At 42.4% G+C, this 120,209-nt stretch overlaps 1 protein-coding gene and 1 long non-coding RNA gene across 3 annotated transcripts; one reads left to right on the top strand and one right to left on the bottom strand.

Annotated features, from left to right (window-relative positions):
* Positions 1-9,973: 9,973 nt before the first annotated feature.
* LOC149459645 (uncharacterized) lies at positions 9,974-23,102 on the top strand. Its single transcript, XR_016313232.1, has 5 exons — positions 9,974-10,092; positions 13,677-13,717; positions 14,181-14,209; positions 17,400-17,603; positions 22,781-23,102. It is a non-coding gene; the product is annotated as an uncharacterized LOC149459645 (long non-coding RNA).
* Positions 23,103-27,150: 4,048 nt separating this feature from the next.
* Positions 27,151-92,611, bottom strand: COL6A2 (collagen type VI alpha 2 chain). Of its 2 annotated transcripts, none has more exons than XM_089680866.1 (28): positions 92,455-92,611; positions 89,950-90,044; positions 78,336-78,958; positions 75,498-75,518; positions 73,019-73,084; positions 72,530-72,583; positions 72,395-72,439; positions 72,278-72,304; positions 72,166-72,192; positions 72,036-72,080; positions 71,569-71,622; positions 69,689-69,751; positions 62,754-62,816; positions 50,920-51,009; positions 50,690-50,752; positions 50,535-50,597; positions 47,841-47,903; positions 45,285-45,347; positions 44,160-44,210; positions 42,041-42,076; positions 41,306-41,368; positions 41,064-41,126; positions 40,303-40,338; positions 40,049-40,094; positions 36,867-37,019; positions 34,087-34,539; positions 33,680-33,718; positions 27,151-28,938 (listed from the first exon to the last, which is right to left on the bottom strand). In XM_089680866.1, exons 2-28 carry the CDS (start codon positions 90,035-90,037, stop codon positions 28,340-28,342), a joined length of 3,057 nt encoding a protein of 1,018 aa, XP_089536992.1. In that variant the 5' UTR covers positions 90,038-90,044; positions 92,455-92,611; the 3' UTR covers positions 27,151-28,339. The 2 variants fall into 2 exon arrangements, with proteins under 2 accessions (XP_089536992.1, XP_089536993.1); XM_089680867.1 differs by lacking the exon at positions 27,151-28,938 and adding an exon at positions 30,364-30,860.
* Positions 92,612-120,209: the final 27,598 nt, after the last annotated feature.

The raw sequence follows: 120,209 nt of genomic DNA, 5'->3' as shown, positions 1-120,209 counted from the left end.
CTGAATACACCATAAATCATATAAATAATAAAAATTTAATATGGAAACAGCCATCTCCACATAAAACCAGAATCATATGAAAATCCTTAAGACTTCCCCATTGTCCAAAAATACTGATCAGTGCTGGTCAAGCAGCAAAAATCCAACAGCGTGGTTGTACAGAAGTAGTTTAGTAGATTGACTTCTGTGTAATCTCCATGCTGAACCAGCCAAATTTCAATCTATGTATGGCAGGCTTCAGTCTCCAATCTACAGAAGTGTCCTTAAGGTACAAATTCGCCCATACATGATCCTTAAAATGATAACTATTGTATTCACACTTACAGGGTTTCAATGTTTTTGTTAATCTTTATCGGAATAATCAGAGCAAAGTTATTTTCAGAGTATATGACAGAATTAGATAACTTGGTTTACCAACCCCACTGCGGGATGGTAATAATGCTATCCAAATGAAAGGTGCATTTATCTATTCAGTTAGCAGCTTTCAATAACAGTATAGAACAGATCCCTTTAGTGTTAGAGTAATAATTTGTATATTGTGTCAATTTTATATAGCCCCCATAAAATTGGTAACTTGTTTTATTATAGCTGATATTTCTGGCAGATGCCTAAGAGGTAAACCATCAAATGGAAAATGCCAAAAGGCAACCCCCCTGACCATTTTCATTCGGTGACTCTGTTAATTAATTTTCCTAAATCTCAGCTCCTGAGGTGGCTATAATGCAGGGTCCTATTCCATGATATATATTTTTTTAATTTTAGAAATGCACTAGAAAGTCAGGGAAATCTCACTGTTGGAGAATGTAGGATGCAGAATGTGCTCACCCCCTAAATGTGTTGTCCCAGGGTTCTTTCACAAGCTAGCGTATCAGCAGCAAGGCACACAGTTTTTAATCAATCTTATGGATCAGGTAATACTCTAGGGGTATCGTTTTTTGATGCTTTATTATAACTTGAACTTGGATGAGGTGTATGGTAACTGTGGGATACTTAAATAGAGGAAAGTAACAACTCAAGGACACTTGTCTCTTTCTCAAAGCTTCCTAGCACAGTCCTTGCAGCAGCAAATGATGGACTGACCAACACAGGGACACCATAAGAAATGTCCACCTTTTGAGCACATGCTAACTCTGATGCAAGAGGGACAGCAGTAGACATGAGCATGTTCCTTTTGGATGCATGCGTTCATTGAAGAATTTCATTTAGCCATATTTATTATGTTGAACCATTTTGCTTTCAGAATTCGTTTCATATCTTCGGCATCCGTTTCGTATAATCGTTGGTTCAGGTGGATTTGAAAAATGTTGCAGTTTTTACAGAAGATTGCTATATATTCAATATAATATTGAAATGTGCAGGTTTGAATCAGAAGCATTCGATATTTTGAGGCGCTAGTCCAACCCACCAAGAGAAATGGCATGAGCTGATTGGACAATATTGACTGGTGTCATATGCATCTAAATTAATGAATGGAACGAAATTCAGATCCATTCGTTATCCAAATTCAAATTCAAAAATTGAATTAATTTGCCCATGGGCCCGAACTACTATCACATCATGTGATGTCATCTGAAGGAAACAAATGCATTTGTTAATTTCATTATAACTTTTTTTCAGATTCATTGACATTCCTATGTCCATAAGGAGATTCATATACATCTGAATCTCCGAAAATGAAATTTTTGTCTGAAAACCGAATTATAACAAAACAGAAAACACATGTCTAGATATCAGCAGCACACAGTCTCTGGGATCTCACACTTCGGTCTGAACTCACAAATGTCCATGGATATTTGGATGCTTCCTTCCAATATCAGCTGGCCATGTCTCCTGTGGGCTTCTCAAACCAGATGCCCAGATAAATCCCTCCATCAGCTCCAGCAAAGTTCAGTAGCACAGTTTCTCACCTAACACAGCTGGGACCTTGGTGAACGAAGCACAGCTGGACTGTCCAGAAGGGCAACAGCCCTTTAGGCTGGAAACATGTCCTTCTGGATAAGAAACCCTCAAGTACAAGCCTCAAACTATTTATGCACTCTCATTGGCCACCTACTGTGCACCTTCCACCAAGGATTTTCTGGGACCACATATATTATTTACAGGCTACTTATTCGACTCTCCCAGCCCACTACATTCTAGAATCCTCTAGCAGGCAGAGGGAAGAGGCCAAGCCTGCAACCAGTGAGACGTAGAACAGACCAAAACAATCACAAGCTGCTCAACTGATTACAGTAGAGCTAAAAGAGTTAAATTTACCTAGCCTAGCTAACAACCTAGCTAAAATGGTGAATGGAAAACTGGATGCAAAGTGGACAAAATACGCCAGAGGGATGTGACTGATGGACTGGGATCTGAGCTGAAGCCAGTTATTCATTCATCTTTCACAGGAGCTGAATTCAGTGTGCGGCTGTACATTTGGAGCGAGATGTGCTCTATTTCTGCCATCACCTGAATACAGAGTGTAAACCTTTGGAGACTGACACTGTAGCCTTGGAGCAGCACTGGTCTGTTATGGTATTTCTAACTAGGGAGTCGCTATACATACAAGAAACCAGGGGTGCACAGAATAAGATCTAGGGAAGATGGTGTGTAGCACTAGGGAAGGTGGGGTGTAGTCTCCCTATAAGTATGATGAAAATTGTATGAAAAAGATTTGTAAATTTACCCAAGATATGACAAAATGTAAAAGAAAAAAAGAAAATACCTTTTTGAGAATACAAAATCTTAGAAACGCATGTAAATTAGTACTGATAGATATATATAGTTTAACAAGAAAAAGCACACAGATTTATAAAGCACATCAAATTTATTTGCAAACGTATTATGTGTTTCACTGTGTTTGGGACTCTGAAGGTGAAGGATAGTAGTAATAATAAATAAAAGCTTTTTTTAAAAATAAGCTTTGGGCAGGTTGACACATTTTTAAAATAATTATGGTTTTCTTTGGGAATAATTAAAACTACAATGTACTGCGAGATGATGCTTCGGTTTTTCCATCATTCCTATATATCTTCACATCGCTTATACCTTATTGATATCCTACCCTCCTATTAAAATTAACATATATTTTATGCTTTAGCAGCTAAAGCCTCTCCTCATTCCATCATCTGCTAGTTGTTAGACCAACCGCCACCCATCCACCTTTTTTTTTTTTTTCCCTTTTTTTTTCTTCTGTTTCTTAATGTTCATCCTTTGACCCAGCACTGATATCTGGTACTTATATTATAATAACAAACAGTATGTTTTCAATTTTGCATTGTCCTACTGGCCAAATGTTGTGGCTATTTGTTAATTGCATTCTTGCATAAAAAAAAAAAAAGAGGGGGTATCCGGGCATATGACCCATGAAAGGTACCTGACTATCTCTCCCCCAGTCGCAGAGAACTCAGTGAAGCTTCACTGGCTGCTAGTAGTAAAGCTACACTCACTAATTGCCTAAACACTAGTCAGGAGTTTGCAGTCATGCGGAGGCAGCATTAAGGCACAACTCCAGACTGAGAAGCAAGCAACAACTAACACTCAGCAACACTCACTACGTACCTAAACACTAGGCAGGTGTTTGCAGTCCACAGAGGCTACGATGGCAGCTTCTTTGGCTGAAAAGGATAGGTAGGTTTAGTTCTGCTTTAAATAAACATGCATTTGCTTAAACAGTAACCTTCCATCATGTAATTATGTAGGAATAGCAGAATTTTTTTTTTATTATTATTTAAATCTTTTATTAAACTTCTTTTTTTCCATTACAAAAGCACAGCAAAATATCATTTAGATCCAAAATACAAACATTCCGCTAAATTTTGCAATCCCACCTCACCGCTACCCCCTTCCCCCCTCACCCAAACCCCCTAATGATTTACCCTGGTCCATATAGCTCTTCCCTTTTCTTTCCAACTTTCCATTCTATACCTATGATCTTTCTCCTTAATCCTCACTTCCAACTCTTCCTTTTTCTTACTATTCTTTTTTTCCCTCCAGCCTTTCTTTTCCCTTCTCCTATTGCTGCTACTGCCTTGCAAAACATTCCCTTTATTCTCCTACCTCCAATCAGATCCCTGGGCCTCCCACTACTTCCATATATTTTCCAGATGCCTTGAAGTCAGATGATCTTCCCCAATCCTTTCTAAATTTACCCATATTATCTTCGTGGAATAGCAGAATTTAAAAGCTATACTCACTAATTGCCTAAACACTAGGCAGATGTTTGCAGTCATGAGTAGGCAGCATTAAGGCATAACTTCAAACTTAGAAACAAGCAATAACTAACACAGTCAACCCTCTAGTAACCTGTGGCTAACTTGTTGCACTGCTAACACTAAGAACTAAGAACACTAAAAAAAGAAAAAAAGTTTGTCCTGCAAAATTGGATATTAGTGCAAAAAAAAAAAAAAACAGTATCATGGACAGTATTCATTTTTTTCTGCTTAATACAAAATAGGATTACCACATGACTGGTAATCATAACACAGCAAACATGACCACAAGCTCTTACATGTTTCTCAATACTTTTTAAAAGAGTCTTCCCATACAAACAGTGCCTTGGCATTGTTTACATTGGCTGCCAATGGAAAAAAATGACTGTCCAGGAATAGATTCAGATCAGTAATAACAATCATGGTGTCGGTGACATGTTTCAGTGTCAAACCTAATTTTGTGTTCAAAGTCTGTTATTCACTTGGGATTTCCATATGGAAGGTTACTACTGTATACATTTTTGTAGTTTATGTCCATTCAGTTATTAGTGCAGGAAACTAAAATCCAATTGATTGTGTAATTTGGCACACTGCTATTGCTTTGTGTACTGTCTTACTAACTGTGCATGACTTGTCACAATAATTCATGCTGTAGCAACATTTTGCTCTTAATGGTTTATGAGTCATTGACTTGTGACTTCCCCTGTGAGAACTAAATACCACTATGATAAAATATTTTCTTAAGCTGGCAAAATATTCAAATAGTTTCAAAATCTGTGTGGTTCCAGTAGAATACAGCCTTGTGCTAAAATAATATCTTGTATAATGTAGCATTCTCTAAGAGGAACATAAGACAATAAGGAAAGACATGAGAATCTGGTTCACACAAATGTCATTCCTCTTATCATTCTATAATAAGTAAAGCAGAAGAGTTAAGGATTCTTCCATGCAAGTCGTTACAGAAGACTGATTTCCAGGCATGTTGAGGTATTATTTCTATGTAAAAATACATGTAATTGCCCTCCTATTATTTGGAGGTAAATGTGACAGCACTGTAGGCTAGGGACTTACACAAAGGAAGCAATCACTTCCATTTTATTTGTAATACTTGAACTAGGCTGTAAAGCAGGGATGCAGTTTGTACTCCAGGGGCATAGCTAAGGGGGGTCCGGGGGGTCTGAACAACCCCCCAGAGGAGAGTGGCCAACCATCCCTGCAGCCCACGATCCACTCGCCCGTGCGTGGAAATAAGGTGGGGGCGGCGAGCAGTGCCAGGACTAGGGGTGTGTGGGAGGGGTGGCGGTGGTGACAAGCAGCAATCTCCTGTATGGCTTTCAATAAAGCAGCTGGAAGCCGAGAGGGAGAGGAGGAGAAGGGACTTCCAGCCGCTTTATTGAAAGCCATACAGGAGATTGCTGCTTGTCACCGCCAACACCACTGCACAGAACATACCTGATTGTTCAGTTTTCTTTCTGTGCTCCGCCCCCTCTCTCCCTCCCACCGCCGCTGTGTTCTTCTCATTGCCCAGCCCCTCCCTCCATCCTCGGCCCTAATAGGAGAGGAGGGGAGAGAGGCTTGATCTGCTCTGCCTCCCCCTGTGCCCGCCCACTCCAGTCCATGCAGCTTCAGAGGAGGTATGAGCGGGAAACTGAACACAGCATCCGACAGTTCTGATGCATCTGATTGAGTCATGGTGAGTCCGACCAACGTTCCTTCCTTCCTTCCTTCCCTTCCCTCCACCCACCCCTCCCTTCCTTCCACTTACCCCTTCCTTCCTTCCACCCCTCCCTTCCTTCCTTCCTTCCTTCCTTCCTTCCTTCCTTCCTTCCCTCCTTTCTTCCTTCCTTCCTTCCACTCACCCTTCCCTTCCTACCTTCTACCCCTCCCTCCCTCCCTCCCTTCCTTCCTTCCTTCCTTCCTTCCTTCTTTCCTTCCTTCCATTTCTCCCTTCCACCCATGCACCCCTCCCTTCCTTCCTTCCACCCACCCCTTCCTTCCTTCCACCCACCCACCCCTCCCTTTATTCCTTCCTTCCACCCACCCCTTTCTTCCTTCCTTCCACCCACCCTCCCTTCCATCCACCCACACCTCCCTTTCTTCCTTCCTTCCACCCACCCCTTCCTTCCATTCACCCCTCCCTTCCTTCCACCCACCCCTCCCTTCCTTCCACCCACCCTCCTCCCTTCCTTCCAGCAACCCCTTCCTTCCTCCAAATGCTTGGCCTAGAATGAAGAAACGTAAAATAAATAGACCAACACCCTCATTTTTGATCATGGTTGTTCTTCTTCCACAATCTAAGCATTGAAAATGTGATCTCTGTAACTAATCCAGTTGTGGTGAGATAGCTTAACCTACAGTCTAATAACTTGACAGGCAGTGACTCTATCTAAAGTACATCCTGCTGATCATAGCCAAAAAAGATCATAACAGATGAACATCAGATAGGTAAAAAAATTATAGTGTGTTCACCTCCAGCAGAATATAGCATATGTGATGAATGGAGACTAAAGTATGAAGAAGAAGAAGAAGGGTGAGATTAACTCCAGTGAGCATGCGCTAGCTACGGATGATTATGGTTGATCGGCTGCAATTGGAGGGGTTCACAAAACACAGGACTCTGAGTAGAGGGAACAACGATCAAGCTGTTTTTTCTCCCTGCAAAGTATTGAGTCTGCCTGTGTTTTTGGTTTTGTTTTTGCGCTTTGTTTTTTTTTCTATTAACTGCTTCAGCTCCACCCCATAGCAGAAATACTGCTACAGGGCAGCAGCTGTGCGCAAAATAAATATATATGTATATGTGTGTGTGTGTATGATTTTGCATTTCTGGGTAGGGGCTGCGCGCTGCCATTTGCGGCCGCGGCTGTCAATCACGGGGTCCCAGTCGGTGATTACTCGCCGGCGCCTGGTGATTGCTGAGGATCTCCGACAGGGGGGAGAACAGTTCTCCTCCCTTTCAGCTCCTGGACACTGCTTTGCTTGGCTGTGCACAGCACAGCCATGCAAAGCAGTGTGCTTACAGTGAAGCACTAAAACAGGACATAAATTAAAACGGCACACAGTTAACCCTTTGATTGCCCCACATGTTAAACCTTCTTGCCCAGTGCCATTAGTACAGTGTCAATGCTTTTTTATTAACACTAATCACTGTATTGGTGTCATTGGAGATGTCAGTGACACAAAATCAGTTCCCGCAGTATCAGAAAGACCACCACAGTCCTCAAGGCCCACCGCCATTACTAGTAAAAATGCAAAAAAAAGCTCAGTATATATCCTGCCATTTGTAAACGTTATAACTTTCATGGAAACCAATTAATGTACACGTATTGGGATTTTTTTTAGCAAAGACACGTAGCAGAATACATTTTGGCCTACATTTTTTTACTTGACATGTTTAATAGCAAAAAGTCAAAAATATTGTTTTTTTCTCAAAATTGTCAATCTTTCTTTCTTATAGCGCAAAAAATAAAAACCTCACAGGCGATCAAATACCACCGAAAGAAAGCTCTATTCGTGGGGGGACAAAAGGACATAAATTTCATTTGGGTGCAGCGTTGCATGACTGCGCAATTGTCAGTTTAAATAATGCAGCAGCGTAACACAAAAAATGGCCTGGTCAGGAAGGAGGGTAAATCCTCTAGAGGGCAAGTGGTTAATAAATGTTTAGTTTTTGTTTTGTTTTCTTCATTAACTTTTTATGTCTGATTATAGATCTTTGCTTGCCCCAAGCATATTTGAAGCTATTTACTGTTGACTGACCCACTACCTGCTGGAAGCTCCCTAATCTAATGTTAACTACTATGTTAACTACATTTTGAGAGGAAACTGAATTGGAGGATTGGGTGTGTTGTGTCATGTGATGCAATGTGATGGCAGGTGGAGAGAGAGTAAAAGACTTCAGGGTTTCCAATATAAGTGGATGGAGATTGTCAGATGATCCACAGCCCTCTGCACCTTTTCCTGGTCCTCTCCATCCCGAACTAACAGACCCATTGGTGAATCTACTAGTTCAAGAAATGGAGGAAATTAATGCGATAACTCCTGCGTTTCGGGACCCAGGCCGGTGGTGAGTAGATGAAATCAAACTCCCGAAAAACAACCACCGGAATAAACAAGGTCGTGCAGCTCCACACCAAGGCTGGGGAAGCCCGAACAGAACTGTGAAGTAAAACAACAAGAAGCGCACTAACCTTGCGCATTACCTCAGTAACCAAAATTTATTTAGTAAAAGAATGGTACTCACAAACAGCGAATAAAAACAGGCATGTAAGTCCTCCAAGGGACTTTAAAGGCAAGGGGCCAGTGCGAATCCCATCATGGGGGTAGCCACTCAGTACAGCTGACGCGTTTCGAAGGTCATGCCTTCTTCCTCAGAGCTGACTGGACTGAGAGTGTATGTTCCCTTTTATGCCTCCAGACTGAGATAAGGCCCTCCCCGATGGGTTGGGCTGTCCTGGGCAGGGAGGAGGGGCCCGGGTGTCAACAAAGTGCAATAACTAATCATCAAGGTATACATAGAACCATATAAATAGTAGAAATAAATAAAATAAAAATACAATGTATATACATGTGTAGAATCAAATAATACTAAACAATTCATTAATAGATGCAGCTTATAAATGCAGGAATGGAAATTAGAAAGTTTAAAAATTAAAATTTTTTTTATTATTGTTATTGCACTGATGGTCAGATGCATAAAATATAGAAATAGAGGAACTCACACAGTTGCATGAACCATAAATGGCCAGTGATATGAAAATTGTTCATAAAAGGTGGGCAATTCAGCCAAAGTGTTTGCTTAAAATAGTAAAATTTCTTGTTGACACAGTCAAGAAATGGAGGGTCAGGACATATGTTGAGTCACAGATTGACTTTTTGAAGTCACCAAGGGCCACAAACATGCATACAGCCAACTATAAGGGGCAGAGCGCATGGGAACACAAGTTGCATGACTTACCAGTAAGCCACTCAGCTATAGCCGTAGGTGTCCAATGGATACAAAGGCAAGTCATTCAGCTTGTGACTGTTTTCTCCTTGAAGCCCAAGTGTGGAACAGAGGTTTTGAACTGTACATTGGGGTTCTAAAACTAGACAGTCCCATTCAAAGCTGGGCAGATGCAAACCCTACACCCACCGGGTGCTTACTTACCTCTTCAAAATAGGGGCAACCTTCACAGATGTCCACATCTTTGGGCCTGATATTTTCTTGGGAATGGCCACTCCTATTCATTTTCTACACATAGACATAAAGATGTATAGACATACAATAAGGCAGTACTCCTACACTAGGAATACTAAGAACACGGCACCCAACAAGTACATGGGGTGTTTCTGTGCAGGCTTAGGAATAGTTGAAGAAGATATTAGGGACTGCCATTGTTTTTATTTAACTCAAACTTTAATTTATAAACTTTTTTTTTTTTAAAGCAAGAACTAAAATCAGGCACAATGTCAGGGCTAAAATTAAAATGTCTTAGACTGTGCCTATAAAGCAGTAAAATTTGAAAGCCACAACAGACAGAGCTATGACCTAAGTTCAAAGTTTAAATACTGGTGTGTTGAAATATTATGTTTACATAAGGAACAGGCCCACATGCGAAGCAATCGTGAAGAATGTTCAAAATTGTTTGTGACCTTCGTTCAGGTACAGTTTTGTAGATGGTTTCTATGTTTGTCTGTACACTTAATAGATGACAGTGATGATTTCCTCTGAGATAGGGAGTGTCTAGGAGTGGGCTGTTGCCAAAACAGCTACAGTCATACGATCAAGGGATTCATGTAGGTTTTTCTAAGCTGTATTATTTCACTTATCTCCACCTTAGAATCACTTGCAGATCTGACTTCCAGCTATAAGGTCAGCTAATTTTATTCTGTACCTGTAACTGAACTCCTAGTGCTGCAGGAGGTATGTATAGCACATTACATTATTTATAGGTTCATTTTATCAATCTATCTTTCCATCTATCTGTTCACATAGTATCTGATTATTATATATCCAGGATACATAGAAACGTATACAAATGCATGTTATAACTAAGGAATTGTGCGCACAGCAATAACAGTACACATGCAAGTACACATGACGAAACACAGACAGTCTACATTCAGGGCATACGTCCATCGTTATGCATTACCTACTGCCACATACCCACATAATTGCTGTCTATGAGCAGCTGTGGGTTCTGGGGATGTTTTTTGGAGGTTCTGGATGCTCATGCATGCTGTATGGCCTCCTTGAGGGGTGTGCGTGAACCCTGAAATAATGCATAAAGTATATCTAAAATATTTATCTATAAGAATTAAATTAATAGAAGTTTGTTTACACTAATTTATGTGAAACGATTGAACCAAAAATTACATTATTAAAAAGTATCAGCAAATAGTTATGCATTATACTGGACAGTTTCTCTATTTTGAGTATACTATCTTTTCAGAAAAGGAGCGTTCATAATGAAAAATAATTTATTTGCGAATATACACACATTCTTTATGATTGCTTGTAATTGTTCTAGAAATGGGCAAATCTTAAATCTTTATTCACGAGAGACAGAAAGATCTGGTTACCCCAGACTTTCTTAAAGTCAAAACTAAAGCAAAACATAAAAAATTAGCAGCTACAGTCTTTTTTTTTAGAAAAAAATTAATAAGCCTCATATGCCAAAAAAACAGTTTTAACTGTCTGGTATACTTTTTTTTAATTAGTGTACCTTTGGCACATGTGCAGTGCGGTGCCCAGCCCATTACTGGCTTCTGTAAAATATCAAGAAAGGAGCTGGTTGCTGAGAAAATGGGAGAGTTTTACTAAGACTAGTGCACACAGAATCTGGTGCAGCTGTGCATAGTAACCAATCAGCTTCCAGGTTTTATTGTCAAAGCTTAATTGAACAAGTTGAAGTTAAGCAGTCCACAGACCATGTGAATTTCTTTCCTGCAACCATGGGTTGCAGGAAAGAAATTTGCACGATTCCCCCATCAACACAGACAGTGCTGATAGGGGAATCCCTCTGCCTGCCAGCAATAATCACAAGTGAGTCCAGCAGGCTGGTTGTACCCAAGTTGATCGATCAATCAAATTGATACATTCAGCCTGCCCACACACAGTTTGAATCTTGGTCGATTCCCTCTGAAGCAGCCTAGATTCAAACAGTCTATGGCCAGCCTTAGAGCTGATTGGCTACTATGCACAGCTGCACCAGATTCTGTGTGCACCAGTTTTAGTACATTTCCTCCCGTGTAAGCTCTGCATTGATGTGCAGGAGTTTCCTCATCAGCAGGTGCCCAAGGGCGGACCCAGAGGACAACTTTGGCAGAAATTGACAGAATCTCAAGTTAAGTGGTTGTAAAGGCAGAAGGTTTTATTACCTTCATGCATCCTATTGCCTGTTAGCTGGAGTTCAGCTTTAATTTGTTAGCCAAAGTCCACGGAAATCTGCTTGTCTAACATTACCTTTGCCCCAGGGGACAAAGAATCCCGTGACCGGACTGAAGTGGGCTGAAAATAGGTAAGTATATACAGCTTTCTTCAACAGATCAGTCAGTATATGTAACAGGAGGAAGCATTTTTAAGAGTAGTTCACTTTAACCTGGAATTCTACTTTTAGAAATTATATAAAGCCTAATTTGGAGCTTCTTTTGCTCAGCATGGTTTTGTTTTCTACTGGGATAATGTCTAAGTGAAAGTATTGCTTTAACACTGGGGAATTCTGCCTCCAATAGTGAGTTCTCCTTGTTTTTCCACTCTTCATCTCTTCTGGTCTATTGGCCAATTAGATTGTGAGAAAATTCCCCTCCAGCACCACTCCAAACTGATGTGCTTGCCTTTATGCCTCCCAAGCTCCATGAAGCCCTCCTCACAGAAATCCACACTCTTCTCCTGATAGTCACAAGGGAACTCTATCCAGCCACTTGCTGGAAGAAGGCTGGTTGGAGTGCTTCCTCTATACAAAGAATCTACCCCTTCACCTTATCACACTGAAGTACAAAATATGTCAGGCCATTTAAAGGCTTCTTAGTTGTCAGGGCTCTGCAAGCAGGTTGAGAAAATGGCGGCAATAGTAGAGTAGCTTTTAGGCAGTCTGCCTTCTATTCTATAAGCATCTCCTTCAGTGTGAGCAGGGAGAGGGGCTGTGTGAGGTCAGAGAACTCTTATTAGCAGCCAGGCACGCTGTCAGCATCTCTGTAGCTACTGCTTAGTGCACCCTACCCCCTGCACTGTCACCTAACCGTCTGTCCTACAGTGTTAGCCAACCCTTCATTATCACCTAGATCCCCTCTTTCAATGTCAGCCAGCCCCCTACTATCACCCAACATCCCTCCTTCAATGTCAGCCAGCCCCCTACTATCACCCAACATCCCTCCTTCAATGTCAGCCAGCCCCCTACTATCACCCAACATCCATCCTTCAATGTCAGCCAGCCCCCTACTATCACCCAACATCCCTCCTTCAATGTCAGCCAGCCCCCTACTATCACCCAACATCCCTCCTACAATGTCAGCCAGCCCCACCTTCTACAATTTCAGCCACTCTCACCCATTAGTGTTGACCCAAAATCACCCAACCCTCATTCCTGCAATGTCAACCCGCCTTCCACACCATTACATTGCCCATATCCCCAACTTTCACCAATGCACCTGCACAATTAAACCTCTTAAACCTTCTCCCAGTGCCTGCATGCCCCCCACCCTCACTCAATCATATCTGCATGCTGCCTCCTTTTCTCCTCACCACACCAGCAAACCCACCACCACCCTACTCCAAACACCATATGATTCATCCCATCCCTCCATTCTCAACAACTCACACACATGCATGCCACCATTTTTACCACCATGTCTTCACCTCCCTGCTCTCACCAGTATGCATTAACTTCCCTGGTGGCTGTACCCATGCATCATTCTCACTGTTCTCACTCTCACATTACACTGCCTGAGGCCTTTACCCCTTCTCTCACCAATGCTCTCCCACACTCTCACTCCATGCCCCTCTCTACTTTCACTCTATGTCTGATGAAAGAAGTATACCATTTAACACCCAAAGCCCTTGTAGCTAAACTTAACCCCTACCCCAGGATAAGTCCCCCCCCTCTCCCCCGTACTTCTCATGCTCAAGCCACCCACACCTAGGTCATTCTATAATGGGCACACTTTTGCTTGCTAACATCTACATAACATAAAAAGCTAGATTATTTTTCTACTTAGGTTTGTACATAATTTCTTTCTTAATTGTGACAAAGGTTAAAAAAATTAAAAAAAAACTACTTTGCTATATAAATTTAAATTATTGCATGTTATATTATACATTCTCATTTTAGCCAACAGTTGGATCTTTATGCAACTTTTTGCATGTTTTCCAGTTTCCCCTTTTAAAACAAGACCTGCTGTAAAATCCTATTCTGCACAGAGCTCAGTTGCTCAAGCTGAATTTTAAACAAACACATGAATGAGTCAAAATAATGCCTCATCTCACTTACTACCTCTCCCTCATTACAGCTCTGTGGAAGGTTTTAATTGGACAGAGCCTGAGCCTGAAGGTAGGACATTTTCTGATGTACTTTCTCTCAAATAGCCTAGTACCCTGGGTGGATTGGTGACTAATCTGTATTGCTTTACTAGTGTAGAGCAAATTAAGTCACCAATTTGGGAGTCCTGTCAACAAGCATTCCTGGATCATAAAAATGGCTGCACACAATTAAAGATCTTTTAAAAGGGAACAAAATATGTACCTCAAATGTGTATTTACCTGTTTTCCTGTACTTACAGCTTTAAAACAGTATCAGCAATTCAGTTATAAACAAATACTATTACAGTTACCTAAGTGTAACAGTAAAAACGTTTGAACAACTTTCAGCTAAAACATAATTGTCTTTAGTGTTATCTTTTTGTAAATGGAAATAAAACATAGATACAATAATATCCATATATTGTTTTTGCACCGAACAAATTTATGTTTTTGAATTATTTACATAGCTGATTACTTATTTTTTTTTCTTTCAGACTCCTTGAAATGGGAAATTCAAACCAAGGTTATAACCACAAAAATATAAAATTATTTGTTTACAGTTTTTAAAAAATGTTATCTCTTACTACACGATCTTTCGTTCAGTCTTGGTCTCTGCATCACCCACTTTATGGATATATATTGTACTCTGCCATAGACTAGATCAGTGGGGAGATGATTAGAGGAAGCTCATATACAAAGAAACAGATATTGGGACTTGTAACATTTAATGCCATAAATTACCATTCTGCACATGTGTATGCCTTTTTGGTGCCACTTGGCCAGTCTGTTTCCAGCAGGAGACTCACCAGCACAAACAGTGTACTCTGCCTACAAACACAGCTGTCCGATTTCTTTTTCTTCTGATATTTTAACATGCAATAACTCACTAATTAAAGAGTTAACCAACCCACAACAGTAAATTCAAACTGTATATGCAGTAAAGCATTCTCATTTTACTCACTCTGGAACCTAAGGGGTTAATCCTCCACATTGTGTAAAAAAGGGTGTTTGATCCTGTCTTCTCTGATCTCCCCCTTCTTCTACAGTCCTCAATCCATCTGATGATAGTACAGAGGCCTAGGAGGCACTCAACACATGCCCAGTTTGGAGTGTATTGCTAGAGAGTTTTTTATTTGTGAGGGTTCATGTGATTGGCACAGGTCCAATCAGCGCTGTTTGGACAGAGGGTCCTACAGCCTCATAAGACAGTCAGAGGAGAATGAAAACTCCTTCAACAAGCTTTAACCAGTGCTCAGTCAGACATTGATAGAAGTCACAAGACAGCTGATGAGAAAAGGTATTTAGCACTTTATATTTATTAAAATAATTGCATTTCCATGTTCTGTGTACTGTGGAAGACCAGATATAGTGAATGCAGGGTCCTGGGTTTAGTATCGCTTTAAGGCAAATAATCCAGAGAGGCAGCAAGAAATCCCTTTAGAGTCCACGATTGGCAGTAATCCTTAAAGGCAATAGGCCCATAGCTACCAGCTAAGAGTCCACAGAGGCTAAGATGGCAGCTTATTTGGCTGAAAAGAATAGGTGGGTTAAGTTCTGCTTTAAATAAACATGCATTTGCTTAAATAGTAAGATTCCATTATATAATTACGTAGCAATAGCAGAATTTAAAAGCTATACTATTTTCAGTAAAAATATCCCTATATTTGCCACTCTGCTGGTACCTGCTCAATACAAAGCCCCCCAAGAAAAAAAAAAAGTTTGTCCTTCAAAATTGGATATTAGTGCAAATAAAAACAGTATCACAGACAGTATTCATTTTTTTCTGCTCAATGCAAAAAAGGATTACCACATGACTGGGATAACCGAAAATTCTATTTTATCATAATACAGAACACATAATGTGAATTAAGGGTAATGGGTTTAGTAACACTTTAAAGCTACTTCCTTACTGCCATTTCCAGAATAGCTAGCATGTCCTGCATCTATTGCAAAACTCTAAATAGCACCTCTTTCCTTCATCTCTCTCCTACTTATATATAGTGCCTATGTATGATGCAAGCTGTTTTGTGTAAAAGACAGAGATATAGAACTGCATAGATATGTTCTACACATCCCATTAAATGTCATGCAGTTTTCACAGTGGTACAGGGTGGAAGTGATATTATACAAGTTTGTCATATGACAAAGCAGTAATGAAAACTGCAAGTGTATGTATAGCCAAAAATGGTTTATTTAGTTCTAAATAAAGGAAAGTAGGATTTGAACCCTGGTTGAGCTCCTAATGTTTGTGTGCTTGTTTGGTAGAGTCACCCTTCTATTTCTCTCGGTGACCATCGTCCCCATGACAAAACATTTTAGTTGTCATCAGAACAAGAGGTAAGGGAAAATCTTCCTATGAGGACATTTGTTCCACTGACAACCATTTAGGAGGGGAACTCTCCTCACTTTGTAGAGATTTCTTTTTATTTCTTGTTGCACCTTCAGGACAGGAAATTAAGGGAAATCTTCCTAATGGGACATGAATGGCAAAAATAAGGTGGAAATAAACTCCTATCTTTTACATCCAAGGAAACTGCCATTATAGCCTCTGTTTGATCTGCAGTTGCTATGGTGCTGTACATATGATCACTTGTGACACCAGCTATTTGATGGCTTGACAGTTTGGTTGGGAGCACAAGCAAATGTGACAGTTATCAATAATGGCTTGCCTTAAATGTAACTGTTATAGGAAACTGTTTTGGGTTAAATCGATGGCTTTAATTCCACTTTGAAGAAGTTTTAGCGCTTCCCTACTGTATTCAAGCCGAAAAACGTTTTGGCTATAGACATACTTTAAAGTCTATCTCCAGCCAAATTTTGTCTTTGTTTTGGATAGAGCACAAGCTAATGTGTCTGCAAGGTATTTGTAGTTGTTTGAATGCAGGTGTGTTAGCGCTTCCACCTTCTCACAACCCAGCTCCACCCGGTGCTCAGATTCACAGACTGCCAAAGCCTCAAGTAGCACGAATCACAAGAAGAGAGGTCATCACTCAGAATGGCATCCAGCAATGGTTATCCTGTATTGCAAAAACATGTATAATAGCTGTAAAACAGCCAACGCGTTTCAGTCATCAGGCCTTAGGCATGGCTCATGACGAAGGCCTGATGGCTGAAACACATTGGATGTTTTACAGCTGTTGTACACTTTTTTGCAAAAAGGATAACCATTGTCAGATGCCATTCCGAGTGCCAACCTCTCCTATTGTGATATGTACTTGTTTTTTCTGTTCTCCCAATGCCCTTATAAGACACGGGGTTACAGCTTTTACAGAAACAGGAAGAAACAGACATCAATAAATCATTGTTAGATGTTCTAACATTTTCCAGTTGTGAAATATATATATTTTTGGCTGTGTTCCATTGGGAAGATTTCTCTTCTTTTTCTTTTCTGACAGGAAGTAAGGATAAAGGTCTCCAATGTGATCATAAGCATAAACAAAACCTGAAATAAATTCTAACTCTTCCCCATGCTAAAGAGTTTGGTTTTAAGTTTAGAAAGAAATGACTGCCCCATCCTGGTCCCATGTGATGACATATGGTTACCTTGTATTATCATATCTATGGCCCTGGTTGCTGGCAGCATAGTGAGTCTTTACTCACACCATTTTGAAAATGAAGCCCAAAAGTTATCCTAATGATGTTTTCATATCTAGATTATTCTGAATTATTTGTCTGACTTTACAATTAACTACATATAACATTGTTTTATTCAGGACCACATCACCCTCATCACCACCACCACCACCATCACCCCCATCATCATCATCCCCATCCTCATGTAGGCCATCCTCCACACCATCAGATAGGTCCACATATACACGCTGGCCATCCTGTGCATCATGGACCACATGGCCATCAAGGACATCATGTTCATAATGGACATCATGGACATCATGGAAAACACTAATTCTAGAAAGGTGAGACAGTAGTTGTTCTGCTTATTAAAAAGTAACTTCATGTAAACAGGTAAATACTTATAATACATATGTCCACTGTTTTACACGCCAAAGGATTTATAATTCTGGCCAGACAATCTTGTGATTTACGTACATGTTGCACACCCAGAGAAATGATATTTATTTCCTGTTTAAGCAATTCAGATTCCTGGTTTAGCATGGTGGTCTCCCATGTTGTTCTCCCATCTCCTGTCTGATTATTGGATAATGAATCAATTTAATTAGTTTCATAATCCTGGAAGTATCAGAGGGATCATGTTAACAAGCAGAAGTATGTGTATCACAAGAAACTAATGTTTGCTATACCATGTCCTTTCTCAAACTGGCTTATAAATTGGATAGTTTGCTGTCATTATTGCTGACTGAGCACTCTCATCGTTATAGGAAACTGAGAATCCTCTGCATTCCTTTAGTATGGGAGTATTAGACACCCTCAGCAAAAAATAAACTATTCTGGTATCCAAGGATTATTATTTTATTCCCTGCTCTGTTCTGTACGTAGATGGCATACAGAATACTTACAGTCCATGATAATACAAGGAATATACATTTGAATTGTTTAGCAAATTTAAACAATCATTGCTGGGTACAGACTGAAATGGAAAGGTTATTTAATAATTAAAATTACAAAATGGCCTGTGTAGCAATGACATATTGGTAACCTTTAATATTAAGTGGTGTTTTCTATGACAGTGTGCTCTGCTCTGGCATATTGTACACCAAATTCCAAAGAGCCAATAAATGAGCACAAAATGCCTATTCGATTACCGTACCTTCATCTATCAACCAGAAGAAATTTGCTTATTCATAAATTGATATTTTTGGTTTTGTAAATCATTCCTTTCCACATACTGGTAGTGACTGGTAGTAGATAATGTCTAAACAGCCCATATCTGCCACTGTGATGACTTTTTGCATTGGCATCTTTACAGTGTTAGGGCTTGTTCACACCTGACTTCTTCCCAAACGCCCCTATAGTGTTTGACAGGCTATTGGGTAGTGTTTTGTTTTTTAATCCAAACAACGGGGAGCATTTTTAACGCTCCTCAAATGCTCCCCAAATGCCCTATGCGCATTTCTGTGGCATTTCATAGGTGTTTTCCAAGCGTTAAAACCGCACTACAAACACCTATAATTAAGTTAATGGTATTAACACCTTGAAAATGCCTCCTAAATGCCCTACAAGTGCATGCCAGGCGTTTGAGAAGCATCACCATAGACTTGAATGGGAGGCGTTGAAAGTCTTCATCTCTTCCTGACTGGACATGAGGCGTCAATTTTACCACGATGCTAACGCTTCAGTGTGAACAGCACTATGTGCTGCCATGTGTATAATTTTCATAGGCATTTAAGGAACATTAAAAACGCCCCTCAGACGCCTGCAAAGTGCCTGCCTACAAAGCTAGTGTGAACTTAGCCTTAATGTGCGTGCCATACTCTGTTTGCCTTTGTACCTACTTGACCATGATGGTAATGGACATGAATCATAAGCATGTGCAAACACCAGAATGTTATGATGTGGACTCTGTTAAACATAATATTAGTCTTCCCATGCTCGTCCTCTGCAACAATAAACACCTAAAACAGGTTTGTTTTGTTTCAACATCATCGTCTTAGTACTTCTGCAGTCAAACTGAAAGGAGAAATATAGCTAAAGCAAAAAAGCTGTACTTCGCCTATGGATCACAGGAATACAGTTCATTCTGCACTCCTGTGATCTGTTTTCAGCTGACAGCGGAATAAAGTCTGCTGTTGGTTGACATCACAGAGCCACTCCAGGCTCTGGAAAGATCACTACCATATGGTCCGGATCCACTCAAAATCCTGGACTGACAGCTGCCTCAGCCTCTCCGCAGTGCTGCTGGGAGACTGAGCCAGCCGTTCTCTCCCCAGCTCAGCCCTCCAGTGAGTTCTGGAGGGGAAGAGCAGAGAGCCAGAGACTGACAGTCACCGTTCTCTGCTCAGACTGGAGAACTGAGCGATCAGCGGTGTTTGATTGAGGTGAGCATAATGTGTTTTTTTTATAAATCCTTTACTTCTCTTTTAAAGCTAAACTCCAGGCATACAATTTTTTCCTAAAGTCTGCTGTGTATATAAGTTTACTTACATGGAGTGTATGCTACTTTTAGGATCATTGCCCTTTCTTTACTATTTACAGGATTATTCAAGCTGCAAAGCATAGCTTTCACTATACTGATGCTACAACTATGAGAGCCATACTCTCATTTATCTTCCCCTCATCTCCCTTTTTCCATTCACAGAATGACTTGTATTCTGTGAACCATTTACAAGATATAAGGTTTTTTTTAGCTGAATGCATTACCTGCATTCAGGTAAAAAAACTTTCACTACAAGTTTGCTTTCCCTCCTTCCTAGTACTTACCTGAGTCCTGTATTGATCCAGCACTGTGTCCTTCTGCATCAGTGCTGCTCTCTCTCTTCCTGGTCTCACAGAGTAGATTGAAAGCAGAGTTGAGCCAATGGCATCCACTGCTGGCAATCAAATCCAGTGAGAAGGGAGCAAGGGGCAGGGCCAAGCCACACTGTGTGTTTCTATAGACACACCCAGCCCAGTTTGGAATGGAGCCCATGTGTCTTCCCCCACACCAATCCACTTCTATGAGCCAGACACAGAGTAAGAGGTGCAGAGAGAGCCAGCGGGGTACCTCAGAAGAAGAAGTAAAGGGATGCTCTGTGCAATAGCAGTAACTCTCTTAAAAGCTATTATATTCCTTTTTTCATAGGGAAATATTTGTTCCGACAACATTGCGATACTGTAGCTTATGAAAACTATGTTTTTTTTATAGTGTAGATCCAGGCCAATCTCCTCAATGTAAATATGTCACTTTTTATATATAGTAGTATATGACATAACAGCATAAACTAAGCTTCTTCATGTAAATGTTTTTTTTATCGAATTGAAGTAATAAAAGCTTAGTTTAATATGTTGCACTGGTAAAAAAATATGCATTTACATTGACTCAATTACCCTGGATATAATATGTAACCTACAATATACTGTTTTAAAAGGAGGTTGGGTATATCAAGGGCATTGATATTTGCAGGTGTCACGGATAAAAGCACATCCACAGCAACTAGCCAACCAAGGCGTGGTCCCTGACAAGGATAAAGAGGGAATGAAGGGGGATTACTGTGAGCATATAAGACCAGCCATGATACCTTTCCACAGCCCACGCTACCTCTGGCCACCAATAGAAGGAGACTCCACTCCAATCCAGCTGGCTGATCACACACAGGCAGATATATATCTTATATAAAATCTGGTGCACTCTAAGGGTTGGGGAGCAGTCTAGCAATTAGCACTCCCTTCTAGGATTCCTCTAGCTATTCTACAAGCCAGAACCCCAGTGTTAATCACTCTTCCTACTGACCACCCCCCCACACACACACACACCAGACACACAGCAAACTATTGCCTGCCACCTCCCAACAGTTTGTCAGCAGACTGGTCTGCTGGGCCACCACACACACACAGATCTCCATCTGGCAGATCTGCTAGCTTACAATCTGCCAACACACAGTACAATTGCATACAGATTGGCAATGAACTTAGACTGAGCACATAGACACTACAATACAACAACCTCTCCAGGGATAAGAGTCCTAGTTTAGTAAACAGAAGTCACTTATTATTTTTATGGTTTATTATCCTGAAAGTGGCCAGTGCATAAAATATTTACACAGAAAAAGGGAATTACAACAAATACAAGAGAGACAAAAGGACATACACAATTGGCTAGTCACTGTAAAATAAAACAGGAATAAAAATAGAAATAAAACTTTTACCAAGATTTATCCTGTGACTGGAGCAAGTTGAAATAACGTCCGCAATTTGCCAGTCAAATGGAACCGGCTCCCTATGAATCACACCGCCCATATCTCAGGGTCTTCAATTTACTGAAATATGGATGTGGGCTGGACTTTAGCCTTGGCCAATCAACCCTTGGGGATCTTCCTGTACCAACCCACAGGATGTTCTGTGTTCTGTCATGCCCAGAGCTGAATGGTCCAGGAACGGTTGCAGTAGCTGAGTCAAGGATAGGGTTCCCAACACCAGCGTGTCAGTCCGATCGCAACAGTACCAATCATTCTTCAATTATTCCAATCAGGAACCATATAACCAATTTGTGTGTTTCTCCAGGATTCTACATAGGCTACAAATACAGTTTTACATGTATATGTAGCCGAAAATGTGTCCAATCAGAAGGAATTATTTTCATCTCTCTGCAACTAATATTTTAGCTTTTATGAGAGATGAAATAGATTCCTCTGATTTGCTTGTGTAAATCAAAACTGACAGACATTTTGAAGCCTTCTCCATGTCTCCTGCTGATTTGTGTAGCCGAAATGGCAAGGATTCTCCTTTTATGCTCAAGAAGGTGGCAATCTCTGGCTACATATATGGGAAAGCTTTATTGGCATCTCGGTGTCACCTCTAGCCTAGAAGCTTGGTCTATCCTTTCAAATGCTAATTAAAAACATATGTACCTGATTGATTAAGGAATACTGTATCTCTAATAACACAGGATTAAACTATATCTACAATTACATACTTCTACAGAACACATCACAGCAGACACCATTCTATTTACAAGCCTAATGATGTTCTGATAGTATCGCCTAGTTCAAAAGCAGTTTTGGACAATTTGTCCACTAATTTTTTGCCTTATTTGACATGGGTGGAATAAAATACAAAGAACATTTTATACGAAACCACAGCTCTTCCCGACTGGGCTCCTTAGTTGAAAATTTGACAGGAGGCATTCCTCATATGAGCTCAAAGTAAAGGCAATCTGTTGTGATGCTAAATATTTGACTGACAGAGTAAGAAACCTCAGAATGAAGCTGCTGCTCTCACATCCTAGGCTGCATAATAGTTTTTGAGTGATATTATTTCACTTTATTACTGGTGACATATCTGGCCCTCAGACGAGAAAAGGACAGCTTCCATCTAAAGTTTCTTGTTTGAGTATTTTGCTATTTAACACAAATAAATCAAGTACTTATTTGTACCATTTCCACTGGCTTGTGAAATTCAACAGTTTTCTCATAAATATTGACAATAAGGCTCATTAGTTTTGTCTTGAGATCACTAAATCAATATATTATTTTTGTAGATGTGGAATGAAACCCTGGTGATAGGCACATCACCACAACAGCCATCTTATGGAACATTTATTATGACCTGAATTACCTGTCCCGAATCAACAAAACCATATAAATCTTCATGTATGACACATTTATATTTGATGAGGTGACTTTCAATAATCTTGAAATAAAGATCTTAGCAAAAAGTAATCTCCATAAATTGCTCAATGTGCAAATAAAACTTTTTCAAAAATAACGTGTTTTACTATAATATGCCAAATTGATTCCTGATAGACCTCACTGTGCATAAAATATGTGTAAATGCAAAGAGACATAAAGAGAGTAATACTATATACTTTGCCATGGTATTGATTTTATATGCTGTTTGGAAGAGTACACTATACAACTGTATAATTGTTCAAATGTATGAAAAAGAGGGAAGGCAAATATTTATCGTGATAACTACAGAGTAAGTTTATGAAAGTCGATGACCTGAAATAGGTATACAATGAAAAAATACTATTTAGACTAGGTAACTAACAGTAAATAAATATAACAATGGAACTTTAGCTAATAGTAGTTGGTAACATTCAACTGGACTCAAGGGTGTAGATAAGGTGGGAGTCAGGGAGGTCTGAACCCCCCCCCAGAGGACAGTTGCCAACCATCCCTGCAGCCCTCCAAATTTCCACTCGCCCACAGAAGAGGTTTTGCTACTCATGCAAGTGGCTTACTCAGTTCTACTGATTGTCAGCTGAAGACGTTTTGCTACTCATGCAAGTGTCTTCCTCAGTTCTACTGATTGTCATGAACAGTCTAACTGAGGAAGCTACTTGGACAAGTAGTAAAAATAAACCTTTTTAAAAATAAACTAACAAGTTCATTTGAATGTAGTTATCTGATACTAGCTATACCATGACCTGAACCTTTACAGACACAATGATGCAGTGGCTGCATTAGTTTTATCAGGCAAGTCCACCTGCCCCCCATGTACTGGACAGGAGAATGTGTTTTTATTCCAAAACAGAATAGCCCAGGATCTTAACACTGCTCCTCCATAGTTACAATGGAGTAATGAGCGTTGCCTCCCTAGCGAAGGAAGTGGCTTACTAACAGGATTAGAAGGTGAATGAAAGGCCTGAAAAAACAAACACAACCAGAAGTGCCTAGAAGTGTCCACATGATTGGTTATATACCTGGTGGAGCATCTCAAAACCCAGAGACATGAGGAGCTCTATTAAAGGTACGCTATATTGCCAAAAGTATTGGGATGCCTGCCTTTACACGAACATGAACTTTAATGGCATCCCAGTATTAGTCCATAGGGTTCAATATTCAGTTGGCCCACCCTTTGCAGCTATAACAGCTTCAACTCTTCTGGGAAGGCTGTCCACAAGGTTTAGGAGTGTGTCTGTGGGAATGATTGACCATTCTTCCAGAAGTGCATTTGTGAGTTCAGGCACTGATTTCATATGAGAAGGCCTGGCTCACAGTCTCTACTCTAATTCATCACAAAGGTGTTCTATTGGGTTGAGGTCAGGACTCTGTGCAGGCCAATAAAGTTCCTCCACCCCAAACTCGCTCATCCATGTCTTTAAGGACCTTGCTTTGTGCACTGGTGTGCAGTCATGTTGGAACAGGAAGGGGCCAACCCCAAACTGTTCCCACAAAGTTGGGAGCATGAAATTGTCTTGGTATGCTGATGTCTTAAAAGTTCCCTTCACTGGAACTAAGGGGCCAAGCCCAACCCCTGAAAAACAACCCCCACCATAATCCCAACTCCACTAAACTTTACAAAGAAGTGTGATTCGTCACTCCAGAGAACATGTCTCCACTGCTCTAGAGTCCAGTGACGGTGTGCTTTACACCACTGTCTGTGATGCTTTGCATTGCACTTAGTGATGTAAGGCTTGGGTGCAGCTGCTCGGCCATGCATACCAATTCCATGAAGCTCTATACAAACTGTTGTTGTGCTAATCTGAAGGCCATATGAAGTTTAGAGGTCTTTAGCTACTTGACTCTGCAGACAGTTGGCGACTTCTGTGCACTGTGTGCTTCAACATGCACTAATCCTGCTCTGTCATTTTACGTTGCCTACCACTTTGTGGCTGAGTTGGAATATTTAGTAGCAAGGAAATTTCACAGATGGACAGGTGGCAACCTACACGGTACCACGCTTAAATTCACTGAACTCCTGAGAGCGATCCATTCTTTCACAAATGTTTGTAGAAGCAATTTGCATGCCTAGGTGCTTGATTTTATACACCTCTGGCCATGGAGGTGATTGGAACACCTGAGTCCAATGATTTGGAAGCGTGTCCCTATACTTTTGGTAATATAGTATATGTAAAAGCAATTTTTTTTTTAGCTGTGAAAAAAGTTAGATCCTTTGTTAAAAGGGAAGCATGGCCCAAACCTTTTTGGCCATACTTCTCTTGTGGGTCACAGAACTCCACTTACTTGTGCTCTCCTATAACCCAGAATCAGCTGACAGCACTCTAAAGCCTGCTGTCGGCTGACATTACAGAGCATATCCACTAATTACTATCATTATTCTGGGTGTCAAAGCAGCCCTCTGGTTTGTTATTCATGCACTAAGGATTAAAATTGTACCTTCAGTTGTTCCTTATATTATTTTTAGTACTGCCCCCAGAGGTATTATGCTATTGGTCAAATTACCATGAAGGAGTTGCCATTAATGGCTAGACACAAATTAAGGGAATCCATACTGGGGGAATTAAATAGAAGAGTTGCTCACATTATGTTCCAGGCTTTGGCTCCTACAATACACAAACATCCTCTACTGCACCGTACTGTGCATGTGCCAACTAGTGACATCAGGCGGCTTCCACTTTTGGCTTCAGCTTTCCCTGCAGACCTGTGGCTCCCTTCTATCACAGCACACGTGCATCACCATGCCGGTGGCCAAGGCTGGGACTTTAACCCAGGCTGCTTTGCCCACTGTACATGTCACTTTTGAAAGTGCATTTTAAATATTTAATAAATAGTTTTTTATTTTTACATGCTACACTATGGTGTTTGCGCTTTTGTTTCTCCCCAGTTGTTTCTTTACAGCCATAGTGAATTGAGCACCCTCTTTGGTTTCAAGGCGGCATCCCCAAAGTTAGAGCAGCTAATTAGTATCTTTGGTCTAATCACACCAGCTCTTTATATTTCCGTGATTTTATTTATCCAGTTTCCAGTTAAATTTTGCTCAATTTTATTGTTATCTTCATTTACCTTTATGATTGTCAATTTCTTCCACAACCTATTTGGAGCAGGGGTAACTATACAAGTGTTATGTGATGTGTTTTTTTGGGTTTTCTAAGCCCATCCACTATTTACCACTCCCTCTCCTGCATGGTGCTCCAGTAAGCGCTGGAGGGGCAGAGAAGGGAGCAGTGAATGACAATCACCACTCTCTGCTCAGAGCTGACCGAGATTGGAGCAATCAGCTATAAAAAGATGCTCAGTTATTGGGCTAAGAGCCGGCGGGGGAGAACTGCAGCATCACACTGATCCTGCAGCATGGAGGTGAGAATGTGTGTTTTCTCTTTATCTACACCAAACGTCTTTAATTGCAGTCTGTGGTCCTGCTGTGAAGATTTATAATCTATTGGTCCTGGTGACTATTGTGCAGTGGGGACACCTGTCAGTGACAACTCTCTAAGATGGGAATTTCATTGCACTCTAGAGAGATTTTCTGTGGCGTCTTAAGAAAGAGACTAAGGGGAAATCTTCCTAGTAGGACAAACAAAAAATAATCTGATAGGGGTTTTAACCCTTCCCTACTCTAACACTAAAAAGAAAACGTTTTGACATAACTTTAGGCAAATCTCAAATAGCTCCTGTTGTTGAGAAGTTAGGGCCACCTCCTACCACCTTCACCGCTCAACTGGTGAGGCCACATGTCATAGAGGTGGACCAATAGTAAGGAACAAGAGGCATAATGGGATGTGCCTGAGCTGTGGACTAATTTGTGAATTTTGGTGTGCAATTTTTGTTTTTGTTCTCATCTTTTCGGTTTTTATCTTTTTAATGTTCACCATGCTCAAGGCAGAATCTCTTCCACAAAAATACAGTATACTCATTCTGCTGTTCATACTGGCCTAGTAGACAAGGTTCATCCACACCTTTTAAATAACTCCAGGGTTAGGATTGTTTACACAAGTAAATAGATAAGACTACTTAGGGCATTAAGAGACTGAAGTACAGGTGAATTCTTCAACTAAAATGGAAAATACTGGTAACAATAAAATTTTCAGAGAACATACTACAAATCTTTCTTTGCATTTCCTCAAATTCTGTAGACAGTTAAAGACAAAGTGATTTTTTATTATTTTCTATTAAAAGCATGCTTTTATTGGAGGTAAAGGAAAAAAAGAAAAAAGACACAGTGTGACAGGAGAACATTTTATTGTCGTACAGTTCCAGTAAAACAATGGAATAGTTCATTAATTCCTGGGTTTCTGCATCATGTGACAACAAACTGTTGTGTGGGCCTTATTCTCTCTTGCCAGTGTACAAAAATACCCTCTTGTTTCCCCCCCTTCCCACCCCTGCCACAGGTTTAAATTCAGGTCGCCATGTCATGTGACCTGTAATTAGCACCACATGTGTGTGATAAGCAACAGCAACACTGACAATGTCTGAATGTGACACTGTGAACTGTATCGATGTTCAGTAGCTTATCCATGTCACACAGAAAAATGTTTTTTTCCTTTGTTACAATATTAACAAAAAATAATCCAATTTTAGAAACTCAAGTTATATTCATTTACAGGTGAGTGCAGAATCTGTTACGGTGTGTTTCAAAAGTTGTTTGCCAAAATATAACTTTTTGAAAAAACGAATAGCCAATTGTAGAATTTTTGTAAATTTACAAGTATCTGCATGTCTGTCTCTAATTTGGGATTCCTTTAAAAACATGGTACAAAAAGCAAAGGTTTGCAATTGCAGATAACAATCAACTAAACATGTATTCACTACAATGAAGTATACCTCCCAATATGTTCACATGCATAATTTTGACTGTTAAACTCTCGCTGATCTGCTTATACTCTCTTCAATATATGAAACCATTACAATCTATCAAACTACTCCCATTTCCCGAAGCACCTTTCCTGCACACCACCAGTAGAGCAACCATCCATGAAATTCTTTGAGGTATTCTAAACTGCTGAAATCAGGTATGTACATAATTACTATAGAAAACTTTAAATCTTCTTATCATTTGAACCATGCTTTTAAATAGGCCCCTTTAAATTGATTTTTCTCACTATTAATCTACTCTTGATTTACAAAGTCATTAGAAAATGCTCTCTTAATTACAATGCTATTATTATTATTAAGGTAGCACAGTAATTAAAACAGATTTTTTCAAACATCTTCCAGCAAGACCACATTTACTCATTACACAACGCTCTGCACATAAATCTCCCACTTTTTTCTATACTGCAGTGACCTGCGTGGAATCCTACGTATGCTGTTCATCTCAAACATGTAAGAGAATTCAACCCAGATCACAAAGAAAAATTAAAATACTTGTAGAGCATTGAGTAATAGGCATACCCTAAGTGTTTTCTCAGTTAGCACACCCAACGCACAAATCTGTCCAAGAAGGCATTTTCAGTCAGCTTTGCATATTCCTTCTCTTTGAAGATGGCTGCACTCTCACCTAAACTAAGCTGACTTAGAACCTGCATGTCAAGGTCTGTTCCCACAGAGACCAAAGTAGAGACCACATTATTCTTCTTCATTGCTGTTACAGCCTCCTTCAGGCCTTCCTCACCAGTAACACCATCAGTGATTAAGACAAAAGAGGTCTCTGCAAACCTTCGTGCTCCCCTGGTCTTATCTTGAAGGATGTTGTTAATGGCATAAATAATGGCATTTCCGATGTTTGAGGAAGAGCCAAAATAAGTGACACGTGAAAGACCTTGGGAAATCTCTGTCAGGTTGTAGGTAAGAGAGAATGCCATCGCCTGCTCATCTTTTCCACCATACTGCAGAAGGGCCACACGGGCGTTGGCTGTGTCGTCATCCTTCTTGGACAGTGACAGCTGTCTAGAGGCCTCCTCTACAAAAGATGCTGCTTGTTTGAAGTTTTGTGCTCCAATCCTCTCAGAGCTATCCAGAAGGAAGACTATATCCACTGGGCGCTGTGTACACTGAGCAACGGCAAGCTCTGTGAAAGAAAGGTGTATATATACTATGTATACAGGTCATATACACACTATATATACTACATACATCTACATCCTAAAGTATCTACACATAGTTATATATCCATTTCTTCTTCATAATCAGAAGGAGGACAGAGATATCATTGACCTTTATATAGTAACATGAATATATCATTGCCTGTAGTGACCCATGGATGATGCTGAAGGTACATTGACCATGGTTTGACTGTTTTGAGGCATTTTTAACTGGTAGTCAAGTTCACATTCATAAGTTATTACATAGAGATCAATGATCATTATACAAAATTTCTATTGGGCTTTGGTCATAAACCATATTTAGAACAGAGGAGAGACTAAACGGCGGTACCTACCCACACATATTCTAACTCTGCTAAACTATACCTTAGAATAGGATTATCCACACTAAAGCAGCATATCTTCCAAAACTCTAACAAGTTCAGGATTCTCCTGCCACATTCAAAGCATTAAAAAAGTGCAATAATGCAGAGACTGTTTTACATGCTTGCAGTATTAGGGCAAGCTGCTGTAAGTATTTCCATGCACACATATAATCCTGTACTGTACATTTTTGCACATACTGTTAATATAGGTCACATTGCATTGGGAAATAAGATGAATGGCATGAATATTGAAATAGGTTCCCCAATCAAACTATTATTTAATTATGGTAAAAGGACAAAGGAAGTCATAAATGTTTGTATTTTACCCTAAAGAGAGCTAATGCTTAGAGAATTCAGTAAATTAAATCCAGCCTTAGATTCCAGACACATACAAAATCGGGCAGGTCTTCTATGACTGTTCATTAGGTAGCAAAGTTCTTCCAATTTTGTATTTACCATAAGGGCACAGTGCCCAGGACAGTATGGTTAGAGGAGGCAGCACCAGACCTCAACATGAACTTGTACAGTAAGGGATTGGTGATGCAGGGCATGCATTTTACTAAAATGACTGCATGACACGAAGAGGTATGTTCACAAAAGGGCATTACTATTTACATAGGTACTTCATGACTTTAGAAAGGCAAATTGACTTGGGGAGGGAAGCTCATTTTTATGGACAGAGTTCCTTTGAAACTTTGCCATTATAAATAACTATTTTAACTGTTGAACCTATTCAGATGGATAAGCAAAAGCTGTTAAAGAGGTTTGGATAAAGAGAATTAGATAGTGTATAGGCATACAAGGACTAGAGGATTAAGATGTCAACAAGGTACTTTCCGAAGGAATACAGTTATTCCAGCAGAACCACTTGCTACTGTTATTAATATTTATTAATAACAAGAAAAAAATACCAAGAAATTTCAGAAAGGGGATTTGAAAGAAAAAAAATGTTTAAATAGTTTTCAAAATATGCAAACAAATATATAATCTTTATATTTTATACAAATACAAAACATTTACAAGACAAACTCTTCAATATAGATTTATTGATACTGTGCCCCTACAGAATCCTGTCTGAGGACCAAACTGTCTATCTCTACTTATAGTATAAAGCTATACCTGACTATACTTTACAACTTGAAAATACAAACCCAAATGCATACACCTGTTAAACCTGTAACAGGGATTTAGCACCTTGCTGCTAATTGGTGGGGTGACCATTCTGATTTAACAGAGTCCAATTAGAGCTTCTGAATCTCCTATAATGTCTGTGTGAACCATTTTAAAAGTGTCAATAAACAGCCCCGTCCACTTCTGCCTCTCCTCTCCATTGGAGAACTTGGCTCTCTCAGCTGTATAAACCATCATAGCAACGAGCTGGGAGTGCGTTGGGGACTCGGAACTCGCCTTCTGGGACTCAAGGAATTCAGCAACCTGAGGGATGGTTTTGGGAAAGGCGATCTCCACACCCTCTTCATTAAGGTCGTAATTAACGATAGTTGCGGGGTTATGTCCCTTCCCACCTGCAAGTGAGTGTCAGAAGGACAGGGTCAGGGCTCCCTTTCCTCCGAGTCATTTGTTATTAGACATTTAGCGATCCTTTTTGCCTTTTTACTTTATAACGTCCTCGGTGTTTTATCTCACTAATTCAGCAAAGATATCACTGCCCCTTTTTTGACTACTAGATCACACAGGGGTCAGAAACAGAGGCAAGATAGATAGATCATGCAGTGAAATTGCAGCAACAGAAGCGGTGTAAAACAAACACAAAAAAAAAGGTAGAGTAGAAGGATATATAGATCTTCAATAAGACATCCTCACATTATCATTTTGATCACAGTTAAAAGATTTATTTTAGCCTCTCATGAACTACTGTCAATCTTATTCTCTAACACAGTTGGGGCCATGTCACATTAGCAATCCTGTTGCTAGCAACACTCATCTGTTTCTACATGTCACTGCCTCCTTGACTGAAATGCTGAAGATTCATGCTTTTCAGAATGTAAATACTCGGTACAGATCACTGTTCTCTTTTCTTTTGTAACAATCCAGTTGCTGGCAAGTTGCGTCCAGTGACTGGAACTTTCAGGTGGCTTTACAGGTGGCTTTACAATCACTCAACATAGAAAAAATAGACTTGTTTGTTAATTTAATTATTAAATTTTTCATTTTATCATCTTCACTAAATCTCAGATGTTTATTAAAAATAAAGCAGCATGTCCAAAAGCAGACAAACAGACCAACATTCAGAAGCAGTATAAGGGCTCTGTTTCTAAATGTTTTCACCAGAAATTTACACAACGTTCACCTCCATCTGAGTCAGCATAATCATGGAGAGTATGGTGGGAAGGGGCTAAGACAATCAAAAAGCTCTCCAACTAAGTCAATGTGACTCACAGTAAAGCCTTCTTAGAACAGAAGGTATTTACATGTTTCATCCCATCACATATGCCAAATCTAAAGTGGATTATTCCTCATTTCAGGACAGTAGGTGAACTAAGAAAATAATTCCTTGCTGAGGAACTTTTTGGTTGCAACCAGGCAGGCAGCATCTAAAAACCTTCTCAACAGTTTGCAACCAACTTTCCTTGTAAAGCTGCACTTGAATAAATTAAGTGTATCCCTCCTCAATGCCAATAGTGTTTGTTTGAATGAAATCTAATAACTAACACTCAGGAAAAATAGCAAAGTGAAATGTATTCTTCCCACTGCTAAAATCACCACTGTCCAGCAAACATCACCTAAAATGAACTTTCGCCAACTTTTAAGACCCTTAGATACTAATGGGTCATATCAGGCATGATGCAATATATAACAATACCACCAAGTGTCTCTCTCCTTTCCTCAGGTCTGCTCTTTAAACATCCATCAGTCCCCTGGTTTGCTCCATTAGATGTCATAGAAGGAAATACAAAGACAAAGCCTGATGTAGTAATCTTAAAAACCTGTTTTATTGGTAAAATAAAATATTCTTACATCAGTCTGAGATGCGATTGCTTCAACAAATGGAAAGTTGGTATAAACAAATATGGCAGATACCCCACTTCCAGTTCTGGTCCAGCATCTGCCATCACTTCCGCAACGCATTTCGTCACATAGGCTTTATCAAGACTTTCTTAATAACGATCTTAATAAAGTCTATATAACATAATGCATCAAGAAAGTGATGTCAGATGTGGGACAAGAATCAGAAGTGGAGTATCCTCCATATTTGTTTATACCAATTTCTCTGTTTGTTACAGTGGTCACATCTCAGATTGATGTACATTTTTAATACAAATAATGAGAGTTTTTAAGATTACTATACTGGGCTTCGGCTTTGTGTTTCCTTCTATGACATCTAATAAAGCAAAACAGATTTATAGATTTATAGGTTTAGAAAGCGGAGTTGGTGGGAAGGACAGAGGCACCTGGAGGCCTTTTTGTTTATTGCATCATGCCTGATATGACCCATTAATATCTAAGAGTCTTAAAAGCTGCGAGAAGCTCTGTGATGTTTGCTGCACGGTGGTGATTTTAGTGGTGGGAAAAATAAATTTCACTTTTCTGTGGACACTTTGTGGACTGATAAATAATTTCTTTGTACACAAAAGTGTGGACACAGAACTTTATGTTTGAAATAAATTTCATTTTTGTATATTTATCAACACACATTCCTAAAGTTAGATTTATAATCACATATGGTATGTTATTGGTATTGCAGCGCTGGTATTGTTTATTATATAAATATTGTTTTATGCTTTTACTGGAGATGAATTGTACCATGATAGGCTGCTCTAGCACACAGCATTTGAAATAATTACATTTGTGCTTATTATTGGAGCAAACATCTCACTTGTTATTGTAGATGGAGAGTACAAGAGTCTGTGACCACCTAAAGGTTTGTTATTTTTATATTTTGCTTTTGAGGTCACAGTATGAAGAATCTTAGCTATCATGCAGCCAAACAGCTGCCTCCTAGGTACTGGGGGTTGTTATTTTTCAGATTTTGTTTAAATTACACTGTGTGCTGTCAAAAGCAGCTGCAATTTAAAAAAAGTGTTCAATTTTAATTTTACATTAGAAAAAAAATAATACATAGATGTACAATATAAAATAAAAAAATACCAAATTTAGGGATGTTTATCATAAAAAATATCTGCAAAAGGTTTATAAATCAGCCCCCCCCCTATATTACCTGAAAGTTTGTGGAAACAATCTGAAAACATGCATGGTTAGGGGGCATTGAGGACATGTGGCATTACCTGTGTATTTCTCTGATAATGATACTTGTACACGTTCACATACTACATATTGTTATAGAATATGGGATAGATACACATTACCTTTAGGTCATAATTACCTGATTGACATGGCAGGTCTGGACACACAACATGAGGGTCTGTAAGGATTAGAACATTTAGATGTTAAAGACCATTTGGGCTGTTAAGAACATTAAAGCAACTACAATCTACTGTTAACAGCTCTATAAATATTACTGATAATAAACCACACTACAATGTGCCTATCTATGAACTATAGAAATACATATGTATAAAATTGCTGGTCTGTGGAATGGTTTTAGATGAAATAGGAAATAACTGAAGTTGCATCACTGTGTTCTTTTAGTCTATTATAATGTTTTGTTTATTCAGCCTATTTACCTGTCCATCTATGTAAAGATTTCTCTTAGAAACCATGGAATGCTATATACTTACTAATGTAAACTATTGTTCGTAGGAATATACTGTATATGCATTTTCTGTATACCTGGGCACAGTCGCTCCTCCATGTTATCTATAAACTCATCAGCAACCAGTTCAGAGAAAAGCTTCATCTTTTGGACTTGCTGTTGGTTGTTGCAGGCGATGGAAGTCAGAGTCTCAGCATCATCTTCTTTGTGGAACATGTCACCGATGCCAATAGCATTGACCGTGACGTCCCCAACACACAGTGAATTCAGACCATCATCAGGATCTCTTGGGTCGTGACGACCATCAGTGATCACTACAGCAAAAACTTTGGCTTTGTCACGTTTTGTGTCTCTGATTAGTGTATTATAAGCAAACTGCAGAGCAGACGGGGTCCATGTTCCTCCAGCAATCCATTCCAGACGCCTCACTGCCTCCTTGAAGCTGGACAGAGAGTCAATGCGGGGATCATTCAATTGAATAGCCTCAAATGTACCCTCATGACTGTATTGGACAACTCCAACTCGAGCACCTGTAGAGTGATATCCAACTATATTAACAAATATTCTCTTAATATTATATCAAAACCAGCCCATATTCATTTAAACATGGAAAACAGAATATAACAGGTCCTTTCATGAGCAGAATGGAATCTGTTTTATAAATCCGGGAATAAGTTCACCTTGCAATGACTTTTCAGGACTTGCATACATGGCATTTTTATTGCTTTTCTCCCTCATTCAAATTAAGGCAAATGCAAAAGCAGATTCAAGCAACTCTGAAGCAATTGAATGCATATCAGATGCAAGCCATTTTTGCTCATGTGCACAAGCCCTTTACTTTTGGGGGAACTCAGTCATCCAATAATTTATAGCTCTACAGTTGCATTTCACTTTAAGTTTTCATCCAGCAGCAACAAGTGAATAAGAAAGTATGAAATCTCATATCAAAGAAAGATGCATGTTTCTCGGCATAGAATGTCAAAGCTCATTATCATTTTATTCTACATCAGGGGTTCAAACAGCTTCACTGAATCTAAGCTGCACCAGCTGAAATGCAGCTGCATTTTGTCATGATGGCTGCCTTCAGCAGCTGACCCTTCATTATTCTCAGCTAAACAGAAGCAACAATAACCCTGGTTCTTGGAGCCATGCTTGCTTTTGGGCCTAAGGCAACTGTTTAGATCACTTTACCTTAGAAAGGGCCCTGAACAGTGATTCTCTGGTATTCTTAAAATGATTCTAAAGGAAAGAATAAAAAACAAAAACAACAAACATGATATACTTACCAACTCTATGCAATGGGTTTTGGGTATTCCACACCAGCAGTCCTGGCTCCTCCCCCCTGCCAAGTGCCTCCAATAGCAAGTTTCTTGCTATGGGGGCACTTGAGCAGGCTCACTCCCAAGCCACACTCTGTATGTCCTTTCACTCACAGCCGCTCTCTCTCCTCATTGGCTCACTCCTTTCTCAGCCAATGAGGAGAGAGAGACCTGGGAGAGCCGTGGCTCTCATGCACATAACTGATGGGACTCATGTAAGTTCAAGGTGGGGGGGAGCTGCACCCAGAAGGTTTTTTACCTTAATGCATAGAATGCATTAAGGTAAAAAACTTTGAGCCCTTAGAAGCAGCTCTAGGCTAGCTAAAACTAACATGTTTGTGTTCCTGGACTTTAACCTGACCTTGCAGGGGATCATCAAAGTGGATAGAAAAACTGGGACTCTCACATCTGGTGTCCTTGAGAAACAAATGAACCAAGATGGTTTAATTATGGATAAACTTTAAAGCGTATATCGTATGCTTGTACAGTCAGCAAGAGTTGAAAAAAGGACTATAGTACAGCATGTGCAAGCTATTTTGTAATCTGTTTAATTACTTCTAGAATGGTCAGCTGGAGTTTCCCAGCCACCATGCCCAAACAATATACTTTATAGGGTTGATTTACTAAATGCAAAAAGAATGTGAACTCCTGCAAGGGAAGTTGCACCTTACAAGAGAATTATACCGAAAGCATAGTAAATGGGGTGAAGCTATGCTTACACATTATCCAATCATGTTCAAGAATGTTTTTCTATTTTCCTTGCTTGTGATTGGGTAAACAGGTCTAAGGCTGAACACAGTACTAAAGCAAAAGGTTGTATTAAAAGAGATTTAAGCCTAAATACTCTCCACACCAACTCCAGTCCTCTCTCTTGGAGAAGGGGGGGCATTCAATTTGGAAGAGGATGGCTGCTGAAACACAGAATGGTGGTGGTTCTGCATGGGGACAGTGGAGGAGAAGGGGTAAAATTGCTGGTCATTTATTTAAAAAATAGACTTGGGCTTTAAGCCATGATTAGATTTACCCTTGAATGCCCTATTTGATACAGAAAAGGTTCTATATAAAAATCACAACTGAACTGTTGGATAAATAAATGTAAACAAGATTCTCTTTTCAAAAGCTAATAATCTTATGGTGGCCATACACTAGATCAAAAATCGTTCGAAAATCTGTCATTTGGACAGTTCATTCATTTTTTGTCCAGTTAATGGGCACAAATAGAAAATTGTTTTTCACTTTTCAAAGCCAAAAAAATCACAGGAAGAGGTTGCAAAATGTCTGCTGAATGAACGTTAAATTGAAAGGTTAATGTGTTTCTCACCTGTTAAAAGTAGAACTGTTGGTACTGTGCATATTTGACCAATTATAAACTGATTCATTTAGGTCCATTGAACAATTTATTTTTCAAAATTCTGTCATTAAATGAGGGCACTATCGTTTGCTGTCATGACCGAGTGTTTGTTATTCGAAAACAAGTTTGAACAATTTTTTGCCTATGTATGATTAGCAGTAGACTGCAGTGTTCTAAAGTACAGTACCTGTGTCAGAATTTGGATCTTTGGCAAAGGATCCTAGTCTGCTTACAACATTAATGACAAAGTTCTTCTCCAGAGTAAAGTTGGTGTAGCCAATACTTTCAGAGCTGTCAATAATGAAGACAATGTCCAGAGCACCGCAGCGTTTTTCACAGTCTGAAAAGGAACAGGATTAATACAGTTCACACAGTGCCAAAAAAACATTGTTATATTTAGAGCAGAACTAAACTCTTTTAATCAACATCAACTATTTTAACCCATATGTTGCTATCTTTCGTAAATATATACATACATCCCATGAATCTTCATGGGCATTTTTTTTTCTTTCAACTGGAGGAGGGGAGGAGAGTTTCTCACCTAAGCACTAGCCTGCCTACATGCTAGAGATAAATTGTTACTAACCCCACAGCAGTAAAATCAGTCTGTATATGCAGTAAAGCATGCTTGTTTTACTCACTGTGGAACCTAAGGGGTTAATCCTCTGAATTTTGTAAAAATGCTGTTTGATCCTGACTTCTTTGATCCTCCCCTTCTTCCAGTGTCCCCCTCGTATCTCCATATTGTGTGGAGACACTGCACATGCTCAGTTTGGTGTGTATGGCTAGAGAGGGTTTTTTTTTCTTTTTGGGAAAGTGCATGTGATCAACACAGAACCAATCAAGATCAGAATGAAAACTCCTCTTACAAGCTTTAACCAGTGCTTGGCTGAACACTGATAGACGTTACAAGACTGCTGATGATAAAAGGCATTTAGCAATTTACAGTTATCTCTTAGATTGTAAGCTCCAAGGAGCAGGGCCCTCCTAACCCTCTTGTATTGAACTGTATTGTTGCTTTATTGTCTCCCGTTATATTGCAAAGCGCTGAGCAAACTGTTGGCGCTATATAAATCCTGTATAGTAATATTACTAAAATAATTGCACTTCCATGTTGCATGTACTGTGGGGAAGCAGATAGAGAGAATGCAGAGTCCGGGGCTTAGAAACACTTTAAGGACAGATGGATTCCGAGATGTGAATGCTACATGGATCATCTGCCCTAACTAAAGATGGCCGCAGCTAGAAATGCTAGGGGGTATATTTCAAAGTGATTTCTCAACAAAATAAAGCATAGAGAAATGGGCGAATGGATGAGTTTGCTTTGAATATTAAAAAAATGCATGAAATAGCATTTTCAGTTTGTGATACTCAGATACAGTTAAGTTCCACTCTAAGCACTTCTAGGACTTTTTAAAAAATCTTTAATATAGTAGGGAAGATTTGGAAACCCTGTCAGGTTTTTATTGCCTTTTTCCTTGCTTAGGAGGTCTATGTTTATTCCTGTAATATTTTTTGGAAGTGAGAGGAAATCTAAACGTGAAGGGAAATCCGACCTTTTACTGGTACTACAGAACAGGCATCTCTATCAGGAGCTCTCCCCTCTTCAATTGTCAGATATTCTATTTACTCTCATTTTCTGACAAGGGGACAACTGTCACCTGCATCAAAAGTAAGGGTGAATCTCCACATTGAGAACAAAGGCAACACAATAAATCTATGTTTAGCCCCATATTCTAGCATTTTGCGAGTTTGCTTTTATTATATATTTCCATAACATTTTTATATGGAGAGCACTGTTTGTATATCTTATATCTTCTCATGGCCTGTAGACATATAACTACTGGAGCCGTTTACTGGAGGAAAAGCCGACAACATTCAGCTAGGTGCCCAGAGCTGATCTCAGCTTAAAGGGGAACACACGCTATATGACCTTTTCTAATTTAAAGGTCTATATTAAAAGATATGGTGGTAGGTTAATTGGCTCCTGTCTAAATTGGTCCTCGTATGTGTATGTATGAATGCGAGTTTGGGATCTATAGATTGTTTGCTCCCTTAAGGTTAGTTACAGATGTGAATGTACAATATATGTAAAGCACAGTGTAAATTGACAGCGCTATATAATGCAGTACCTGTAATAATAATAAGGTGAGGAGCCACTTGTTTGCTTGTCAATGGAGGTTTTTTCACTTGTACGTTGAAATTTATAGTGCATAACCGAGTGAAGATATTGGGGTTGATTTACTAAAACTGGAGAGTGCAAAATCCAGTGCAATTCTGTATAGAATCCAGTATTTTTTTTTTTAACAAAGCTTAATTGAACAAGCTGAAGTTAGAAGCTGATTGGCTTCAATGGAGAGCTGCACCAGATTTTGCCCTCTTCAAGTTTAGTAAATCAACTCTAGCGTCACACTATTTGTTATGGATTAACATGGACCTTTGGAATAAAATCGGTTAACGTCATAAACACTTTTGTTTAATTTTGGAATTTAGTTTGTAAATTTCTGTATTTTACAGTTTGTCTGTTTATTCTCAGACTTCACGTATTATTTCACTTTATCATGTGATTAGAATTGGCACTTGTTAGCACGGCACTTTTGGAGTAGTATATTTGTGAAAGTTAATAACTTTGTGTGCTGCAGCTTTATTTATATTAGTTTATTAGTGAGAATGAAGGGTTTGGTTTATTGAACAAATAAATTTTCTGACTGGGTCCTATCTCTCATCTACTATAATCAAAACAAAAAAAAAATTGATCTAAGTGCTGCTTCAAATATACTAAGATAAGATTTTGAAATGGCCACGTTAGGGCATATGAGTTGTAACTAAATGACCCATTCTTGTGAACTATAATAAACCTTTAGGCTAGGTTCACATATGTGCAGGTGGTGCCGCTGCGGATCCGCATGAAAATCCGTGTAGCCGCACCACCCGCACAGAGGAATGCGGACCCGTGGGCGGGTACCATTAGTTCTAATGGCACGCCGCCCACACTTTAAAACGCAACCGTACTGGGAACCGAGGTTCCCGTGCGGGCTGCGTTTTCAGAAGAAGTGCAAGGACTTCTTCCCTGCGTGTCACAGGGCACGGGAGTCCATTCAAATGAATGGGCTCTTGTGCCCATGCAAAATGTGAACCAGGGGTTAGGCCCTATTCACATATGTGTGCATCAGCAATGCACATGTTACTGCAATACACCTGTCCTATGCTCTTTTTTTTAGCAGTGAACATAACAAAAAATATATACAGTACGCTAAAAGCAAGCTAATTACAAGGTAATAATAATTCATAAAGTCGAAGTTGTTGGAAACATTTGTCCCAGTTAGTAGTGTGTATTAAATAATCGCAGTGAAAAAAATGAAAACTAACCACAGCATCCACATGTCTCTCGTACGTATGTCATGACATCACATTCCTGTGTAATAATAAAAACAAATCATCTTGTCACATCCAGTTAATACAGCTGTTATGCATTGTTAAAAGCAATATTATATAGGAGTTTAAGATATACAGTGTAATTACCCTGTACAAAGCATGTTGTAATGACATGGCATATGATCAATCAATACATTACCATTTGCTCTCAATTACATAATTTTATTATGACATCATAAACTACTCACAGTCAAAGCAGGGTCACCAGGTGGTCCAATGTGACCCTAAAATATAGAAAACATAACAAGTTACAATCTTTTGTCAATGGTATATAATATTAGCTATCAAAGATGCCTAGATTGTACACTATAAAATGACCCTTAGATGAATTTTTGCCTTTGTGCAGAACAAATGCCTGCCTGGTTTGATAATAACGGAATGGATTGTTTAGGTAGGCCCTCAAATTATATAGGAGATTGTACAGACATTGTACAATCAAATTGCAAGGTACTGTATATGGTCATCGTAGGGAGGTTTTTTACGTGTCCAGTGGGACCCATTGCAGTTGTTGAGAGATCTCATTGACCCCATCAATCTCTCACCATTAAGTTAAACAGATAGAAAGAAAGCAGATTCCTCCAGAGTCTAAACATCTTGATGTAATTGAGCAAGCTGTGACTTCTATAGAACGGGAAAGAAAGTCAGGTGTCATGGGTGCATCCAAGTACCACTATAGCTAAAGAGCAGCTGTTTGTGTGCAGTCACAAGGCAGGTTGGCTGCTAGTATATCAGTGAGTATGTCAGGGCCAAGGAAAGTGGATGGGTGGTCTAAAAGAGATGTGTCGAGACATATATTTTCAAACAACGCAGGGGTCCTAGATAGGCTTTTTGCCTTGAAATTTATGATGTCTCCCTGTGACCAGTGAGTTCTTTGATGATTCCAAAGCCTGTATAATTTTACATTTGAGCTAATAAAGTTGGAAACATGTAGGAGAATACACATATGTACCTCGCCTCCAGCTTCACCAGGTGGTCCTCGGGGGCCAGGCTCTCCTGTGGAACCTTTGTCACCCTAAAAAGAGAGACAGCACAATATATGTTACTGTATTTCATAGATCATTACTTGGCCATAACCAGCTAACATGAAATCACTGAAAACACATTTATAAAAGAAGTACTTAATTCAGTGAAAGCAGACTACTTTACTGGATACGACAATGATGGTGTCTTTTAATTAGGTTAGCTACTTACGCGCTCCCCCTTCACTCCTTTGGGTCCATTAGCTCCTTTTTGTCCAAAGTCTCCACGTCCTCCCTGTGAAATGATTAAATGAAGCTCTCATAGATATGACATGAAAGGCAACATCATAAAATAAGCATTGAGCAATTAGTCCACATCAGTCAGAACATCATATGATTTCACTGAAAATCAAATGTAACAATATCAGACTAAATGTATATCTGCAATGCACAAAGCAGGAGGGTGGACACTGAAACAATGTAAATATTCCTTTCATTGGTATTAAACAGTCAAAATGGTGAATGATAATTGCTGATTGGCTGCTATGGACTTCTGTTGTTTGCACACTGTTTGACTAATTAAATGACCATTAGAAAAATGATTCTGCGTAGCAACAAGCCATAGCAGATAAAACAAACTGACAGCACTTTGTTGTTATGAAAGGTAACATTGATTCATTATTTACCCTACTGCGAAATTCAAGCTCATAATATGTACAACCTCCCTTGTAAAGAGTTCTTCTAGGAAAAATGCTCTGACTAAAGCTGAGTAGCTCTAGAAAGTCCAGTAAGCAAACAAATACCCTTAGATTCCTCAGTCCACAGTTGTTGAACTGTCCTGTTTAGTAATAATGTATAACAGTAGTTATATGCCATATTCCTAATAAATACATGTTTTTGTAGTTCAGAAAAAAAAAAGGTAAAACCATGTTTAATGCAAAACCCATAAAATTATATAATGTCTCACCTGAGGTCCTGGTGGTCCTTTGTCTCCTTTATCACCCTAGATTAAAAAAAGAAAAAAATGATCTACTAAGGTTTTCCATTTTATATAAGAATAAATAGACAGGCCTATAGATCTTTGGTAACAGCGTGGCCATTAAAGAATCTATACACCATACAGTCAGACATGGACTACAAAAGACCATTCGATAGCCATCATGTCTGCAACATATGCTCAACCTCCTATCATGATTCCATCTTTTCTACAACTTTCCATACTAGTTTCACTCGCATCCATAAAACTGGAGCCTTGATTCATATTAGTGTATGGGAGATACCAACCCACAGAACAGCTGTGATAGGTTGACCTTGAATTTTAAACCAAATCACTGTTGTTAACTGCATATATATCAAAGAAGACTGCCTAGGTAGTTATCCCTTGCTTTAGGGTGGATTTTCCATGAGATTTTACGATGGACTTTCTAGTGATAACCTTGGTATGGTTGAAAAGATGGAGGGAAATATCCCCACCAAAACCCTAGATAGTACTTTAATTCTATTGTACTATATCCAAAACAGAAAAGAAATATGGTTTGGACTTGCTGTTTATTAACACCTACTCCTCCATATCAAATGTGTATGTTCTCTCCACCTCAAAGCTTCAGCCATGTCATGTCATGTGTCAGCAAACTTGCTTATGTGGCAGAAAAACAGCTGGGAACCCTAAATGGTGCCTGGCTTCATAATATACAGTATATCATTCTAAGCTGAGAGCCCAGACCAAACCCTCCTTCCCTGTTCTTATGGGCCCTTTTGGTTTTTGGAGTGCTTACATCATATCCCAGGCTACACAGACAATAAGGCTGATTTAGTAAAGTCAAATAGGTTGTTGATTTTGCCCTAGAGCTTAGTGAATGAAGTGAAGCTCTATTGACTGCCATCATGCAATCACGTGCAAGGGAAAATGCTGTATTTTTCTTTTTCTTGTGCACACCTGCGTATTCGTTGCAAATTCAAACTTCACCACATTCACTTAACTCTGGGGCAAACTTCTTTGCAAAGAGCAACGTCTCTTGAAAAGTGAACAGCCTATTTACTTTTAGTTATTCAACTTCAATATGCCCATACCTACATTTTCATACTAAGAAAAAGCATGGGTATGTAATAGGCAGAAGTCAAAGAAAGCATGTGTTGGCCACAAAACATGTTATAGCCTTTTGTCAGTCTTGTAGTGAAATGATGAATGGCACAAGTTCACGCTAGCAATATGTCTCACCAGCAAACCTCCATTCGTGAAGAATTATGATTTTATTCAATCATTTTTGGAATCACCAGCCAACATTTCAGGTTCAAAAACACTTGCTTTAATGCACTTGAAAAAGTTACCCTATGTTGTCCTGAAATTTTAGTGTGATGATTCCATAGGTGATTCAAAAGAAACTTAATTCTTCACATATTAGAATGTGCTGGTTAATAATATTGCTAGCATACAGATATCCATGGCACCACCAGAGAACAAAAAGGAACCAGCAACCAAAACAACAGATAGATATCAGCCTGAATATGTCTGTACATGCTCTCAGTAGTCTATAAAATGTCTGGTCTGAAATTGCATTGTAGGACAAAGGGTAACTCATGTCAATGGACACCCCATTTCCAAATATCTGTTACTTGACAGCAACATCTAATAGTAACTATGTACATTGTCTAAACCTGCTAAATTAAAAGTGGTGGTAGCAACTTTACTAGAATCCTCTTCAAAGCAACCCTGGAGCCTCCAACCTATCCTACTAAAAAACAGACTTTTCTAAAAGTTGGTATTTGTAAATACTAATTCACGCCCCCATCCCTCATGTGATACTACTCTTCTCTTTCAATTAGCTGTCCAATTGTCATGTGTATTGGAAATGAAGACATGCTTACGCTTGCCATAGCTTGGAAGTGGAAACTCTTCAAAAGCCTCTGGCATGGCATTGAAGAGTTTCTTGTAGTCTTCAGATTAGATCTAGCTCCTTATAGTACCTACTATATATTGTTGCCTCTAGTTTAGTACAATATTGAGCAGTATAGGATTATTTAACAACTTTTAAGAGCCCTTTTGTATGTAAATGTATAGAAAACGTGATTTTGGTGCTCCTACTTACTGGAGATCCCCGTGGTCCTGGGTAGCTGATACCAGGTCTTCCTCTGTCTCCCTAAAATAAAATGCTATTGCATTAATAGATTGCATAGTAATAGATATAGCATCATAGAATGGCTATCTTACTGCCTTTGGGGGAACAGGACGGCATTTTCTTCACTTATTTGCTAAACAAACTAATAAAAGACAACATTTTGAAAAAAAAAGTTTATCTTAGTTTCTATTATAAAAGTTTGTAAATGAAGTAATTTTTCTCCTTCACTGATGTGTGCTGATGAGGCTGCACTGATAGGCAGCACTGATGGGCACTGATAGGTGGCACTGATAGACAGCACCGATAGATGGCATTGATAGGCAGTGCTGATGGGTACTGACAGGCATCACTGATGGGCACTGAAAGGCAGCACTGATGGCCACTGATAGTTGGCACTGATAGGTGGCAGTGGTGGGCACTGATAGGTGGCACTAATGGGCATTGACAGACATCACTGATGGGCACTGAAAGGTTGCTCTGATGGGCACTGATAGGTAATGATATGTGGCACTGATAGGCGGCACTGATGGGCACTGATAGGCAGTACTGACTGGCACTGATAGGTGGCAGTGATGGGTACTGATAGACGGCAGTGATCAGCACTGATAGGTGGCACTGACTGGCACTGATAGGTGGCGCTGATGGGTACTGAAAGACAGCACTGATGGGGCTGCACTGATAATCAGGGCACTGATGATCAATGCCCTGATTATCAGTGTAGATGTCCCCTCTGAGGAATGCTGCTTACTGGCTCTCCTCCCCTCATACGCTGTCAGCGTGAGGAGAGGACTGCCGATAAATAGCATTTCCTATTTACATGTGATCAGCTGTGATTGGACACAGCTGTCCACATGTAGAGCCTACGTCATTGGCTCTTTAACGTGATCGAGGGACACAATGCACCACCAATCGCTGCGCTGCGCCCCCAGGGGCACACATGCACAACTAGAGTAGGAGGATATCATATGACATCCTCCCAGAACAAGAGAGCTCCCGCCCATCCGTCATTTCCCTATATGGCAGTGGGAGGCAGTTAAGAAGGATGGAAACCATATATAAAGACCTATAGATAGTTTATTATATACTCATATCTACCTTAGGTCCTGGTGCTCCCGGGTTTCCTCTTTCACCCATGTCTCCTGGGTCTCCACGTGAGCCCTGTAGAAGAAACAAATATTACTCTTCACCTACACAGCAACAAAACAAACCTGATCTGAAGTGTTAAGAAAACCCTGTGTGGGGTAGAAACCAGTGACTATGAAGAAGACATATGTAACCAGGTGCTGGCTATATCATTATGCCATTCAGGGACATTTACAGATGAGACTATGAATACACCTTTTTCTCCCTAGTGCCCAGTACTGGGACTGCTACATCACTTCCTGTTAGCAGAGTAGATCCAATTTTTCTGACATCAGAGAATCCTGGGATCTGTAGTCCTACAGCCAATACATACTGTTTTTCTGAGTACTGATTGAACTACAACTACCAGAGAGACAGGGAACCTCAAGGTTGCTGGGAGAGCAGATATATTTCACAGCATGGAACTAGTACACTCTCTGGTTGCAGGATTCAGAACTGAACACAGGGGGACTGCTGTTCTCCTCCAGAGACAGTTTGCCGGCTACTTCTGAGGGACTCAGTACCAGTTTAGCACAGCAGTGATGCCGCTTACCACAGTGGGATCGCATCAGCTTCTCTGCACCGGGACCGTCACTATCCAGTCTTCAGCCAGTCATCCCTGCTTGCCGCACTGTCAGGCGGTAACTCTGCACTACAAACAGCAAGAGCCTATGCAAGAACCCTGTTCCTAGGAGTCCATGCTATCCATTATATTGGTGAGCAAGTGAATGTCCAACTTCTTTCTGACAACACTGTAGAGATACTGCATACAGACGCCTTTACACCTCAGTTACCAGAAGACCTTTGCTTTGAGCATTTATCACAGCCTATCTGTTATCTTCATTGAATTACTATTACTCACTACTGTACATGGGCCCCATCATTGCTAGCAGAAGACAACAGCTACTATCACATCAGGAACTTAAAACATCTCAGGACTCAAGTTGCGATTTCTAGTTAAAGAGACCTCTTCGCATCTAAGCTATTGTTATTCAAATTACGGTTTCTATACCCAGGTATGCCAGATAATATATATATATATATATATATATATATATATTCACTATTGTGATGCCAGTGGCCCAGAGGCAGCTGATTAGTTGACAACCCTTTTATTTCCCCTCCTGATGGTGGTGTAGTTACATTGTCACAATGTACTATTTGTGACCGTATAATATGTTAACCATTGCTAGTTGTTTTTTTCCATTTTAACAGTGGTTTGCTTTTATGCATTAACTGGGGATATACCTCCTATACTTTCATTCTGTGGTCTTCTCTTTTGAACGGGCCTAATATAGAGGTGTAACTAAGGAATCATGTCTCTTGCATTATTATTTCATACTATTAAAGTATGTCTGAACCCAGAGTGTTAGACATGGTGAGAGGTTTGCAAGGTCAGGGCAACCACTGGGGACAAGCGTGATCAAGCGGCCCCTGTGGGGGTAGCGCTACACATAGATCAGGGATATACAAACAATTCAGATGATGTTAACAAAGAATATACGAGTATCAGTCTATTTAAACAGGGCAAATGACTATGAAAGAGATCAAAGTATCAATGATGAGTAGCTTTATTCAAAGCAATTTAAAAAGCAACAGAATTTGCAGATGGTGATTTTTTAAATCTGATTATACAGTATGACTTCTGATTTGTATAGGTGCATGAAACAAATGAATTATAACTGACTAAATACTTATATAGCATGATTCTTCACAGATAAGACAGATCTATGAGTATATTTTCTGGCAAATTATATATTGTACAGCAACAGATTAAATTCAAACCACCACTAAGAATCATGTATTAAATCAGTGGTATCGAGTTAAAGTAATAAACAGAAGCACCATCATGCAGAGAATAGCTGCATACCATACTGTGAAATAACAGGATACTTTGCTAAAGAGACTATTTATTAGAAAAGTATTTTGCCCTTACTTAGCACCTTATATGTATTACTATTAACACATGACTTCTGTATTACAACGAAACATAGAGCATAACTGCACCAATTTAAAGTGTATAATTCCCCAACATTTCATATTCCTGATATGTGTTTCACCATGTGCTTGTGTCAAAAAGTATCCTGTTCTTGTGTATGTCTTCCTTTGTGTGATCCTGACAGTTCCCCTGCTTTCCTAGTTTAAACTGACAACGCTAGGCATAACAGCACATCCATCCCACTGTGGTCAGTTTTCTGGCTGTGCTGGAAGAATAGCTTGCATGTCCTTCAAGGGCCAAGACTTGTGCTGACATGTACCCCCTACACAGCCATTCATTTGGAAGATCAGTGTACACCTTCCCTCTGGCTGCAGTCTCCACTCCCGCCTCTCTAAGCTCATTATGCAGCTGAGAACAGAGGTCATGTGATCGCTTTTTAAAAAAAGAAAAAACAAGTATTCATAATGTTTTTTATACGTATGCGCAAATATCTTGCCTTGTATTTCTATTTTAAACTGAATGGGTTGTTTTACAAGGTAAGGGTTCATATATACTTTAAGGCCAGAGTAAAACACAACAAGCACACTTACATTTTTGCCAGCCACTCCAACTGGTCCCTGTCCTCCCCTTGGTCCCGGAGCTCCACGATCACCCTTTAAAGACAGAACTGGATTAGTATACTGTATGATCACCACTTCCTCCAGTACAAGCACAGCTGTCGATTTTATACACACCTTTAAAATTTTACACCTAGGCTACATCCGAAGTGTTCCCACCTTGGGGGCATTTGTGGATGTAGGGTATTCATTCACCATTAGGATCTAATCACAGCATAGGAAACAAGTCTACTCACACCAAAATTCTACACACACATTCTGAATAGGCTGTAGATGCACTTCAATGCAAAAGAAATGGATCCTGCTATACTTTTTTTAAACTGTAGAGCACCGCAATGTGCAGTACCTTTGCAATTGTACATTGTGGTGTTCTGTAGTGTAGGGCACCACTTATGTGTGCTATTAATAATGAATGACAACACACTCCAACATAATATATATATATATATATATATATATATACACAAACACACCATAATGCATGTGATAACACAAATTATAATGTGCACTTTAACATGTGCTGTCATGTGTGCAAGTCCTTAAAGCAGCGCTTAACCCGAAAGGGGAAGTTCCTCTTTAAGGACTCGTTTCCCGCTCCCCGTTAAGAATTGGCACCTTTGGAGGATGGTAAGGGGGGTACTCGATTTTGATAGGCACCTGCTTCAATTTCCTCCCTGACTGTCTTGACAAGCGAAAGTTATGTCCCCTTCCAGCCTTCTGGGACACATGACAGGTCCCAGAAGATCGCAGGACCATTAACAATGCGCAACTCTGCTTGCACATGAGCAATGGGCACCTGGCTGTGAAGCCGCAAGCTGTCACAGCTAGGTGCCCACAATTAGGATGCCTGCGCTGGGGACAGAGGACAGCCAGTGAACCCGGCTGGGGTGAGCACACCACTGGATCGTGGGACAGGCAAGTGTCTGTTTTTAAAAAGTCAGCAGCTACAGTTTTTGTAGCTACTGACTTTTTTTTCACAAGAGACTGGAGCTCCACTTTAAGTACTGATAGTATTGAATTGACAGCCTATATTTATTTTTCAGTATGGGATAATTTAACCATTGGAAAAAAGCACTGGCATATAGAGAAGTTTTTTTTTGTATGAAAGAGTGCATGGGATATTTGAATTTTTGCACTGGACACCTTAATGTAGTAATTTAGCAACTTTTTGTATATTATATTTATGCACAGGACACTTTGTATTTATGTATGTATTGTATGACCCTTTGTATATTAGTGATTAATTTGTGTTTTTTTTATTTATTTGAGGTACTTATATAGCACTGTCAATTTACACAGCACTTTACATATATATATACGGTGTATATATATATATATATATTGTACATTCACATCAGTCTCTAACCCTCAAGGGTTGTACAATCTAAGGTCCCTAACTCACATTGATACTAGGGCCAATTTTGGACAGGAATCAATTCACCTACCAGCATGTCTTTGCGTGGGAGGAAACCAGAGTACCCAGAGGAAACCCACACAAGCACAGGGAGAACATGCAAACTCCATGCAGGAGGTGCCATGGTCAGGAGTTGAACCTATGACCCGTTTACTGCAAGGCAGACGCGCTAACCACTAAGCCACTGTGCCGCACAGATGAATTGACACAGCACAGAGTTTTTTGATGAATTAAGTATTTATTTTATTATTTATTTTTTATTTGGTGGCAGCGCCGTCTTGTTTACATTTGTCCATCAGATAAATTTTACCTGTTGGTAGAACTACAGGTAATAAATCAGCTCCGCAGCTGATCTGTGACAATATTTCTATTTTCCAGGAAAGTCACATTCTCTTTAAGGATTAAAAACCTGTGCCTTTGTGAATATAAACATTTCTCAATATTGTGATTTAAATGTAAAGAATATAAAGATACAGTATGTGTAACTGTCATACTGCAGTACTTTGTATACTGTCACTCTCATGTAAAAATGCAATGACTGATCTGACAACACAGGGCTTTAATTCTTTGAATCCTGGCACTACATGACTGTGCCCTGTGCATTTTATAGTTAAGAGCTAGAAATAACAAATACATGCCATTTAAAAATGAAGTATGGGAAGCAAAAAAAAAAACAAAAAACGTACAAAGATAATCATCTCTATGGCTGCAGCATTGCTGTGATGCAGCAGCTGTCTCCGCCAGCACTAAGCTCAAAAACTGACGATGCATAATGATGCATGACGGCTGATCACTCAGTTCTCAGTCTTCTCTGAGCAGAGGGCAGTGATTGTCAGTCACCACTCTCTGCTCTGTCCCTCAAACGCTTACTGGAACGCTGGGCTGGGGTGGGGGGGCAGGAGTGGCTGGCTCATGCTCACAGCAGTAAATCAGCTGCCAATTAGGTATCTGGTTGACAAAAATGTTGAGATCCTTCCAGAGCCTAGAGCAGCTCTGTGATGTTAGCTGACAGCAGACTTTAGCCTGCTGTCAGCTGATTTTGGGTGGCAGGAGTGCAAAAGTAAATGCGCTCCTGTTAACCAGAAGAAACATATGACCAAAAAAGGTTTGACCATACTTCTCTTTTAGAAAGGTTAATATTACAAGAATACAGGTAAGGATTATATAATATTATAGATGATTCAACAGTGGCTAAGCCAACAGATTTATTATGGAGCCAGTTACTTAGGTAGTTGGCAAAATGTAGTATCTACCCTTGCTCCTTTTAGGCCAGCTTCTCCACCAAGTCCTCGTGGACCCTCTGGACCAGGATCTCCCTGCAACCAAAATACATTATGAGAGCACATCCACCATGGTCATTTTAATTGCTTATTGCACCAACACATATCCTGTAACTACTTTTATTCACCTTCTCTCCTTTGGGTCCATCAGTGCCTGCACCTCCTTTGGTGCCAGGATCTCCTCTGCGACCCTAGACAAAGATATTTAATGAGTAAAAGCCTAATGCAGCAAAAGATCTTGGTGAAGCAGAAGCCATGGAGATGAAGAATGGCTAGGGAGCCACAATATAAGTATGAGAGATAGCATAAAGTAGGCAGTGAAGAGCAAGCAGCAATAAAAGAGAAGACAATGCCTTACTGGCTCTCCTTTTGGTCCTGCTGTCCCAGGTCCTCCTTTATTCCCTTTTAGACCTGGAGCTCCAGGAGCCCCAGCATTTCCAGGGAGACCCTGAAGAAATAAAGAGACTTGTGTTAGAGCAGTAAATGCTTTATGTTTTTTAAGACCATAAATAAGAATATTATGCATTTAAATATGCTGTAATAAAAAAGCTACATTTCTGTTCCTAAGAAATCATTTATGGTACCTCCAATCCTCCATTACTGCCAAGATATTGTAATCTGAATTCCATGAACTGGAAATGGCAACATTAAAGCAGACCTTCGGCCATTAAAATTACTTTCTTCAATCTGGCACCTACAGTACCTCCTCCTCTCTGATAATTGTTGCTTATTACCTTATTTATTAAATGCATTCTGACATTTTTGGTGCTGTAAAGCAGCTCTTCTTTCCTTCTCCTTTAGGCTAGGATGACATTGGACTGTCTACGTAACACATCCCAGGAGGTATATTTGCTTACGGGTGCATGTGTGATGCGGGATTGCACATCTGTGTATACGCAGTAGGTTTCTGCATATGCACACAGACATCACAAATGTCAAAGTTTTGGTTACCAGCATATCTGCTCATGTGTGGGAGTCCCCATGCCAGCCTTGTGAGCTTAATATGTATAGGAACAGGTGGCACACTGGTGAGTTGAGCGGTGTGAGTGGTTGGAAGAAATATGCACTGAATCCATGTCTTGTAATAACGATAACATAGCACTTTGGGTGCTTTTTAATGTGAGGTTTTTAATTGGGACTTTTAAATAAGAATTATACAGAGAATACTATTTTGGTCCCATTTATTTTACATGCTATTCCCATGACAGTTGGGCGCTGCCAGATGAGGATGCAGGCCAGTGGAGTAGTGAAAGTCTGAAAGCCCATTGTGGGGCAACAAGTGCATTCAACCTTGAATTATTATTAAATTATTGAGGTAAGCACATGATAGGAGCACTGGGTACATGCATGCACTGCACAGATTGTATTTGTACAAAGGGGAGAAAATATTTGTTTCATGGCATGGTAGTGGAGGATTTTTCAGTTGTCTACAATATAAGGACATTTTATTTACAGATATTTACAAACGTCACAATGATATGATTTGTATCTTTATTGGTAACATACATTTGGTTGAGATTGTGCTATATCTTATATACTGTGTAAGCCCTAGGTAATTCCCACACGTGATGCTGAGCTGCCATCACTAAAAGAACTGAAATCCAGTGAATGAATGGGGTGGGCCAGGGACAGTTGGGGTGGAAAAAGCTAGATGATGCTGAATATCCTTCAGCCAGGACATGGCATGGGTGGGGGTTCTTTATATGACTTCCTGGAATGCAATTGCAATTTAACAACAGGAAATGATCCTTTACAACTCTGCAAGACCAAAGGTGTGGATGGAGTGTAGCATAAAGAATAAGTTCACCTTTTGGACAAAAATAATAAATGCACACTTTTTTCAGGTAAAAAAATGTGCATTTATTATTTTTGTTCAAAGGAGCCTAGAAAGCATGGCACCAATGATCAGTAGATCACTGATGCCATGCAGATCTCCTGCAGACCTGTCAGAATATATGCTTGCCATATGGGATGTACGAGCAAGCAGATATTCTTATAGGAAGGTTCAATGAACTACCAAGGAACTCCAGAGCACTGTGGTAGTTCATTTGAAACTACAAGTCCACAGCTTTAGGGACTTGCAGTTCATTTATTCATGGAAGTCCGTGAATGAATGACGTGGCTGTGTGGGTGGAGCCCCACACAGCCATGCTGTTTTCAAATCTGAGAGATATTATGGGGAGAAGTCAGAGGAAAGGGTGGGTGGCGGGCGTGGCTACTGCTATGGGAACATGTTACATTTTCCACCCTAAAAACGGGTGGAACATGTAATATGTTGCAAAGGTGAACTTTTCCTTTAAACAAAATAGTTTTGTTGTACTCATCATAAAATATTTTACTTTCTCATCTGCTGAGGGACACAGCAAGTCTTTAACCCTAGGATTGCACAATAGCAGTCTAACTGAGGGGTGGGAAACAGAGCAAAGGAATGCTAGCAGGCTCAAGAAAACAACAGAGAACTAGGAACTGCCTACATTTCAAAACACTGATTGAAGGACCTTACTGCCAAAGCTGGCATCAGATAAGGCAGAAACATTCACCTGGTAGAACATGCGAAGAGAAGACTTGGGGGTAGCTTTGCAAATCTGGGAAACAGATGCTTAATGCCAAAAAGACCAAAAAGCACTCCCTGACCAAGTAGAGTGAACCTTAGCAGGAAAGGGTGGAACTCAGTCCTTGAGACCATAAGCTTAGATGATAGTCACCTAGGAATGGTGAAACAAGAAGCTGACACGCCCTTTTGGGGGTATATCCAGAATGGCAAAATGGTTATTCCTTATGAAAGAAGCACTTTCACAGCCCAAACCACATCCAGAAACTGGAAGAAAAATTATTTTTTGTGAACTAGAGCCAAATAAAGGGATGGAATAACCATGCCCTGGTTGGGATGAAAGGCAGAAACTACCTTAGGCAATAAGAAAGTTCTAGTCTTCAACACAACCTTGCCCCTAATCAAAACTAGAAAGGCTTTGTTAGGATCCGCCAGGCGGAGCCCTCCGTCTGCCAGCTGGTAGACCTACCCAGAGCGTGGGGTCTAAGCCCGGGCTGTGCTTTCACCAGGGCCCCTGATGGTGGGGATGGACTTGAAACAGTCCCGGGCCAGGTCACGACCTCTGAGCGGGCCACCAGCGGCCGAGGAGGCCTCCGGGGATGTATGTAGGTACCAGGAGAGCCAGCTGTGAAGAGGATGGCGGCCCCAGCAGGGTGGTACGGATAGTGGCCCCGTGGGGTAAGCGGGGTACCGAATCGGCGGGCTAGGAGTAGTCGGGTCACACGCAGGGTCAGCCAGGTAAATCAATCCGTAGGAACAGTCGGGATAAGTCGAGTCAAAACGCAGGAGCAGGCAGAATAGTCAGAACAAAGCCGGGTCAATCACAGGAGCGGGTAGAATAGTCAGAACAAAGCCGGGTCAATCTCAGGGGCAGGCAGCGTAGTCAGGGTCAAAAAACAGGGTCACAGCAGGAGCAGGTATTCAGGATCACATATAGACCTTGCGGCAATTTGTGACAGTGCAGGGCATCTTTAAATAGTGCGCCCTGCACTGTCATTGGCTGGCTAGGACGCGCCCCCGGCTGTCATTGGACGCCTGAGGCGCGCCCGCGGTTTCTACTGCGCATGCGCGGCGTCCTGTCAGCCGCGGCTCGCCGGGACCTAATTCCTGTGTCCCGGCGTGATCTGCCGCCAATGCGCATGCGCGGGGGACAGAGCCGCGATTGCGGCAGACGGAGCCGGGATCCCTGACATTGCCCCCCCCCAACGGGCACCCTCCGGGAGCCCCACTGATCTCTCCACCGCGGGTGAGCACGAAAAAACTCCCGGATGAGCCTGGGCGCGTGAACGTCCTGGGCGGGTTCCCAGGAGTTCTCCTCAGGACCATAACCCTTCCATTTTATCAGGAACTGAGTCTGGCCCCCCCTCCTTCGGCAACTGAGGATAGCCTCCACCTCAAATTCCTCCTGGTCACCTATGGCGATTGCCTCGGGAGGTCTGGATTCTCGGTCTGGGAAGGGATCTGGTCTGGACGGCTTCAGGAGAGATACATGAAACACAGGATGTATTTTGAAAGTCTGCGGAAGCTAGAGTTTGTAGGCCACCTCGTTGACCATTCGTTTAACAGGAAATGGGCCAATGTACTTGGGTCCCAGCTTCTTTGAGGGGCACAGCATCTTCAAGTTGGCTGTTGCCAGCCAAACCAGATCTCCTGGTTGAAGCAGTAAATCTCCTCTTCTCTTTCTGTCGAAAGCCTTCTTACTGTCCTCCTGGGCCTTAGCGATGGCTTCCTGAATAGTCTTGTTGTTGACGGAAAAGAAGTTCAAGATGTCCTGCGACGCCGGCACCAGATTTTCAGGCATTAGATCAGGGAGGAATGTGGGGTGATACCCGTAATTAGAAAAGAATGGCGATTGACCCGTAGCTGAGTGACTTGAGTTGTTGTATGAGAACTCCGCAGAAGGCAACAACGTCAGCCAGTCATCCTGGAGATAGGAGGTGTAGCATCGTAAATACTGTTCCAGCGTTTGGATGGTCCTCTCGGTTTGACCGTTGGTCTGCGGGTGGTAGGCGGATGAGAGCGACAGCTTGATTCCCAGCGCTTTACATAGGGCGTTCCAGAACCTGGAGGTGAATTGCACCCCCCGATCCGACACAATGTCTTTGGGGACTCCATGAAGCCTTACCACTTCCCGAATGAAGATCCGTGCCGTTTCCGGTGCCGATGGGGTCTTCTCCAGGGGCACGAAATGCGCCATCTTCGAGAAGCGGTCGACGATCACCATTATCGCTGTGTGGCCTTGGGATGGTGGGAGTTCGACCACAAAATCCATGGCTATCATTTGCCAGGCCCGCTTGGGTATAGGTAATGGACGTAACAATCCCCATGCCCTACTCCTGGAGGGTTTGTTCCTTTGACAGGTGGGACACGTCCGGACGTAACGCTCACAATCCTTGATCATGTCCGGCCACCAGAACGAGCGCCGTAGCAGTTCTAGAGTCTTCGTCACCCCGAAGTGACCTGCCATTGGATGGTCGTGGCAATGCCCTAGGACCAAGGTTCGCACCTCTTCTGGGACCATGATTCGGTCTTCCTTCCAAAACAGGCCACCGTGGCTCTGGAGGGGTGACCCAGACGGAACGGGTAGTCTTACCGAAGCATCAAGAAGCCGGGAGCGCAGTTCCGTTTGTAGCGCGAGGAAGCTTCCAGAAGGCAGGATGGTGTCTGGTACCGCAGCGTCGTCGGGGTCCTCAAACATGCGGGACAGGGCGTCTGGTTTGGTATTCTTAGTACCGGGTCGGTACGTTATATGGAATGAGAATCGAGAAAAGAAAAGAGCCCATCTCGCTTGGCGTGGTCTCAGTCGTTTTGCCGTCCTTAAATATTCTAGGTTTTTGTGATCTGTAAATATTAGGATGGGGTGAGTGGCCCCTTCCAGTAAATACCTCCATTCTTCCAAAGCGGTTTTAATGGCCAGGAGCTCCCGATCTCCAATGTCATAGTTGCGCTCCGCTGGTGTCAGCTTCCTGGAGAAGAACGCCACAGGGTGCAGTAGTTCCTTGGTACCATTCCTTTGGGACAGAACCGCTCCTACCGCGTTTTCGGAGGCGTCAACTTCCAACACATATGGGAGCGAAGAATCCGGATGGCAGAGAATGGGAGCAGAGGTGAACAGTCTCTTGAGCTTATCGAAGGCCGACTGAGCTTCGGAGGTCCACTTAAAGCGGACCCCTTGTTTCGTCAGTTGCGTGATCGGGGAGACCAGGCCGGAGAAGTTCCTAACAAATTTTCTGTAAAAGTTAGCAAAGCCGATGAAGCGCTGTACCCCCTTTTTGTCGGCGGGTATTGGCCAATCTAAGATCGCCGTGACCTTCTGGGGATCCATCGCGACCCCCGCGGAAGAGAGAACCAGTCCCAAGAATGTGATCTCGTGCTGTTCAAAACAGCACTTTTCAGCCTTAGCGTATAGCCCGTGTTGGCGCAACCGTTCTAAGACCCGTGACACGTGACCCCGATGAACCTCCAGTGAGGGGGAAAAAATTAGGATGTCATCCAAGTAAACTACCACGAAAATATCAAGAAAATCGCGAAAAACATCATTGATAAAATGCTGAAAAGTCGCCGGGGCATTACAGAGCCCGAACGGCATCACCAAATATTCGTAGTGACCGAATCTTGTACGGAACGCCGTCTTCCACTCATCCCCCTCCCTGATACGAACAAGGTTATAGGCCCCCCGCAGGTCTAATTTAGTGAATATCGTTGCTGATCTCAGTCTCTGGAGGAGCTCGGGGACTAGGGGTAAGGGATAACGATTCTTTACCGTAATTTTATTTAGGTCACGATAGTCTATGCAGGGCCGTAACGATTTGTCCTTCTTCTCTACAAAGAACAACCCGGCCCCGGCTGGGGATGTGGAAGGACGAATAAAGCCCTTCCGAAGGTTTTCGTCGATATATTCCCTCAGCACCCCCGATTCCATTTCGGACAAGGGGAAGATACGGCCGAAAGAGATTTCCGACCCGGGTAGGAGGTCAATGGGGCAGTCGTAGGGACGGTGTGGAGGTAGAACGTCAGCTCCCCGCTTACTAAAGACGTCCAAGAAGTCATGATAGGCCGGAGGAATCACCTGGGATAGATTGGTGTCTCCGTCCAAGCACAGGAGGAACCGGGGAACCATGGGTCCTGTGACGTGGCAGTGACTCAAACAATAGGGTGACCGAAAATGAATCGTTCCCTTTTCCCAGTCAATCTGGGGGTTATGGGCCCTCAGCCAAGGGAGCCCCAGAATGACTGGAAAAAGGGGGGAGGCGATGGCGTCCAAACGGAGGAACTCCTGGTGATGGTCTGCCATAGTGGTGAAAATGGGTGGTGTCTCCTGGTCCACCACCCCAGATTTTATACTGGACCCATCTGCCAAGAAAATGTTGAACCCCCTTTCTTTGGTCTGGAGAGGGATTTTTTGCCGGTGGGCAAAAGTCAGATCAATAAAACAGCTACAGGCTCCTGAGTCAACGATCGCGGTCACCGACAATATTCCTCCGGGGAGCTGTAAAGACACAGGAATGGCCAGGTAACTAGACTGATCATCCCTGCCTGCAGGTAAGGAACAAGAAACGGGCGTGGACTTACTCGTTTTTGCAGGACAGGAGCGCACCTGGTGACCAGCTTCCCCGCAGTACAGACACAGGTTCAGTGAGCGCCTCCTCTGGCGTTCCTCGACCGATAAGTGGGAACGGGCCAGTCCCAGTTGCATGGGTTCCGAGTTGTCTCCCATCTCCGTGTTTCGCGGATGGTTCCCTGGGGCTGGAGTTGTATCTCTTGATGGAATCCATGCCACCCTTTGACCCTGGCCGCTCCTTTCCTGTCGACGTTCCCTTAGTCTACGGTCAATTTGAATGGCCAATTCAATCAATCTTTCCAGGGAGTCAGGTAGGCCTACTCGTGCGAGTTCATCCTTGAGAGGTTCAGACAGTCCAATGCGGAACTGGTGACATAAGGCCGCATCGTTCCATCTGGTGTCTCCCATGCTACGCCTAAAATCGGACGCGTATTCTTCCGCTGCCCGGCGGCCCTGTCGCAGAGAGTATAGGGTAGCCTCTGCGGAAGCAGCCCGCTGAGGGTCGTCATACAAAACGGCCATAGCCTGAAAGAACTCGGTCACGGAGTCAAGATGGGGGTCGCGCCTCTCCATCAGACGGTGGGCCCAATCCTGGGGCTCATCCTGAAGGAGAGAGACTATAAACCCCACCTTGACGGTCTCGGAGGAGAATGTGCGAGGCTGCAAGTCAAAATATAGTGTGCAAGCGTTCCGAAAGGCTCGGAAGCGGCTCCGGTCCCCACGGAACCGCTCCGGCAGGGGAACGCGGGGTTCAGGAGCTAAGGGTGTGGCAACCGCTCTGGATACCGGGGTAGCGGGAGGTTCCACAGACGGGGAACTCTGAGCAGGGGGAGTCTGGGGGGCTAATGTCTCCATGCGGTCTTCCAGTCGGGCGCAGCAACTGTGGAAGTTCTGGAAAGCCTGGGTCAAAGTTGCCAGGTGCTGGCAAATATCCTCTAGGGACGCCGGTCCACTTCCTGGCTCTGTCATGGCCGCAAGGTACTGTTAGGATCCGCCAGGCGGAGCCCTCCGTCTGCCAGCTGGTAGACCTACCCAGAGCGTGGGGTCTAAGCCCGGGCTGTGCTTTCACCAGGGCCCCTGATGGTGGGGATGGACTTGAAACAGTCCCGGGCCAGGTCACGACCTCTGAGCGGGCCACCAGCGGCCGAGGAGGCCTCCGGGGATGTATGTAGGTACCAGGAGAGCCAGCTGTGAAGAGGATGGCGGCCCCAGCAGGGTGGTACGGATAGTGGCCCCGTGGGGTAAGCGGGGTACCGAATCGGCGGGCTAGGAGTAGTCGGGTCACACGCAGGGTCAGCCAGGTAAATCAATCCGTAGGAACAGTCGGGATAAGCCGAGTCAAAACGCAGGAGCAGGCAGAATAGTCAGAACAAAGCCGGGTCAATCACAGGAGCGGGTAGAATAGTCAGAACAAAGCCGGGTCAATCTCAGGGGCAGGCAGCGTAGTCAGGGTCAAAAAACAGGGTCACAGCAGGAGCAGGTATTCAGGATCACATATAGACCTTGCGGCAATTTGTGACAGTGCAGGGCATCTTTAAATAGTGCGCCCTGCACTGTCATTGGCTGGCTAGGACGCGCCCCCGGCTGTCATTGGACGCCTGAGGCGCACCCGCGGTTTCTACTGCGCATGCGCGGCGTCCTGTCAGCCGCGGCTCGCCGGGACCTAGTTCCTGTGTCCCGGCGTGATCTGCCGCCAATGCGCATGCGCGGGGGACAGAGCCGCGATTGCGGCAGACGGAGCCGGGATCCCTGACAGGCTTAATTGCTAGATAAGACTGACATTTCAGAAACTCACCTTTCAGAGGTGATAGCTACAAGAGTAATGTCTCTAATGGGTTCAAATGCTGGTTTCAGAAGCACAAAAAGACCTAGATTCAGGTTCCAGGGAGCAAATGGGAATTGGTTGGGGGGACACATGGGAGACCCTTTGTATAAAGCTCTTGATCAAGGAGTAAGAGGGCAGCAGTTTCTGTATCAAGATAGAAAGGGCAGAAACAATATTCTAGAAAAAGCACTTCCAAATGCTTATTCATTGGATCCCTAAAGAATGGCATGTCCTCTACCAGATAAGTAAGCACCTTGTTAAAGGCACTGCCTTATCTATAGTAAGAATAGACCATTTCCATCTCAAATCCTCACCAAATGGATACAAAGCTAATTAGAGGGAGTAATCAGCTTTTCAGGATGCCTAAAATATCCATAGAGCAATTGTTAGAAAAACAAGTGCAAATTACCCAAGGCTTGAAACAGTACTGGAAGAAGCATCAGTTGAATCCTCCAGTTTTAGAGTGGTGCACACTGCAATCAAAGCTGAAAAAGTCTCATTTAATTTGGGAGTAATAACCATAGACTGTGACAACTTAGGGGTAAGCTCATTAGTCAAGGACTGAGGAGACTTAGGGGTTGATTTACTAAAGGAAAATAGACTGTGCACCATACAAGGTGCAGCTGCACTTTGCAAGTGCAATTACTCTAGTAAATGAGATAAAGATTCACTTTGCAAGGAATACTCAGTTACCTGCAAGGAAATGTGAAAAAAAAACCCCAGCACTTTTGCTTGCACGTGATTGAATGATGGAAGTCAGCAGAGCTTCTGCTCATTTTTTAAGCTCTGGAGCAACTGCTCTTGCAGAATGCAACTGCACTTTGCAAAGTGCACTGCCTACCCCAGAGGGGTTGATTTACTAAAGGCAAATAGACTATGCACCTTGCAAGTGCAGTAGCTCCAGAGCTTAGTAAATGAGGTAAAGCTTCACTTTGCAGAGAATACCCAATCACATGCAAGGAATATAAAAAAAACAAACAAACTGAATTTTGCTTGCACATGATTGGATAATGGAAGTCAGCAGAGCTTCTGTTTATTTACTAAGCTCTGGAGCAACTGCATTTTGCAAGGTGCACACTCTATTTAGTAAATCAACCCCTTAGAGTTAGAGTCTCTGTGGCCAATGGCAAGGAAGCACCTGAGGCTGCTGGCAAATCAGATATAGAATCTACAATCAGGAATCAGCAAATAAGTGGGTGATTTGGGTCATAAAGTCTTGCATGACCATAGAAAAAACTTTTGCTAAGAGAGGAGAGGATCCAATCACACACTACAGAGTTAAATATGACTCCAAAGACCTTGTATACTTCAGCAGCAGAGGGCAATAGAACTCCAAACTGCAGACATTGACAAGGCCTTAAGTGATTGTGTATCAAAAACTGGCTGGAATCGGGAGGTGCCCAGCAACCAAGGTAAATGAAGTAGCTGCCAATGCTCAACACAATTAGCCTACTCACTAAGTGAGTCTTCAAAAGTAGGGCAAGCACTGATATAATGCCAGCAGCTCTGGACCTGGAAAGCACTCTGCAGGTAGCCTTTATCTGAGCGGAATATTGAAAGCACCCCACATGAAAAACAATGTCCGAAGGTCATTCTAGCAGCAATGCAGAAACAGGTATGATTCAAGAAATAATGAATATAAAAGTGCTAGGAAAAACAGGTTAGTCTTTAACACAGCACACTGGCAAAAACTGAGAAATCCTGAAAATAGGAGGGGTTACCCTGGGTTGGCCTACAGATTTTAAATTTGGCTCTGTCCAATCCCCCTGAAGGTGGCCCTATTATCCAAAAGTTAAAGATTCCCTGTGTCCCTCAATGAATGAGAAAAATGAATAGCCCTTGTTCATACATTTTTGAAAGAAGAGAATGTAGAAATCTAAATATGAAAAAAACCCAAAAACCTTTAAACAAGAATATAGCTATATAATATTCTAATAGTTTTTTAATGTTATATTGTAAATTAGAGAAATAGAGAATAGGTAAATTATGAGGATTTAAGTGACAATTATCTTGACGCTTCTGAGCAATTAATGTATACTGTATATACAGTATATCTATCTATCTATCTATCTATCTATAAAACATTTGTCTTCTGATATAGTAAAAATAAAAAAAGAGTATCTTAATGGAAGGAGTTTCTATGATAAGCATATTCCAAAAGTACCAACATTCAGGTAGTAAGTGCACAGAAAGCATCAAAATGTTTCCATGTCCAGGGCCACTGATAAGGGGGTAACACCTTCCCTCCTGTACAGGGCCCCTTCAACAGGGGGGGACCAGAGCGGCAGGAGTGGGTGCAATTACTGAAACCAATTCCTCTGTGGCCCGCCTTGTGTAAGGGAATTCCTGTGAGAAGGCTGGTGAATAGACGTGCGCATGTGCACAGAAATGCACAATCACGCACACGCACGTGCACGTGCATGGTGAAGATTGGCGTTAAATGGACTATTTAAAAGGTGCCTCTGCCTGTGCTGAGCGCTGACTGGTCTTCAGCTGTTCCCCGTTTCCTGCTCGTTCCTGTGTGATTTCCTTATTGCTGACCTGGCTTGTTCCTGACCTGACTCTGATTACTCTCCTGCTTGATACTGGTTCCTGACTTCGGCTCTGCTCCTGACTTTGGCTTGCTTCTGATTTGGTACCTCGCTGTCCGCCCATTGATGACCCCGGCTATTCCTATGACATTGCTTCTGTCTCCCATCCCTGCCTCCTGCCTTTCTCTGGTGCACACTTGGCGACCTACCATACCAGATCTGCATAACACTACTGTTCCTGAATTGGAGGTTCATCAGTCTTCCAAATTTTCCAACTGCAAGAGCTGCAAACAACATCTGCTGGCACTCTTGTCCCCCTGGTCCCTAGACACCCTCTGTTCCACTTCCAGTGGGGTCAGGGCTAGTGACACAAGTGAGGCCGACCTCGTCATTTCAGTCTCCAATCAGGTACGTGTTTATTCACTCTGCAGCTAGAGACAGGATTGAGGAAACTGTGTCCTCAATCTTTTTCTCAAAAGTGACACGTTGGGTGTCTGTTTAGACCCCTGATATCTCACCAACCCCCACAGGCTGTTTAAAAAATGTAAGAAATATCATTAAAAAAAAAACATAATTAAAGGCTCATTCTCACAGGTATTCTGCATGAAAGAGAGGTTTGTTCATGAGGCTGGAGCCGCCTGTTAGGCTTGGTGCACTATTCCCGTCAGCTAGGCTGTACAGGGCCCCGTGATTTCTAACAGCAGTCTTGTCCATGTCAGGTTACCTTATCTCCTCTCTCTCCAAATGGCCCTGGTGGTCCACTACGTCCTGGCCTTCCAGCATCACCCTGGAAAAAGAAATCCTCAAACATTAACAATCTAAAAAGAGGTGCATTAAACTTAGTCTAGAGTCCTTAGCAGTTGAGTGTGTAGTTATACCATATGCTAAAATATGCTAAGGAGACTGTCCACATTACATTGCCTATATGTAGACACTATTAAACTAATCAGAGTTCCATGACACTTTTATACTATGTATGGCATTTTGTAACTAAAAACAGGCATTATGAAACGGTAATACAAGTAAGCTGACTCTGCTAAGTATGCATTGGCAGACTATTTTTTACGTGAATCACACTGACTCAGTTCATTGCAAATCTTTGGGCTCCCTCTAGTGGAGAATGTTTGAGTAGTGCCCATATTTTTAGGAAAAAAAATATGCCATTGAGACTTTAGAGCTATTTATTTAAAAAAAAAATAGGAACATAAATTTTACAAAACAAGCAGTTGCTTCTTACGGTAGTCAAACGAATGTAATGTATGAAAACACAAAACAAAACAGGTTGGTCACATGGGTATTTTCTCACTTTTTTATGTTATCTTTTCTCATGTTTTTATATTTAGTAAGTGCCATATCAACACAAAAAAAAACTTTAATTTTTTTAACTATTCCATGTAGTTCAACAAAAATACAGCAAACTCTGTACACCTGCGCTTCGGGATGGACTCGCTAGGGTTATGGTAACATCACAGGTATCTTGGAAAATGCACTCCTTGCTGCCCTCAACGGACCGGGGTAGCCCAATGTCACTGGATATATGGTGGCTCTGAGGAAGAGGTTGAGACCTCGAAACGCATTAGCCTGTTGGAAGTCCAGGGTTCCATTTTTTTGGACTTATATGCAATGTGGGTTGGCCACCGCTATTTAGTGTGATGTGCCTTTGACCTGTTTGCCTATTGTGAGTACAATACTTACTTTTTATCATTCCAATAAATTTTCTTACGATAATGCACTAGGCCGGAGTGCCCTCTGTTTGTTTTTCTTTGTATCCAGTTCACCAAAAATGTCTCAGTTGACATGACATACAGTATATGTGAAACTGGGACAAGGTCTAGACTAGCCATATGGCTAATTTGGAAGATGCCCAAGAGCTGAATAACTTACATTTATTTGTGGGCTTATATGAGCACCTGCCAGCTGTCCAGCCTCAGTAGATGACTCTTAAACCAAAGGCTGGCCTTGCTAAATTTTCTTTCTGGATGTATTGCTGATCTGGTGGCTTCCTTGCTTTTCTCTGTTGGATTTCCAGCCTTGGGATCAGCACACATTTAAGAAACAGAATTTTTCTTATCACGGGACTGGTTTTGTTGTCCAAATAAACTCTTACTGTAGTCTCATCATATCATTAAAGTATAACTAAAGGCAAAGCCTTTTTTTTTTAGCTTTGGATAGAGTGGAGAGGGATGAAAACATCCATCAGGTTTTTATTGCTATCTGCGTCTCTATTAGAGAGATTCACCCTCTCTATTTGTCCTGTTTACTGTTATCACTGAGAACATAGAAATAGAGGGCAGATCTTCCAATGGTATCATTAGTTATGGTGACCCTGATCACACACAATGGGATTCCCTCACTTTGAAGGGATTTCTTCTCACTTGCTGTTTTGGCTATGAAAAAGGAAGTGAAGGAAAATCTCCCAAAGGGACACAGATGGCAAAACAAGACTGACAGGGGTTATAATCCTCCTTTACTCTATCCAAAATGAAAAAATGCCTTTAGTTATAATTTAAGACAAAAAAATAACCAACAAAGTCCAAATTGACTGACTTTATTTTAAATATTCGTTTTGTCAGATAACTGTAATATATGTGTATCTAAAACTGCCACACACAGGAAAATTATCAGATGAGAAATTTCTGTATGTTTTGGGCTGCATTTCCAGTACGTTGCGAACTCTGACCCAATCTAGCATCAAATGTCCATGATGGTGGTCAGGAGCTTAATTGGTGCTCCCATCACCCTCTGCATAATCTGAATGTTCAACTCTTTGACTCAAAATACCATATTTGTTAAGGTTTAGCCTAAAGCAACAGACAAGAGATTACAGATGGCCAAATTAGGTGATCAACTCATGCCTGTAGATGCCTTCAGATGTTTGCTGTTGACAGGTACTCAAAATGGAGTCAGTTAGAAAACCTGTGCCAGTTGTTGTTGCTCTTTGCTGATAAGTATCAGCTCCTCTTCATATCTTTTCTCTATCCCCTCTCCACTAAACTAAAATTAACCTTTCTTGAACTATGCCTGCATACCCATTAGGGATGCACCGATATATCGGCGACTGAAACATATCTGCTGAAAATAGTGTTATCAGCATTTTGCTGATAAGAAAAAAGGTGCTGATAATGGTGCCAATACGTACAAAGTCGCGCCTCATAGACTTTCATGCAAAATCTCCCTCTAGTGACTTCAATGCAAAATCGTGTCTCATAGACTTTAATGCAAAGTCGCGTCTCATACACTTTCATTCAAAAACGTTCTCTAGTGACTTCAATGCAAAATTGCATCTCATAGACTTTAATACAAAGTCATGTCTCTTAGACTTTCATGCAAAAATGCCCCCTAGTGACTTCAATGCAAAATTGCGTCTCATAGACTTTCATGCAAAAATGCCCCCTAGTGACTTCAGTGCAAAATTGCCAGCCACACTAATTAAATGTAAAATAAAATGTAAAAAAAAATTAAAAACTGTCTGTTTCAGTTTCCGCACTAGAATTTTAATTTCGGTGCACCACTAATGCCCACCCATCCTTTAACCACTTCAATACCGTGCTCTTTTACCCCCTTCCTGCCCAGGCCAATTTTCATGTTTCAGCGCTCTCACACTTTGAGTGACAATTGCGTGGTCATGCAACAATGTACCCAAACTAAAATTTTATCATTTTTTTTCACACAATTAGATATTTCTTTTGGTGGTATTTAACCACCTCCCGTCCGGCCGTTGTATATAAACGGCCGGATGGTGGCAGTGCAGGGTCGGGTGGCCGTTCATAAACGGCCTCCCCGCACCCTGCTTGTGCACGCTCCTTGGGAGCACGCAGCACCGCGATCCGGTGCCCGCTGTGTCCTCCGGACACAGTGAAACACCGATCGTCGGACGGGACCTCTGTACGAGGTCCCGATCATGTGATCACTGATTGGCCAATCAGTGATCACATGCAAAGTAGTAAGCAAGATGTCACTTGTGACATCATTGCTTACTACGTGTGAAATCTGTGAATGATCACAGAGGTCACATGGTACAAGCCTATTCACAACAGGCTTGTACAATGTGACAAGCTGTGACCAATCACAGCTCAGTCAGTACTTCTCAATGAGTGCATGAATGCACACAGAGAGAAAGAGAAATGATTGCTTTTACATCCTATATGGGTGTAAAAGCAATGTGTAAAAAAAAAAAAAAAAAAAAAATCTTCATCACCCCCCACAAGTAGTACAGTGTCACCATGGTGTACTGCTAGGGTGACAGTATGTAAAAAAAAAAAAAAATAATAATATAAAAAATTTTTATAAAAATGTAAAAAAAAATGTTTAAAAATTATAATTTTTGTTTTAAACTAATTTGGATTTTTTTTTTTTACTAAAAAGATAACAGAATAAATTTTGGCAAAGATTTATGATGAAATATTATTTATTTGCAAAATTTTATAAAAAAAACACTTTTTTTCAAAATTTTTGGACTTTTTCATTTACATAGCAAAAAAATAAAAATCCCAGTGGTGAATAAATACCACCAAAATAAAGCCTTATCTGTTTCAAAAAAATGGTAAAAAATTAATTTGGGTACAGCGTTGCATGATTGCGTAATTGTCATTCAAAGCGTGATAGCGCTGAAAGCTGAAAATTGCCCTGGTCAGGAAGGGGGTAAAAGTGTCCGGTCTTGAAGTGGTTAATCACCGCTAGGATTTTTATTTTTTGCTAAATTTGACTGAAAAGAGGCATGGTGAGTTTTTTGAAGTTGTAATTTTTTTGTCATAATTTTTTAGAAAATAAAGACATTAAAAAAATTATTTTCACAATTTCTTTTTACATACTGTCACCAGTGCAGTACAGCATCATCATATAACTGGTGTGGCAGTGATCAGAGACACTGACTGGTGACAGTACAAAAAAAAACTGGTAATTTTATTTTCAATTTTGTATTTTTTTTATTACATTTTTTTCTCTTTTTTAAGATTTGTTTTTATATTACACTATGACTAAATTAGTATAATGTTACCATAGTAACATTGTACTACTTTGGGGAAGTGATCAGTATTTTTTTTACACAATTTGGTTGCTTATAGCAAAGAATTTATTTGCTATAAGCAAGCATTTAACTGAATGAAATCGATTAATTCAGGTTTTTGTTGTGATTAGCTGTGATTGGCCACGGCTAATCACATGACACAGATGGGCTGTGATTGGCCCAGCCTGTGCATGTGATCACTATGACCATTCACATCTAGACACACTTGTATACAATGGATGGCATGAAAGGAAGCCATCCATTGTATACAACTCTCATGTGACTTGCTGTGATTGGTCACAGCAGGTCACATGGTACTGGCAACAGGGCCAGTACACAGATCTGTCATCGGCCGTGTTCAAGGTACACAGCCAGTGACAGATCTCGCAACAGCGCGGCCCTGCAGGCACGCGCAACGCACGATCCGGAAAGGACGTCTTATGACGCCCTCCTGGAGGGACGAGAGCTCTGCCCGGCCGTCATTTTACTATAGGCCAGGCAAAAAGTGGTTAAAGTGGTTGTAAACCTCTGACATGAAATATGAACAAAGCGTATCACTCTATAGTGTGTACCTATCTCAATTAAGAGCACTAGGTTCCATTTCTGTCTGCTGCTTAGTTCCTCTGCTATCAGCATGAATGACTGAGGCCAGTCACTTTACTGGGTATACAGTTGTGTTCACAATAATAACAGTGTGTTGAAAAAAGTGAATAAAGCTCATAATCCTTCTAATAGCTTTTATTTCCATACACACAAATGCATTGGGAACATTACACATTCTATTCCAAATCAAAACATGAAGAAAAATATATCAAATTTGTGTTGTTCCTCTAAAAAAACTGAAGAAAAGTGAATATTAGATTGTTCAAAAAAATAGCAGTGTTTGTATTCTTCTTTACAAACTCAAACATTCACTATATAAACTGAAAAATGTTTGAAGATTTTGCTTTCCTTTGAATCACTTAATTAATATTTAGTTGTATAAGCACTGTTTCTGAGAACTGCTGTACATCTGTGTTGCATGGAGTCAACCAACTTCTGGCACCTGTGAACAGGTATTCCAGCCCAGGATGATTGGACTACATTCTACAGTTCTTCTCTATTTCTTGGTTTTGCCTCAGAAACTGCACTTTTGATGTCACCCCACAAGTTTTCTATTGGATTAAGATCCGGGGATTGGGCTGGCCACTCCGTAACGTCAATCTTGTTGGTCTGGAACCAAGATGTTGCACGTTTACTGGTGTGTTTGGGGTCGTTGTCTTGTTGGAACACCCATTTCAAGGGCATTTCCTCTTCAGCATAAGGCAGCATGACCCCTTCAAGTATTCTGATGTATTCAAACTGATCCATGATCCCTGGTATGCGATAAATAGGCCCAACACCGTAGTATGAGAAACATCCCCATATCATGATGCTTGAGCAACCATGCTTCACTGTCTTCACAGTGTACTGTGGCTTGAATTCAGTGTTTGGGGGTCGTCTGCCAAACTGTCTCTGGCCACTAGACCCAAAAAGAACAATCTTACTTTCATCAGTCCACAAAATGTTGCGCCATTTCTCTTTAGGCCGGTCAATGTGCTCTTTGGCAAATTGTAGCCTCTTCAGCACGTCTTTTTTCAACAGTGGGACTTTGCGGGGGCTTCTTGCAGATAGCTTGGCTTCACATAGGCGTCTTCTAATTGTAACAGTACTCACAGGTAACTTTACACCTTCTTTGATCTTCCTGGAGCTGATTGTTGGCTGAGTCCTTGCCATTTTGGCTATTCTTCTATCCATTCAAATGGTAGTTTTTCGCTTTCTTCCACGTCTTTCAGGTTTTGGTTGCCATTTTACAACATTTGTGATCATTTTAGCTGAGCAGCCTATCATTTTCTGCACTTCTTTATATGTTTTCCCCTCTACAATCAACTTTTTAATCAAGGTACGCTGTTCTTCTGAACAATGTCTGGAACGACCCATTTTCCTCAGAATTTCAGAGAGAAATGCACTGTAACCAGCATGTACAACATTTGCTGCCTTCCTTCCTTAAATAAGGGCAATAATTGCCATCTGTTTTTCAAAGAATGAATGACCTCACTAATAGAACTCCGCACTGCTATTATTTTGAACATGCCCCTTTCAATTAGTGATTCAATTACACAGAATCAGCAGCATGCATGTCATGACTGTTGGGTCTGCTGGATTTCTATTATTCTACTACACCTGCTAGTAAATTATTATTTGCCATGTAGAAATATCATTTCTACCAAAAACAGTGATTGATCAGGTTAGTGATGTCTGACTGCTATTATTTTGAACACAACTGTATGTAAGGGTTTACAACCACATTAAAGTGCTTGGGCAGACTAAATTTTGATGAACGATTCTGTTGCAGATTACAATGTCTACAACTAAACAAAGTGTTACTAGGAGGCCTAACAGTCCCATCAGTAACAGCTACTATAATTCTTGATTTACAACCAATTACCAAAAAAGTGAGGGTGTTTGAGCATACCAAAATCTAATTTGATCATTGGGACTACTTGCCCTATATCATGCAGAAACAGGGCCCTGTTAGATGATTAAACAGATGTAGGCCATCATGGACGTAAATACTATAAATTCTTCTGTGATGCCTTATCTCCTATGACTGAAAACATTAAGAAACTACACACCTTTGGTCCAGGGTCTCCATCATCACCTCTGTCTCCAGCATCTCCTGCATAACCAGCAGGACCCTGAAGAATAAATAATATAAAGCATTTTTAACAACATTTTTGCATATGAGAAATTTTTAAGTACAGAATATGTTTAAAATGATCTAGCATTAGTAGTTTCTATAGACAACACATGAAAACTTCCACTGTAAATCAATAACTAATCAATCAAAACAAAGCAATGTTCTCCTGCTCTGCTCTGACCCTCCAACCACGTTCTGTGTAAGCTGACAATGTTATTTTGTTAAATCCAAGCGGAACTTGTGGTGGGACTCACCTGCCGTGTGGGCTGCAGTACCAGGGCTGGCCAGCGGGTGCTCTCAGCATCCAGAAGCTCACTCCTGCAATCACGTCATCACCTGAGGCTGATTGCAGGAGGTGTATTTAAGGAGTGGCCAGGCCTGCAGTCAGTGCCTTGGTGTATGTTTCCCATGAGCCCCTGTACCTGCATCCTGTCTGCTTCCTGCCTGATCCTGTTTCTGCTTTGATCCTGACTCTGAACGAACTCCGCCTGTCCTGTCCTCGGCTATTCCTGACCACTCTTCTGCCTGCTCCTTTGTGTCTTGTCTGCCCGATGGTTCCTGACCCGGCCTGCCTGACCACTCCACCTCACCAGCCCTGACTGCTCTTGTCTGTGTTCATTCAGTTATCAGTTGGAGGTTTGGTTTTGTTATATTGTGCGTTTTATATTTGAGTATAACCTTTAATAAATTATATTGTTACACTATACTTGAGCCTGCGTTTCCCTGTGTCAGTTCACACATCTCTGGTCTTACCGGGAGCCCTGACACTATAACTGTGGAACAGCAATTATATGAATGCGAGAGGTCAAGGTATTTACTATACATGGCGGCCTGTATATTAAGAAAGTTCACTTAGGTTAGCTTATAAAAACTTAAATTGTAAATCCACCAGATGTAATGATCATTGCTTCTTTCTTTAGAACAAAGCAGTACTGACCACAGGTTCCTGTTAAAGCTGCCAGGGCTGTATTCAGACATCATGCTGATCTAGGCTCATTCGAACAATGCTTTTTATTTTACAATCTCCCCATGCTTTATTTTTGCACTAGTTAAAACAAGAATATGAGGGGAACTTCACTCAAAAGGGAAAGTTCTGCTTGACTGCCCCCTTCCCTCCTTCTACATCATATATGGCACTTTATTTAATTTTTTTGGAGGGGGGGAATGGGTACCTGGTTTTGACAGGTACCTGCTCCCACTTCTGCCTGGATCACCAAAGCAATCTGAGCTGTAGTTCGTCCCACCCTCTTCGCCCGCAGCCTTCTGGGAAACATCAAGGTCCCAGAAGGCTGCAGGACCATTCACAAAGTGCATGGAGGCTTGTGTATGCACAGTGGGAAGCCAAATGTAAAGCCACAAGCATTCACAGCCAGCCTCACAAAGTAAACATGCCAGCTCCGGGGACCCGAAGACCAACGAAGAATCAGCCCGGGTAAGGACAGCACTCGATCTCTGGACAGGTAAGTGTCCAATTATTAAAAGTCAGCAGCTACAAAATATATAGCTGCGGACGTTTAATTTTTTTATTTGTAGGGTGAAGAACCTCTTTAAATCGGTATTTGAAAGTTTTACTTTCAAAAAGAAAAAAACAGAGCCATGCTGTTTGTCACACAGGGCCACTCCTCTTAATAACCCCGCAATTATTTTTTTAAAACCCATACAGTCCTTTTCCTGGATTTTTCACAAAATGGCCAAACAATGGGGAATAAAAAAAGAAACCAAACACTGCTTGCACATTCTGTGTTTTCTCCAGTCCTGTGGCTATAATAACTGGTTGTCAAACACCTTATGGTATATATGACCCTGAAAGCTCACCTTATCTCCAGGATCTCCCTTACAACCAGGAGCACCAATTCGACCTGCTCTACCCTAAAAAAAAATATTGAAATTGTCAGTTAGTGACATTTATTATTATCAGTTAAAATAGAACAGTAGCCTCTAAATATTTAACAAACACTGTAAAGCTATGTAATAAAACTGTAGCATTCCAAATAGTAAAATCAATTTATTGCTGAGGAAAATGCCTCTTTCCAAATTTCACTATTTTTGTATATAGCCCTGTACTCACTGATCACTGTAAGAAAACCAACTAAGTATCTGATGCTAAATAATATCTTCAAATACAGTTTAGCCTGCATATTGTTGTGCAGGCTAAATGATGCCTGATTCTATATCTATCTACATAATTTAGCAATTGACTTCTTCTCTTTTTGTTCATTCTAATATATCTATATATTTATATATACAATCTATATTCCGTGAATATAGAAATTTGCACCTACCTTTTGTCCATTTGTACCATTTCTTCCAGCCAATCCACCTGATCCCTGTGTCATAAGGAGAAAACAGTTATTGAAGCACAAACTTCAACCTCTGAACCCTTTAATTACACCCATTCACCGAACTACTTACCTTTCTTCCATCTGCTCCAAAATCTCCCTGTGAAACACAAGGGAAAGAGAGTTACAGGTGACCAAATACACTTGCCATATCAACTATGACTAATGAACAGATTCATTTTTACCTTTTCACCTTTCAACCCTGGAACACCCTAAAAGAGAAGGAACTGGGGTTACAGAAAATCACTTATGATGAGAACAGTACAGATTGGTGATAAATGTAGTTCTTCTGAACTTCAAACCTTAGGCCCAGGATATCCAATTGGTCCTTCAATTCCAGGGTCTCCCTAAAAAAAAGAAAAGATCAAGAAATGAGCACAGTCAAATATTAGGTCAGGTAGATTACATGCCTTCTGGTACATACATTGGTTACTGACCTGCCGTCCTTTTGGTCCAAAGGTTCCAGGTTCACCAGCATTTCCTTTGGCACCCTATAAAATATAAGAGAAAAGATCAGGTGTAGAAGTAAGCAGAGGTATTCAGAAATGTGATAAAAGTGTGGTTTATCGATTCATGTTCTTCTGCAGATGTTAGGCATATACTCAAAGAACAAATTTACCTTTCTATGAGGCTTGGTGCTACCCTCTCTAAGCCTGCTGCCATTGACAATGGCCCACAAATGTCATTATGGTAAATGAGTCCTGTAATACATCTTACCTGTTGGCTTGTTTTACTATTTTGCAGCTACTTTGTTGGAAGCGGACTTCTAGAGCAATCAGCCGCACCAGACTAATACACCTGAAGGTGTTTATTTTAAAACTTGAAGGGGATCTAATATTTGGCATTTTTGGGTGTGTTACATTAATAATTTGCAGAAAACATAAGAAAAGAGAATCAATTGTATAGGGTCTATATATATAGATTACCTTTTGTCCTCTTTGTCCAGGTACACCAGGGGGACCTGTAATCTCCAAGCAGCTCAGTTTATAGCACTGAAAGAAACAAAAGAGTAGCATGTATGAACAGAGATACAATATCAGTAACAGCATGATTAAATTTACCAATACATTTGAGTTTCCTGACCCCTAGATGTTCTAGAAGAGGCAAATATGAATTCAGTGTATGTAACGACAAGAAAACTGCCTCCAACTGTTCCATTAACAGAGAATAATAGATTTTGAGCTGAAATATTTCTGACTGTACACAATTTGACTGACTCCTGATTAAGCTTGAATCACAAAAATCATGCTGAAGTTTACAATTTTGTAACATGGAAAAATATATCACTATATCACAAGGAAATAGTACACTATTCTAGAGGTAAGTAGTTGCCACCCTAAACCTCATCCAAGGAACCTGACCTATGGAAAATATTTCCACAAAAATTTCAGAGAAGAGGACTTTGAAAGAGAGAAAAACAACATAGATATTTGAAAAAGATGGAGATACAAAGATAGAGTATTATAAATGAGCAAAATACAACCAGAAGATAAAAATACTAAAGCTAGCCATAGATGGTTCCAAAACTTGGCTGGTTCAGCAGGGACTGGTCGAATTTTGACCCATGTGTGGCTGTGCCTGTTCAACAGAAGTTGATCATTAGATCTCATTAGATCAACTTTTGTCAGACAGGCTTGCATAAAAAATGTTCTCAATCAGTCAGCTGTAGCTGCTGGTCTGGTCAGTGTATTTTGACAGCAGAGTCCTGCTGTCAGATTACAATGTCCCAGTGGGGAGGATTTCTCTATTCATCTCACTTCTGTTGATGGAGGAATCTGTTGATCTATGGCCAGTTTAAGGAATGTGAAAGGAAAGGAGGGAGTATTACAAGGTAAAGTTATGATGTACTGTAACCAGCATAAAATGATACTGCAATTGCAAAAAAAAATGTAAATGTACTAGAGGAGAACTCTATAGTAACTAGATTTACTACTGAACGTACACAAATTGTTTAAAGGTGAGCAAGATCCTTTAAAGATAGGTTAATATTAAGTGAATTGAATTTTCATAGAAAGTGGTTTTGTTGCAAATATCTAGGGATGTTTCTGTGCCAGAAATGCATATACTACAAGTATATAATTAAACTGGAAAAATGATAATTACATCCCTTGGTTACATAGTGCAAAGCAGATGGTTTGCTAACTGTGGTACACAGATTAGTTTACTTGCTAATATGCAAATGCAATACATTTTATGTGGGAAACACCAGATAGAATTTCAGGCCACTTTCATGACATAAGTTTGTTGAACCATATGTCTCCATTGGCACGCCATGTGGTAATTGAGCACCAATGGAGATCTGAAGGATTTTCAGTTTTCATTTTGGCTAGAGTTAATAAAAGAAAGAGAAAATGAGACATGGACAAACTACTCCTACAGGGAGAATGTAGGTGCACCCAGGTTGAGATGAGAGCTTTTGATAATCTAAATTAATGCTTCAAATTTTAGTTACTTTCTATGATGAAGTGACAATCTTTCCTAAGTGTTGGAAGCAGGAAGATCTTATGTTTAAGAGTTAAAAGCTTGGGTTCTAATTTGTCTCATGTTCCTCAGGGTTCCAAGAGGTTAGTGGCCCAAAGAGTACCACTCCTAGAGTTTTGCAGTAACATGTGACCCACTGGTGTTAGCTTATGAGATATAATAGATGGGCACATACTGGCACCCATTAAAGTGTTAATAAACCCACAACAGTAAAATCAGTCTGTATATGCAGTAAAGTATGCTTGTTATATTCACTGTGGAACCTAAGGGGTTAATCTTCTGCATTGTGTAAAAATGCTGTTCGATCCTGACTTCTCTGATCCTCACCCTCTTCCAGTGTCCCCCTCTTATCTCCTGATAAGACATATGGTGTGGAGTCACCCTGCACATGCTCAGTTTGGTGTGTATTGAGAAAGAGGTGTTTTTTTTAGGGAGAGTGCATGTGATCAGCACAGGGCCAATTAGCACTGTCCAAACATAGGTCAGGGGTCCTGCATCCTCCTAGAGCTAAATGAAAACTCCTCCTGCAAGCTTTAACCAGTGCTCTGCTGGACATTGATAAATGTTATAAGACTGCTTTAACTGCTGATGAGAAAAGGTATTTAGCCATTTATAGTTACTAAAATAATTGCATTTCCATGTGCTGTGTACTGTGGGAGACTAGATATAGTGAATGCAGGGTCCTGGGTTTAGTGACATTTTAAGGTAAGTGTAGCTGACCCAGACAAAGATATCTACAAACTTTTGTTGGTGGTTTATTTATTTATAGTAGGAGGTTCCTCCATTTCGGTCATATAGTTATATGTACTAAAATAATGTTAGTAAGATACCAAGTCCTAAGCGTGTTTTTTTAATATACGGTATGCACGTCTGTGCCTTATCATTTTCCCTACAAAATTCTCTAGTCAACTTGTGTTTACATACCTCTCCATAAGCTTCTTGTTTCTGCAGAAAGATACAAAGGTACAGTTAGATTTTGAAAATATTCACAAAGATCAGAAAGTGCTTGGAAGATTAAATACATACTAAAGTCAAATGTCCACCATGTATTCCACATATTGGATTTAAGCTTTCTAATGGTATCAACAATATCCTTGTCTAATTCCCAATCAAGGAACTAAGATATAACACATTTTTATTCAATAAAAGCCTTTTTTAAATCTAGTAGTCAAAGGGCAAAGTCAATGATCGGTAAACATTACCAGCAGGAGCCCATTCACACCTGTCTACTCTGATACTTTGCATGTTGAATGGGCTGCCAATGCACCAGTGCAGAGAAAAAAATGTACATGTACCATTTTCCCAACGCAGTGCAGCATGGCACATGGTGGTGCAATATCATGTGTTCCGTTGTGCAGCAAAGCAGATGTGTTGGGTTGGCATTCAAAATGAATGGTGCTGCAATACACAGTGGCATACATATAGAGACAGCCACTGACCAGAAAAGCTGCAGGGCAGTTATTTTTACACCCTGCTACTGACCACCAATGTTTGGGTACTTTTTGTTACAGCCTGCCACTGACCATCAATGCTAGGGGGGGTTAAGGTTGCTACCACTGATCACCAATGAAAGGGAGTTTATTACGGCCACTTACATGAATGCAGGGGGGTTATTATTGCTGCAATTGGCACCTATGCTGGGCTTATTGCATTCCCACACTAAAAGCCATACACCATAAAAAGACACCCATTTGGCCACACACCCACGTGTTCAAAGGGCAGCCGTTATGCACGCTACATTTTTCTTCTTGATACCTTTGAGGTATCCCTCTGAACTATTTTCAAAGGTTGGAAACATGCAGGAGATGGTGTATTTGGGCGCCTGCATATCGGGTGGATTGATAATAAAGGTTCACTATCTCTACATAAAGTTGCAACAGTACATGCAGCTTTTGCTATCTTCCCTCCACCATCTATGTATCTCCCACCACTGGCGATCATGACATTTCATTTTATGATCATTAATGAAAATAATTTTGATATATGGGGGGAAGTTTAAAAAAAATGATCTACCCCGGGTGCCTGATATGATAGGTGCACCACTGGCAAAACACTAACATGCATACAGTGTGGTAATGCAATAGTTCTCGACACTCTTTTTATAAGTGTAATGCACTTTTGGACAGATGGACCCTTACAAACTGTAAACACAGAAGACAGGGGATTAAGTACTCTATACTTTATGCAATTTAGAACTAAATTCCAGGAAAATATTTGGAAAAATATTCAACTCTATCCATTTTTAAACATTTTGGATATAGTGGTAAAGGGTTCACATTTCTTTGAAGTTTTCAGTTCACTCTATAACCCACTGGTGAAATTTTCACTCACTTCCTATCCCTGTGATGCCCATGTAAGAAATGGGGAGAGTGGGTGTCATTTGTACAGGACAGAAAAATACATCAGAAGTGCTAACTCTTTCTCATCACTACTTGCCATGACAGGAAGTGAGAAAAATCTCCCCAATAGGAACACAACAACAATAAAAACCTGACAGAGTCTTTAGGCTGACCCCCAGGGTCTGACCCGTTTTTTGAAGGCTACCATTGCCTGACTTCTGGAGGCATTGCTAGTTACAAAAAAATAAAACATTACCATGTAGGACAAGGCTTTTCCTAATGTGTCCTTCAAACAATGCAAAAAGGTAAAAACTACCACTTTGTAATGTAAAAAGTTAGACAAATGAAAATATAGGGGTAAACAAGATTAAATCTGAAATTCGTATCTGATGGTACAAGTTCAATAATTGTAAGTAAACTGTGCTCCTACTGTGCTGGCCTACAATAACTGCTAGCGGCATACTATACAAAGTCCAAAAAAGAAAGAGGCCCATGAAACAGTCATGGGTTCTTTGTTTTTATTGATGATGGATATCCCTGTATACTTATTGTTTGCACATTTTTAACACGTTTATGATAGCTATATGAATATATGTGGCCTTAATGCCCAGCAGCCATGTACATGCGTGCTGTCTTGTTCTAAGCCATGCTTTATCTGCACGTATCGATGATTGGGTAGGATGGGCTCCCCATGAGATCAACACTGTGCAGTCAATCACAGAACCACATGATCGGGAGATCCTTCCATCAGTTCCAGGCATCACAACCCATTTGAAGCATTGGCTTGTGCCAATGTAATAGAATTAATGTAATCTATTCTTAAATATACTTACTTCAACTAGTGTAAGTATCTGCATTTGACTTGATATCATCTTCTTGAAATCTTATATAGAACAGCACTTAGATTAAGAGAGCTAGGCACAGCCTTGGGAACCAATCAGATATCATGCACATGAGCTGACAAGGTACATGCTGATAGGAGGAAAGAGCTGAGTCAGCAAAGATATAACTTCATTAGTCAGCTGCTGCTCCTCCACTATCCAGTCCAAGGACTGGTGCGAGGGAGATGACTTCTCTGCAAACAAGGAAAGTTGTGTCATCCTCCGGGCTGTGCTGTGTGATGGGGCTGTGTAAAATCTCAGGACTGGATGTAAAGAAATACAAGTCCTTTGGTGGGTAAAAGAGCCCCCATGTACAGTATTTGCTCTGTGTATTTAGATGTTTTCCTGGAGTTAAGACTTCACCAAAAATAAACTCTAACCTCATGTTCAACTAGTTTTCACAGTATGCACAGTGATTGCTTCAATGTTTTCAAATATACTGGTGCTGTAGCATATATATGTATTGCACAAGCCAATTTAGACTGACAGTGTGTGTCTAAGTATGTTACTTTCTAAAATACGTTTTATGGCTTTGAACTTACCATAACTTGAATGATTTTATCAATGGTTCTCTGATCGATCTCAGTTTGGTCACTGGGACTGGTCACTGTATACGCATTCCTGAACAGCTCATAGGGCTGGCTTGCAATCTCCCTGAGACCAGACTCATAAACATCGCGACTTGCAGCTACAGAGAACAACTTGATACCTTTAGACTGGGCTAATTCGACCTGTGCCTTTACTCCTCCACATGGGTTTCCAGTCACATGACCATCTGTAATCACAACTGCAAAATTCACCACATCTTGACCTTGGCTAGCCTGAGCCCTTATTGCTGCATCAATTAGTGCTGTCATATTAGAAATGGCGCAGTCGGTAAAGGTGCCCAGTCCAATGTACTGGACATCACGCAGTTTTTCAATGTATTTATTCTTGTCAGTAGTAAGTTGGCTGTAGATTTTGACTTCATCTGAATAATGCAGGCCTCCATACTGCCAGTTCAGAAGGATCTGGTCCCTGTAGGCAGCATTCTCTAGCTTTGCCAGGAAGGCTGGAATAAAACGCTTCATATGATCCAGCAAGCTCTGAATTGGAGAGGTCTGTAGAATTATACTTTCGGATGTATCAATAATGAAGAACACATTGACTGGACATTTGGTTTTATCTGTAAGAAAGTATTAAAAAATATGTTGTTAGTGGGGGAGTTTGTGTCTGGCACAACAGTTTTAGTATTATTAATCATATGAATTTATAGAGTTCGTTGAGATGTCAGGAAGGAAGGAAGAATAAACTGTTTTCTTCAGGGTGTCCTATATGCTTTTTATTATTGTTACCTTTCTGTTCTTTTTTACTGTTATTGTAAATGAGAAAATCTTTACATTACCGTTTTCTAAATAATAAAAGAGAACACATTAGTGTAAAAGATATCAAGGAATGCCAAAGTCGTTGTCTGGGTGACTATGTTCATTTCATAGTAAGATCAGGTTACATAGGAAAACTTGTAGAGCCTCATTCAGATAGGCACTGGCATCAATATTGTATGCAGGAGTCCTTTGTTTTGGCGACTGCATCTGCATCCATCGCCAGTTGCATGCAGGCTACCTATGGCAGTGGATGCATTTGCAAGGGTTGCATGGACACAGCTGCATGTCAAAATGTGAAAGCCATGCAGCAGAGGGTACAAGGCCCCAGGTGCAGACAGTGTGCATTCAGGGCCGTACATGTGCTTTTTCTAGGCTATCAAATTTTGACATGCTTCTGTTTCTGTGCAACCTTTGCTTCTGCATCCACTTCCAAAGACTACCGACATGCAGCTGAGGGGAGATGCAGATCCCCAAAAAAGCCTCCTGAATGCAGCACGGGCAACAGCACCTGTCTGAATGAGGCCTAAAGGGGATTGAAGGAAAAATAGCTTTAAGTGTAATTATTAATGCTCCTCTGTAGCTGCAGTTGTCCTATAATCGCTCAGAATATACATTTATAAAAAATATCTATATCAGTAAGTGAACTATAGATGCAATGTATGTGGTTGAGTAGGTGAGTTTGTAAATTGCCAGACAATCCTTCCTATTACATAAACCCTTGTTTAGCTCATTAGGCAAGCTAGTCATTTTTAGGACCAGAATATCAGTCCCCTAATTTATGAGCCACTTGGCGAGTACATTGGAGTCCAGTATAACCTAAAAGCAACAAAAATAATTAGAAGAAATTATTAAATATAATCTGTCTTAGTATTCTTATTGCTCTTTATGCTTAATTCAAACTCAACTTAACCTTCAGCCAAAATCAGTTAAATACATTTCAGATCTATCAAAACAAAAGGAGTTCAAAGTCTTATGGTTCATTTTCTTTCTAGCCACAGCCTGAATAGAAAAGCCTGTCCCCTGCCAGCATGCTGCAAAGAAGGACCCTTGCTTTCTGTAAGGAAGTTATGACACACCTCCTACTGGATCGCACTGCAGACTGGAGAGCTGTAAATCTGTCCCAGTGGGGGAATTCTGAACCTCTGCAGAGACCGCTGTTTCCACACAGAGAGTAAGGGTCCCACGCTGCAGCATGATAGCAGTAGACAAACTTTACTACTCAAGATGTGGCTTTCTTGTAAAGAAAACCAACTACAAGACTTTCACATTTTTTGTTTTGATGCACTTCGGATGTACCGGTATTTAGCGGATTTCAATTGAAGGTTCAATTGTGCTCTAAATTAAACACAAATGTATGTTCGTTTACACACCCTGGAAATGTTGGGTACATCTGCCCAGTTTTGAGTGTTTCTGTCCTTTTGTAGAATTTTGCTCCATACTGATGAATATGTTTTACTACTAATCCACACAACCTTGTCAACTTTAATTATTGTCAGGAACAAACCCCAGCATTTATAGCCACACAAGTAACTCAGCCACCTTAATCCAATCACCATGGAATAGGTTCAGGTAAATGTTGATTGTCCAAGAACATAATGGGAGGTGTGAAGGTTTGTAGAACCACCCTTTTCTAATGGCATTGACCAATTACCATTGTGTCGCTAAATTTGGGACAGATGCTAAATGCTCAAGTTGAAAGGCTGAATGTGTGAATTGTTGTCAAATCGCCAATGCCAATGTAGGCAACATTTTATATGGTAACAGATGGAGTTGAAGACCCCTTTCTTGTTTAGGTATAGTTGTTCAGTTTTACTTAGCTAGCCTTCTTTTCTTTACCTCTTGCAAACCAGTTGTCCTCTCTGTCTCTGTATTATGCCCTACACTGGACTGCCTATACAATGTTACTATACTTGTGTTTTTAGGTCTTGGGTCTTATAGATGTACAAATTTTGTCTCAGTGTGCTGGTGGGACCTGAAAAACATAAGGATGCAATGTTTGTTAAAAATCATAATGAGTTTTTCGCAGTCTAGCCACATACGAGATGGCTATATTACTCCACATGTACAAATAGATAGATGTACAAATTTTGTATAGATGTACAAATTTTGTCTCAGTGTGCTGGTGGGACCTTATAAACATAAGGATGCAATCTTTGTTAAAAATCATAATGAGTTTTTCTCAGTCTAGCCACATACGAGATGGCTATATTACTCCACATGTTCTGTTTCTCCCATTTTTTCAATGGTCCCATGTTGCTTTTTGGCCTTGTGGATGTTTTAACAAAAGATTGGTCTGGTTAGACACAAACTTTCAAAGCACTAAAATGTTGTCTTTGCGTTTAGACTCTTTGTTGTTACTATCTAGGCTAGTGCTGCAGAGTTCTAGTAGCTCCCAGTTTGTGTTCCAGTAGGTGGTGGGAGTCAAAAAGCAGATACTGGTCTGTGTGGGTAGGTTGCCAGTAGACTTCAATGTCCAAGTCACCTCCCACCTTAACATGTACACACAGTTCAGAAACACGGATTTTGTTATTCTGTGTGCCTTCCCATGTAAATGTAATGTTTTTTTTATCCATTGAGGTTGTGTTCACAAAAACCTTCAAATGTTTTTGTCTTGACCAATGTATCACCTAAATGCCTGAACCAATGACTCTGTGTTGTGCTCCTGAATGAGCTGAAGGTTCTCCTCTCCACCTCCTCAATCTACAGGTGAGCTAAAATTGGAGACATTGGTGACCCAAATTCTTGTAGTTGAAATTGAAGCAGTTGAGACAAAGGTTCAGCATACTCTGGCTTGAGTTCTATTCAGCTGCCGAAGGTCTCAGATTTTTCAGATGTTCCTTTGCATCTCATAAGCCTTTTATGTTCCTGACAATCATTGCAATTGAGGACTCCATATGGATGAGTAATTAAATGTCTTCAACAGTACAGAGCAACTGGACTAACTACCACTGACTATATTATGACCTGGATATATGAGAACATTCACAGACATCATCAGAAACTCTACAAGTCTGCATGAGAAAACATCCAATCATGCCACAATATACAGCATGATATTTATTTTATTTTAGTTGGACCATTCATTATTTAGCAGCAGTCTTTAATGTTCAGTTAAGTGTGTCTGCCTTGGCACAGACTCTGAAAGTTTGCCTGAGAAGAGCACACTGGGAGAATGATGTCATCTGAATCTGTTGTAGTCATCGTTCTCTGGGACTGTTGTAAGATTGTAACTTTCTGCCAAGGCACAGATTGAAAGGCAGTAGTAGAGGGGTGATCAGTATGAGACAACATACAGTTAGGTCCATATATATTTGGACACAGGCATAATTTTATTTTTTTTTCAGGTATTTAACAAAACATTCAAGCTATAGTTAGATAATGGATATGGGCTGAAAGTGCACACTCTCCTTTTTAATTTGTGGGTATGTACATCCAAATTAGAGGAAAGGTTTAGGAATTACAGCTCTTAAGAGTAGCCATCCCCCCTTTTTCAAGGAGCCAAAAGAAATTGGACAATTTAATATAATCATAAATCAAATGTTAATTTTTAAAATGTTATTGAGAATCCTTTACTGGCAATGGCTGCCTGAAGCCTGGAACCCATGGACATTACCAAAGACTGGGTTTCCTCCTTTCTGATGCTTTTCCAGGCTCTAACTGCAGCTGTCTTCAGTTCTTTGTTTTTGGGTCTTTCTGCCTTTAGCTTTGCCTTCAGCAAGTGAAATGCATGCTCAATTGGGTTGAGATCAGGTGATTGACTCGGCCATTGCAGAATATTCCACTTCTTTTCCTTCAAAAGCTCCTGGGTTGCTTTTGCAGTGTGTTTTGGATCATTGTCCATCTGTACTGTGAAGAGCCGTCCAATCAACTTTGCTGCATTTGACTGAATTTGGGCTGACAGTATATTTTTAAACACAGAATTCATCCGGCTGTTTCTGTCTTCTGTCACATCATCAATAAACACCAATGACCCAGTGCCACTGGAAGTTATGCATGTCCATGCAATCACACTGCCTCCACCATGTTTTACAGATGACGTTGTGTGCTTTGGAATATAAGCTGTTCCAAGCCTTCTCCACACTTTTTTCTTCCCGTCATTCTGGTACAGAGTAACCTTAGTTTCATCCATCCAAAGAATGCTTTTCCAGAACTGGTCTGGCTTTTTTAGATGTTTTTTGTCAAGGTTTACTCTATGGCTTGTCTATTCTTCAGGCTTATGAACTGTTTGCACCTTGTGGTGAGCCCTCTGTATTTGCTCTCGTGAAGTCTTCTCTTGATTGTAGACTTTGACAATGATATGTCCACCTCCTGGAGAGTGTCCTTCACTTGTCTGGATGTTGTGAATGGGTTTTTCTTTACCATAGGGAGGACCCTGCGACCATCCACCACTGTTGTCTTCGGTGGATGTCCATACCTTTTTATGTTGCTGACCTCACAACTGCATTCTTGTTTCCTCAGAATGTACCAAACTGCTGATTTGGCCACTCCTAATGTTGCTGCTATCTCTCTAATGGATTTGTTTAGTTTATGAAGCCTTACAATGGCATGTTTCACGTGCATGGAGAGCTCCTTTGAACGCATGAGGTATGTTCACAGCAATAGATTCCAAATGCAAATACCACACTTAGAATCAACTCCAGACCTTTTACCTGCTCAATTGATGAAGAAATAACAGAGTAATCCACACCTGGCCATGAAACAGCTTTTGACTCAATTGCCCAATTACTTTTGGTCCCTTGAAAAAGGGGGGGGGGGGTGACTACTCTTAAGAGCTGTAATTCCTAAACCCTTCCTCCAATTTGGATGTACCCTCAAATTAAACCTGAGAGTGTGCACTTTCAGCTGATATGCATTATATAACTATAGCATGAATATGTTTTGGTAAATACCTGACAAAAACTAAAATTGTGCCTGTGTCCAAATATATGCCATATATACGTATATGCACCTATCTCCTATCTCCACTCTTAACTAGGAAAACGCATTGACTCCTGCTGCTTTTCTCTGGGTAAATGCACCTATCTCCTATCTCCACTCTTAACTAGGAAAACACATTGATTCCTGTTAAATTCAGAACAAATGGTGTATTTATATTTGTGTATATGTTGACCAGCTCTCACCTCTAGCTGCACTCGGTTTAAAACTATAGTCTGTTTCCTAAGAAACATTCCCCACTATTCATGTGATCCTTATCAGCTTCTAATTGGGGTGGAGTTGAATGTTCATTTGAGCATCTCCCTATAAATTTAGATCAGCTCATGGGGGGAGATCACTGATGGGGGGCACAGTCTCTGATGGGGGTGCTGCTTTTGAATGAGTGCTGCGTTGAAGGAGTGCATAGAAGAAGCAGTTAAACACAGCAGTTGAACTAAAGTAGGAGAATTTAAGCAGTAGGAAGACACAACAACAGCAAGAAACTCTGCTGCACGCTGGACAGACTGCAAGCAAACACCCTGGGAAACATCTCTTCATGCCTGAGTCCCACTCCGTGTACCTTTATAATATGTCCCCACTTCTCCTTTTCATATTACTATCCTCTGTTCCCAAATTTCATTTCTTTACCCCTCTGCTCCACCCCAAAACTTGTACATCTCCCCCTCATTGCTATCATCTCCCTACTACTGCTCCCATCTTCTCCTGCTGACCCAAACACCAGGACTGGAAGGCATGTGCACTCGTGTCTCCCATGTTACTTTCTTCACCCTTCTTCTTTTGACCTCTGGGGATATCTCCTCTCCTGAGGGGCCACCGCCCCCGTCGGTACCCTCGTCAGCCGCTCCCGAGGTCCTGCCATCGCCCAGGAGGAGTACTGGGCGCCCTGTCCCCTGCGGCCTACCGCTGCCTCTAAGACCCGCTACTGCCCAACGCCCGAACCAGGATGCTGCTGTCCGCACCAGTGAGAAGGGGAGCTACTATCACCGCCTCCCCTACCTACAGCTGCCACAGTGAGAGGAGAAGCAGCAACCACCCCCACCGGCACCAAGAGGGCAAACCACCACTACCAGATCTGCTTGCCTGCTCCCCACTGTGTATCACATAGCTGTGCCCCTGCCACCGCACAGCCCTGAGCCCCGTCCAATCCGGCGGAGGCGAGCCTGCTGAGCAGCCTCCCTCACCCACTGACGCCGGGCCCCTTAGCACCCTCAGTTGCTGGCCCGCAGCATCCACATGCACTGGCCAACAACACCCACTGAAGCCGGGCCCTACTGCACCTACCAACACCTAGCCCACTCCACCTCCAGACGCTGGGCCTTCAGCACCTCCACTCATACCAACCCCCGGCTCAACTTGACCTAAAGACATGAACCCTTGTTGAAAGCCACCACAACGAGAGACTCCTCTGCACCCCAGACTTTCACCACTCAAGCGCCCCTGGAAACCATCCATCCACACCTGATCCCCTCCCCCTTCTCTCCTAAACTCCAGCCACCAGAAGACATATCGACAAGATACGCCTCTGCCCGCTGGACTATCGACAACCAAGCCTCCCACCATTCCTATCCACCCTCCAGGGCACCTCCCAAAATGCCTCTTCCACTCCTCCTTCTCATTTTCCTCTCCTCCGTTCCCAAAATCCATTCACTATATCCCTCTGCTCCTCCCAAACAATTGTATATTGTGTCCTCACTGCTTCCTTGGGGATTTCAACATCCCTGTCAACCTCGACCACCCGGCCACATCCCATCTCCTCCACTTAACCTCCTCTTTTGCACTTGCACAGTGCATACAATCCACCACCCACTCCGACGGTAATATCCTTGATCTTGTCTTCTCCAACCGCTGCGCTCCCCACAACCTCACTAACACCCCCTTTCCTCCCTCTGACCACAACCTGATTACCTTCTCTATCTCCTCGTCCTCCAACGCCTACCCCTCCAAATGTCACACTACTACCAGCCGTAACCTTCGCAACCTTAACCCTGCCCCCCTCCACTCTGCAGCTGATCAACTCCACGACAGCATCCTCCCCCTGTCCTGCCCCGACTTGGCTATGACTGCCTACAACAATGCGCTGTCAACAGCCCTTGACTCACTAGCGCCTTTAACCACACGCAACATCAGACCTTGACCGCTCCAGCCCTGGCAGACTGATCACACCAAAACCCTCAAACGACACAGTCGTGCCCTGGAGCAACTATGGCGCAAAACCAAATCCCAACAAGCCTTCACCCGCTACAAATCTGCCTTCCACACCTACACCTCCTCCCTCCATGCAGCCAAACAAGCTTACTTCCTGACCCTCATCAAGGCCCTCTCCTCCAATCCTCGCTGACTCTTCTCCACCTTCAACTCTCTACTCTCTCCACCCCCACCTCCACCCAGCACCTCACTCACTGCCCTTGAGATTGCCAAACAAGAATGACACAATTCGCAAGGACATCGCCGCAACTCACACGCCCTCTCAACCTGTCCCCTCTCACACAGCTACCCCCTCATCCCCCCTCTCCCCCAACATAACCCGCAGGGACTTCGTCACTGCTAAAACTCCCTCCAACCCCATTCCCCCTCACTCAGCTACCCCCTCATCACCCCTCTCCCATGGCCCCACCACTGCTCTGACCTCCACTTCCACCCCACCCTACATTCCTCATACTGAAGCCCCCCCAACACTTCACACCTTTGACCTTACTACCATCGAGGAAGTCTCCAACATCCTCTCTGATGCCCGCCTCACCACCTGCCCCCTTGACCCTATCCCCTCACAACTCCTACGACCTCCCTCCCCCTCCATCCTACGCTCCCTCACCCACATCTTTAATCTCTCCCTCTCCTCCGGCACTTTCCCCTCCCCTCTGAAACATGCACACATCACCCCCATACTTAAAAAGCCCTCCCTGGACCCCAATGACCCGAACAACCTCAGACCCATCTCCTGCTCCCATTTACATCCAAACTCCTCGAGCGCCTAGTCTACACCCGCTTAAGCTCTCACCTCAATGACAACAACCTCCTCGATCCCCTACAGTCCGGCTTCCGTCCCCTACACTCCACCGAAACTGCCTTACTCAAACTCTCCAACGACCTGCTAACCGCCAAAGCTAATGGCCACTATTCAGTGCTCCTACTCCTTGACCTCTCTGCGGCCTTCGACACAGTCGACCACCCCCTCCTCCTCAAAAAACAACACTCCCTCGGCCTCAGAGATTCTGCTCTCTCCTGGCTCTCATCCTACCTGTCACAACGCTCTTTCAGCGTTACCTATAATGCTACCACCTCCCCCTCACTCTCCCTCTCTGTTGGGGTCCCTCAAGGTTCCGTCCTCGGGCCCCTTCTCTTCTCCATCTACACCTCCTCCCTTGGCCAACTCATACACTCTCACGGCTTCAACTACCACCTATATGCCGACGACACACAAATCTATCTCTCAACCCCCCACCTCACCACCTCAGTCTCCGCCCGAATCACACACCTACTGAGCGACATATCAGACTGGATGTCGCTCCACTTCCTTAAACTGAACCTCTCCAAAACCGAGTTTCTTGTCTTCCCCCCAGCCCGGACACCACCCCCCATTGACTTCTCCATCACATCCAACAATGCCACCATCAAACCCGCCCTGCAGGCCAGAGTACTTGGTGTCATTCTGGACTCCAACCTATCCTTCCAGCCCCAAGTCCAATCTTTAACTAACTCGTGCAGACTCCACCTCCGCAACATCACCAAAATACGCATGTTCCTAACCCCAGAAACCACTAAACAGCTCATCCACTCCCTCATCATATCACGACTCGACTACTGCAACTCCCTCCTCACTGGCCTGCCTCGCCGCTGGCTATCCCCGCTTCAGTCGATCCTGAATATGGCTGCCAGACTCATTCACCTTTCCAACCGCTCCATCTGCACCACCCCCCTCTGCCAATCCCTCCACTGGCTTCCGATTGCGTAACGGATCAAATTCAAAATCCTAACACTGACGTACAAAGCCGTCCACCACACTGCCCCAAACTACATCACTGACCTAATATCCAAGTACCACCCAGCACGCACACTCCGCTCCTCACAAGACCTCCTTTTCTCTAGTTCCCTGGTCTCCTCCTCCCATGCCCGCCTCCAGGACTTCTCCAGGGTGTCACCCATCCTCTGGAGCTCCCTGCCCCAACCCATTAGATTATCACCTACTCTCCTCTCCTTTAGGCGCACCCTGAAAACCCATCTCTTCAGGAAAGCCTACCCCACCCCCTGCTAACTTGCTGACCTCCTCCACTCTTCCTACCACTCCATCCCCCACAGCTATCTCCTCCTGTGCCACCATCCCCTCCCTCCTAGATTGTAAGCTCGAAAGAGCAGAGCCCTCAATCCCCTCATGTTTTGCATTGTATTGTTATTGTTCTGTCACATGTTCTGTCCCCCTTTGTAATGCACAGCGTTGAGCGATCTATTGGCGCTTTATAAATACTGTATAATAATAATAATATTAATAATATATGGACCTAACTGTATATACACAGAGCTATAAACACAAAGACTAGGATGCAGACACCAGAATCTACAGTATGGGTCAGCATCTTAGGTTAAAAAGTAGATTTTAACCCTGGCACAAACTTGGCACTAAAAAGAAAGGAAGTTTGAGCATTTTCAGAATGAGTAATGTAGGCATTGTCTATTGTTAAAGCAAACATTTTTTTAGTCATCGATGGCTGATCAACTCATACACTCTATGACACCATGTTCTACTGTAGGAAATAGGACATTGTCTAGACCAGTGGTTTCCAAACTGTGGCCTGCAGGCTTGCTGCCACCCTTTGCTTGCCTTTATCTTGCCCTTGGGACACTATTCCTTCCACTGACATCAATGATGGAGCATTCTTCCTTCCACTGGCCCCAACAACGAGGCACCATTGCTTGCACTGACACCAATGATCAGGCACTATTCCTTCCACTGACCTCAATGATCAGGCATCATTCCATCTACTGACATCAACAACGGAACTCTATCCCACACTATTCCCCCCACTGATACCAACAATGGGGCCCTATTATTCCCAACACTGAAACCAACAATGGGGCACTATTCCCCCCACTGACACCAATAACGGGGCCCTATTCCCACCACTGAAACCAACAATGGGCCACTATTCCTCCCACCAATACCAATAATGAGGCACTATTCCTCCTCCTACTGGCCACAGGCACTATGTAATTTTCTTAATTCCACTGACAACCAAGCCTGAGGCATTATTTAATTCCAGTGAAGCGGGACATATTCTAATATTGCTGGCCACAGTCCGGCTCACCCTAAAGTCTGAACAACAGTAATCTGGCCCTTTGTTTAGAAAGTTTGGAGACCCCTGGTCTAGACTAAAGCTGGCTATACACTCTTAGAATGTTGGCTACTTCCTGGTGAACCAGCCAAAATTCACTTAGTATGTGGACTTGTCAGACATCGTTTGATAAAAAATTGTCACACGAAACACCAGCTGCATCCAGTCAGGGACAGACGCTGTTCAGGTATTCTGACAGACGCTGGTTCCTGAAGCTGTTCGAAGGGCACCAGCGCAATGGTAAACCACCATTGATCTGCTTCCTCAGTGAGCTTCTTCTAGCAGCATGTTCCCTGTTAACACATACACACTACAGCAGACCCTGATTGATTACTGTGTGCTTGTCCTCCCTTTTCAATTGTTAGTGTTTTGTGTGTTCAATTAGCAAACTACTCTTCATCTGCTTTAATATTACATGTCTAGTGTTCTCAAGTTTATGGTTTATCAGCAGCCACAGAAACGTAATATCATTATTGATACATTTGCAATCTCACAGATCTTCTGTATTCTGAGAAAAAAGATCAAGTTACCTGCACATGATTTTGGATCATCATTCTGAGCCCAGAGAGAGCCAAATGTGATGGCAAGCAGCAAACACAGCACATGGAGCTGGGCCATGACTGCTCTGTGGAGATAAACAAAGGTCAATGCACCACAATGATAATGAAACATAGCATTCAGATACTGGTAATGTAATGAAATACATCAGCCATGTACACAGAGATTTCCGTACTTCCTGTTATGTCTGCAAGACAGGAAGTGGAGGGAAATCTTACAATAGGACACAGGCAGCAAAAAAACCCTAAAAAACACCCATGGTGAAATACAATAGAGGTGTAATGAGTAGTATTAGTGGATTCATAATTATAAAGGGGGCTCAGCCTTAGCCAGTACTGATACATGATCAACAAGTGCAGAGATTGTTTTAATAATTTACTAATATTATATGGCGTATCACATTTTTAGAGTTGGATGGAAAAGTGCCCTCACTGCCCACATTGGCCAATGAGATTCACTTTCATTGTGCTATTCTACATTGGTTACATGAAAAAAAGAATATAATTGGTTGATATGAGCAATTCAGAAATGTCCATAAAGAGGCTCTCAGTGATGGTGTTCCATGTATAATAACAAGGAAAATAAGAATGATGACCATTTTAATCAGGCGCAAATAATATACTTGGAGTTGTGGCCCATAGCTTGAGATTAAAATGGACAATGCTTTATTATTAATAAAGAAACTTTTTAGAGGGACCATATTGTGTTCAAAGCTTACAACACCATCTTATTTATCCATCACAATCACAAAGGTTTCATATATTGAAAGTAAACCTGTCACAAACCAGAGCAATTCAAACTGAACATATGATGAAAAATGCACCTGAAGAGGTTACCTTTATCAGAAGTCAAAAGCCTCATAATCTCAGCGCACCTGGAGATATAGGCTTTTATATAAAGTTAAGTGTTTTTTTTCCACTTTAAAGTCCTCTGTAAATGTTGACTCTTTCTGCAAGTCAAGCTTGCCACTTTATCCTTGCAATTTCAATTGCTCTCCAGTGCTCAGTGAGGCTGCCCCTCACCCAGATGGACCAATAAGGAAACTTGGGGGAAGGAGGGTGCAAGGCCATTCTTCAATTCTGAATGTCATTCCAAATTCTTAGATGTTTAGATCTACTGGCAATTTTCACATATGGACTTTAAGCAATGCAATAAAATGCTTAATTTTAGCAGTTTAACAAATTCTTTCTTTGAGCAAAGCTGAAGGCCCCTTACACATAGGTGGTACGATCAGGTCCACCCTAGTAGTTTTCAGGCAGACCTAATTGGTCGTTCCATGTAAGTCTATGGGCAGTCATTTATATCCAACTATCCCCAAGTCTGCTCAGGTCTGGAAACAAAGGAAAAGGTCTACGTCTTTTTTCGGTTTTATGGACCTAAACTTTACGGATCGAAGATAGTGTGTTGTATATGGGCTTAAGTCTGTTTTTATCCAGCTGTCCATAGATTCAACATGAGTCTGGAAAGCTCCACTTTGTAAAAGATGGAAAAAAGATGAATGGTTACAAAAGTAATACCTGTCCCGTTCTGCTCCAATTCAGCAAGAGATCTGTTCACAGATCCCCTGCTTGTCTGATTGTATGGCGCCCCTGTGAAAGGGCCCTAAATGTTACTAGTCCCTCCCCTTCTGACTGCTAAACGTAAATCAAAAGAGGACAGGGTTTCCCAAATCCAGGCATACATGATGTCATATCACCACTATCAGTGGAGATGACATGCAAAATTATATAGAATGTCTATTCAGAAGCTGAAAAAAGCTCAACGAACAGATCTAAAATGATAATGGTGAACGTATTACCAATATCAAACATCCGTAAGACCTATAGGGTCTGAATCATACCATTGAGAAAGACACGGCAGAAAATCTCACTGCATTTTTACCTTTGGACAACAGACAGATTTGTCTGAACAGCTATTTACAAACATTTACAGGCACTATGTCAATGAAAAATTATATGTATTATATTACTTTTGAAAATCGTTCCAATAAATAACAAGTATCAAATGTATTAATAATTTATAACTCCTCGAGCTGGCTATTTTGCCCATATTAGGCTTGACCAAGCTGCTGTCGGTTGATCGTAGAACTACAAGTACCAGCAGTCTCTGTCCACATGGTAAATAGCAGGGTAATTCACAAATTTAAAAGGTTAGAATACCTACATAGCTTAATTTTAGACAGTTACAGATTAGCAGCTTAAACAAATGATTTGTTCTGTGGGGTACACCATAAGGGAGAAACAATACAACTACACCATGATTTTGACAAGTAAAGGAACCAGAATATGAAGAAATAAAATATTAACATAATAATCACTGATGCTTTTTTACAAGCTATGTACACCAAGCAAAGCAAAAGAAAAAATATACTGAGTAGCAGTGTGATTGTCACTCTCTGCTGATTCCAACACTGCCTTCATCTTTTTGGAAGTAAATAAAAAAGGTAATTAAAATGTGTATAATGCATAGACACTTACCTAACAGATAGTCAAGCAATCAGAGATTTTCTATTTTTTCAGTTGTTGGCTAGACCTGTGCATCCTCTGTGGGAAGAGAAAAGCTGCTGCCTAGGATAGGACCTGCTTCCACCGACAGAAACTTTTGCTCCCTACACCCAAACTCAGCTTTTTTTTTCCTCCAACTTTGGCTCTTCCCCTTCCAGGCATTGGATGTAATAAGTGGGCTCTGTGACCACTGGGTGGTGCTGTGGATCCACTGTATGGAGGGCTGTAGGCTGGGCTCATTTTTGGGGAAGGGAAAGTCTCTGATCCTAAATCTTTTTTTCTGCAGATCACTTTATGATTAGCAAAACATTATTTAGTGGTATGATTTACTTATTTCCTGTGAGCACGAAGAGATACTAAGGGCTTGATGCATTCCAGCTGCTGTAGCACTACAAATCACAGCAAACAATGACAGTGTTCAGAGATTGTCATTTTCCTGGCGGTAGTATTTTCCTGGCTATAGCATTCAAACTTGAGTGACTACAGCTAATCCATAAACTTTCTAATGCTCAAATATCTGTAAGGGTGTGTCATGGACAGAGGTAGAGAGAATACAGGGATGAGGGAGGCATGACGATGCGTAAGTTATCACTGCGCCTTACACATTCTTTGAAATCAACCATCGCGTTGGCGAATTATGACAAAAACACAACGTTTCCCAATCTGGACACAGGTAATGACCATGAAACAACACACACACTCCAATATCCCACTGCTGCCACTAGATGCCTGGACTGGCTGCTAATTTGAGTGAGATCCTTGGTTTAGGGAGGAGGAAAGAGAATGGGCAGAACAGCAGCTAAATGGTTAGCACTTCCACCTGGCAGTACTAGGGTTGTTGGTTCAAATTCCAACCACGGCACCACCTGCCTGGAGTTTGCATGTTCTCCCTGTGCCTGCGTGGGTTTCCTCCACGTACTCCAAAGATATGCTGGTAGGTTAATTGGATCCAGTCTAAATTGGCCCTAGTATGTGTATGAATCTAAGTTAGGGACCTTAGATTGTACACCCCTTGAGGGTTAGGGACTGATATGAATGTACAATATATATGTGTAAAGCACTGTGTAAATTGATGGCAGTATATAAGTACCTGAAATAAAAGAGAAGAAAGCTTTCTGTGGGGAAATAGAATGGAGCAGTGAATGTTATCGCAGCCTGCAATACTGCTGGTCACCACTGAAGGGCAACTCAAAATCTAGCTGGCTGTTAACCTGACCTCCTCACTACTATCTATACTGGTCTGTACCCCATATATAAATACATACTTAAATAAGAGAGATTCATAGGCCTCACTCTAGACCAGGGGTGGGCAAACTTTTTGTCTTGAGGGCTGCAATGGGTTCATATATTGGACCCCGGGGGCCAGACCAAGAGTAGATGAATGATGTGTATGTGTCATCCATAGTAAGTATAGTAATATTCCCCCATAGTAAGCATAGTAATTAATCCCCCATATAGTAATTCATCCCCCATAGTAATTCATCCCCATTTAGTAATTCATCCCCCATATAGTAATTCATCCCCCATAGTAATTCATCCCCCATATAGTAATTCATCCCCCATAGTAATTCATCCCCCATATAGTAATTCATCCCCCATATAGTAATTCATTCCCCATATTAATTCATCCCCCATATTAAGTCCCCAAGTCCCCCCTGTGTCAATTCACTTACCTTTGCTCTGCGTGTTCCTCTCGCCGTGTTCCCGCGCCGTTCCGGTGTAGCATGAAAATCTGTCTCCTATGAGGATCTGTCCCCCTCGACATATCTGCGCATGTGCCAGTTTCAGGCATTAGCAGCCGATCGGTGATCTCCGGCACATGCGCAGATACGTCGAGGGGGACAGATCCTCATAGGAGACAGATTTTCATGCTACACCGGTCTTCAGGGCGGACTGTGAGAGGAGCCTAGCGGGAGCCTAGCTCCGCGGGCCCATTGCTCCTCTAGACCCAGAGGAATGGGAGGACATTTGGGAAAACATTAATAAAACATCAGTCTGTACCCTCTACAAAGAAAACCAATACAAAGTAATTTTTCACTAGTACCTTACACTCTTCCATACAAGAAATCCAGCATTCCTGATCCATTTGTTGGAGATGCAACAAATCAATAGGCAACCTATACCACATCTGCTGGGAATGCCCTAAAGTACAAACATTTTGGGAAATTACCGAAACTCTTCTAGAAACATTATTTACCAAACCAATCCCTCTAGACCATGGTTTCTCAATCAGGGTTTCCTCCAAAGGTTTCTAGGGGTTCCTTGAGCAATGAGCAATATCAGCCTGTCAGATAAGTTCCCACTGACACCATTGATCTTTTTAGCTATCTGTAAGGGGGTAATTGTTCCCGATGACCACAAGTGTAAGGAGCATTCTTCCCACTGACCATCACACTAATGCATAATGAATTGTAGACATAAGGTTCTCTGAGACTGAAAAGTTAATTCAAGGGTTCCTCTGTGTTGAAAAGGTTCTAGAACCAGTCCATTATCTCTTAGGGCTAGTTCACACTGGATGCAGTTCAGTGCGCTTTTTTTCAGCATCAAAAATGCATGCACAGTGTTTTCCATGTATTCCAATGGCCCTAGTTCACACCAGTGAAGTCATTTCTAGTCAGTTTCCGATGCAGAAAAAAAAGTAGAATATGCAGCATTATTTCTGCACAGAACCATATTGGAACATAGCAAACTGCATCAAAACTGCACCGGGACTGCATGTGGTGTGAAGTGTAAGCAAAAACTTATCCGAAGTACATTTTTGTAGTGCAAACTGTCCCTTAGGGTTAACTATGCCAAAGTTGACTAAACTTACTACTAAATTGCTAAACCATATCTTGGCTGCAGTCAGATGTTTGATAGCTTTAAACTGAAGATAACTTTTAGTACCATCCAAAAGGGATCTTTACAAGCGCATACATGGAATATCTGTAAGCTAGGTTAAATAACTCTTTAGCCAAATTTAAAAAAGTTTGGCCTCCATGTAACCTTATGAATAGACTCCAGTCCCCACTTACGGCTGGTAAACTGCATTTCAAGGAAGCAGCTGGGACTGGCTGACATGTGGGGTAGTGGGCAACTCCCCACTCTACTCCTTCCTATCCCCCCACCCTAACTTTTCTCCTCCCCCCTTCCCTTACCTCCCTCCTATCATTCTCTTCCTTCATATCTATAGTATCAAAATGCTGCTCTAGCTACTTCAGCCTCCATGACATACCGTAACGTCACCAGGTTGATGTCGTTATACCAAGATGACTCCTGTAGCTGCAGGCATCATCCCAGGATCTTTTTTTTTCAGGATCTTTTTTTTTACATTAAAAAAAAGATATCAGGATCTTTTTTTAATGTAAAAGCTCTGTGGCTAATTAGCCGCTGGATCGCTTTTACAGGTGGCAGAAGGAGGTCACCCCTTTCCGCTGCCTTCCTGGGCTCTCTCCCATCCAATCGGGGAACCCAGAACTAAAGTCAGAAGTTCCACCGGCTGACCATAGAAATGACCAAGGGCCAGAAAATCACTAAACATTTCTATAGTCTACGAAACTGGAAATTAGTATTTTGTCACTTCAGGTTTTGCTCAGATGTAAACAAGCTATTACTGGCTTGTCAAAGCATCAGATCAAACTGATCTGGGTTTGATCCGATGCTTTGAAGGGCAAAGGAGAGGTCTTGGGTCTTATAGACCCCAGATCTCTCCATAAAGAAGACCTGTCACTGCGCCAGCTATCACAAGGGATTTTGTTCATCCATTGTGATAGCCATAAAAGTGATTTTAAAAAAAATAAAGAGAGTGTAAAAATAAGACACAAATAAAGAAAACAAATACATTTTAAAAATGCTAACGGTCACCACTTAAAAAATATATAATGTTTGGGTATTCCAAATAATTTTCTAGCAAAAAAAAGCTGATGTAGGACAGGAATGTCTGATGGCTGAAGTGGCTAGTTACAGTCAAAGTTTATTTTCTTTACAACTTGTATCACAGCACGTGACCTTATGTTTATTATACATATGTATAAGATATCTGTGGCTGTGCAGGGCCTCCAGCTGCCCTCCACCACAAAAAAAATATTATAAAGTGAGCAGGAGTTAGTTCCATCTAAAGGAAACCCTACCCCGGGGCATGTAATATGGTTGGGGTAATTTTCAGGGCAACCCATCTAAGGGAGCTTACAACTGAGAAATATGGAAGAGTTGGTCAGCATTCCCATGTTACATTTGAATTTAAATTGTACAGTTATACTTTTAATAGGTGTTAGAAAAAGTAGGCATACTTATGTATTGGAAGAACTGTGCACTCTGTATGCTGATTGTGTGGACATTCCGTTATTTTTTGAGTTGGACCTCTAGTCAGGAACATGTGAGTAATTAAGATGGCAGAGTTCCCCCATAGTTCATGTGTTTGGTACTCCATCTGGTCCTGTTGTAGGTGTCAGGGGCGGACTGACCATTTAGCCACTCAGGCACTGCCCGAGGGCCCTGGGTCAGTAGGGGGCCCCATGAGATGCCCCTGGTACCTTTCCTATGCTTTTTTGGGTGTGGTTTGAGTGTGGGCAAGGACACAGGGGCCCCATGATTTCCTATTGCCTGGGGACCCCATGAGTTGTCAGTCCACCCCTAGTAGGTGGGCGGTAGGAGTGGCCCTTGGCCAGCATGATCTTTGCTGGTGATGGACTACTGCCCTTCTACCAAGAGTGTGTTTGTTGTTATGAGAACTCGGTCTTGTGTAACACTTGTAACAATGTTGTATATATGTTTAAGTCAACTTGATATGTCTTTGTTTTCTGGCCATGTTTCTATGCATGCATTAGTCTATGCTGTAAAATACTGTACTTTTGTTCTGCAAGCATATAAAACTTAACAAATAGAATGTTTAAAAAAATCTACTGGCAGGACACACACAGGCAGATACAAATTTTGCATACAATCTATTAGGCCTCATTGACACTGGCACTCCTGCGTTTATTCCTAAACACAGAAGTCATCTGGAAAGTATAAACAACTTTAATACTTCCCAGATCACTTTTTCTGCTTTTAGATGTTACTACTTGAAAGCAAGTTAAGCCATGTTCAGGCACATGTTTACATGCATTTTACTGTGTTTAGAGATGAACAGAAATCGATTTTCTTTAAATGCAGCTAAACTGTTTGCACCTAAGTGTAGCTAAATACTCAAAAATGATTACATGCATTTATAGGCAGAGCTAAATGGTTAGCAGTTCCGCCTGGCAGTACTAGGGTCATCGGCTTGAATCCCAACCACGGCACCACCTGCCTGGAGTTTGCATGTTCTCCCTGTGTCTGCGTGGGTTACCTCCAGGTACTTCGGTTTCCTCTCACACTCTAAATACATGCTGGTAGGTTAATTGGCTCCTGTCTAAATTGGAACTAGTATGTGTATGTATGAATGTGAGCTAGGGACCTTAGACTGTATGCCCCTTGAGAGTTAGGGATTGATGTGACTGTACTATATATATGTAAAGCGTTGCATAAATTGACGGCGCTATATCAGTACCTAAAATAAAAAATACATTTTGAAACATCTTCTAAATGAAGGTTTGATGGAGCCAATGTGAATGAGGCCCAACGGTTGTGAAGCAGATAGGTAATTTCCTCGACTTTCTGAGATTCTCTAAGCTATCTTGTGATTAGAGATGAGCGAATCGAACATGACGAAGTGGAATTCGTTCCGAAGATTTGGAAAAATTCTATTTGCGACGAATCCGAAGATTAGCAAACTTCGGATGCACGAATCGAATTTTCCCAAAAATGGCCGCGACATGTGTGGCCACGGAGAAAATGGACAGAGAAGATGGGGCGGGGATCTCTGGGAAGGCGCGCAGACAAGGCGCGCTGACCCATAATGCATTCATGACATGTGATCGCATTAGCCAATCAGCAGCCAGCCAGCACTATAAATCGCGGCCATCTTAGAATTCTCCATTAGCCTCCGGTCATTCAAGAGAGACAGACCTGTGTGTATTAAGGGACAGAGTTAGGGCCACAGAGACTTTAGGGCCACAGAATCGTTACTCAGGGACACAGAATCGTTACTCAGGGACACAGAATCGTTACTCAGGGACACAGAATCGTTACTTAGGGCCACAGCTATCAAAGAATCGAAAATTTAAAGTGACATACACCCTTTTTTTTTTGGTGGCTGTCGTGCACAGTTGGTGCTGCAGTTTGCCGATTGTGCAAAATAAACTGACTTTCTGATTCACAACCACTATTGTACGTTCAAAGAGTTAAATCCATTTACACGCCGGCTGGTGGTAATATTTTTTGGGTGATTAGTGCATTCCAGTGACACAAACGTACAGTTTACAGCCAACGGCAAGCTGCAATTGACCGATTGTGTACAATAAACTGACTTTCTGCTTCACAACCACTATTGTACGTTCAAAGAGTTAAATCCATTTACACGCCGGCTGGCGGTAATATTTTTTGGGTGATTAGTGCATTCCAGTGACATAAACGTACAGTTTCCAGCCAACGGCAAGCTGCAATTGACCGATTGTGCTAAATAAACTGACTTTCTGCTTCACAACCACTATTGTACGTTCAAAGAGTTAAATCCATTTACACGCCGGCTGGCGGTAATATTTTTTGGGTGATTAGTGCATTCCAGTGACATAAACGTACAGTTTCCAGCCAACGGCAAGCTGCAATTGACCGATTGTGCTAAATAAACTGACTTTCTGCTTCACAACCACTACTGTACGTTCAAAGAGTTAAATCCATATACACGCCGGGTGGCGGTAATTTTTTTTGGGTGATTAGTGCATTCCAGTGACATAAACGTACAGTTTCCAGCCAACGGCAAGCTGCAATTGACCGATTGTGCTAAATAAACTGACTTTCTGCTTCACAACCACTATTGTACGTTCAAAGAGTTAGATCCATTTACACGCCGGGTGGCGGTAATATTTTTTGGGTGATTAGTGCATTCCAGTGACATAAACGTACAGTTTCCAGCCAACGGCAAGCTGCAATTGACCGATTGTGCTAAATAAACTGACTTTCTGCTTCACAACCACTATTGTACGTTCAAAGAGCTAAATCCATTTACACGCCGGGTGGCGGTAATATTTTTTGGGTGATTAGTGCATTCCAGTGACATAAACGTACAGTTTCCAGCCAACGGCAAGCTGCAATTGACCGATTGTGCTAAATAAACTGACTTTCTGCTTCACAACCACTATTGTACGTTCAAAGAGTTAAATCCATATACAAGCCGGGTGGCAGTAATATTTTTTGGGTGATTAGTGCATTCCAGTGACATAAACGTACAGTTTCCAGCCAACGGCAAGCTGCAATTGACCGATTGTGCTAAATAAACTGACTTTCTGCTTCACAACCACTATTGTACGTTCAAAGAGTTAGATCCATTTACACGCCGGGTGGCGGTAATATTTTTTGGGTGATTAGTGCATTCCAGTGACATAAACGTACAGTTTCCAGCCAACGGCAAGCTGCAATTGACCGATTGTGCTAAATAAACTGACTTTCTGCTTCACAACCACTATTGTACGTTCAAAGAGTTAGATCCATTTACACGCCGGGTGGCGGTAATATTTTTTGGGTGATTAGTGCATTCCAGTGACATAAACGTACAGTTTCCAGCCAACGGCAAGCTGCAATTGACCGATTGTGCTAAATAAACTGACTTTCTGCTTCACAACCACTATTGTACGTTCAAAGAGTTAAATCCATATACACGCCGGGTGGCGGTAATATTTTTTGGGTGATTAGTGCATTCCAGTGACATAAACGTACAGTTTCCAGCCAACGGCAAGCTGCAATTGACCGATTGTGCTAAATAAACTGACTTTCTGCTTCACAACCACTATTGTACGTTCAAAGAGTTAGATCCATTTACACGCCGGGTGGCGATAATATTTTTTGGGTGATTAGTGCATTCCAGTGACATAAACGTACAGTTTCCAGCCAACGGCAAGCTGCAATTGACCGATTGTGCTAAATAAACTGACTATCTGCTTCACAACCACTATTGTACGTTCAAAGAGTTAAATCCATATACACGCCGGGTGGCGGTAATATTTTTTGGGTGATTAGTGCATTCCAGTGACATAAACGTACAGTTTCCAGCCAACGGCAAGCTGCAATTGACCGATTGTGCTAAATAAACTGACTTTCTGCTTCACAACCACTATTCTACGTTCAAAGAGTTAGATCCATTTACACGCCGGGTGGCGGTAATATTTTTTGGGTGATTAGTGCATTCCAGTGACCTAAACGTACAGTTTCCAGCCAACGGCAAGCTGCAATTGACCGATTGTGTACAATAAACTGACTTTCTGCTTCACAACCACTATTGTACGTTCAAAGAGTTAGATCCATTTACACGCCGGGTGGCGGTAATATTTTTTGGGTGATTAGTGCATTCCAGTGACATAAACGTACAGTTTCCAGCCAACGGCAAGCTGCAATTGACCGATTGTGCTAAATAAACTGACTTTCTGCTTCACAACCACTATTGTACGTTCAAAGAGCTAAATCCATTTACACGCCGGGTGGCGGTAATATTTTTTGGGTGATTAGTGCATTCCAGTGACATAAACGTACAGTTTCCAGCCAACGGCAAGCTGCAATTGACCGATTGTGCTAAATAAACTGACTTTCTGCTTCACAACCACTATTGTACGTTCAAAGAGTTAGATCCATTTACACGCCGGGTGGCGGTAATATTTTTTGGGTGATTAGTGCATTCCAGTGACATAAACGTACAGTTTCCAGCCAACGGCAAGCTGCAATTGACCGATTGTGCTAAATAAACTGACTTTCTGCTTCACAACCACTATTGTACGTTCAAAGAGCTAAATCCATTTACACGCCGGGTGGCGGTAATATTTTTTGGGTGATTAGTGCATTCCAGTGACATAAACGTACAGTTTCCAGCCAACGGCAAGCTGCAATTGACCGATTGTGCTAAATAAACTGACTTTCTGCTTCACAACCACTATTGTACGTTCAAAGAGTTAAATCCATATACAAGCCGGGTGGCGGTAATATTTTTTGGGTGATTAGTGCATTCCAGTGACATAAACGTACAGTTTCCAGCCAACGGCAAGCTGCAATTGACCGATTGTGCTAAATAAACTGACTTTCTGCTTCACAACCACTATTGTACGTTCAAAGAGTTAGATCCATTTACACGCCGGGTGGCGGTAATATTTTTTGGGTGATTAGTGCATTCCAGTGACATAAACGTACAGTTTCCAGCCAACGGCAAGCTGCAATTGACCGATTGTGCTAAATAAACTGACTATCTGCTTCACAACCACTATTGTACGTTCAAAGAGTTAAATCCATATACACGCCGGGTGGCGGTAATATTTTTTGGGTGATTAGTGCATTCCAATGACATAAACGTACAGTTTCCAGCCAACGGCAAGCTGCAATTGACCGATTGTGCTAAATAAACTGACTTTCTGCTTCACAACCACTATTGTACGTTCAAAGAGTTAGATCCATTTACACGCCGGGTGGCGGTAATATTTTTTGGGTGATTAGTGCATTCCAGTGACATAAACGTACAGTTTCCAGCCAACGGCAAGCTGCAATTGACCGATTGTGTACAATAAACTGACTTTCTGCTTCACAACCACTATTGTACGTTCAAAGAGTTAGATCCATTTACACGCCGGGTGGCGGTAATATTTTTTGGGTGATTAGTGCATTCCAGTGACATAAACGTACAGTTTCCAGCCAACGGCAAGCTGCAATTGACCGATTGTGCTAAATAAACTGACTTTCTGCTTCACAACCACTATTGTACGTTCAAAGAGTTAAATCCATATACACGCCGGGTGGCGGTAATATTTTTTGGGTGATTAGTGCATTCCAGTTACATAAACGTACAGTTTACAGCCAACGGCAAGCTGCAATTGACCGATTGTGCTAAATAAACTGACTTTCTGCTTCACAACCACTATTGTACGTTCAAAGAGTTAGATCCATTTACACGCCGGGTGGCGGTAATATTTTTTGGGTGATTAGTGCATTCCAGTGACATAAACGTACAGTTTCCAGCCAACGGCAAGCTGCAATTGACCGATTGTGCTAAATAAACTGACTTTCTGCTTCACAACCACTATTGTACGTTCAAAGAGTTAGATCCATTTACACGCCGGGTGGCGGTAATATTTTTTGGGTGATTAGTGCATTCCAGTGACATAAACGTACAGTTTCCAGCCAACGGCAAGCTGCAATTGACCGATTGTGCTAAATAAACTGACTTTCTGCTTCACAACCACTATTGTACGTTCAAAGAGCTAAATCCATTTACACGCCGGCTGGCGGTAATATTTTTTGGGTGATTAGTGCATTCCAGTGACATAAACGTACAGTTTCCAGCCAACGGCAAGCTGCAATTGACCGATTGTGCTAAATAAACTGACTTTCTGCTTCACAACCACTATTGTACGTTCAAAGAGTTAAATCCATATACACGCCGGGTGGCGGTAATATTTTTTGGGTGATTAGTGCATTCCAGTGACCTAAACGTACAGTTTCCAGCCAACGGCAAGCTGCAATTGACCGATTGTGCTAAATAAACTGACTTTCTGCTTCACAACCACTATTGTACGTTCAAAGAGTTAGATCCATTTACACGCCGGGTGGCGGTAATATTTTTTGGGTGATTAGTGCATTCCAGTGACATAAACGTACAGTTTCCAGCCAACGGCAAGCTGCAATTGACCGATTGTGCTAAATAAACTGACTTTCTGCTTCACAATCACTATTGTACGTTCAAAGAGTTAAATCCATTTACACGCCGGCTGGCGGTAATATTTTTTGGGTGATTAGTGCATTCCAGTGACATAAACGTACAGTTTCCAGCCAACGGCAAGCTGCAATTGACCGATTGTGCTAAATAAACTGAATTTCTGCTTCACAACCACTATTGTACGTTCAAAGAGTTAGATCCATTTACACGCCGGGTGGCGGTAATATTTTTTGGGTGATTAGTGCATTCCAGTGACCTAAACGTACAGTTTCCAGCCAACGGCAAGCTGCAATTGACCGATTGTGCTAAATAAACTGACTTTCTGCTTCACAACCAGTATTGTACGTTCAAAGAGTTAGATCCATTTACACGCCGGGTGGCGGTAATATTTTTTGGGTGATTAGTGCATTCCAGTGACCTAAACGTACAGTTTCCAGCCAACGGCAAGCTGCAATTGACCGATTGTGCTAAATAAACTGACTTTCTGCTTCACAACCACTATTGTACGTTCAAAGAGCTAAATCCATTTACACGCCGGCTGGCGGTAATATTTTTTGGGTGATTAGTGCATTCCAGTGACATAAACGTACAGTTTCCAGCCAACGGCAAGCTGCAATTGACCGATTGTGTACAATAAACTGACTTTCTGCTTCACAACCACTATTGTACGTTCAAAGAGTTAAATCCATTTACACGCCGGCTGGCGGTAATATCTTTTGGGTGATTAGTGCATTCCAGTGACCTAAACGTACAGTTTCCAGCCAACGGCAAGCTGCAATTGACCGATTGTGTACAATAAACTGACTTTCTGCTTCACAACCACTATTGTACGTTCAAAGAGTTAAATCCATATACACGCCGGGTGGCGGTAATAGTTTTTGGGTGATTAGTGCATTCCAGTGACATAAACGTACAGTTTCCAGCCAACGGCAAGCTGCAATTGACCGATTGTGCTAAATAAACTGACTTTCTGCTTCACAACCACTATTGTACGTTCAAAGAGTTAGATCCATTTACACGCCGGGTGGCGGTAATATATTTTGGGTGATTAGTGCATTCCAGTGACATAAACGTACAGTTTCCAGCCAACGGCAAGCTGCAATTGACCGATTGTGCTAAATAAACTGACTTTCTGCTTCACAACCACTATTGTACGTTCAAAGAGTTAAATCCATTTACACGCCGGCTGGCGGTAATATTTTTTGGGTGATTAGTGCATTCCAGTGACCTAAACGTACAGTTTCCAGCCAACGGCAAGCTGCAATTGACCGATTGTGTACAATAAACTGACTTTCTGCTTCACAACCACTATTGTACATTCAAAGAGTTAAATCCATATACATGCCGGGTGGCGGTAATATTTTTTGGGTGATTAGTGCATTCCAGTGACATAAACGTACAGTTTCCAGCCAACGGCAAGCTGCAATTGACCGATTGTGTACAATAAACTGACTTTCTGCTTCACAACCACTATTGTACGTTCAAAGAGTTAAATCCATATACACGCCGGGTGGCGGTAATATTTTTTGGGTGATTAGTGCATTCCAGTGACATAAACGTACAGTTTCCAGCCAACGGCAAGCTGCAATTGACCGATTGTGCTAAATAAACTGACTTTCTGCTTCACAACCACTATTGTACGTTCAAAGAGTTAGATCCATTTACACGCCAGGTGGCGGTAATATTTTTTGGGTGATTAGTGCATTCCAGTGACATAAACGTACAGTTTCCAGCCAACGGCAAGCTGCAATTGACCGATTGTGCTAAATAAACTGACTTTCTGCTTCACAACCACTATTGTACGTTCAAAGAGTTAAATTCATTTACACGCCGGCTGGTGGTAATATTTTTTGGGTGATTAGTGCATTCCAGTGACATAAACCTACAGTTTCCAGCCAACGGCAAGCTGCAATTGACTGATTGTGCTAAATAAACTGACTTTCTGCTTCACAACCACTATTGTATGTTCAAAGAGTTAGATCCATTTACACGCCGGGTGGCGGTAATATTTTTTGGGTGATTAGTGCATTCCAGTGACCTAAACGTACAGTTTCCAGCCAACGGCAAGCTGCAATTGACCGATTGTGCTAAATAAACTGACTTTCTGTTTCACAACCACTATTGTACGTTCAAAGAGTTAAATCCATTTACACGCCGGGTGGCGGTAATATTTTTTGGGTGATTAGTGCATTCCAGTGACATAAACGTACAGTTTCCAGCCAACGGCAAGCTGCAATTGACCGATTGTGCTAAATAAACTGACTTTCTGCTTCACAACCACTATTGTACGTTCAAAGAGTTAAATCCATATACACGCCGGGTGGCGGTAATATTTTTTGGGTGATTAGTGCATTCCAGTTACATAAACGTACAGTTTCCAGCCAACGGCAAGCTGCAATTGACCGATTGTGCTAAATAAACTGACTTTCTGCTTCACAACCACTATTGTACGTTCAAAGAGTTAGATCCATTTACACGCCGGGTGGCGGTAATATTTTTTGGGTGATTAGTGCATTCCAGTGACATAAACGTACAGTTTCCAGCCAACGGCAAGCTGCAATTGATCGATTGTGCTAAATAAACTGACTTTCTGCTTCACAACCACTATTGTACGTTCAAAGAGTTAGATCCATTTATACGCCGGGTGGCGGTAATATTTTTTGGGTGATTAGTGCATTCCAGTGACATAAACGTACAGTTTCCAGCCAACGGCAAGCTGCAATTGACCGATTGTGCTAAATAAACTGACTTTCTGCTTCACAACCACTATTGTACGTTCAAAGAGTTAAATCCATATACACGCCGGGTGGCGGTAATATTTTTTGGGTGATTAGTGCATTCCAGTGACATAAACGTACAGTTTCCAGCCAACGGCAAGCTGCAATTGACCGATTGTGCTAAATAAACTGACTTTCTGCTTCACAACCACTATTGTACGTTCAAAGAGTTAGATCCATTTACACGCCGGGTGGCGGTAATATTTTTTGGGTGATTAGTGCATTACAGTGACATAAACGTACAGTTTCCAGCCAACGGCAAGCTGCAATTGACCGATTGTGCTAAATAAACTGACTTTCTGCTTCACAACCACTATTGTACGTTCAAAGAGTTAGATCCATTTACACGCCGGGTGGCGGTAATATTTTTTGGGTGATTAGTGCATTCCAGTGACATAAACGTACAGTTTACAGCCAACGGCAAGCTGCAATTGACCGATTGTGCTAAATAAACTGACTTACTGCTTCACAACCACTATTGTACGTTCAAAGAGTTAGATCCATTTACACGCCGGCTGGCGGTAATATTTTTTGGGTGATTAGTGCATTCCAGTGACATAAACGTACAGTTTCCAGCCAACGGCAAGCTGCAATTGACCGATTGTGTACAATAAACTGACTTTCTGCTTCACAACCACTATTGTACGTTCAAAGAGTTAGATCCATTTACACGCCGGGTGGCGGTAATATTTTTTGGGTGATTAGTGCATTCCAGTGACATAAACGTACAGTTTCCAGCCAACGGCAAGCTGCAATTGACCGATTGTGCTAAATAAACTGACTTTCTGCTTCACAACCACTATTGTACGTTCAAAGAGTTAGATCCATTTACACGCCGGGTGGCGGTAATATTTTTTGGGTGATTAGTGCATTCCAGTGACATAAACGTACAGTTTCCAGCCAACGGCAAGCTGCAATTGACCGATTGTGCTAAATAAACTGACTTTCTGCTTCACAACCACTATTGTACGTTCAAAGAGTTAAATCCATATACACGCCGGGTGGCGGTAATATTTTTTGGGTGATTAGTGCATTCCAGTGACATAAACGTACAGTTTCCAGCCAACGGCAAGCTGCAATTGACCGATTGTGCTAAATAAACTGACTTTCTGCTTCACAACCACTATTGTACGTTCAAAGAGTTAGATCCATTTACACGCCGGGTGACGGTAATATTTTTTGGGTGATTAGTGCATTCCAGTGACATAAACGTACAGTTTCCAGCCAACGGCAAGCTGCAATTGACCGATTGTGCTAAATAAACTGACTTTCTGCTTCACAACCACTATTGTACGTTCAAAGAGTTAAATCCATATACACGCCGGGTGGCGGTAATATTTTTTGGGTGATTAGTGCTTTCCAGTGACATAAACGTACAGTTTCCAGCCAACGGCAAGCTGCAATTGACCGATTGTGCTAAATAAACGGACTTTCTGCTTCACAACCACTATTGTACGTTCAAAGAGTTAGATCCATTTACACGCCGGGTGGCGGTAATATTTTTTGGGTGATTAGTGCATTCCAGTGACATAAACGTTCAGTTTTCAGCCAACGGCAAGCTGCAATTGACCGATTGTGCTAAATAAACTGACTTTCTGCTTCACAACCACTATTGTACGTTCAAAGAGTTAAATCCATTTACACGCCGGCTGGCGGTAATATCTTTTGGGTGATTAGTGCATTCCAGTGACCTAAACGTACAGTTTCCAGCCAACGGCAAGCTGCAATTGACCGATTGTGTACAATAAACTGACTTTCTGCTTCACAACCACTATTGTACGTTCAAAGAGTTAAATCCATATACACGCCGGGTGGCGGTAATATTTTTTGGGTGATTAGTGCATTCCAGTGACATAAACGTACAGTTTCCAGCCAACGGCAAGCTGCAATTGACCGATTGTGCTAAATAAACTGACTTTCTGCTTCACAACCACTATTGTACGTTCAAAGAGTTAGATCCATTTACACGCCGGGTGGCGGTAATATTTTTTGGGTGATTAGTGCATTCCAGTGACCTAAACGTACAGTTTCCAGCCAACGGCAAGCTGCAATTGACCGATTGTGCTAAATAAACTGACATTCTGCTTCACAACCACTATTGTACGTTCAAAGAGTTAAATCCATATACACGCTGGGTGGCGGTAATATTTTTTGGGTGATTAGTGCATTCCAGTGACATAAACGTACAGTTTCCAGCCAACGGCAAGCTGCAATTGACCGATTGTGCTAAATAAACTGACTTTCTGCTTCACAACCACTATTGTACGTTCAAAGAGTTAGATCCATTTACACGCCGGGTGGCGGTAATATTTTTTGGGTGATTAGTGCATTCCAGTGACATAAACGTACAGTTTCCAGCCAACGGCAAGCTGCAATTGACCGATTGTGCTAAATAAACTGACTTTCTGCTTCACAACCACTATTGTACGTTCAAAGAGTTAAATCCATTTACACGCCGGCTGGCGGTAATATTTTTTGGGTGATTAGTGCATTCCAGTGACCTAAACGTACAGTTTCCAGCCAACGGCAAGCTGCAATTGACCGATTGTGTACAATAAACTGACTTTCTGCTTCACAACCACTATTGTACATTCAAAGAGTTAAATCCATTTACACGCCGGGTGGCGGTAATATTTTTTGGGTGATTAGTGCATTCCAGTGACATAAACGTACAGTTTCCAGCCAACGGCAAGCTGCAATTGACCGATTGTGCTAAATAAACTGACTTTCTGCTTCACAACCACTATTGTACGTTCAAAGAGTTAGATCCATTTATACGCCGGGTGGCGGTAATATTTTTTGGGTGATTAGTGCATTCCAGTGACATAAACGTACAGTTTCCAGCCAACGGCAAGCTGCTATTGACCGATTGTGCTAAATAAACTGACTTTCTGCTTCACAACCACTATTGTACGTTCAAAGAGTTAAATCCATATACACGCCGGGTGGCGGTAATATTTTTTGGGTGATTAGTGCATTCCAGTGACATAAACGTACAGTTTCCAGCCAACGGCAAGCTGCAATTGACCGATTGTGCTAAATAAACTGACTTTCTGCTTCACAACCACTATTGTACGTTCAAAGAGTTAGATCCATTTACACGCCAGGTGGCGGTAATATTTTTTGGGTGATTAGTGCATTCCAGTGACATAAACGTACAGTTTCCAGCCAACGGCAAGCTGCAATTGACCGATTGTGCTAAATAAACTGACTTTCTGCTTCACAACCACTATTGTACGTTCAAAGAGTTAGATCCATTTACACGCCGGGTGGCGGTAATATTTTTTGGGTGATTAGTGCATTCCAGTGACATAAATGTACAGTTTCCAGCCAACGGCAAGCTGCAATTGACCGATTGTGCTAAATAAACTGACTTTCTGCTTCACAACCACTATTGTACGTTCAAAGAGTTAGATCCATTTACACGCCGGGTGGCGGTAATATTTTTTGGGTGATTAGTGCATTCCAGTGACATAAACGTACAGTTTCCAGCCAACGGCAAGCTGCAATTGACCGATTGTGCTAAATAAACTGACTTTCTGTTTCACAACCACTATTGTACGTTCAAAGAGTTAGATCCATTTACACGCCGGGTGGCGGTAATATTTTTTGGGTGATTAGTGCATTCCAGTGACATAAACGTACAGTTTCCAGCCAACGGCAAGCTGCAATTGACCGATTGTGCTAAATAAACTGACTTTCTGCTTCACAACCACTATTGTACGTTCAAAGAGTTAGATCCATTTACACCTTGGGTGGCGGTAATATTTTTTGGGTGATTAGTGCATTCCAGTGACATAAACGTACAGTTTCCAGCCAACGGCAAGCTGCAATTGACCGATTGTGCTAAATAAACTGACTTACTGCTTCACAACCACTATTGTACGTTCAAAGAGTTAGATCCATTTACACGCCGGGTGGCGATAATATTTTTTGGGTGATTAGTGCATTCCAGTGACATAAACGTACAGTTTCCAGCCAACGGCAAGCTGCAATTGACCGATTGTGTACAATAAACTGACTTTCTGCTTCACAACCACTATTGTACGTTCAAAGAGTTAGATCCATTTACACGCCGGGTGGCGGTAATATTTTTTGGGTGATTAGTGCATTCCAGTGACATAAACGTACAGTTTACAGCCAACGGCAAGCTGCAATTGACCGATTGTGCTAAATAAACTGACTTTCTGCTTCACAACCACTATTGTACGTTCAAAGAGTTAAATCCATATACACGCCGGGTGGCGGTAATATTTATTGGGTGATTAGTGCATTCCAGTGACATAAACGTACAGTTTCCAGCCAACGGCAAGCTGCAATTGACCGATTGTGCTAAATAAACTGACTTTCTGCTTCACAACCACTATTGTACGTTCAAAGAGTTAAATCCATATACACGCCGGGTGGCGGTAATATTTTTTGGGTGATTAGTGCATTCCAGTGACATAAACGTACAGTTTCCAGCCAACGGCAAGCTGCAATTGACCGATTGTGCTAAATAAACTGACTTTCTGCTTCACAACCACTATTGTACGTTCAAAGAGTTAGATCCATTTACACGCCGGGTAGCGGTAATATTTTTTGGGTGATTAGTGCATTCCAGTGACATAAACGTACAGTTTCCAGCCAACGGCAAGCTGCAATTGACCGATTGTGCTAAATAAACTGACTTTCTGCTTCACAACCACTATTGTACGTTCAAAGAGTTAAATCTATTTACACGCCGGCTGGCGGTAATATTTTTTGGGTGATTAGTGCATTCCAATGACCTAAACGTACAGTTTCCAGCCAACGGCAAGCTGCAATTGACCGATTGTGTACAATAAACTGACTTTCTGCTTCACAACCACTATTGTACGTTCAAAGAGTTAAATCCATATACATGCCGGGTGGCGGTAATATTTTTTGGGTGATTAGTGCATTCCAGTGACATAAACGTACAGTTTCCAGCCAACGGCAAGCTGCAATTGACCGATTGTGTACAATAAACTGACTTTCTGCTTCACAACCACTATTGTACGTTCAAAGAGTTAAATCCATATACACGCCGGGTGGCGGTAATATTTTTTGGGTTATTAGTGCATTCCAGTGACATAAACGTACAGTTTCCAGCCAACGGCAAGCTGCAATTGACCGATTGTGCTAAATAAACTGACTTTCTGCTTCACAACCACTATTGTACGTTCAAAGAGTTAAATCCATTTACACGCCGGCTGGCGGTAATATTTTTTGGGTGATTAGTGCATTCCAGTGACATAAACGTACAGTTTCCAGCCAACGGCAAGCTGCAATTGACCGATTGTGCTAAATAAACTGACTTTCTGCTTCACAACCACTATTGTACGTTCAAAGAGGTAAATCCGTTTTTATTTTTGGGGTGCTTATTGAAGTAAAGAGTATGTCAGAGAACACGCAGAGGAGTGGCAGAGGAGGCAATGTTTCAGGAGCGAGCAGACGTGGCAGCAGAGGAAGGGGTCGAGGCAGCACTAGTCGCAGCCAGAGGCCAGTGCTCCCGGTGTCATCCAGCGGTCGTGTCTCCACCGACAACCCTGCCGTCATCGATTGGTTGACTCGGTCGTCTTCCTCTTCCCAGGTCACCTCTGACACCTACAGCCAACGGTCAGTGGGTACGTCAGACACAACCGTTAGTTGGCATGGCCCGGGAGCAAGCCCACTGAAATCACGTGTCCTCGACCTGCCCCTGTCCTTTGGTGTTCCCTCACCAAGCGAAGTATCGCATGCTGTGGGCTCAGCCCCACTGTACAGTGAGGAAGAGCTAACAGAGGGCGGTCAGGAACTGGGGGGAGACATCCGCCTCTTCAGCAGCCAGGCGAAGAAGTACTGGCGAGGAGAGTGGCTCGGTAGCCGGTCTAGAGACAGGTCTGTCTCCTGACCCACACGCAGCCGAGGGGGCTAGTAGTGACGCGGAGACCCTAATTGATGATGATGAGGCTGATCGCACTTGGCAGCCTCGTCGTCATCAGGCTATTGCTTCCGCATCATCAGGAGAAGAGGGTGCCAGCTTGCCAGCGAGCAAAACAGTCGGTGGGTTGCCCAGGAGGCAGCAGGGTCGCAGCAGTGTCAGTGGAGCCAAACGGCCACGGAGTAGAGCACCAGCTCCACTGCAGCCTACCACCACGGCCAGTAGTGGTGCCGGTGTGCACGGAGGAAGTAGCAGTCAGCCAGTGAGGAGTAGCGGGGGCAAAGTTTCCTACTCGGCGGTGTGGCAATTTTTCGTCAAGACGCCCGAGGAAGTAAACATAGCCGTATGTCGACTATGTGGCCATAAAGTCAAGCGTGGCCAGGGGGCCCATGTTGGGACTACAGTGTTGCGTCAGCATATGCAGCGTCGCCATTCGGTGGCCTGGGAAAACCGTGATAAAGATACGGCGGTTCTGCCTGCCCCAGCCCCCGCTCCATCACCCGCTCCGTTACTTGCTCCGTCACCCGACGTCAATCGCCCTCTATCAGCCAGTCAAGGCTCCAACACCTCTGCTGAGGGGAGTTGTCGCTCGTTGGCATCTTCCGCTCGTTCAGATGCTCCTTCTCCTGCTACTCCTCTTCACGGATTCCGTCAGCAGTCTTTCTTGGAATCCGTTTCCAAGAGACAACAGTTTGCGAGCACGCACCCGACGGTGCAGAAGCTGAACGTCCTCCTGTCCAAGTTGCTGGTGCTGCAGTCCCTCCCTTTCCAAGTGGTGGACTCAGCACCTTTCCGAGAAATGATGGCTTGTGCCGCGCCGCGATGGAGAGTGCCAAGCCGGCATTTCTTCGCCAAAAAGGCAGTGCCAGCCCTGCATTCACATGTAGAAGAGATGGTGGGCCAGTCTTTGAGCATGTCGGTCTCTGCCAAAGTGCACGGCAGCGCCGACGTGTGGAGCTGTAACTACGGTACAGTACATGTCATTTACGGCCCACTGGGTGAACGTGGTGCCGGCACAGCCGCACCAGCAACTTGGACAGGTCACGCCGCTTTTGCCTCCACGTTTGCACGTCCTTGGTCCAGCAAAGATGTCCGCCTCTACCACCTCTTCTTCCGCCGTGTCCTCAGCCGCCACCCCCGTGCCAAGTCCCATTACCCGACCGGCATATCACATGTGCAGGGCGCAACGGTGTCACGCTGTGCTGCACCTGGTATGCCTTGGCGAACGTAGTCACACAGGGGAGGAACTTCTGTGTGTAATGAACAGAGAAATCGACAGATGGCTGTCTCCGCGCAAACTGAAAATCGGAACCATGTTGACCGACAACGGAAAGAACATGGTGTCTGCTCTGCGTCAAGGAAGGTTGTGCCATGCGCCATGCATGGCTCACGTGTTCAATCTGGTTGTCAAGCGGTTCCTAAAATCCACCATCCCACTGCAAGACATCCTTAAAATGTCACGTAAACTTTGCATGCATTTCAGCCATTCCTACACCGCAAAGCACACCCTCCTTGAGCTGCAGCGGCAGAACGGAATTCCACAGCATCGCCTGATCTGCGACGTTGCAACAAGGTGGAATTCAACCCTACATATGTTAGACCGCCTTTACGAACAGCGAAAGGCCATCACCGATTTCCTGATGTTACAAGCGGATAAAGGTACTCCCCTGTGTAACTTAGATGTCAGCCATTGGCAGCTCATGCGTGACACCTGCCGCTTGCTCAGGCCCTTTGAGGAGGCCACGCTATTCGTGAGTCGGCAGGACTATGGGATGAACGACGTCATTCCTCTGTTGCACGTCCTGGAACAAATGCTGTTAACAATGGCTGGACAGGGTGCGGTAGACGTGGCGCACAGATCTCAACGCCACATGACCCCTGTGGGGGCAGGACAGGAAGAAGAGGAGGAGGTAGAGGAGGACATTGGTGCTCAGGAATTATTGAGTGAAATGGGTGGTTTTTCCACTCAGCGGACAGGAGTGGAGGAGCAGGAGCATCTGGTAGAGGAGGAGGAGGAGACAGAGGACCCAGACGCACCATGGCAGTATGCTGTGGAGATGGAGGCAGGGAGTCCCTCGCATTCCTTGGCACAAATGGCCCATAGCATGCTCGGTTGCTTGCGTAGCGACAGCCGAATAATAACCATCAGACAGAGGGATGACTTTTGGCTGTCCACCTTGTTGGACCCTCGCTACCGTTCAAAAATGGTGGCCTTTTTCACACCTGCTGAGAGGGAGGCCAAAATAAAGTACTATAAAAACCACCTATGTAGTCAGTTGGTCTCTGCCTTTCTGCGCCAACGTCCATCCTCAGACACTGTGGGCCCTGTGCGCTCGCGTTCCGCTGCCATGGCAGCAGGGGAGGGGTGGGGTGGTAGGAGCAGTGGCAGCTCCACCAGCAGCGGCTGCCTCAGTCTGCAGTCGATGATGAGTAGCTTTCTTCACCAGCGCAGTGAGGAAACTACTAACCAGCCGCAGCAGCAGCAGCATCAGGTGGACCTGGAGCAGGACCTCAAACAACAGGCTTGGGCCTACTTGGACAGCACCCTGCCAACCGAGGTAGACAATCCCCTTGACTACTGGGCAACGAAACTTGACCTTTGGCCCCAACTAACTGAATTTGCCCTTGAAAGGCTGTCATGCCCGGCCAGTAGTGTTTAGTGCGGCAGGAGGTATTGTAACTCCGCGGAGGACACGACTGTCCACCCAAAGTGTGGAGAGACTCACGTTTGTGAAAATGAATCAGGCGTGGATTAGTCTGGATTTCAAACCACCAGTTCCTGACACAACTGACTAAATCCGCCATGAATCATGCCCCAAACATGTTATTAGGGACAAATGGAAGACCTCCACCTGATCCGTACATTTGTATATATATTTTATTGAGAGGCTGCTGGTCGGCCGACTAATGTTTTGCACATTTTTAATGACTTATACTCTGCAGGTCGGGCCCCTCATGATTTGGGGTTTTTAAATTATTTATACTTCGCTGGACGACCGTCACATGAATTGAACCTTTTTAATGACTTATACTCTGCTGGTCGGGCCCCTCATGAATTGGTTTTTAAATTATTTATACGTCGCTGGACGACTGTCACATGAATTTAAACTTTTTAATTATTTATAGTCGACCAGTTCCAGACCGATGGAATAGCAATTTTTTTAAATATTTATTTGACACGTGTTGTCCATCTCATCAATGAGGTGGACTGTTTATTTATTGGCCACGGTTTGGCCCCCTCCTGTTTCTTACATTGTTAACTTGTTGTATCGGTCACGGTTTGGCCACATGTTTGGTTGTCTTGTTAAGATTTTCTGTAATGTACACAGTTACGCTTGACTTGTCGACTTTCCACAATCTACTAAGGTATAGCATCGCATCAAAGTTTTTTTTTTTTTTTTTGGTCTAAACCATTTCTTATAATGTCAATTTGTAGGATCCGCTGTAAGGTGACCTACTTTTTTGTCACTGTGTAGACATCTATTTATAGGCCGATGTTTGGCCAGAAAGATATATTTAGTAATAACCTAGCCGTTCAAGCCGCTCACTGAACACCTCGGGAATTGCTTTGTATATCTGTCGCCTAAGGGGCCGCTGTCTGGCGACATAATTTTTTGTCACTGTGTAGACATCTATTTATAGGCCGATGTTTGGCCACAAAAATATATTTAGTAATAACCTAGCCGTTCAGGCCGCTCCCTGAACACCTCGGGAATTGCTTTGTATATCTGTCACCTTAGAGGCCGCTGTCTGAACAGCTCATGAATTGCTTTCTATATGTGTCGCCTTTGAGGCCGCTGGCTGGACAGCTGATGAATTGATTTGTATATATGTACTTATTGTCCGCTGTCCGGACAGCTCATGAATTACTTTTTGTATATAGCCTTCCAAACCACTCTCAGAATAAGTCATGATATTCATGCTGTGTATAGCCTTATAGGCCAATGGTTAATCAAGTCATGATTGTTATAGTGTGTATAGCCTTATAGGCTGCTGTCTTTACAACTTTATAATTCCATGCAGTATATAGCCCTATCGGCCACTTTCTGGCATCCAGTTGCTGTAGCCCCCATCACCACACTGTGCCACGGGCCCCTGTACCGCCTTCTCATACTGCTGCCAGATCCATCCTCTGCCATGTGCGTCTTTGTCGTCTGCTCACGCTGCTGACGGCTTCCGCTTTTTAACCGAGGCCTGTGTTTGGCTTTCGAATACTGCTGCATCCACCGCCACCCTGCGCCATGTGTCTCTGTCGTCTGCTCACGCTGCTGACGGCTTCCGCTTTTTAACCTAGGCCTGTGTATGGCTTCGGAATAATGCTGCCTACACCGCCACCCTGCGCCATGTGCCTCTGTCGTCTGCTCACGCTGCTGCCAGGTCCATACTGATTCATGGCCCCCTGTACCGGCTCCTCATGAACGTGGTTCAGCGGGTTTGGCAGGTCTGCCATGGGCCCCTGTACCGCCTCCTCTTGCTGCTGCCAGGTCCAGAGTGTGTCATGGGTCCCTGTACGGCCTCCCATTGCTGCTGACTTCATCGCCAGACTCTGCCATGTGCCACTTTCAGGTCTCCTTACACTGTTGGTGGGTTCCATTTTGTGATAGGGTGCTGTATGGCCTTCCATTGCTGCTGCCTCCACCGCCACCCTCCGCCATGTGCCTCTGTCGTCTGCTCACGCTGCTGACGGCTTCCGCTTTTTAACCGAGGCCTGTGTTTGGCTTTCGAATACTGCTGCATCCACCGCCACCCTGCGCCATGTGTCTCTGTCGTCTGCTCACGCTGCTGACGGCTTCCGCTTTTTAACCTAGGCCTGTGTATGGCTTCTGAATACTGCTGCCTCCACCGCCACCCTGCGCCATGTGCCTCTGTCGTCTGCTCACGCTGCTGACGGCTTCCGCTTTTTAAACTAGTCCTGTGTATGTCTTCCGAATACTGCTGCCTCCACCGCCACCCTGCGCCATGTGCCACTTTCGGGTCTCCTCACACTGCTGCCAGGTCCATACTGATTCATAGCCCCCTGTACCGGCTCCTCATGAACGTGGTTCAGCGGGTTTGCATCACTTAACGGCAAATCGTTGACAAATGCTGGGACGTTCAGTGTTGTGCGCATTAAGCCAGACACCAAAGGGCAGCACAGACCTGTTATTACTCGCTCAAGCATGGCTGAACAAAACCAGTCTTTAGCACAAATTGGACCCAGACCTGCCCAGGGTCTCGTAACTAGATTGCACGGAGGAGTAGAGTCCGTTATTGGAATTAAATAGACAAAACGCCACACCAAAAAGAGTGGCTATTTCCAACACTTATTCCAGAAAGAGGAACAACCCGTTTCATATACGGCCCGTAGACGTTTCAGGTCTGCCACATTCAGTCGATTTAAGACGCAAGCTCCACTTCCTGTGGTCTCTGACCGTCGATATACCTTTAAGTGTCAGCTTTGAAGCTATATTCCCTCCGGAGCACTGACACTGGTGCCCTTCCGTCAACATGCCTTTAAGTTTCAGTTTTCAACCATATTCCCCACAGAAGCCAAACTCTTGGGTATCCCAGAAGCTGTTCAGCGGGTCAGGGCAATAAAGCTCCCGGTTCGCAGGTTGTTCCGTCTTATGGATGGAAGTACGACGGTATATGATCTTCTTTGCACCCACGGCATTACCTCATAAAATTTCTGCATTGCATCTGCAATCACAACGCTGACTTCCCGGATCGCCACTCAGCCATTGGACTCTTGATAGTCGTCTCCCCACACTGCTGCTGGGGGGACTTTTTAACCTAGGCCTGTGTATGGCCTTCAATTGAAGCTGCTTCCGCTCCGCCACTCTGCCATTGGACTCTTGATAGTCGTCTCCCCACGCTGCTGCTGGGGGGACTTTTTAACATAGGCCTCTGTATGGCCTTTAATTGAAGCTGCTTACGCTCCGCCACTCTGCCATGGGCCTCTTGGGTATCCCAGAAGCTACTCAGCGGGTCAGGGCAATAAAGCTCCCGGTTCGCAGGTTGTTCCGTCTTATGGATGGAAGTACGACGGTATATGATCTTCTTCGCACCCACGGCATTACTTCGTAGAATTTCTGCATTGCATCTGCAATCACAACGCTGACTTCCCGGATCGCCACTCAGCCATTGGACTCTTGATAGTCGTCTCCCCACACTGCTGCTGGGGGGACTTTTTAACCTAGGCCTGTGTATGGCCTTCAATTGAAGCTGCTTCCGCTCCGCCACTCTGCCATTGGACTCTTGATAGTCGTCTCCCCACGCTGCTGCTGGGGGGACTTTTTAACCTAGGCCTGTGTATGGCCTTCAATTGAAGCTGCTTCTGCTCCGCCACTCTGCCATTGGACTCTTGATAGTCGTCTCCCCACACTGCTGCTGGGGGGACTTTTTAACATAGGCCTCTGTATGGCCTTCAATTTAAGCTGCTTACGCTTCGCCACTCTGCCATGGGCCCCTGTACCGCCTCCTCTTGCTGCTGCCAGGTCCAGAGTGTGTCATGGGTCCCTGTACGGCCTCCCATTGCTGCTGACTTCATCGCCAGACTCTGCCATGTGCCACTTTCAGGTCTCCTTACACTGTTGGTGGGTTCCATTTTGTGATAGGGTGCTGTATGGCCTTCCATTGCTGCTGCCTCCACCGCCACCCTGCGCCATGTGCCTCTGTCGTCTGCTCACGCTGCTGACGGCTTCCGCTTTTTAACCGAGGCCTGTGTTTGGCTTTCGAATACTGCTGCATCCACCGCCACCCTGCGCCATGTGTCTCTGTCGTCTGCTCACGCTGCTGACGGCTTCCGCTTTTTAACCTAGGCCTGTGTATGGCTTCAGAATAATGCTGCCTACACCGCCACCCTGCGCCATGTGCCTCTGTCGTCTGCTCACGCTGCTGCCAGGTCCATACTGATTCATGGCCCCCTGTACCGGCTCCTCATGAACGTGGTTCAGCGGGTTTGCATCACTTAACGGCAAATCGTTGACAAACGCTGGGACGTTCAGTGTTGTGCGCATTAAGCCAGACACCAAAGGGCAGCACAGACCTGTTATTACTCGCTCAAGCATGGCTGAACAAAACCAGTCTCTACCACAAATTGGACCCAGACCTGCCCAGGGTCTCGTAAGTAGATTGCACGGAGGAGTAGAGTTCGTTATTGGAATTAACTGTGAGGGACTTTTAAACCTAGGCCTGTGTATGGCCTTCAATTGAAGCTGCTTCTGCTCCGCCACTCTGCCATTGGACTCTTGATAGTCGTCTCCCCACGCTGCTGCTGGGGGGACTTTTTAACATAGGCCTCTGTATGGCCTTCAATTTTAGCTGCTTACGCTCCGCCACTCTGCCATGGGCCCCTGTACCGCCTCCTCATGCTGCTGCCAGGCCCGTAATCTGCCATGGGCCCCCGTACCGACTCCTCATGCTGCTGCCAGGCCCGTAATCTGTCATGGGCCCCTGTACCGCCTCCTCATGCTGCTGCCAGGTCCAGAGTGTGTCATGGGTCCCTGTACGGCCTCCCATTGCTGCTGTCTCCATCGCCACACTCTGCCATGTGCCACTTTCAGGTCTCCTCACACTGCTGGTGGGTTCCATTTTGTCATAGGGTGCTGTATGGCCTCCCATTGCTGCTGCCTCCACCGCCACACTGTGGCTCCACACTCTGGTTTTGGCCCCGTGACTGCCCAAATGAGTGAAGTGTGCGGTGATTCTAAGATCGACGGCACTCATCTGCATGTCATACTGACTGACAGTATTATTTCTCTTCCCCAGCAGACTCCAAGGGCATTTAAATTAAAGGTACAGTGTTCTGCACTAATATAAAGGCTCTCTGAAGCCTAGAAACACCCTTTTTATAAGTTAAATTCGCAGCGAATATATTCGGCTCGAAGCGAATTTATTCGGCGAATTCGGCGAATCAGCCGAACCAAATTTTTTAATAATTCGCTCATCTCTACTTGTGATAGCTGTTAGCTTTCTCACTGCTCACACACCCAAAACACTCCAGACACATGACTTGGGGTAGCCTGCAACCACCTGCAGTTTGTCAACAGAATGATCTGCTAGGCAAACATACACACATGCACAGATCCCTGTCTAGCAAATACAATGGTTTATACACACTGACATTTTTTCTGCATGCAATCAGCACCATGATGCAGTTTTGTATAGATTGAGGCCTGGTACACTATACCTATACAGTTTACTTTTGATCCGTTTCTACAGTGCTTTTGCACCCACATTTTTCACAGGTTTTTTGATGTGTTTTGCTTTTTTTGTTGTTTTGCATGGTAAAAACACAGAA

The sequence above is a fragment of the Staurois parvus genome, unplaced genomic scaffold (genome assembly GCF_062004578.1).
Source record: "Staurois parvus isolate SC_StPar_1 unplaced genomic scaffold, SC_StPar_1.0 ptg000251l, whole genome shotgun sequence".
NCBI lineage: Eukaryota > Metazoa > Chordata > Amphibia > Anura > Ranidae > Staurois > Staurois parvus.
The sequence above is the reverse complement of the archived record's forward strand: the minus strand, read 5'-3'. Positions and strand labels throughout refer to the sequence as shown.

Coding starts and splice junctions, on each gene's coding strand:
- COL6A2 (XM_089680866.1), bottom strand. CDS start 90,037: ATGGCCCAGCTCCATGTGCTGTGTTTGCTGCTTGCCATCACATTTGGC. Junction 72,081..72,165: donor TTGGAGCAGATGGAAGAAAG/GTAAGTAGTTCG, acceptor CTTATGACACAG/GGATCAGGTGGATTGGCTGG. Junction 62,817..69,688: donor ATGGAGACCCTGGACCAAAG/GTGTGTAGTTTC, acceptor TTCTTTTTCCAG/GGTGATGCTGGAAGGCCAGG.